General features: G+C 63.1%; 7 protein-coding genes across 20 annotated transcripts in view; 6 read left to right on the forward strand and 1 right to left on the reverse strand.

Moving 5' to 3' along the window:
* LMBR1L (limb development membrane protein 1 like) overlaps positions 1-239 on the forward strand; it is a 15,772-nt gene extending 15,533 nt beyond the window's left edge. For all 3 annotated transcript variants that reach the window (XM_030554785.1, XM_030554784.1, XM_030554786.1), the window contains one exon: positions 1-239. This exon is cut by the window's left edge and continues 1,178 nt beyond it. The gene's annotated coding sequence lies outside the window, so the exon portion shown is untranslated.
* Positions 240-4,564: 4,325 nt separating this feature from the next.
* Positions 4,565-18,638, forward strand: DHH (desert hedgehog signaling molecule). Its single transcript, XM_030554800.1, has 3 exons — positions 4,565-4,873; positions 13,880-14,141; positions 16,181-18,638. Exons 1-3 carry the CDS (start codon positions 4,565-4,567, stop codon positions 16,846-16,848), a joined length of 1,239 nt encoding a protein of 412 aa, XP_030410660.1. The 3' UTR covers positions 16,849-18,638.
* A 5,687-nt stretch (positions 18,639-24,325) lies between these two features.
* On the forward strand, positions 24,326-30,524 carry RHEBL1 (RHEB like 1). Of its 2 annotated transcripts, XM_030554832.1 has the most exons (8): positions 24,326-24,428; positions 25,971-26,042; positions 27,357-27,424; positions 27,938-28,020; positions 28,511-28,567; positions 28,906-28,953; positions 29,160-29,244; positions 29,706-30,524. In XM_030554832.1, exons 1-8 carry the CDS (start codon positions 24,377-24,379, stop codon positions 29,793-29,795), a joined length of 555 nt encoding a protein of 184 aa, XP_030410692.1. In that variant the 5' UTR covers positions 24,326-24,376; the 3' UTR covers positions 29,796-30,524. The 2 variants fall into 2 exon arrangements, with proteins under 2 accessions (XP_030410692.1, XP_030410693.1); XM_030554833.1 differs by lacking the exon at positions 25,971-26,042.
* Positions 30,525-40,762: 10,238 nt separating this feature from the next.
* Positions 40,763-84,725, forward strand: KMT2D (lysine methyltransferase 2D). Of its 9 annotated transcripts, none has more exons than XM_030554721.1 (56): positions 40,763-41,161; positions 46,528-46,606; positions 47,429-47,546; positions 47,939-48,156; positions 48,858-48,967; positions 49,593-49,755; positions 50,291-50,456; positions 50,803-50,917; positions 51,343-51,497; positions 51,815-51,948; positions 52,491-52,619; positions 52,845-53,800; positions 54,155-54,268; positions 54,865-54,975; positions 55,647-55,751; positions 56,293-56,474; positions 56,873-57,037; positions 57,793-57,902; positions 58,005-58,052; positions 58,853-59,056; positions 59,728-59,871; positions 60,081-60,197; positions 60,446-60,570; positions 60,748-60,937; positions 61,186-61,266; positions 62,651-62,755; positions 63,456-63,620; positions 64,146-64,230; positions 64,452-64,696; positions 65,102-65,175; positions 65,287-65,337; positions 65,644-67,416; positions 67,922-68,095; positions 68,509-68,657; positions 69,185-71,241; positions 71,828-71,951; positions 72,060-72,147; positions 72,485-72,551; positions 72,789-73,021; positions 73,527-74,021; positions 74,058-76,637; positions 76,770-76,913; positions 77,725-77,889; positions 78,096-78,252; positions 78,574-78,655; positions 78,892-79,067; positions 79,350-79,495; positions 79,662-79,797; positions 79,945-80,084; positions 80,303-81,440; positions 81,731-81,867; positions 82,131-82,261; positions 82,521-82,806; positions 82,934-83,007; positions 83,463-83,571; positions 83,989-84,725. In XM_030554721.1, the coding sequence occupies exons 2-56, from the start codon at positions 46,558-46,560 to the stop codon at positions 84,079-84,081; spliced, it is 15,588 nt and encodes a 5,195-aa protein (XP_030410581.1). In that variant the 5' UTR covers positions 40,763-41,161; positions 46,528-46,557; the 3' UTR covers positions 84,082-84,725. The 9 variants fall into 9 exon arrangements, with proteins under 9 accessions (XP_030410581.1, XP_030410580.1, XP_030410582.1 ...); XM_030554720.1 differs by having other exon boundaries at positions 73,527-73,988; positions 74,022-76,637; XM_030554722.1 differs by having other exon boundaries at positions 73,527-73,988.
* Positions 84,726-87,536: 2,811 nt separating this feature from the next.
* Positions 87,537-96,553, forward strand: PRKAG1 (protein kinase AMP-activated non-catalytic subunit gamma 1). 3 transcript variants are annotated; one of them, XM_030554811.1, is made up of 12 exons: positions 87,537-87,623; positions 90,661-90,709; positions 91,172-91,278; positions 91,538-91,619; positions 91,713-91,771; positions 92,055-92,100; positions 92,423-92,477; positions 92,794-92,920; positions 93,218-93,383; positions 93,818-93,855; positions 94,763-94,909; positions 95,670-96,553. In XM_030554811.1, exons 1-12 carry the CDS (start codon positions 87,615-87,617, stop codon positions 95,772-95,774), a joined length of 990 nt encoding a protein of 329 aa, XP_030410671.1. In that variant the 5' UTR covers positions 87,537-87,614; the 3' UTR covers positions 95,775-96,553. The 3 variants fall into 3 exon arrangements, with proteins under 3 accessions (XP_030410671.1, XP_030410672.1, XP_030410670.1); XM_030554812.1 differs by lacking the exon at positions 87,537-87,623 and adding an exon at positions 89,468-89,535; XM_030554810.1 differs by lacking the exon at positions 87,537-87,623 and having other exon boundaries at positions 90,449-90,709.
* Positions 96,554-100,510: 3,957 nt separating this feature from the next.
* Positions 100,511-110,539, forward strand: DDN (dendrin). The gene is made up of 4 exons (XM_030554337.1): positions 100,511-100,588; positions 101,413-101,499; positions 102,156-104,047; positions 110,358-110,539. Exons 1-4 carry the CDS (start codon positions 100,518-100,520, stop codon positions 110,537-110,539), a joined length of 2,232 nt encoding a protein of 743 aa, XP_030410197.1. The 5' UTR covers positions 100,511-100,517.
* Positions 110,540-123,819: 13,280 nt separating this feature from the next.
* WNT1 (Wnt family member 1) lies at positions 123,820-130,484 on the reverse strand. Its single transcript, XM_030558399.1, has 4 exons — positions 130,384-130,484; positions 127,312-127,565; positions 125,368-125,633; positions 123,820-124,308 (listed from the first exon to the last, which is right to left on the reverse strand). The coding sequence occupies exons 1-4, from the start codon at positions 130,482-130,484 to the stop codon at positions 123,820-123,822; spliced, it is 1,110 nt and encodes a 369-aa protein (XP_030414259.1).
* Between the last annotated feature and the right edge of the window lie 3,626 nt (positions 130,485-134,110).

Consider the following 134,110-nt stretch of genomic DNA (forward strand, 5'->3'; position numbering starts at 1 on the left):
GCATTAGAGCGGGGGGAGGGGGCAGACCTGGAAGGAGTGGGGGCCAGGGTCTCTACTTCCTGCTGTGTTCCTCCTTGGCCCAGCCCTGCCCCAGACCATGGGAGCCCAGGGCCAGCTTTGCTTTGTATCATGAGTGGGTCAGGCCTCTGTGCCAGCAGGTGCTAGTGACAATGCAGATCAGCTATCAACGGATGTGTGTGTTTTTTATTTAAATAATAAAAAGTGTCTTTTCCTACATGGTGGGGGCTAGCGGCCTGTGAGACACTGGCTCTGTCTGATGCAATTCCTGCTGGGAAATGTGGTTCCCAGCTCCTGGAGTGCCACCCACACACCCACCCTGCTGCATCTGAACACTGCTGGGCCTGCCCTGCCCTGCCCCTTGGGTTCCTGCATCTTGAGCTGGGCACAATTTGTTCCTCCCCTAGGTGCTGGGGCCCATGCAAAGCTGCACCCCCCCATCTCTGGGCCTTCTCTGGCTGCAGGGGGGAACTGGGGGTGTTGCAGAAGGAGCAGGCTGTCTGGCACATGCAAATAGGCAAGTGAACATGCACACACAGCTTCCTTCCTTTCCCCTACCCCCATCGTGGAAGGTCCTACACCCTGTCTGACCCCCGCCCCCCTTTTGCCGTTGGTGTAATTACCCATTTTCCTGGCTGTAGCTAATGAGCCTCTTCCAGCTCCCCAGCCCTGGGGGAGGCTGTGGAAAAAGCTGGGGCAAAGGTGAGGGTTGGACTGTTGGGTGGGTTCCTGGCTTTCAGGGCCCATTTCTCCTGCCCCCCCACCACCCCTGCAGGCAGAGTTACTGCCAGGTTCTGCGGGCGGCAGGGGGCCCAGGCTGGGCTAACGCAGCAGCTGGGGGCTCGCTGAGAAGGGGAGCAGGCAGTCTGTCACTCTGAGCGTAGGGGGGCTGTAGGCTGGGAATGAGGGGTAGCAGCAGAGCAGGGGGGGAAGGGAGCCCAAGGGGGCTGTAGGTTAGGACTGGGGGGCACTGGCATAGGTGGGGGAGGGGAGGAAGGGAGCCAGGGCTGGGATGGCAAGGTTGCCAATGACTTGTTCACCTTTCGGCCCAGCTCTACTTGGCTCTAGGGGCCTCTCGGGCCCCACCTCCATGTTCCTTTTGAACATAAGAATGGCCAGACTGGCTCAGACCAAGGGTCCCTCCAGCCCAGTGTCTTGTTGGCCGACAGTGGCCAGTGCCAAACAGAACCAGGAATTGCCATTCCCAGCTTCTGGCAAACAGAGGCCAGGGACACCGTCCCTGCCCAGCCTGGCTAGTAGCCACTGATGGACCCCTGGCCTCTGTGAACGGTTCTTTTCTGAACCCTGCTATAGTCCTGGCCTTCCCACAATCCTCTGTGGGGGGAGTTCATGTGAGGGGGCAGTGAAGCCTCCAGCCACAGGCCATTTCATGGGGTGTTGGTCACTCAGCGCAGAGGAAACTGCCCTAGTGCCAAACCTTCCCACCCATCCTGCCCCATCTCTCCGGGGGGGGAGCAGCAGCAGGGGGCTGGGAACTGGCCCTGCCTGGCTGTTACAGCTGGGAGGTTGCTGTCTCTTCCCTCACCCCACCCAGCCTCCTGTTTTTACAGGGGCTGAGCAGGAAGCTGGGTGTATATTGCAGGAAATGGGGCCATAGCTGCCCAGTTTCCCTGGAACATGTTCTCCTCCCAGCGCCCCCGGCCCGGCACTGCGATCCACCCACCCCAGGCTGCGTCTCGCCCACTGTGGGGAGCTGGCTCAGCCCTCTCAGAGCATGGGCACCGGGCCGCCACCTGGGCCTTGGACCCACAACCTGCCTGTAGGCAGCAGAGCCACCCTGGGGGTGGTTTGGGGCCCTGGGGCACAGAGCCGGCGGGGGTGTGTGTGAGCCGGCTAGGGTGCAGGGACCCTGGGGCACAGAGCCGCCAGCTGGGGGGGGCCCTTGGGGCACAGAGCTGGCAGGGGGGGTATGGGCCAGCTAGGGGTGCAGGGACCCTGGGGCACAGAGCCGGCGGGGGGCGGTGTGGGCCGGCTAGGGGTGCAGGGAGCCTGGGGCACAGAGGTGGGGGGGGCTGGCTGGTGGGGGGCCTTGGGGCACAGAGCCGGCGGGGTGTGTGTGTGTGGCCTGGCTAGGGGTACAGGGACCCTGGGGCACAGAGGCGACGGGGGGGGCTGGCTGGCGGGGGGCCTTCGGGCACAGAGCCAGCGGGGGGCGGTGTGGGCCGGCTAGGGGTGCAGGGACCCTGGGGCACAGAGCCGGTGGGGGGTGTGTGTGTGGCCTGGCTAGGGGTGCAGGGACCCTGGGGCACAGAGCTGGAAGGGGGGGCCGGCTGGGGGGTGCTTTGGGCACAGAGCAAGCGGGGGGGGTGGGTTGACTAGGGGTGCAGGGACCCTGGGGCACAGAGCCTGCGGGGGCTGGGGGGGCTGGCTGGCTGGAGGGGGGGCCTTGGGGCACAGAGCCGGCGGGAGGGGTGGGGGCCGTCTGTGGGGGGGCCTTGGGGCACAGAGCCGGTGAGGGCTGGGGGGGGCCTTGGGGCACAGAGCCAGCGGGGGGTGGGTGGGCCAGCTAGGCGTGCAGGGACCCTGGGGCACAGAGCTGGAAGGGGGGGCTGGCTGGGGGGGTCCTTGGGGCACAGAGCAAGCGGGGGAGGGTGTGGGCTGGCTAGGGGTGCAGGGACCCTGGGTCACAGAGGCTGGGGGGGGCTGGCTGGAGGGGGGGCCTTGGGGCACAGAGCCGGCGGGCGGGGTGGGGGCCGGCCGGGGGGGGGGCCTTGGGGCACAGAGCCGGTGGGGGCTGGGGGGGGCCTTGGGGCACAGAGCCGGCGGGCGGGGTGGGGGCCGGCCGGGGGGGGCCTTGGGGCACAGAGCCGGTGGGGGCCGGCCGGGGGGGGCTCTGGGGCACAGAGCCGGCTGGGGGGGGCGGGCTGAGGTCACTTTCTGCTCCCCCCTTTAGTGGTGAATTTAAGTTCGGGTCCTTCGAGCAGCGTCTCAAGGCCAATGAGACTGAGCCGAGTCTGCCCTCTGCTGGCCGCAGCCGGAAGCGCTGCAGCCCCGAGCCCGGGGGGGAGGGGGGAGCGGTCTCCCCAGGTTTCAGACGTGGCTGCCGAGTTTTTGGGGCCCCCCAGGCTGGAAGCTGCACCTCCCTCACCCCTGGGGCTGGGCCTCTCCAGCACCTGCGACTCCCGCTGGGACCCTTGGGCGAGCAGGGCTGCCAACCCTCCTGGATTGTCCTGGAGTCTCCAGGAATAAGGATGAGTCTTTAATTAAAGGATATGTCATGTGATGAAACCTCCAGGAATAGCCTGCCGAAAATTGGCAACCTATGGGCGAGGCAGGTGCCGGATGGGGAGGGCGCCGCTCCAGAGAGCACAGGCAGTTGAGGGCACCCTGCTCCCAGGCTAAACTCCCACCTGACACCCCCCCCCCCAGACTGGGCCCCAGGCCTGGCGTGGGGGGGCTGTGGCCCTGTGAGGGAGGGGAACTGCAGCTCGGTTGAGGTGCCCTCATTCCCCCAGCGAATTAGGATCTTTAACCCTCCTGGCTAGGGGGGGTAGATCTGCAATGGGGCACCCAAGCCCCGCCCCCCCCCGGGTGCAGGCAGCCCCTGGGAGACCAGAGGTGGGTTTACACTGGCCTGCAGGGGCCCGCTGCGGACTTTACCCCGGAGGGGAGTGGGGTGGAAAGAGGGAAGGGAGGGGGGGGGACATGGGCTGGGAGGGGAGGAGGGCGCAGCGGGGGGTGGAAGACTTGGGGGTGCAGGGAATGGGGGGCCGGCAGTGGGGGTGCGCTGGGCCCCGCTGTGACAGGAGTAAGGCCACCTGTCAGGGGCGCGCTTCGGAGAAGGGCAGAGGCGCGTTCCTGCTAGCGCCAGGTGGGGCGCGCCGCGCGCCGCGCGCGGTTGGAGTTTCGCGCAGGTGAAAGGGCGGGAGCGCGCCCCAAGAGCGCGCTCAGGTGCACCGAGGCTGGTAGTGCGCTAGGACGCGCGTGCAGGATCCAGAGGGGTTACACACGGGAGCAAAGAGGTTACGCGGGGACGCGCGCTGGGTGCACGGCTCGCCAGTGACCGCTGGCCGGGGCCCCGCGGGGGCGGCACCGGGGGGATGTGGCCGCCGCTCCCGGGGGACGGACTCTTAAAGGCGGAGCCGGGAGCCTGGCAGGGGCAGCAGCAGCGAAGGACCCGGCGGGGCGGCCCAGTGGCTGGGAGCAGCAGAGGGACGCGGCCCGGGGCGCACGACTGGCACCCAAGGGTCCCTGCACCAGGGGGCGCAGCCTAGCACCCAGGGTACCTGGGCATGGCGGTGCCAGGAGGGGTCCCGGGATCCTAGAGGCGGCGGTGCCCGGAGGGTTCCCCGGTTCCTTGGGGCGGCGGTGCCCGGAGGGGTCCCGGGTTCCTAGAGGCGGCGGTGCCCAGAGAGGCCCCGGGGGCGGCGGTGCCAGGAGGGTTCGCCGGTTCCAAGAGGGTTCCCCGGTTCCTTGGGGCGGCGGTGCCCGGAGAGGCCCCGGGGCTGTCGCGGGTCCCTGGCGTCGGACCCATGCGGGAGCGCGGAGCCGCGGGAGGCCGCTGAGCCGTCGGTCAGGCCCCGCGATGCCCTGGCACGGGCCGCTGGCGCTCAGCCTGCTCTGCCTGGCCTGCTGCCTGCTGCTGCCGGGCCGGGGCTGCGGGCCGGGCCGGGGCCCGCCGGGGCGCAGGCGACAGGCCCGGCGGCACCTGGTCCCGCTGCGCTACAAGCAGTTCGTGCCCAACGTGCCCGAGCAGACGCTGGCGGCCAGCGGGCGGGCCGAGGGCCGGCTGGGGCGTCGCGCCGAGCGGTTCCGGGACCTGGTGCCCAACTACAACCCCGACATCATCTTCAAGGACGAGGAGAACACGGGGGCGGACCGGCTCATGAGCCAGGTAAGGGGCAGCCGCCCCCGGGCCCCTGCTGCTGCCCCGGGCCGCCCCTCGCCTGGGCCGGAGCTCCCCTGCGCCCCGTTACCCATGAACCCGGCCCCGGCGGCTGGTGCCCGGAGCCCGGGTGCTCTGCAGGGCGTCCAGGGACAAGGGGGAGCGGGCTGGGGGCTGCCCGGCAGCGGCACCTTTGGAGCTGGATCCCGGCTGGGGAACGGTTCCCAGTCCGTGTCCTGGGGCGGCCCGGATCCTCCTGCCGCTTGTTCCCAGGCTGGAGCGGCCCCGCGCCCCGGCGATTTGCTGCCCCTGCGCTCGGGGATTGGCTGGGTTTAGAGCTCCCGGGGCTGCGTGGAGCTGCTCTGGCGGCCCCCTGACGCTGCGCCCCCCCCGCGCCTCTCCCCGACCCTGCACCCCCCGACCCCCTGCACCCCCAGCACCCCTCCACGACTCTGCACCCCCCGAGTCAGCACTCCCTGCATCCCCCCGACACTGCACCCCCCTTCCCTGACTCTGCACCCCCCGCACCCTTCCCTGACTCTGCACCCCCCGACTCTGCACCTCCTGCTGACCCCTCCTCAACTCTGCACTCCCCGCACCCCTCCCCGACTCTGCACCCTCCCAGACCCTGCACCCCCTGACCCCCTGCACCTCCAGCACCCCTCCACGACTCTGCACCCCCTGACTCTGCACTTCCCACCCCCCCAACTCTGCACCTCCTGCCAGAGACGGTTGTAGGCCCCAGCACGCCAAGCATGTGCTTGGGGTGGCAAGCTGCGGGGGGCGCTCTGCCAGCCGCTGGGAGGGCAGCAGACAGGATGCCTTCAGTGGCATGACTGCGGAGTGTCCGCTGGTCCTGCGGCTCCGGTGGACCTCCTGCAGGCTTGCGGCAGAGCGCCCCTGCGGCATGACGCCATGCTTGGGGCGGCGAAATATCTAGAGCCCCCCCTGCCTCCCGCCACCCCCCCCAACTCTGCACCCCCCGCACCCCTCCCCGACTCTGCAACCTCCCCGACTCTGCACCCTCCTGACCCCTCACCCCCTGACTCTGCACCCCGCGCACCCCTCCCCGACTCTGCACCCCCTCCCCAGGTGTCTCAGACCCGGCTCGGAGGGCTGGGAATCTCCACAGCAGCAAGGAGTGCTTTAGGCTCCCAGGAGGGGGCGAAGCCAAGGGGGCGCTCAGGCGGGGGGGCCCCTCCGGCCGCTCTCTGTGACGGGTGAGTAGCAGCCGGCCCGAATCACTGCTGTGCCCTGCCACAGCCCCAGGAGCGCCTGGCCAGCTCCAGTTCAGTGTTTCCACTTCCTCAGAGCCCAGCTCCTGCAGACTCCCCCATTTCACAGACAGGGACACTGAGGCACGGGCTGGCCTGGGCCCAGGTGATACGGGCATCTGTACTAGATACAGGTATGGTGGCTCCCACTGTGCCCTGTGGCCCTCGCCTGGGATCTCCATGCTCCATCTCCGTGCCAGGGCCTGCTGCAGGGCTGAGCAAATGGGACAGACCCCCCTGTCTATGCTGGGTGCAGATTCGATCCCAGCCCCCTCCTCCCCAGGGACCCATTGGAGGCAATGGGGCCAAACCGAAATGAGAAAAACGAACATGAAGCAGTTTGTGAGACGCTTTGGGGCGCCTGACCCAGCTGGGGGCAGGGCTGGTGAGGTGGAGGGTGAATTAGAGCAGAGAAGCTGGGGTCTAGTTCTGGCTCTGGTAGGGAGGGGGAGAGGTTGACCGATGTAATCCTGAAATGCCTCCCTTGAAACCAGCCGGATTTATGCCTGGAGAGGAGCTCGGGACCTGGTCCCTGGCATCACCGTCTGACTCGGCCCCTGAGATGTTTGGCATCCTGGTCACTTTCTCTTTGGCAGCAGCGTCTGGGTTGCCAGCGGGTGTAGGGGGTCCAGCAGGGTCACCCCAGGCGCTTTCTCTCTCTCTTTGTCAGAACCCAGTGGAGACAGGCCCAGGGAGCTTCCCCTCACGTAGCCAGGCCGGGTCGTGGCTCCCCCCTACCCCCGTCTTGGCAGTGAAGATACGGCCGAAGGGGCAGCTCCTGGGGCAGGGAGGGGGGAGAGCAGAGACCCAGCTGCAGTGCAGGCAGGGTGGGCAATGGGGGACAGGGACGTCTCATTGCATTTCATGTCCCTGCTGAGGGCTCCATGACTCGCAGGGGAGGCGAAGCGTTGCTGGGACTCTGGCTCGCAGTAAAGCCGGTGTTGGTCCCTCTAGCAGCTTGGGGTTACATGCAGAGATGCACTTTAATAACAGGGCCCAGGAAAACCTGCACCTGGCCCCCTCTCCACATCCCCTCGGCCATGTTCTCCAGGCTTTGAGACTCGGCCGACCCTGGGGACATTCATTGAGGGCTTCTGTGTTGCTCTGGTTTGTTGCAAAGGTTATGAGGAGATGGCTGGCCTTGGGGCTTGGCCCCGGGAGACCTGGGCTCCAGTGGCAGCTCTGCCACAGATTGTATGAACACAAGCCAGTCATGCGGCTTCTCTGTGCCTCAGTTTCTTCACTGCACAAATGGGGATAACGGCACTGCTCTGCTGCCCAGGAGGTGCTGGGACAGTCAGGCAGCGGGGGGCAGATAAGTCCCTTGGATAGATGGAACAGCGCCCCTAACAGGTCTGTTAGCTGGGGAGTGGCTGCCTGGGGGCTGAAGGCTCCAGGCTGAAAGATGCACAAAACAGAGTTTCCGACTGCAGCACAGCTGACGGCACTTTCTGTGTCTGAACCGTCCTGGGGCAGTGAGTTCCATGGGTGAACGTAGTGCTAGCAAAATGTAGAAGTAGTTGGGCCAAGACTGGCCAGCTGTTCCATCAGCCCCACCCACCTAGATTGACCCACATTGCAGTGACAAGGGCCTGGCGATGAGCAATGTAACACGATGGAGGGGCTGCTGCTGTGCGGGAAGCCCCGAGCGCCCTGGCCGAGGAGGTGCAGGCCCATCTGGGGGCAGCCCTGGGGCCAGGCTGTGCCCCAGAGAGGGGGACATGGTCGTGCCATGCCCCTTAGTTACGATACTTGGTGTAACCGCCCCCTAGGGTGGCCAATGCCAGGTCCCAACCGTGCCAGGGGAACTCTGGCTCCTGGGTTGTGTGAGCAGATGACATTTCAGCCTCTTGCATGGCCGTGGGGGGCATGCTGACTGCATTGCGGATTCATTTCCTCCTGCTGAGTCACCCCATGCCCATCGCCTGGCAAGGGGGGAGGCTGGCAGCCAGACTGGGTCTGGATGGCACAGGATGGTGGGCGTGCCGGCTCTGGGAGCAGAATGAACCGGCTGTGCTGGAGGAGAGACAATGGGGTGTGGGGGCGCATGGAGAGCGCCGGGAACCGGGAGCGCCGGGGTGGGTGTTTCCTGCCACAGCGCTGGGGTAAGTCTGTGCTTGGCAAGGGGGCCACACTTCTGGGTGGGCTCTTCCCTCCAGGAGTGAACTAGCACCCTGGAAGATTCAGGCCTTAGCAATCTGGGAGTTGCGGGGGTTGATGGGATGTGCCCAGTGCTGGTTGGAATGGGAGCTAGGACTCCTGGGTTCCGTTTGCAGCACTGGGAGGGGAGTGGGCACCTTAGTCCGTTACAGCCGGTCCTCACCCACCAATTCAGCCCCATCCTTGGGGTTTGCACTGTGGGGATCCCCAGCACATCAGTCACATGCCAGATGCTTCAAGGTAGTAAACGGAACAGGGAATTAGCGAGTGATCCACCCCCTGTGGGCCAGGCCCAGGTTGAAGATCCCTCTCACGGTCTTCACTAACCTCAGTAACCTGGTGTCTTCCCTCACCCCCTGCTCAGCCCCTCTTCCAGGTCATTAATAACGGCTGGCTTCTATCCCTGCCGGCAGCCCGGACTCACTGGCTAGTTCCTGCCCTGCTCCGTGCATCAGTTTCCCCAGCTCTGAAATGGGGATACCATGGTACCTATATGCCAGGGCTGCTCTGAGGCATCAGGATGGTGCTTTGAGAGTCTTGGGTGACTTGGGTCACTGGGGCACAAGCAGTGTGGGGCAGGGTCTGGGCAGTGCCCAGACTCTCCCCGCGGAGGGGTTTTGTGCTGGGGTGTTGCTCCCCCTCCCCTGCCCTGGCAGCACTTGCTGCTTCTCTTGGTTTCCCCATCCCCGTCCCTGCCTCAGAGGTGCCTGAAAATGCCCCTATTGAGCTGCTCTGGGACCGTGCTCCTGGCAGTCTCTGGCCCTCAGATCCATGCAGCTGGTGACCTGCAGCTGCCTCTGCAGGTCAGAGCTCCCATGGCCACACAGCTGGGCTTGGCGGGCTGCCATGGGGGCTGCAGGGACTCCGAATGGCAAGCTACGGTCATGGGGCCCTGTACCCCACTGGGGCAAATGGGGGGCTGGGCGAGCTGGCAGGAGGGAAGTTCTGTGTCTCCCCATCCTGGGAGCGTGGGGCAGCGAGGGGGATGCTCTTGGCTGCCCATTATCCTGTTGCCATGGTGCTGAAGGAGGCTGCCTTGGGCTCCCCCGGTCCTGGTCCTGGTCCTGGTCCTGGTCCAGGCGGCTTGGCTCTGTCTCCATTCTCTCTCCATCTGCCCTGCTCCCTGGCTCTTCCCCCTTGTTCTCCCACTCGATGGCTCTTTTTACTGCCTGCCCCTCTCTCCTTCCCAGGCTCCCGGCTCCCCTGCCCGCGTGCCAGTCTCGCCCTCCTGCTATGAGAATAATGTCAAGGCTAGAGGAAAGCGGTTACTTTTTTCTTTATTTGATTATTCATTTAGTGATAAACCCTCTCCCAGCCGGAGCTTCCCGGGAGGGAGCAGCTGGTATGATTTAGCCTTGCTCCTGTCTTGCCTTCTTCTGGGCTGCTTCCCCGAGGCTGCCATGCTGTGGGCAGGGGCCAGGAGGGCATCGTGTCCTTGCAGGGGCAGGGCACTGGGGTATCTCGGGGGGGGGTTGGAAGGAACCCAGTTTTCAACAACGCCTAACTGCAGCCCACAGGCCTGCGGGAGGACTTGAAAGACTGCGATCCCCACTCTGCCGGCATGTGGCAGATCACCCAGGCAGAGACCCCATCGCCCAGGCTACCCTCTGGGGCAGAACGCAGGAGCTGTTCCAGAGTCACACACAAAAGGGATCACTTGCCCAGCACTGAGATTCAGCCTCCTCTGGGGTGGAGTGTGGCAGCTGGTTAAGAGCCATGCAGCTGTTTAGAACGAATATTATCCAGCTTGAAGTGTGGTGGCAGGTGGTGCTGCTGAGTGGAATTAGCCACCTTGAAATTTGGCTGCAGCACCCTGACTTTTATGGGGTGTCTGGCCACTAGGGTTCAGGCCTGGGACTTCATCCATCTCTTGGCTGGTACCCCAGAAGGTGCCTCCCCCAGACACTCTGTTCACTCCTATGGAAAGTGCATGCTATCGGGGGAATCCCCAGCCTAGGTGTGTGTCAGGAGGGTGAGTCTCGCTAAACGGGCCCCCCCAAACTCCCAAGCACTCCTCCCCCCAGGGGATATTCTGCTCTTCCTCCAGCCTGACCCCCTGGTGGCCAGCACACCACCCTCTCCTGTGCACTGCTCCAGCCCCCACCCTTGCAGGGCCCCGATCCTGGTCAGTGGCTGCTGCAGTCCTGCGGAGGGAGGGGGCAGGAACTGGCCGTGGAGTAGGGTCCCGTGGCTGCCCCTCCCATGGTGCACTTTCCCCCTTGCTGACACCGGCTGGGGGGGCAAGGCCGCTGAATGGGTCCTTTGTGGCAAAGCTGATGACTTTGCTGTTCTTTCCTTGTTGAACTGGAGGATTTGAAATTCTCGCCAAGTTAAGTAATTCTCGGGCTGGAAAACAGCTATTGTGCTGCGAGGCAAGAGAAGTGCAGCACATTCCTCTGCCGGCCCTTCCCTCCTCCCCTGCACGCCATCAATCCGACTTTGTTCCCTTTCTAGTTGGTTTAAATGCCACTCGCGCCCCCCATCTCTCCGTCTGCCCCTCGCTGCTCCCCACCCACCCTGCCTGCCCCCAAGGCCTCGGCTCAGCTCTCCGGCTTTTCCTAGGCCTGACACTGGGTGGGTTGCAGCCGCAGGTGTCTCGGCGCTGAAAGGGTCAGTGGAAGGGCCCAGGGAGGGAGGGAAGAAGGAAGGAAAGTGGCTGCCAGGAGTGGAAGCTGCGGGAGAGTTAATGATGCTTATGGGGCAGATTTGGGGGAGTGCTGGGGGTGAAGAGCAGAGGCAGAGACTTGGCTGAGGCCTGTGCGGGGCAGGAGACTCGGGATGTTTGCTGCCACTCCACCTTTCCCTTTGCCTTTCTTTGCTGAGCTTATGTCAGCCTCTGCCTTTCGTTGCCAGTTGTTGCATTTCCACATGGGGAGGGAATCGAGCGGGATTCTGATTGTAATGTGCTGTTTGTTTGGTCTGTAAATCTTCTGTGCATGGTTGGTTTTATACAGAGCTGCTCCGCCTCCCCCAAGAGGTGGCTGCAGTTCTGTGCAGGAAGAATGAATGGCATTCTAGATAAATAACCTGGAAATTGTTTGAGGACAAAGCGTATGTGAGTCTGCAGCAGGTTGGATGAATCTATGGGGCATAGCACCTTTCAATCAAGAGATTCATTGCTTTGCAAAGCAGGGAAGACTCTCCACGGCCCCTGAAAAGCAGAGTGACTGGCCCGACAATTCCAGACCGGGGGTAGAACCCAGGAGTCCTGGTTCCTGCCCCCCTGCTCATGGATTAGCCATTCCCTCTGGGCTGACCCGAGTTAATGAATCACCCATTAAGGAGTTGGTCTGTGTGTTTCTGGGGGGAGCTGGTGAGCGCTGGTTTCGGCGGAGCGGGGGCAGACAGACCCAGTTTAATCTTTCTTCTCTCTCTCAGCTTTGGTTCTTCAGCCAGAGCCAGGCATGTTCCGTCTCCATGTGGCGCCATCCCTAGCACGGCTCTGTGGGGCCGTGGGGTATCTGTGCCCGCCGGGATCCCTGCCCAGGGCATTTGGTGCCAGCTTCTGGCGACAAGCCAGGCCCTGGAAAAAGGCCCCCCCTTGGTCTCACTGGAGAGCTCAGAACCTGGCCCAGTTTACCCCCACTGTGCTCTCCGTGTCCTGGCCTCTCTCCGCTTCTCTTTCATTCGGTACCGATGCCTATGGCTGTGGGAGGGAACTGGGCTCTGCTAGGGGGGCGCAGGTCTGAGGAGCAAGGCTCGAGGGGCTGGGGGTAGAGCAGGAGGAGGGGAAGGGGCTGGTTCTGGGAGCTGCCCAGACCCATCCGGCGAGCCAGCAGGAAGTGAGGGCAGCCAGGTGTGGCTGGGGGGCACAGGGGGATGAAGGGGGGAGACGGGGGCAGCGGGAGTCACACCTGGGGGGCACCGATTTCAGCCGGCAAAGGGACGCCAGGAGAGCACAGGGAAAATCGCACCTCAAGCCTTGTGCTGCAGATTCAGCTCCCAAGCTTGAGAATGGGGTAGGGGTCACCACAGCCCCCTGCTTTTTGTCCCCTCCGGGAGATCGGGGAGCCAGCCTGACTCAGTGGGTAGGGCACTGGGCGGGTGTTTCTGTCTCTGCCAGTGCTGCTGCCCTGTGGCAATGTCCCTTCCCCTTCGTGGGCTAATTCCCTGCCCACCTGCGTCTGCCTGGTCCATAGGCCTTGGCTGTGCTGCAGGGCCAATCTGGCTCCAGGCGGCCCTTGTCGGCTAAGCCAGGGGAAGGCTGCCTGCAGCCCTGGCCTTGGGCGGGTCTCCATGTGCTGAGTGCCGGAGAGAGGCCTTAGCCGGCGAGCCGCTGTGGGTGGCGGTGTCCGGCATGGCAGTGCTCCTGTCTCTGCTGAAATCCCCTGAAAACCTGGGCTGCCTGCCCCAGCGCCTGGTGGCACTGGCTGACGCCAGTCTAGAGAAGAAATTAGGTTTGTGAACCAGCAAAGCTGTGGGACTATAGGGGTGCTGCTGCCTTTGCCCTCCCGTCTCCCAGGCTCACTGTCCCTGTCAGTGAAAATGGCCAGCTCCAAGGAATTAAAAATCGGCCGGAGGCCTGGCCTCTGCCCCCTGCAACAGCATCTCCATTGTCCTTCATCTGGGTGCACTCCAGCCAGTGGCGGCTCCAGACACCAGCGCAGCAAGTGTGTGCCCGGGCGGCAAGCTGCGGGGGGCGGCCTGCTGGTCACCATGAGGGTGGTAGTGAGGCAGCCTTCGGCGGCTCGCCTGCGGGAGGTCCGCCAGTCCTGCCAATTCAATGGTAATTTGGCGGCGGGTACGCCAAAGCCGCGTGACCGGCGGACCTCGTGCAGAAATGCTGTTGAAGGCCGCCTGACTGCAGTGCTTGGGGTGGCAAAGAACATAGTCACCCCTGCCCTCAGCACCCAGGTGGCAGCTGAGGCAGGGCAGGGCTGTCCAAATCTCTTAGCACATCCTTGGACCGTTCCTCCTCTGATGTCAGGGTCCCCGTTCCTCACAGCCCCACAGCCAGCTGTGCATTCTTCTCCTGTAATGCCAGCTCCCTTCTGTCTGCCCCACTGCCTCCCCGTGCCTCCGGAGCAGCAAGGGTTAATGTATGAGGAGAGATTAATAAGACTGGGACTTTTCAGCTTGGAAACGAGACGACTAAGGGGGGATCTGACAGAGGTCTGTAAAATCATGACTGGTGTGGAGAAAGTGAATAAGGAAATGTTATTTACTCCTTCTCATAACACAAGAACTAGGTGTCACCATATGAAATTAAAAGGCAGCAGGTTTAAAACAAACAAAAGGAAATATTTTTTCACACAACGCAGTCAACCTGTGGAACTCTTTGCCAGAGGAAGTTGTGATGGCCAGGACTATAACAGGGTTCAGAAAAGAACTAGATAAGTTCATGGAGGATAGGGGTCCATCAAGGGCTATTAGCCAGGCTGGGCAGGGATGGTGTTTCTGGCCTCTGTTTGCCAGAAGCTGGGAATGGGTGACGGGATGGATCACTTGGTGATTCCCTGCTCTGTTCATTCCCTCTGGGGCCCCTGGCACTGGCTGTTGTCAGCAGACAGGACCCTGGGCTGGATGGACCTTTGGTCTGACCCAGTCTGGCCGCTCTGATGTACGTGCTCTCTCTCGCCAGCGCTGCAAGGACCGTGTGAACGCGCTGGCCATTGCCGTGATGAACATGTGGCCCGGCGTGAAGCTGCGGGTGACGGAAGGCTGGGACGAAGACGGGCATCACCTGCCTGACTCACTGCACTATGAGGGGCGGGCGCTGGACATCACCACGTCTGACCGGGACAGGGAGAAGTACGGCCTGCTGGCGCGCCTGGCCGTGGAGGCTGGCTTCGACTGGGTCTACTACGAGTCCAAGGCCCACATCCACGTGTCGGTGAAAGCAGGTAGGGGAAGCAGGGTGATACCGTGGGGGACAGGGATCCTGGCTCTGCCACCATGCCGGATGCCCCGGACCCATGGCCTAGGGTGGCACGTGTTCCTTGACTTCTTCAGGTTGGCCACTCCTTGTTTGAATTCAGAAGTTTGCTTCCGTTCACATGTAAGAGTAAAAGGTGTGTCGGTGCGGCTCAGTTGTGTGATTGCTCGGTGGGTGTGTTCTGAGCGGGGGGCAGCACCGGTGAGTGTGTGGGGAGGGGGAGAGGGCAAATTTTCTTTGCCTTCATCTGAAATCAAATTTTCAACACCTCACGACCCTCTCAATTACCTTCTATGCCCCCACCCAACACCCCCGGTGGGCAGAGCACTAGGCTGGGACTGTGGACGCCTGGGTTCTAGTCCCATCTCTGCCAATGACTCTGCTTTGTGACCTTGGTCGAGTCTCTTCCAAGCTCCACGCCTCAGCTTCCCTTCCCACCCGCTGTCTATACGGACTGTCAGCTCTTTGGGGCAAGCCCTGCCTCTCACGCTAGCGCTGTGCAGCACCTGGCACAGCGGGGCCCTGATTTGCGGGGTGTTTCCAGGCACTACAGTAACAGAAGCAGCAGAATTCCTTCCTCATCCCATTAGCGTTAAGGATGTCACAAAAATCTAACATGAAGAGAATCATTCTTATGATTGTTGTAAAGAAATTCAGTGCAGAGAGGGTTCTTAGTTAGGAATTATTATAGTAATACTAACTGCTAATTACTAACTAAATCATTAACAATATTCACTAAGAATATTTTTTAAAAATCTCATCTTCCCTCCCAGACCCCTTCCAGCAGCCCCCGAAGGCCCCGGGCCTGCACTGGTGCCCAAGCCAAACTGAGAAGAAACAATGAGTGAACCTGGCCAGGCTAGTGCTTGTCCCCGAGCCAGCACGCTCTGAGCACTAGGACGTTACCGCGGTGGAATTACCGCGCTGAAAAGTCCTCCAGGCTCGACTCCCCAGTTTGCGTGTGAATGATTTCCTGTGTGGCAAGTGACATGAGGAGAGAGACCATGTGCCGTGTGCTGTTGTAAACACCTCCTGCTTTGTCTCTTGAGAGCCAGTTTGTGTTTGTGTCATTTCAAAGCCCCATTCAAGCCCCACTTCTTTGTCAGAGCTGTGGTGTCTTTCCGCACACCCTGTCCAGTTCTTGTGTGCTCCCTGCAGGCAGCAGACAAAATACTGCAGGGCCTACGTAAACAGGGGCTGTGGTTTGGGGCCTGATTCTCCATTGCACCGCACCTTGCACAGTTGGCTCTGCCGATGCAAAGTGAAACAGCCGGAGATCACAAGGGCGTGTTGTGTACTGGGGTGGCAACACCCCGAAGGGGCAGCACAATCAGGCCCCTTGGTTTAACCTCCCAGTGACAGAGCTGGGGGAGTGTTGATACATCTCAAGGTTTCCCCACCAGGCAGCCGCACTTTAAGGCAGGAGGGGAGAAAAAACTGTCTGTCAGGATTCCCGTTGAAGTCCCCTGTTAAACGGGGCGTTCCCAAGCTCCAGGCCCTCTTGGTTTGTTCCTGGCTTGAGCTTGTCAGGGGCAAGCACTTCCCTTCCCTAGAAGCATGACCGAGCCGGACGACAAGAGTGAAGAGGCTCCAGACACGGGAGGTGCCCATGGCGCCCGCTGCCTTCACTGGAGGCTGAGAGTGCGCGGTGCTTCTCTGGAGCTGCTCTGCCCCTGGCATGAGCAGGCGTCACAAGCCTGGGTCTGTCTGGGCCGGGTACTGGTCTCTCTGCTCCAGTGCAAACCCCAGCAGTGATGTCCTGTGCTGGTGTGAGCCAGGCCTTGTGCTGGATTAAACTGCCCCTATGCAAGCCCTGTTTTCTCCTGGTGCACCAGCTCTGCTTGGGGGAGGGCTTGCACCATGGGAGCGAGACAGGTGCCAATATCCTCCATGTGGACAGGCTGTGGGCAAGATGCCGACGCCCGCCCACCCACCCCGTGCCTCCATCGGGGTGTTTTCTGGCCCATGCGTGCCGCAGTGCTGATGGGACCCTCTGTCTTTCCGCAGATAACTCCCTGGCCAGCCGGGCTGGCGGCTGCTTCCCGGGCCACGCCATGGTGACGCTGCGGAGCGGCCAGCGGAAGGGGCTGTCGGAGCTGCGCCCTGGTGACTGGGTGCTGACCGTGGACCGGAGTGACCAGGTGGTCCCCACCGAGGTGCTGCTTTTCCTGGACAGCGACCTGCACCGGCGCATGTCCTTCGTGGCCATCGAGACGGAGAGCCCCGCCCACCGGCTGCTGCTCACGCCCTCCCATCTGGTGTTCGCTGCCCAGGCCCCGGCCAACGGCACGGCCAGCTTCGTGCCTGTCTTCGCCAGGCGGGTGCGGGCAGGCGACTCGGTGCTGGCCCACCACGCTGGCAGACGCAGGCTGCAGCCAGTCCGGGTGCTGCGGGTGTCGTGGGAGGAGGGCGTGGGGGTGTTTGCCCCACTGACGTCACATGGGACCCTCCTGGTCAACGGGGTGCTAGCCTCCTGCTACGCCGTCCTGGAGAGCCACCAATGGGCTCACTGTGCCTTCGCCCCCCTCCGGCTCTTCCACGCCCTCCTCTCACTGCTGCCCCCCAGTGGCGAGGCCAAGAACTGCAGTGCGCCGGAGACGGGCATGCATTGGTACTCACGGCTGCTCTACCAGCTGGCATGGGGGGTGCTGGGTCAGGACTCCCTCCACGCCTGACTCAGACAAAGTTAATGTACCAAACTGGAAGCAGGAAGCGCTGGACCGAGAGCAGCTTCCAAGCTTTATTCCAAGTGCCTTGGGATCCCTGCAGAACTGGTGGTCAGGATGGGAACCCCGGCCTTTGGGGGGCAGAATGGGAGGACGGGCCCCCAGCAGGGGAGCGAGGGTGTACTTGGTTCCTTGTTACAGTGGCCCAGGCATTGTTCACAGAGATGCACGCTGACTGGGGGCGGGTCTCGCCACAAGCCCCGTGCAGGTGGGTGCACACTCAGCAGTGTCGCTCTGATGCCTGCTCCTGTGTCCCGGCCATGTGTGACTGGCACCGTAACCACGCCCCTGCAGGGCATCTGGCCCCTGCCGCAGGGAGCTGATGCTGGCCCTCTGTATCTGCTTCGTGGCACCCCTGGTGTAGGGGTGACCCTGTCTGGAGGGGATGGGTGAGCCCCAAACCACACCCCCGTTGGGGCACCTTTCGCCAGTGCCTGTATTTATTGCTTCACTTAACCAGCATGACTGGGCCTGGACTTGCTGCTTTCCCTGCTCGAGGTGAAATCCTGAGGCCGGTTTGGGGTGGTGCCCACCCGGGCTGAGCAAGGGGTTAGACTTGGGCCCGGAGGGTTTGCTAAGAACAGCCCAGGAGCTGGGCTCCCAGCAGCAGGCCCAGGCTGGGTTCTCCGCTGTGCTCCCCAGCTGCGATTCCACCGAATGCAGCAGGTTAGACCCGGGACATCCGTCCCTCCTGTTACTAATGCTCCTCCCAGGCCCTCACTTTGCAGCCACTCCCCTGTCCCGACATGACCCCCCCACCCTGGGCTTCTCCTTGGGCACAGCACCCACCTGCCCACCCTCCTCGTGTCTCCCCCAAGCGTTCATTGAGGGATTCTGCCCTGGCCCACTCAGAATGGGCATCGCCAGCAGGCAGCTGGCACGGCCGCCCCCTTTGCACCCTCGGGAGGAGGGAGGGGCAGCGCTGGGCCCAGTTAGCGCCCTACCAAGGAGTCTGTGCAAGGCAGGGGTTGCACAGTGGCTGCCTCGGGGTCCTCAGAAGGAGGAACAGTGGCAGGGCCCCTGAGCGCAGATCCCGTTGGGGAAGGTGGGGGGCCGTGCACGCAGTCACGCTCTGCAGAAGGCTCCACCATCACCCCAAGACCCTCTGCCCAATCATGGTTCTTGGCCGCGTGGGAAGCCAGGCTCTGCCGGGCTATGGGCTGGCTGGGCCTCCCCCACATTCCTCCAAAGCAGGGCCCAGAGAGAATGACCTCCCGGGGGTGGGGCGGTGGGGATCCAGCCAGGCCTCTGGCCCAGCTGCCCCACAACTGGGGCAGGAATAGGCTGGCAGGGAGTCCCTGAGCTTTGAAGTCAGAGGAGTTCCCTTGTGGGGGGGTCTCTCGTTGGCGTGAGAAGCCAGACCATGGTCATGCTCTCTTGGAAACTGTGTGGGCTAGTGGCTGGGGGTGGGACTGGGCATCAGGACCTCGGCTTCTATTGCGGGCTCCGGGAGGGGAGTCTGGGCTAGCGTTCAGACCGGGGGAGGGGAGCTGCCTGGGAGTCAGGACGCCTGGGTTCTTTTCGTGGCTCTGTGAGGGTGGCAGAGCCACGTTCACATGTCTTAGTGTCCTGCCCGGCCAGGGTAAGCGCCTGGCTTCCTTGCCAGCCTGTTCTAGGCTGACATGTGCTGGCCCCTGCGGGCAGCGCCAGGGTGAGGGATGGGACTCTCTCTCCTCGCAGTGAGGCTGGTCAGCGGCAGGGGGCAGGACACGCACACTGGGGCAAGTCGTTCCACTGAACTCGGGGGGGAGGTGCTAATCGGGGCGAGAGGGGGCTACTCCCCCACTCTGTCTCACGCAGGGGAGGTGAGCGGGGGGATGTGTACATGGTAACAGGTTAACTCTGCACTGCTGGGCCCTGTCACTCTAACCCCCTAACTTTGCCCCCCTACCCCCACTTAAGAGTTTTATTTTTATATTTATAAATGATAATATAATTTTATATGCTGTTCTTCTCTCCCTGGGCGGCGGGGGAGGGGTTAAAATGGTTTTAACTGTTTGGGGTTTTTTAAATAATATTTAATTTTTGTTAATGAGGAAATTGTGTCTTATAGTGCTGGAGAGAGGCTGCTAAGGGGCTGTGCCTGTGTCCCCCCCCTCGACTCCCACAGGGCTAGTTCTTCTCTCCCCTCCAGCCCAGGGGAGTGGCTGGAACTGCCCAGACCCAGATTGCCCTCTCACCCCATGGCTGGGGCTGGTCCTAGGGGCACCTCAGGCCTTGCTTGTCCATGTCCCACGTCGTGCCTTGGCCCTGAGGCTCAAGACAGGTGACCCCCAGCACTAACCCCCCCCCAACTCCCATTGCAGCTGCAGCACCAGGTGTCCCCCCTCCCCCCACTGCTCACACCCGCTGCTGCTTAGCTCAGGGGAAGCAGCCAGGTGCCCAGGCACATGCAGGACACACACCAGCCCCTTTCCCATGTCTCCTGGGGGGTGCCTGGGCCCCGTCTCTGACTCCGCGCTACCGGAATCCCATTGCACATTCCTCCCTTCACATTTGCATAGTGAAGGTCAAGTGGGCACCGGGCTGTGAGAGCAGCCAGTGTTTGCTCAGAGGACGGCAGGCTGGGCCGCCCCCCCCCCCAGCCTGCTCCCTTCTGGCTCCTCTCCTGGGGGCGAGCACATGGCTAAGCACCCCAGGGACCTGCTGCCAGCAGATCTGCCTCCCAGCTTGCTGGGGGGGCGGTATTTTGGCGGAACAGCTCGTCCCCCACGCCCGCCCAAGCAGCTCCCATTCCACCTCAGGGACCAGAACAGGTGCGTTTTTCTCTCTTGCATTGACCCCCCCCACCCCGAGCACGGGGGCGAGACCCGCCCTGAGCCCCAGCACAACCAGCCACAGGGGGAAGTGGGTGACTCATGCTGGGAGACCCGGAAAGGACAATCCCGGAGCTTTTTGGCTTATGAGCCGAAATGAAGCGTGAAGACTCTTGGAAGCGGGGGGGATTCTAGGCCCAGAGGGAAGGGGGCTGCCTGGGAGGTTGAATTTGGAAGGCAGGGGACTGTGGGGAACCCCCCCCCCAATAAAAAACAAAAATCCCCGTACACCTGAGCCTTTTGCACTGAGCCCCTTTGAGGAAATGATGCAGGAAAATGTGGGATGGGGAGAAATTGACCCAGATTCAGGTCTAATCTCAACCCACACCCAGCAGGAATTAGCAGACCCCATCCCCCATCCACTGAGACCCGCCCCCCCATGATCACTGTGGGCACCTTTGCATAATCACTCCCCTTCCCCCCATTTGCCGGCTGACCCTGCCCCAACCAAAACCTACCCATGAGAGGAAAGGCTCCTCTGAAGAGCAGCCCCCTCATCCCCACGACCCAGTGCCGTCCCCGGGAGATGGGCAGGTTGGAAGTGGGGAGGCATCTCATTGCCCACAGGCCCTGGGGGCTGGCTAGCGCTGGGAGTGCAGGGGAGGGGGCCGGGGAGGCTGAGCTGTGCAGAAATTGGGATAAGACAGGCAGGGGGCAAATGCAACAGGCCAGGCAGAACCTCCCCTGCCCCCACTGCCCCCTTGGCTCTGCCAATGTCCTGTCGTCCCCTTTTCCCAGCACCCCCCCAGTCACCTTGTTCTGCCCAAACCCTCTGCAATCTCATCTCTCCCTGTATCACCCCACCCCAGCCTGCTCATTTCAGTCCCCTCCTCGACACGGTCAGCTGGGCGCAGCCCAGGCCTTGATGTCTCTGCCATGGGGCTGCCCAGTGGAAGCTGGGCCGAGACCTCCCCAAACTCATCTCCCCTATGAGCGGCTGCACACCGGTGCTAGGGCCGGGGGCTGGATTCGAGCAGGCGACCCAGAAGTGGAAGGATCCATTCCCCCGCCCCACGTCTCCCAGGTTTGGGCTCTGCCAGCTCCCACCTGTCCCCTGGTTCCCTGGGGGGGGGAGTGTGTGTGTGTGGGGGGAGTACAGGTGTTTAGAGACACTGATATGGGAGAGCTGGTGTCGGCTGCCCCCTAGTGTCCCAGCAGAACAATGCAGGAGACCGGCCTGCAGCTCGAGGCGGTGGCCCCGCATGGCACCCGCCAGCACCTGGAGCAGAGCCCCGGAAGGGCCCCGGGACCTCTCCCCTCCCGTGACCCAGGCAAAGGGGGCAGAGGCCAGAAGGGTTAAATCTCCGTGGCTGGGATCCTCACACAGAGCCAGGCCCAGCACCATGGGGCAGGATTCTCCCCATGCCCACCCTGCCATCTGGGTGCCCAGGAGGCCATGGGGGACCAGCACGCAGACAGGGAACTAGCCCCAGCCTGCTGCCTTGGAGCGCATGCATGGCCTCCTGCTGAGGGCGTGTCACCGGGTGAAGGGCAGAGCAGGGCCCTGGGGCTGGGAGCTGCGGGTCCCACTCCAGGCTCCCGACACGGGTGCCACAGACCTCAGGGATCCCTGCCCTGCTGCCGAGAGACCCTGGTTTCCTGCCTGGGCCCCTCCTCTGGTTACAAGAGCTCCCCCAGCCCTGTCCCCAGGCTGCCCTCACTTAGGCCGTGGGCGGGGGGAGGAGGCTGTCCCAGGTGAGAGGCATGTTTCAGTCTGATACAGACTAAAAGGAGACGCCGCATAAGGACCCCCCCACCCAAGCCCACCACAGTTGCTTCCCTCCCTGCCCCAACCCACCCTGACAATGGGACGCGGAGCACTGTGCCAGTGGGTATGTCTAGTCACACCCCTGTGGCAGGCCCAGGCCAGCTGACTCAGGCTCCTGGAGCTCAGGGGAAGGGGCTGTTTAACTGTGGTGTAGATGTTCAGGCTGGAGCCTGGGCTCTGGGACCCTGCTGGGGACAGGACCCTTGGCCCAAGCCCTTCCCAGCCCAAGCCCGCTGACAACTGCAGTGTAGACAGGCCCTGAAGCTTCCTGCTGGGTTTGCAATAAACAAGGCTGATTGCTGCAGACAGGCCCAGCAGGAGCTGATGTGCTCGGACATTTCTCTGGGGAAGGAGCACCCAGCCCCTGGGGGCAGGCTCCAGCCAGGACCTTTACACTTGTTTCCAAGCAAAATTCTTCCACAACCTCCACATATTTCCCCCTCCCGGTGCCCCCCAACTGCGTGGCCATCCGCTTTGGAAAGAACAAAACAAGCTCCCACCTGCCCCTACTCTTATCTGGCATGTGGTTTATTTACAGGGAAAGTTATTTTATTACACACACACCCAGGCCAGGCTCAGGGCAGCTAATTGTAACATAACAGCTTGGGATGTTTCCATCTCAGCATGAGCAAGTCCCGACTCCACTCCGGGCTGGGAATCCCTGAATACAGGGACTGTCTTTCCCCATTGAGACGAGAATCCACCCTCTCCCTAGAATATTGGCTAGTGATGGTCGTGGCCTCTGTGGCCAGCCTTGCCCATCATATTAGCATGGAGACCAGGGGACCTCCAGAAGGGGGGGGCAGTGCATCCTGGGTATTGTGCTGGCAGGGTACCAGTACCAGTCAAATTGTTCGAAACTGTGGTAAAGAACAGACTTATCAGCCACACAGATGAACATGATTTGTTGGGGAAGAGTAAACATGGCTTTTGGAAGGGGAAATCGTGCCTCACCACTCTACTAGAATTCTCTGGGAAGAGAAGAGGTCAACAAACGTGGACAAGGGGGATCCAGTGGATATAGCGTACTTGGCGTTTCAGCAACCTTTGATAAGGTCCCTCACCAAAGGCTCTTAAGCAAAGTAAGCTGTCGTGGGGTAAGAGGTTCTCTCAGGGATCAGATAGAAGACAAAGGGTGGGAATAAACGACCAGTTTTCACAGTAGAGCGAGAGAGTGGGGTCTGCTCAGTAGAGCGAGAGAGAGGGTGAGGAGGGTACAGGCCTGCCTGCGCTGCGGGTTTCCTGCTGCTTCCTGGCCCGCTCTCCCAAGGAGCAGTACTGGGATCAGCAAGAATAGTAAAATGATCTCATATGAGGTCATAGAATCTCAAGGTTGGAAGGGATCTCAAGTGGTCATCTAGTCCAACCCCCTGCTCAAAGCAGGACCAATCCCCAAGTGCTGTTTGACAGATTCCTAAATGAGCTGGAGAAAGGGGTGAACAGTGAAATGGCAGAGTTTGCAGACTGCAAAGGGATCTCACATAACTGGGTGACTTGGCAAGAAAATGGCAGATGAAATTCAGTGTAGATAAATGCGAAGTGATGCACATTGGAAACATCTTCACAATTATCTATAGGAAGTGATGGGGTCTCAGTTAGCTGTTGGCTCACTGGAAAGAGATCGTGGAGTCACTATGGAGAGTTCTCTGAAAACATCCACTCAGTGTGCAGCAGCCGTCAGACAGGCAAATCGAATGTTAGGACCCATTAGGACAGGGATTGATAACAAGACAGGAAATGCCACAATATAAATTCCTGGTTCGCCTGCACCTTGGACGCTGCCTGCAGTGCGGGTTGCCCCATCTCAAAGAAGATATATTAGAACTGACAAAAGTACTGAGGCGGCCAACAAAAATGCTTATGGGGATGGAACAGTTTCCATCTCAGGCAAGATTAAAAAGACTGGGAGTGTTCGGCTTGGCTGAGGGGATATGACAGAGGCCTATAAAATCATGCCTGGTTTGGAAAGGGTAAATAAGGAAGTGTTATTTACCCCTTCACATAACACACAAATCGTGGGCCACCCAATGAAATTAATGGGCAGCAAGTTTAAAACAAACAAAAGGAAGTTCTGCTTCACACAACGCAGTCACCGGTTCAGCTGGTTGCCAGGCAATGTGGTGAGAGTCAAAGTTGAAGACAGGTCCATCAGTGGCTACTAGCCAAGATGGTCAGGGACACAGCCCGATGCTCTGAGTGTCCCTAAACCTCAGACTGCCAGAAGCTGGGAATGGGCGACAGGGGGTGGATCACTCGGTAATGGCCCTGTTCTGTTCATTCCCTCTGAAGCACCTGGCACCCACTGTCGGCAGGCAGGACCCTGGGTCGCTGGACCATCGGTCTGAGCCAGTCTGGCCGTGCCTAGGTTCTGGGTGCAGACCTGAGGGGCATGGCGACAGAAGGCAACAGGACTACAAGGAGGAGGGGGGTCCCCGTGGGGCAGGGAGGGGGACCAGAGCTGGGAGGCAGATACCCAGCAGGGCAGGGGGGTTGGCAGTCAGTGTGTGGAAGCAGCTCTGGAAGTGAGGGGTCAATTCCGGCGGGTGGCAGAGTCAGGCTGTGGAGACAACCTCCCCTCCCATGTGCTCTGTGTGTGTGTAAAACCACGTGGTCCACTTTTCACCCCTCCGTTTTAATGAATGGAGCCGGCCCCACCCCTGCGCATGCGCCCTCCCCGCTCCCCGCCCCCCTCGGGGGAGTCTCCGCCCCTCCGGCCGGGACGCCGGCCAATAGTCGCGGCGGCTTTCGCAGTGTTGTGGTCACGTGGGAGGCCGGGTGTTGTGGTTGCGGTGACGGTCCCGCCCGGGCGCGCGCTTATCGCTCAGGTTGTCGGGCCCGCCCGCCCGCGTTGTTCTGCCCCGGTCCTAGCGGCGCGGTGCTGTCCGCGCGGGCCATGCCGCTGGTGCGCTACCGGAAGGTGGTGATCCTGGGCTACCGCTCCGTGGGTGAGTCCGGCGGGGCGGGGCCCCGCCGCAGGAGCAGGGGGGGCAGCGTGCAGCCGGCAGGGTGGGGCGCAGCGTGCCGGCGGGGTCGGGGGGGGCGATGCAGGGGCCGTCTGCAGGGCGTGGGGCGGGAGGGGCTCTGCACGGAGCAGGCGGGGGTCTGCGGCCGGGGGTGAGGAGGGGACGGGCCCGCCTGCGCTGCGGGTTTCCTGCTGCTTCCTGGCTCAGCCCTTCGCACACTTCGAGCTGCTCAGCAGCATCTGCGGGGAGGGGGGGTCCTTCCCACCCGGCCCCAGGCGCGCCCCAGGGTGGCGGGGGGGGTTATGGCCACATTCTGGGGTGTGCAGCTCTCTGTCTCTTTGCTGGATCCCCTAGCTCTGACCCCGGGGGGCTGGGAGGGGGGGTCCTTCCCACCCGCCCCCAGGGTGGCGGGGGTTATGGCCACGTTCTGGGATATGCAGCTCTCTGTCTCTTTGCTGGATCCCCTAGCTCTGACCCCGGGGGGGCTGGGAGGGGGGGTCCTTCCCACCCGGCCCCAGGCGCGCCCCAGGGTGGCGGGGGGGGGGGTTATGGCCACGTTCTGGGATGTGCAGCTCTCTGTGTCTTTGCTGGATCCCCTAGCTCTGACCCCGGGGGGGCTGGGAGGGGGGTCCTTCCCACCCGCCCCCAGGGTGGCGGGGGTTATGGCCACATTCTGGGGTGTGCAGCTCTCTGTATCTTTGCTGGATCCCCTAGCTCTGACCCCGGGGGGCTGGGAGGGGGGGTCCTTCCCACCCGCCCCCAGGCGCGCCCCAGGGTGGGGGGGGGTTATGGCCACGTTCTGGGGTGTGCAGCTCTCTGTGTCTTTGCTCGATCCCCCAGCTCTGACCCTGGGGGGCTGGGGCGGGGGGTCATGCGGGGTCAGTTTGCCATTGAGCGCATGGCAGGCGAGAGGAGAGAGGAAATGACCAGGGGTCAGAGGTCACGCTCGGGGAACTGACTCGGCTCCTTAGATTTCGTTGCTCACGTTCAGCGGTTTGTGTGCGGGGGTGTCCGGCCAGGGGCCTGCCCCGCACGGGGTGTGTGTGTGTGTCTGACGTTTCCTCTCCCACGGGATGGGGTCTGGGGGGGTGGGTTCGAATCCCTCTTTTCAGGCTGTTACCTAAAACCACCCACCCGTGGGGGCTGGTGTCCCCTTCGCGCTGGGGGGCATTCGGATGTCCCCAGCGAACCTTGACATGAGTGTGAACCTGGCAGGCCTCACCCTGGTGTCTCTGTGGGTGGCTTCTAGCCACCTTTAAGGGCACGTCCACACTTTTGTCAGACCCCCGTGGCTTTTCCGTGCCGGGCTGACTCGGGCGAAGGGCTTGTTTCGTTGTGGTGCAGACGTTTGGGCTCAGGCTGGAGCCATGGGGGCTCTAGAACTGTGGTTTGCACCGCCATTAAATAGCCTCTTAGCCCAAGGGAGCTGGCAGGGCCAACGCCGGGTGTCTAATTGCAGTGTAGACGTACACAAAGAGACTTGCGGCATTCACAGCAATGAGGTTTCAAATCTCTCCCCTCCAGGTAAAACTTCCCTGACTCATCAGTTTGTGGACGGGGAATTCCTGGAGTGCTACGACCCTACAGTGGAAAGCAGTGAGTGCAGGACCCTTTCAGGCCTGATAAAATCCGTAGTGGGCATCTATAGCCTGGGGATTGTGCTTGTCTTTGCACATTATTTATCCCCGTGGTGCCTAGAGGCCTCACCAAAACCAGTCTCCATGGGAGGTGCTGTGGAGCCCTGCCCCCGCATTGTTTAAAGATGGGGGGGCACCGAAGGAGGGGGTGGGACTTGGCAAAGTGATGTGGCAGAGTCCTGGACAGAACCCACCCGCTTGACCCAGGCTGCGGGATCCACGTTGCTGTTCTTTGAGAGGACTAGGAGTGTGTGGTGTCCGCACTATAACTCAAACTCACTTTAACGCACGCATGTTAAAGCACCAGCCAGGACGCCAGCCGCTGGGGAGGGGATAGGGTGCGAAAGTGGCTTCCTTGCCTGGAATCCAGAGCCTTCTGCAGGGGGCAGGGAGGGGTGAGGTATCCATCAGGGCTCCCTAAAGTGATCCATTGGTTGCTTTTGCCTAGGATGACTGGAAACCACTTCGCTCTGCTTGGGGTTTCGCTCAGATAGATCTCGACCGCGGGCGAGAATCCAGCTCAGAATAACCAGACGAGGGGCCTTTAAGCTGAAAAGCCACGTGCTGTGGGTGGGTGGGTGCGGGAGGGGGATGTTTCCTTTTGCTTTTGTGGTGACCCCCTGCCTCCTTCCTGCCCTGGGAGGTTCCGAGCCCCTTCCTGCTTTCCAGGAGACCTCAGTCCCGCCAATAGCGAGGAGGTGGGTGGACCTTTACGCAGGTCTGCTCCTTGTCAGGAACCGCAGCGCAGCGTTGAGTGTGTGTGGAGACCTGCTGGACTCTATCCCAGCCCTGCTCCGGAGCTTCCCCCTCCTTAGCTCACCGCGGAGCCTCTCTGGCCTGCCACGGGGCTGGGGCTCAAATCCATCATCGACTGAACATCCAGGGAGAGCTGAAGCCCCTTCTTGCGGGGAGGGCTGCCTGGCGCTGGGGCTCGGCTCTGGTTCTGCTGGGTGGAGCTGGCTGGGCAGGACCGGAGGCCGTGGCCCATGGGAGCTGAGCTCAGCCTGGGGGGGCTGGTGTAGCTTAACCCCGGGGTTGCGTACAGAAGCTTCCAACTTCTTTCCAGGGGCCTTATCGCCTTCAGCAGCTGGAACCCTGAGGTAGGAGGGGACGTCCCATAGGGATTGACCCTGGGCCCGCCAAGTCCAAAGGACCCAGGCCCATTCGCTATGGGGCAGTAGCGGGCTCGTAAATCAGCCACTAGAGGGCAGCAGGGAGCTGTGGGGGTGGGGCACACCCTGTAACTGACTCTTGCTCTGTTGATTCCCTCCAGCCTACAACAAAATGCTGATGGTGGGAAAGGATGAATTTCACCTCCAGCTAGTGGATACTGCAGGGCAGGTAAGGCCTTGGGGCAGCCAGGATGGACTAGTTGTAGCTTTTCTCCATGGTGCCTTATCCTGGTGGGTCTCTGCCCCCAAAACCGATACATGCTGCAGCCAGCTCTGTGGTGGAACCCATCACCTATCAAGGCAGCAGTTTAGGTCAGGAAGGGGGAAATCCCCTCTGATGACCAGAGGGAATTTAGAGACGGGGGAGATTTGGTCAGGCCCTTCCCCCTCCCAAAATAACACCTGTTGTGAAAGGTTCGATGTTTCCAAAGGAATTAATCTCCAGCACCAATGCTGTCCCTTAGCATGGCGCTGGTGCATAGGGGGCACTAGTGAAACCTTGAAATGCCACCCTGGCTTTCTGCAGCCTGCTGGGGGTCTCCCATCTGCGTGCTGACCTGGCTCGATTCTGCTGCGCCTGGGCTGGGTTCCTCTGTCTCAGTGGGGTGGGGTCCCGTAATGAAGGGGGGTGTTGATGTTGTCTGTTTGTTTCTCACCCAATGCTGTGCCCGCGGCTCACCAGGACGAGTACACCATCCTGCCCCCCTCCTTCAGCATTGGGATCCATGGATACCTGCTGGTCTATTCGGTCACCTCGCTCAGAAGGTGAGGGCTCCACCCCGGAGAGAAGGGGGGCTTGGCTCCAGCGCGGGAGAGGGGACGTGCAGTGGGGCTGGGAGCTCCGTGAGCCCCCACGCTGCAGCCAGGCTGTGACTACAGATCAGAGAGGGGGCTGTTCTCCCAACTGCCCCAGCAAACTGCCCCTGGGGAGGTCGCCACCAGCAATACAGTGGCTGCCCCCCCTCCCCAGGGTTGTGCCCCCCAGTTGTGGCGGGGCTGCCTGCTGCCCAGGCTAATTGATGGCTCGGGCAGCTTCAGGCTGGGATCCAGCCGACTGCAGGGTGTTCGGGCCCACCCCGATTCGACACAGGGATGGGCCAGTTTGATAGTCACTTCTTGGAGCAGAACCTGCCCAGCCCCCGTGTTCGCCCCGAATCCTGTCATCAGTGTTGCTGGGCCAAGCCTGGCCCCGGAGCAGCGGGGCTGCAGCTCCGTGGCGTCTCCTTAGCGACTGCTCCCCGTCTCCCTTCTGCAGCTTCCAGGTGGTTAAGACCCTTCACAACAGGCTGTACGAAAGCAGAGGGAAGACCCGGTAAGAGTTCCCCTCCCCTGTCCGGGGCCCGGTCTGTCCCAGCGTGGGGGCTCTGGGGGAGAGGCTGGGTCTGCAGCTGCTCTGGGAGGACCCACTCCATCCCTGGCTGCCGGACTCCAAATGGGGCATGTGCCTGTCCCACAACCCACCGAGGCTGTGGATGCTAAGTGGGCCCCGTGGCTGAACGGGCCATGGCCTCGGGGTCCTCCCCAGGGACGGCTGGACACCTGGCCGCTGGGTGTGCGTGGGCCATGGCCCGCTGGAGCTGGGGAGGCGTGGGCTGGAGGTGGCCCGATCCCAGCTCACTCTGCTCTTCTGACCCTTTCCCCCCTGCGCAGGATGCCGGTGGTGCTGGTCGGGAACAAGGCTGATCTCTCCATGGAGAGGTAAGAAGTGGCTCTGCTGCTGTGATGGCCTGTGGGCTGTCAGCCGGTTCCTCCCTGCACCCCATCTCCCTAGAGCTCCCTGCTGAGCTCTGGGCTCCAGCTGTTGCCCCCTCCCTCCGCTCCCCCGTTCCTGGGGGGTGGGCAGCTCTGGTCTAAGGGATCTTCACTCCTCATCTGGCTCCTATTTCACCCCGTTGTGTGCCTAGCCGGGAGGTGAAGACAGATGAGGGCAAGAAGCTGGCGGATTCCTGGGGGGCTGTGTTCCTGGAGTCATCGGCCAAAGAGAACCAGGTCTGGTATATTTCACCTCTGGGTCCCGACACTCCGGGGGGAGATGCTGAATTGCCCCGGGAGCCTACGGACCATCTCTGCAGCATCTCCTGGTACCTGCAGGCTTTGGGGGTGGGGGGAGGGAGAATCTGCCCCTCCCAACAGAGCTGAGGGGGTGTGGGGAAGGCAGGGGGCTGCACAGAGGGGTACAGTCCCTGCACTGCAGAGACAGGAGTGACTGAATTCCCCTAGAGCGCAGCCTGGTGCAGCCATGCAGCTGCTGCCGGAATAGAGGCGCTCGTGGGGGCAGTGGGGGGGCCGACAGATACTGGGGAGCAAGATCCCCGTGCCTGAAGCGCTGGGCGGGTGGATTCCTTCAGGACCTCCCCCAAGGGGGCTGTGAAGTTCTCCCATCCCTCAGAGGGCCATGGGACTGGCCTCCTGGCTGTCACTCAACCCCCTTCCCCACTCCCTCCCCGCAGATGACCCGAGGAATCTTCACCAAGATCATAGAGGAGATTGACCGGGTGGACAACTCGTACTGCACCGTGCGCAGCTGCCTCCTGATGTGAGCACTGTTGCCTCGAGCGTCCTCGTCGGAGGCGGGGGCAGGGAGGGGGGCCGCCTCCCCATGACGTTTGCTTGCAGCCCCAGGAGCGGGAATCCAGGGTTAGACGCCACCAGAGCCACCTGGCCTGGCGTTGTTACGGGTAACCCACAAACACACTGTACCTCACTGCCTGGCCCCGCGCTCCCCGGCGGGCAGGGCCTGCGTTTGCACATTCCCAAGTTGGAAGCAGTCCGTGTGCATCTGGCGCACTGCGTTTATGGAAGGGGCTCTTCTTGCCGAATGTATTCATGGTTTGGGGGGGAAGGGGGAGGGGCAGGGGGGGCTTTGGATATTTATAGCCAGTGTCTAAGCCTGCACGCACGTTTACAGTGGTCTCTGCCCCGGTCCGCAGCATGGGCCCACTTCCCCTTGGCTGCGCCACCGGGGCAGAATGGGACTCCCTTTTCTTTCCTAATGCTGCTGGAACTGGAATCAGTTTTCCAGTCCTTCCAAGACCCAGTCTGGTCTCAATTCGGCTGTGCCAGCGGCCGCCGAACCCTGATCCAACCAGGGTTCCGCCCACCCTCCTGCCTCGCCATCTGTTGCCTTAGTTCTCCATAAAACCAAGAAACTGTTGTGAATGTCAGGCCGCAAAGGGGATTCTTTTCCGATGGAGTCTCTTCCCCAAGCCCTGTTGAAAGGGCAGCACTCATGGGTGGGAGCTGGGGGTGGGTGTGGCTGGATCAATTAAACTTTGTTTTGTATGCAAAAAGAATTTCCTGGTGTCTCTGTGCTCAGGGTCTGAAAGAGAGACTGGGGTGGGGGGGGAAAGGGGGATAGTGGAGCATGAGGTGTGTTCGCCGAAGCTGGGCAGCACTCTGAGACTGTGGTGCTGGGTGCTGTATATAAAACTTAGAGTAGTCGGGGGAGGGGGAATAATTGGTGGTGAGCTTCACCCACCAGCAGAGCAGCTGCAAAAAAGATCAGCAGTGGAATAGTGTTATCATTAGGTTTCAGAGTCAACATCCACTGGGCCTGGATTCACACTTTGCATGCACATAACCCTGTCAGTGGATCTTCAAGTGCTTTGCAAGAACTGAGCCAGCCCTTGGAGGGGTAGGTCAGAATTATTTGTGGTTTGGGGAAAACTGAGTTAGAAGGAGTAAGTGAGCTGCTTGGGAACACGCTGCCTAGGTTGGAACCGAGGTGCCCTGGGGCCCCTGCTTGGCTGAAGAGCGAAGGGAAGGCATGGTTCTCCCCGCTTCACGCTGTTGGGTCACTGAGACCCCAGTGCCATGACAAGTCATAACGGAGCAGACAGAGCCTCTGCTGTGGGGGGCACCTTGTCTCTGCACTGCTAAAGGGGGGCTGGGCAGTGACACCATCTCAGGGTCTCACAGGATTGGCCCCGTTTGGCCTGGCTGCTCTTCACTGTGACTCCTTGTGATTGGGGTTGGGGGGTCTCTGGCTCTGTGGGTTGTGGATGCTCATGTAGAAAGTGCCCTGCTGGCTGCACAGGAGCCCCCCCTCCCCCTGTGGTGCGCTGGGGGGTCTGGCCAAGGCCACATGGGGTGGTGGGAGAAGGGAGCGGGAACCAAGGAAATAGGGGTTCAAAAGGTGAAAGCAATTGCCTGGACTGTTTCCAGGTTAATTAGCCCCATAAATGTGTGGGGAGGGGCCTGCCCCAGCCCTGAGAGGGCCAGGCTCTGGGCAGGGTCAATGGGGGTGGATCCCGTTGCCACGAGCTGAGGGGTGTTGAAGGGGGTGCAGCCGCTGGCAAATGGCGCTTGGTCAGAGGAGTGGGGGGGGTGGTAATCCCTTGGTGGGGTCCAAGCACTGCACGCCACAGCTAATTACCCAGCTCTGTTGTGAGCAAAGAGGCAGTAACGGTGGGCCCCTGCCCGGGAAATCTGTGTGACTGGTTGCCCCCCTTCGGAGATATCACTGAGCCCGCCTGTTATGCCAGCCTGGGCACCCTTTGTACCAGGCGATTCAGCCTCCTGCGTATTGCAGGAAGCCTTTGGCAGAACACGGGCATGCCAAGGGGAGGGTCCCATCCCCAGTGCCTCACCCCCACGGGGCAGCCATTGCTCGGGGGCTGTCTGGAGGGGCCACAGGAAGGCTAAGCTCTTTGACAGTCCCTTGTCTCTGCTAATGGCCCGTTAGCCCTGGCTGGCTTTTCTCTGCTGTGAGATGAGTGGAAGCAAAGAGGCTACTGCCGGTGCACAGGGAGCGGGGCCGGCCTAGGCCAATAGGAGCAGATGCTGGATTGGTGTTTGCGGGGGGGTGGGGGAAGCCTCTCCTGACCCCCAGAGCTGCTGTCTCTGTTCTGGCTGGAACTCAACTGCTGCATCATGGCTGATGGCCGGGGTAGGGTCTGGCTGCTGTGAGCAAGGGGCCCTGCAGGGAATTCACATCGGCCATCTTCCCAGGTGAACGTCCCAGGGCACGGGGAGCTGATGGCGGCAGCAGGGTTCTATGCCTGGCTCTGCGGGCGTCACTCCCACACTGCGTGCCTCAGTTTCCTTTCCTGTTGGTGGGGGCGAGTCCCCGTCTCCCAGGGCACAGGGAGGTGTAACTCATTCCTGCCTGGGAAGAGCTCTGCCATTCTGAGCTGCGGTGAACACATCTGTGTTTTAAAATGTAAAACAGCTTCCTGCTGACCTGGCCAAATCCTGCTGGAGGGGCCACTGTCCAGTTCCCTTTAAAATTCCTCGGAAGAGGGATCCTCCTCCTCCTTATTGCTGCACAGGTGTTAAACAGCTGCTGCGCTCCACCCCAGCTGTGGCTGCATCTCAGGGGTGGTCTCTGGGGGCTTGTTCAGTCGCTATCGTGCTGCACCCCAGAGGTGGGTGAAGCAGGAGTGGGGGATCCTCTCTGTTATCAACAGCCTGCTGGCCGTGCCCATACCCCCAGGGCAGTTGTCAGCGTTCGGAGCTGTCTTCCAGAACCAGCTGCACTTTGACCAGGTGCCATGTTGGAAGGAACTCCCTCGTTCTCTGGGGGCTGGGACCTGGAGCCCCCCACTTAGCTAAAGGGGCATGGGGTGCAGGCCTCAACCGCGGCTGGGCGAGGGAATTTGGCCAGGGAACTCTGCCCTCTCGTGGATGAACAGGAGCTGTTCACTCTCGGATCTGGGCTGTTAGGGACCGATGCGGACGAGCCCCCAGTCGCCAGAGGCAAGGGGGGGGAAAGGGAAAACTCACCACGAAGGAGGAACTGGGCACAGAGAGAGGCACTGAGGTGTCGAACAAGAAGTCTGGGGTAGGGCTTTTTGAACCCAGGAGGCCGTCTCGCCTGCGAGAGCTCTGGCGTGCGAAAGGGGCTCACATGAGGGTTGCAGGCCTGTGCTAGGCGCCCTGTTAAAGTGCCACGAGAGAGCGGGGGTGTGATGGGACATGGCTCAGCCCAAGAGTCAGGGGGCGGGCGGTGCTGGGGCATCAGCAGCCCCGCCTGGGTGACCGGCTCTGCAATGCAGGAGCAGAGGACTCAAGCCCCCGGGGGCTGTGTGGATGTGCCCGTGAACGTGGCACGAGTAAGAGACGGACTTTGCACTAGTGCGACTCGCCCTGGTGTAAGCTTGATTTTGCACCAGCCTAGACAAGGCCTTGGAAGCAGCTGCCGGGCTGGGGAGAATTGGCCCGGGAGGGCAGGGCCGCAGGGAGCGAGGCAGGAGACCCAGCCCTCCTGAGGGGAGCTGCCTCTGGGCCTCTTAGTCTGTAGAGTTTGCTGGGGGCGGGGGCAGGTGCTGTCTCACCGAGGGGCTGGAGAGCGCCTGGCAGGACGAGACCCTGACGCTGGGCGGGTTCGAGTGCTGCCAACAGATTGTTGCACTGTGCGCCCCTTCCCTGCCCTCCCCTCGGCACGGGAAACAGCCCACTCCTGCTTTGTGGCAGCATCAGCTCCACCTCCCAGCATCCAGCCACTCCTCAGTGCCACAAATCCTGGGCTGTAGAGTGGAGAGGAGGCTTTTCCCCTGGGGAGCTTGGTGCCTCCTGCCTCTATGCCCGTCGGAAACACCCCCACTCCGTGCATTGCAACGCGGCTGGGCTGGAAAACGGCTCATGCCGAGCTGCCTGCTGGGGCAGGCGGGAGAATCTGGTCATAAAGTGTGGTGAGATCAGTGCAAGGAAACTGCATGAGATGAAAAAAAAATGTAAAGGGTAACACGCTGACAAGTCCTAAAAGGTTACACAGTGTGAAAACAACCTGTGGAACTCACTGCCACAGGATACCTGGATTCAAAATCCAGCTTGGGCGTTTAGAGGGATAATAGGAACAGTTGCACTTAGGCTAGCTAGGAAGAGCTTTTTTGTACTCCCCGAGGTTTCGTGGTGTTAGCTAATAATGCAGGCTGGTTCCTTCTTGGAGGTTGGAGTCCTGGGGCAGTGCCCCTGTTTTACAGATGCAAAAATTGAGGCACAGAGGGGAGAAGGGGCTCACCCAGGGTGATGCAGGTAGTCAACGGCAAAGCCAGGAATGGAACCCAGGAGTCCTGGCCAGTCTGCTGCTGTAACCCCACCCCCAAGCTGGAAATGGAAGGCCAGGGTCCTGCTTTTTAGGCCTCCCTCTCTGCCAGCTGGACTTTGCTCCTCTACTCAAGCAGGGACTAAAACCCAGAGGTCCTGGTTCCCACTCTGACCCCCTGGGTCAGGAAAGTGGGGAGCTGTGAAGTAACAACCCCCTCCCTGGGCACAGCTGGGGGCTCCAGGCAGAAGCCATCCTAATGGGGCTGAGGTGGGGGGAGAACCACAGAGCCCGTGGGGGAGAGATGCTCACATGGGAGCCTGCCTGCAGTAGAATGGGGGAGCTGTGGGGGCACTGGACGCTCCAATGGGGCAGCCATGGACGGCGGGAGCCAAGGCCTTGTCCCCAGCAGGACCAGGGAGCCAGGCCCGCTGGGATCCACTCATGGGGCTGGAAATCCCAGTGCTGCAGGATCGGCAGATGGAGGCTGTGCTAATCCCACCCTGCAGCACCCAGCAGGCTGGCGGGGAGAGGGGAGCTGGCTGCAGGCAGTAATCTGGGCCCTGGCTGTGGCTCTAGCCGGTTCCCTGCTCAGCCCCAGCCCTGCTGCTCTCCCTGGGCCCTGAGCTCCAGTGATCTGTGTTTGCTTTTCCCTCGGCCTGTTGCTGAGATCCATGGCTCTGTCCATGTGTCTCTCTCTCTCTAACTGCTGCAGCCAAGTGGAAAGTCCCAGGCTGAGCCCTCAAACTGGGCATCTGCCCCCGGGAGCGATTTACACTGCGTCTTATTGCTACTGGTGCTCGGACTGGTTGGATTGTCCCTCATCATTCCAGCCACTGGTTGTCTGTCCAGCCAGGGCTCGAACTGGGCCAGTGTGTGGCTGCACCATGGATAAGCACCTTTTCCAAACTGCCCTTGTGTTCTCCACAATCTCAGCTTTTGTTTATGAGATTTCTGGCCGTTGTGGCTCCCCTGGGAACTGTGACTCGGGTGTAGCAGGGCAGCAATGGCTGTCTGAGTTTGCAGAGAGCCTGAAACCCGAGCTGTGAACCGCTCTGTTCACCCCAGTCCCTGCTCACTCCAATGTCAAAGATGATCCTTTCAGTATGACTGTTATCTAGCCCACTGCCCCTCTAAGCCTCTGACGAGTGATTAGGAGCAGGATCAGACTCCGAAGATCTGCAAAATCTAGTTTGGGTAACTGCTCAACCATGGGGAAGGGGAGGAGCTTTGAATACCACCGAACTCTTACGTTTTTCCTGCAGTCAAGCAGGAGCCCTGTGGGTGTGTGAGCCCCCCTGTGGTGCTAAGCACAAGGAGCCAGAGCCGGCGGGATTGTACTTTGTACATCTGCACAATCTACTTGGACCCTTGTTTGGCATCTTAACTAGGCGAAGTTGTTTAGTGAGCGGGGCTTGGAAAAGTATTTACTATTGTTTCCCCGTTCATCCACCCCATCTAATCTATCTGTCCTCCCACACCTATCTAATCTCTCCTGGCTCCTATCCCTTGGGCTCTGATCTCTCTACTCCCTCTGCAGTATCGGGGGATACAGGATGATACTTCACTTCCTGTTTTAAACCATTGCAGTGTGTGGCTGTCAAACCGCTGCCCATTCCACCCCAGAGGTGGCTGCATTTCAGTGGTTGGTGGAGCAATTCCCATAGCGAGCACAGTACTGGGTTTACGAATTTCCTTCTGTTAAGATAAGTTCCTGTCTGCATCCTAAAAGACTTGCCCATACCAGTATTGCACTGGCCTCTTCCTTTGTCAGTCAGTGTTAAAGGCATTCTGAACTATATGCATTTCCTCACCTTTTGGGGGCAAAACCAGACTTTCAGGCACCTGCTCTCCTACTTGGTGTAAACTTTGCTTGTACCAATCAGAAACAAACACACAGAGTTTTTGGGCCCCGTCCCCTATGACACTTCTATGATGCCATAGTGGGTATTTTAGACTGGTCTGCCATGTGCAGGCAGAAGAGGAGAAAGAAAAACGAATCCTGTGTACCTTGTACACACCCGTAACCGAGCCTGATCACTTCGAAGCCTCTCTCAGCTCACGTGTTTTAAGCAGAGTTTCTACGTTTGCCGGTCGTTATGAGTTGGTTTGTATTCGTAAGTATTGGTTATTACTAAATGCTACATCCGTGTTTATAAATATTGTTTACTGCATCTTTGTTTATAAATATTGTTTAATAGTAAATACTTCAGCCATTGTATGTTTTAAGTTCCATTAACCCTATTAGCTAATCATACGCTGCTCCCCTACCCCTTGTAACTATCCCCAATAAAACTTTTAATTAATTAATTTTAGTTGTGTGCGTGCCTGCAGTTTGCATCGTGACCCAGACCCTCCTTGCATCCCTTACCTATACAGTCTATTGCCACGTACAGCCTGGTAAATAACAGCTCTGCATTTTTCTTTCGTCCCTAAAAGTACGTGGCAATCTACACCTTCCTATTGGCTTTTCCTTTTCTCCTCACTCTCTAAGAACAGATGCAGCTAGTGGCGCCCTGACCCAGCATCAAGCAAAGCCCCAGGGCCTGAGGTTACAAGTCCGACTGTTGTGGAAACTGGTTGCAAGAGAAAGTTTGTAGAACACGTTGTAATGCAGGGCAGCAGCCTGGGGCAGTGATTTGTGCCCCAGTATTTGGAGTCAGGACTCCTGGGCTGTATTCCTGTCCCTAGGAGGGAGTGTGGTCTAGTGGTTAGAGGAGGGGATTGGGTGCCAGGACTCTCGGTTCTATTCCCAACTCGTCCAGGGAGTGTAGATGAAGCGCTGCTCTGTGCCTCAGTTTCCCCCTCTGTGAAATGGGGGTTATACTGTTTACTTTCCTTGTGACATGCTCTGAGCTCCGTGACTGAGAAGCTGCTGCAGGAGGGCACAGAACCAGCAGGACTATTACATGTTATTGTAAAACTCTCTTGGCCGGGAGGACTGGAGTTTCATTTCCCCCTGTTGCAGGTCTCCAAGGGGTGCCTGGCTAGAAGGGGCATTAGCCTGGTGCGAGCGTGCCGGGGCTGCCTTCTCCCTGCCAGTCCCAGGCATAGCCCTCTTCCCCCTGCTCCCAGGGTTCAATGTTGGGTTCAAGGCTCAGGCTCCAGCCTCGGCACCCTGTGAAATGTCCCTTCACGGGGTAGCTTTGATCGTGGTTATTCCCCTGGGCTGGGGGAGGTGGATCAGCCTTAACCCAGCACCGGCTCCACCTCCAATAGGGCTGCATTCTCCAGCCTCCTGCCTGCTCTCCGTGACTCTTCAGCTGGGCTCTGAGCTGGGACCCAATTGTCCAGGGGGCTGTTGGCTGGAGGGCGGGGGGGGGGGGGAATTGAGCAGGCCAGGGGGCTGCATCCACCCAGCAGCAGGAGAGAGCCAAAGTGACCAGGTGAAGGCTTGGCTGGGAGTGGGATCCAGCCAAAGGCTTCACGGGCTTGGGGCTCTGCTCCTCTGCAGTCAGAGCAGGGTCTGCCTGGGGCCATAGCAGCTGCTAAATGCTGTTCAGTGAAATGCGCTCGCAGCCTCCCACAAGCACCAATATTTTAGCCCCAATCGGCCCCCTCGGCTGAGACCCGAGGCCCCTCTCCCCTCTGGAACAGGACTGAGGCTCGCTCGCCTGCTTCTCTGCCAAGTGGAGGCAGGGTCCCCTAGCAATTGCATTGGGTTTGCTCTGCCCTAGGAACCTGGGGAAGGAATCATCTCTTCACGCACACACCCCCCCCATGCTATTCTAGGCAGCTGTGAGCTTGGAGAGACCCCCAACACGGGGAGCGTAGAGCTCACTAATCGACTGGGCACCACCGCCCTCTCCTGGAGGGAATCAGAACTGGCCAAGTGCATGCACTGCCCTATACAGTAAAAAGCAACAAAGATCCTGTGGCACCTTACAGACTAACAGACGTCCTGGAGCATAAGCTTTCGCGGGTGAATACCGACACACGCATCCAACGAAGTGGGTATTCACCTACGAAAGCTCATGCTCCAAAACATCTGTTAGTCTATAAGGTGCCACAGAATCTTTGTCACTTTTTACAGATCCAGACTAACACAGCTCCCCCTCTGATACTTGCCCTATACAGGTAACAGCAAGTGAAGATCCTTGAGCTTGAGGGGTGGGGCCTGGGAGATTCCACTCTTGCCAGGAGATTCTGAAGCGTCCAGTCCTAGTGATGGTGACGAAGCTGGATCTGTTTTTTCCAGACCCCTGTGAGAGCAAAGTGAATAAACCCAGATCCCTTCGTATCCGACATGGCCCTGGCTACGGATGCATTTTCCCAGGGATTTGCATTGCAGGGAAGATTTCTTTGGAGCTTCTAGGTTTGCCAACAAAAAATCCCAAACCAACCGAAACCTGCCATGGCGTCATCATACCTCCATAGGCTGCATGTTGGGTTCTTTTAGAAAGCCAGGCTCCAATCCTGCATGCGCGCCATGCAGCCTGGTTGGGCTGGGCCCAGTGCAGGATCAGGGCCTAAGGCCGAGATTTCCAAGCCATCGAGGGGATTTAGACACACTGTTCCCATCCATTTCAATGGGTGTTGTGCATTTAAATCCCACAGGGCAGCTTTGAAATTCTCTGCCCGCAAGTGTCCTTGTGTCCATTCTCCAGCTGCACTGCTCCTTCGTCCAAACGGTGCTGGGTCAGTAACCCCACTGGGGGGCCAGCACACTCCTGGCCACAGTACCTGCATTCATAGCCTCATTCATCCTGTATGCAAAGAGGAAGAGCTGCAGAAGCACCCTGTTCTCCAAGGGGATAACTCCTGGTTTTCAGTGCATAACAATCAGCCCCTCCTGTGTGAATATGCCTGTGCACACCCCCAATATACACCTCTCCAGAGCTTTACACTTCATACATAGCGACTAACTCAGCAGCACCTCATGCCTTTCACAGGGTCACTGGGCCCCGCGGGGTGGCGGGAGGGGATGGGGTAATGTGCTCACCACCTGGAGCTTGCTGCAGTGCTAAAGGGTTTGTTCCCTGCCATAAGCTCACACATGTGTTGCAGGATCAGGCATTTCCCCGCTACCCTGGAACATGCTGGTTCCTGCCCTCTACTGGATGGAATCAGAACTGCCCAACCATGCATCCTAGGGTCTATGCTGCTAACCCTTGATGGGGATTCTCCTTCAGCTGAGGGCGGTGGGGCGAGGGGGGGCTGGGTCTTTTGGCACAGCAGAAACTTCTCTCCCTGCTCCAGATCTGAAGGAGAGCTCTGGGCTGCAGGAAAGCTTCTCTCTTTCACCCACAGAAGCTGGTCCAGTAAAAGATATTACCTCACCCACCTTGTCTGTGCAGCATATTCATCCAAGAAGCTGCGTCACTGTTCTGCATGGGCCCTGCCCTCTGTTTTACAGGTGGGAAAACTGAGGCACAGCGGCTTTCCTGAGCTCACACAGCACGCTGGGTACAGGACCCAGCTCAGACAGTGAGACGTGCCGGGATGGACAAATCTCCTCCCCCCCCCCGCCCCGGGCTTTACCCGTCTCCGTCCTATGGCGCACACCTGTTCCACAGGCTCCCGTGCCAACCTGTGCGTGGGGCGCGAGGCCGCACACTGAACAGCACCGGGCGGGCAGGGGATTACACCGAGGGGGCAGAGCTGACACGGGGGCGGGTTCCCACCGCTGGGGGCGCAGTGGGACCTGGGGCCCCCCGGCGCTCGCTGGGTCTGCAGCGTCCGGAGCCATGTGCCTGGGGCAGGGCGCCCCCCTGGGGCTTGCAGGGGTATTGCACCCGGACCTTTGCCCTCCAGCCTGCACGGCTGGGTGGGGGGCGCTAACCAGCCCCCCCGGGCCCCATCTCTGCACATTGCAGGGCCCCGGGGGGCGAGGCGATGCCCGCTGCAGGGGAGAGGCGCTCCTGGCCCCCATGATCCCTGCAGAGAGGGGCCGCAGGCCCCAAGCCCCCCCAGCTCCGGGGAGGGGGTGGCGGGGGGGGCAGGGCTCAGAGCTCGGCCCACGTGCTCACCACCACCCGGCCCGGCCAGGGCAGGGTTAACGCGCGCGGAGGGATCCCGGACAGCGTGCGCTGCGGTCCCGTGCCTTGCGAAAAGCTGCGGCTGCGTGAGCGTGTCCCTCCGCCCGGGCCCCCCACAAAATAGCGCCGGAGCCCCCTCCCTCCGCCCCGCGAAGGGGGCCTCTGCGGAGCCCCCCGCACGCCCGCCCCGAGCCCGCCCGCCCGCGCGGGGCCGCTCCCGGGCCAGCGGCAGGGCAGGGCCGGTCCCCACGCGGGATCCCCCCGCCTCTCGCGGGGGGGGGCGCAGCAGGACCTACTTTCCTCTCCGAAAATGGCCGCCTCGGCGGACACTTTCCGCTGCGCTCGCTGAGCCCGGGCGGCGGCGCCGGGGGCCGCCCGCGGTGCCCCTTTGAACCCCCCCACCGCAGCCGCGGGGGGGCGGGGGCCGGCGCGAGAGGGGGCGGGGACTTCACCCCCCCAGTCCTGCCCCACTTCTGCCGCCGCCGCCGCCGCCCCGGGCCGGAGCAGGGGGCCGGGCCCGGCGCGGGGGGGCCCGGCTGTTGCGTGTCTGTTTCCGTCCCCGCGCGGGCGGGGAGGTTACAATGTAGCCAGGCCCGCGGCGGGCGCTCGCTTCCCCCGGGGCAGGAAACTTCCCGGCCCGCACCGGAGGGAGCGGCCCCCTTTGTGTCCGCCCCGGGATCCGGCGCGGCTGGGGGGCGCCCCACGGAAGGGAGGCCCCCCCGGAGGAGGGCCGGGCACTGCCCCCCCCGTGTGATCCCCGGATTTGGGTCTAGCAGCGTTTCCAGCCCACCCGGTTCTGCTGGTGGTGAAGATTTTTGTCCGGCGGGGGCAGATTGGACCCCCCCTTGTCTCGTTTCTTTAATTATTTCGTGGACAATGTTCTCCGCGGCCGCCCGCCGCTGGATCGTACCGGGGGCGGGTTTCTGGACGGCCTTGTAAAGCGGTGAGTGGGGTCCCCTGGATCTGCCCCCCCTTTCCCGGGGGCGCTGGGGGGGCACCGCGGCGGGTTCCGGCTGTGGGGGGGGCTGAGAGGAAGCGAGCGGAGTAAACTAGAAGGAGCTTCTGCTCCTAGGCCTCTGCCTTGCGCGGCGGCTCCCCCGGAGCGGTTCGAGGGCCGCCCCCGGCCCGCGGTGGGGTGCAGCCCCCAGCCCCCCTTGTGGCTTCTGCGGGGGGGGCGTTGTGTGGGTCTGTTCTTCATCCCCGGCCCAGGCTGAGTTGGGGTTTCTTTGCACAGCCATGGATCTCGGCGGAGGGGGCGAGAGTGGGGTGTGGCGAGAGAAGAAGGGGGACGACGGGGCACTGGGGGGTGAGTCTGTTTTTTGCAGGGGAACCTGGGGGGAGCTTTTGTTCTGTATAAATCCTGATCCTAGGCCTAGGTTGAGCTTTCTCTCCGTGGGGCAGGGTCTCTCTGTATTGCGCCCCCCCCATTCTGCTGCATTTGGAGCCCTGCTGTCCTGAAGTGGGGGTGCAGAGGGGTATTATGGGGGGGACTCTGCTCACTCCCTTCCCCCCTCCCCTTTCGAGCCTGTTGGCTGTGTTCTCCCCCCTGCTTCCTGTAAACAAACCGGGGTAAGGAACCGGGGCTCCCCCTCCTTTGGCTGCTCCCCCCTAAATTCCTCTCCTAGCAAGTGTACACTGGGGGGTGGCTGCCCCCAGAAACAGAGCGACCCTCAGTGCGGCCTAGGCGGCCTTGGCTATCCTGGGCTGAGTGTAATCGCCGGAGGATTAGCAGGGAGCCCTAGGAGCTTTGCTCAAACAGAAAGTGGTGGGATGGGGGCGGGGGGGGGCAGAGCTCTTGCTTATTTCTTCCCCCTTCCCAGGCAGAAATGTGGCTTCCCAGGCTTTTGTTCCCCGGCAGCTTCTCTCTCTGACCCCTGAGCTTCAGGGGGACAGAACCCACAGCCCTGGGTAGGCCGATCCCACCCCCCCCATCACTGGCATCAGTCCCCAAAGACGTGGGGTCCAGATTCTTCACCTGGCCCCCCAGTTAAATCCGGCCCCTGGAGCTTCCCCAGTGTGTTGGGTGAGAGAGAGTGTGTGTGTGTGTGTCGTGGGGGGGGTGACCCTCTTCCCCGGCAAATCCACAAACACTTTCTCTGTCTCTGCTCTCGGGACAGGCCAGGCTGCACCTGTTGCTCTCCCTGGTCTAGCTGTTCCTCGTGGGTGCCACCTCCTGCTGCCTCTCCTGTCACATGGGGAGGAGAGGGTCCCGGGGCGGGGGTTGGGTGGGTAGGGCATGCAGTGGGGGTAATGCTGGCTCGGCCCCCCATGAACAGACACAATGGCCAGGTGTCCCAAGGGCTGCAGTGTCAGGGCTGGAGCCGGGCCGTGCACTCTGCTTAGTAAGGCCGGGCTTGCTTAGATTTAATGAGAGGAATTCACTGCATATTTTATCTCCCGAGTCGGGGTGCAAAGGCAACCCCCCCGGGACTCCCCCCATCAATCAATATAAAAAGACACCAGGTGCTGCTTAAATTAATGCTAGGTTAAAACTGCAGCAGGCCAGGTTCTGATCTGTATCTCGCTGGTGTAAAACAGGAACAGCTTGGTGGCATTGTTATTCCACCTTTACACTGCCAGCGGGGCTCAGAGGGAAGGGATCCAGTGTGGGGTCTGGGCAGGCTGCAGTGTGTTGTGTCCCTGCTGTCATAATCCACCTAACCCTGTGATGGGTCAGTGTTTACCTGAACCCACTTCTTTTGGGCAGGCTCCTCATGTCTCTGTTTTGCTGACCAGATGCCCAGGTCTGCGCTCCAACCACTTGACAACACTCCCCCAGAGCTGCCACTAGAACACAGGCATCCTGGCTCCATCCAGGGCCTTCACCGCTCTCTGAGCCCCACTCCCCACTGGTTGTGTGGCTGTGCATCTCCCATGAGCCATTTTTCTGTGTTGTGATGGGGTCTGAGGTATTGCAGGACCTAATTAAAAACAAAACAAACCAAAAAAAACCCTGGGGGGGGGGGGGCTCAGTGGAGCAATGAAATTACGGCCTCCTGCCCTGGCCTCTGGAGCATGGACTAGAACGGGGGGCGTGAAGCTCTGAGGGGATCACAGGAAATCCACCCCCCACACGATCCCTTGAAAACATTTCAGTTTTGGAACCAGCTTGAAGCTGCCCAAATTGCTTCTTAATCCAGAACTTCATTGTTGTGGCAAATCCTGCCGCTCGGGAAGGAAAATGGTCTCTGGGAATCTTGAGGGTGGGTTTGGGTTTTTGACTAGAAGGCCCTTCAGTCCAGGATTCAGTGGGGGTTTGTCTCTATGGCCCTGCTTCTGCAATCGGCTCTCTGAGGACTGAGCCTTTGCTCCCTTGCCGAGCCTCTGTGGACGCAGGGATCTGCCCACAGGGATCCGCTTGTGGGATTGGGGCCCAAGGTGCCTGGGTGCACTGATTTTGCTTACTGAGACCTCGGGGTCATTAGCATCCAACAGAGAAATGGCCGGCGATGGTTCTGTCCATTTTCTCCCTGTCCCCCCGTGAGGCTGGGAGGTGTCGTTCTCAGCCCCGGTTCTCCGGGAAGGTCCGTTGCTGACCCTGGTGGCACCAGCAAGAGGTTGGTGATGCTGGTAGGGGCGTACCCGGGCCCTGCCAGTCTGGACTAAGGCTCCCTCATCCTTGTCCCGCCTCTGGTGCCATCAGGTCTGTCCTACCTGGCCGTTTCTCCAGTGACTTTCTTTTAGGGGACCTCAAAGCGACTTGTGAATGCCTGGCTTGGCCCTGGGGGGGCTGAGTGCCCTTTGGGTCCTAGTGGGGAGTGGAGTGTCTTGGCCGTTTGCCAGGTCCTGCCCCATCTACACACTTTCTGCAGTAGGAGGAGACTGAGGTGCTGAGAAGCGACTGGCCCAAGGTCACAGTGGGAGTCAAAACAGAATCCAGGTGTTCCAGCTCCCAGCCACAAGACCTATCCCAGATCCGGGGAGAGAACCCAGGAGTCCTGGCTCCCAGCCCCCTGTTCTAACCCACCAGACCCCACTTCCCTGCCAGAGCCGGGGAGAGAACCCAGGAGTCCTGGCTCCCAGCCCCCTGCTCTAACCACTAGCCCCCACTCCCCTCTCAGAGCTGGGGATGGAACCCAGATAGATCTCCTACTCTGAACACTAGGCCGTGCTGCCTTCCACCAGATGCAGACTTGGTGGCTGGAACGTGCTAACACGGGAGCTGCTGTCTCTGGCCCTCCAACCCCACACTTCGACCTAGTTCTCATCCTCTCGTGCCATCGTTGCCGGCGATGCCTGGCGTGGCTTGGGTAAGGCTGCACTTGGCTTTCCAGGACTCTGGGGGCAAATGCCTGGGTGGAGGGGGTCAGAGGGCTCGTGGCCCACTCCACCAGCAGGTGCCCTGCCTTCCAAGGGAGCTCGGCTGGGGAGGTGGCACAGAGCATCCCTCAGGCTCCAGCAGATTGGAGCTGTCTAGCCCAGTGCCTTATCTCTGATGATGCCTGGAGCCAGCTCCTCTGGGGCCTGGAATATGGGGGAGGTGATGTCTCCCCCCGTCCCCCAGAGCTCCCAGGTGAACTGTCCATGCAGCCAGCCCCAGCTGAGGGCTCAGTGGCTCTCCGAAGCTAAGCAGGGTCAGGGCTGATCGCTGCCCGAATGGGAGACTGGTGCAGAGCAACTTGGGATGTTTTGGGGGGCATGCTTTTCCCCTTCTGCCATTGTCCCTGGGGGACTTTGCCCCAGGAAGCTCTGTCTTCAGACAACACTGCAAACCCTGGCTGCTCGCAGGGAAGAACAATCCCATTGCACTTAGGAGAGTCTGTGCGCCCAGGGGAAGGTCAAACAAACACTGCCCTCTGACCTGACGAGCTCGTTAGGGACTGTGCTGGGGAGGGCAGCATCAGCCTGTGGTGCTGATGGGGAAACTGAGTCACGGAGAGGCGGCAGCTTGTCCAGGATCTCACAGTGGCAGGGGATGGAACCCAGAAGCCCTGAGTGTGTCCGCACGCCCTTGTTTTCACTCTAGTTTTGGGCTTCGCCCAGTGGTTGCATGGACGGCAGCGCAGTGGGTAAGGTGGCATTGCCTGGTGCCCTCACTGGGCCAGCTGCTTCTCAGTGCTGTCTGGGCCCCCGAACCCATGAGCCAGATGGCGTCTGGGGGTGCCCGCTCCTGCGGGCTGTGCCTGGGAGGAAGCTGGCTGCTACCACCTGCGGTGACTCTAATCGAGGTCAGTCCATGCAGATGCCACAGGCCTCGCCTGCGAGCACCCTGCCTCAGATATGCTGCGCCGACCCCTTCCTGTTCCTGGGCCCAAGGCCATGGCAAGCTGGTAGAACTACAGCTCCCATGTTGCACCTGGGTACCCGCCGCAGCTGGTGTGGGGGTAGCGTGGTAGGAGAAGCGGCCAGGGGGGTGGTGAGACCAGGCAGGGGTTCGGAGTGTGCGAGGCGTGTCCAGTTGGCACAAGGGTCCTGTGAAATGTGTGCTCGGAGCAAGGCATGCTGGGACCCTCCCCCCAGACACGGTTTCTCTGGTCCTGCTTACTTTAGCACAAGCCTGGGATTTGGCCAGACCTCCCTCCCCAGAGCAGACCCGCTGCGGGGCGCACACTGGTCGTTCTTGTGGTGCCGGCAGGTGCCTGTCTGACGCCCTGGTGACAGAGTCCCGCCTCCAGCTGCCCCGCCAGCCTGGCCCTGCAGAGCCGCCCCTCTCCGTGTCCTGGCTGCTGATGCACAGGGCCGGTTCTGATTCGGCAGGGAGTATTATGTGATGAGCCCAGTGGGCACCACCAGTTTGCCAGCTCTCAGTGCACATGTGGGGGTCTCTCTGGGCATTGTCTGGCTCTGACAATGCCCGGGCTGGGGACAGGCCCCGGTGGCTCTCGGCAGGCGAGTGAAGGGGTCGGGGCTGTGTTTGTGGCAGGGAAGCCTGTCGTGTCTCTGCCCTGGCTGCACCTGCTCTAGCGAGGCAAAGAACTGCAGACTCCAGCCCTGTGGGGCTGGCACCACCCCAGACAGGCCTTGGGGTTTGCAGGAGGCTGTGAGCTGACCCCTGTGGGGTGGGGGCAGGGTTCCTGGCCTGCTGGGGCTGTGGGGCTGGTTTCTGTGACATGGGCCCTGGCCTGCAGGGAGCTGGCTGAGACCTACCCCACTTGAGCAGCCGTCTGGTGGGAGCAACGCCAGGGGCAGGTGACCCAGAGGCAAGCATCTTGGTCTCGCCGTGCGGGGTCTGTGCCAGTGACCGAGAGCCTGGCGTGCCAATGGGAGCAGGGCTGGGATTAGGCTGGAGCTGGGGGCGGACGGAGGGCACAGTGGGCAAGGGCATGACCGATTTTCAGGAGCTGACATGTCCCCTCCTTCCCGCCACAGGTCTCTCTGGGAGGGACGGCAGGAGACGGGATGGATGATCGGAAACCGCCCAGCCAGGCCAAAGACTGTGAGGTACCAGGTGAGTCCGGGGCAGGGGGGTGAAGCCAGATAGGGCATTGCTGGGAGCACCCATTGCAGCTCTGCCAGAGCCGCCTGGCCTGGAGGCTGGTGGCTGCCCGAGCCATTGTCAAGGGCTGCAGTGTGGCATGGCACAGGGGTACAGCCCATGCCTGGCGAGGTGGAGTCGTACCCCTTTGGGGTGTTGGGTTTCGGAGCCACATGTCCCCATCTTCCATCCCACAGAAACAGCCACGTTGGCCACATTTTACCTGGGAATTGCCAACGCCTGTGTGTCCCCGGTTTACCTGAAACACCTTCCCCTAAAGAATGGGGTTGAGAGGTTAGAGCTGGGGGGCTGGGATCCAGGACTCCTGGGTTGTATCCCCAGCTGTATTGTTTGATCGTGGGCTGGTGCCTCAGTTTCCCCATCAGAGCAATGGGTCTGAGAGTGGCCCAGCTCAGTAACGAGGGAGCAACGGTGAGCCGTGGGCGAAGGGCCTGGAAGGGGCCGGTGGATGAGTGATCCATGCCATGCTGGGGACATGTCTGGCGAAGCAAGTGGCTCACCAGGCATTACACTGTCCTGTTGGGGACCCGTGGTGCATCCCGGGGAGCTGCGCTGGCTGAGGTGGGGCCGACATGCAGCTGCCTGGTGCAGAGGGATCCCCCAGTGGGACGGCCTCTGCTGGGTGAGGGGGATGCACTCGGTGCCCTGAAAGTAGGGGCTGGGCTGGGGCTGGGCCTGTGGGGGTGTCGGATGGCGGGGAGGGGGGAGATTGGCGTAATGGTGAGGGGGCACCTCCGCTGCTGGGATCCTGACGGGGCAGCCCCCTTGTTGCAGCCGACGGGAGTGCATCTTCGGAAGAGCGGGGCGGCGCAGAAGGAGGCCCCCTGAAGCCACCGGAAGCGGCTCCCGCTGCCCAGGAGCCAGAAGCCAAGGAGCCGCCCCAGACCTGCAGGTGAGCGTTGGGGGATGGGGCACCTGTGACGCTGGGGGGGCAGAGCCTGGAGTTGTGTGCTGTGATTTAGGGCAGGGAGCAGTCGAGGGGAGTGGGTCCGTCCCACTTGAGTGATGCCCCAGAGGGGCCCATTCTGGAGCTCAGGCCCCAGATCCTTTATCTTGTAGGGAAGCCAAATGGAGCTGCCTGGTTGGTGCTGGGACCCAAAAGCCCAGGGGGATGCTGGGATGCCCTTTGCCCCCCAGGGATGGGAAGGAGACATGGGGGCAGGAGGACATTGGATGGATCAGGAGGGGAGGTGACTGGGGTGGCGGAGGGGGGGGGGAGCGTAGCGTTTTTCTGCAGGCTCCCCACCCTGCCCCCACTGACTCTGCTCTCGTATCTGCCCCCAGCGCCCTGCCCAGGCGTTGTGCCCTCTGCAACTGCGGCGAGTGGAGCCTGCATGGGCAGGGGATGCTGCAGCGCTTCGAGCCGGCGCCCGACTGGCCTGAGCGTCTCTCCGGGCTGCCGGATGGGAGGGGCCCTGGCGAGACTCGGGCCCCTGGGGACGACCTGTCCCTGATCGGCTTCGCGGAGGGGGTGTCACCAGGAGAGCTCTTCGGCCCAGCGGGTAAGGAGCACGGGGCGAGTGTCTTCCTTCCGCGGGGCCTGCTGGTGCCCCTGCCGCCCCCGCCCTGGGCTCCGCCTCCCACTGTACTGGTGCCCCTGCCGCCCCCGCCCTGGGCTCCGCCTCCCACTGTACTGGTGCCCCTGCCGCCCCCGCCCTGGGCTCCGCCTCCCACTGTACTGGTGCCCCTGCCGCCCCTGCCCTAGGCTCCCCCCCACGCCCCCTCATACTGGTGCCCCTGCCGCCTCAGCCCTAGCCTCCTGCCTCCCACTGGACTGGTGCCCCTGCTGCCCCTGCCCTAGGCTCCCCCCCCCCCCCCCCCCCGTACTGGTGCCCCTGCCGCCTCAGCCCTAGCCCCCGCCCCCCACTGTATTGGTGCCCCTGCCCTAAGCTCCCCCCCCCCGATCTGTACTGGTGCCCCTGCCTCTTCAGCCCTAGCCCCCCCCCCAGCTGTACTGGTGCTCCTGCTGCCCCTGCCGCCTCAGCCTTAGCCTCTCACACCAATGCCCCCCCACCCAGGGACCCAAGCGCAAAGGCTGCTGTGGAGCTCGGGCGTCTCCTTCCTTTTCAAGTGCTTTGTGCCCCCTCAGTGGGGTGCCGAGATGTCTCTGTGGAGGGCTCCCTGCCTGCTGGCAGAGTTTGGAGAAGGAGAGCGGGGGGCTCCTACCCAGCCCTCCCCATTAACGTCTTGCCTCCCCTCGCAGGGCACTGCTGGGCCCACCACTGGTGCGCTGCCTGGTCGGTGGGGGTGCAGCCACAGGCTGGAGCTGGGCTGAGCGACGTGGACAAAGCTGTTTTCTCAGGGATCTCGCAGGTGAGGGGGTGGGGTGGGTGAGCAAATGGAAGGGGAGGGAGGGCCTGCGGGCCCCCTGGCAATGGGGGTTAGGTGACCCCTTGGCCTGCACTCATGTGGGGTGTCTGGCTAAGCAGAGCTGACCCAGTGTCCCCCTGGGAGGGGAGACCTCTGAGGAAGGGACAGGTCCCGGTGCTGCCACAGGCCCTGTCCCCCATAAGAGGTGTAAAAGTGAGGCCCTGCCCCTGAAGCTCTCGGCATGAACGCTAGCCTCCTGGACAAATACCAAAGGGGTGTTTGCATTTACCTCCCTGATTTCCCACCACAGCTAAGGGCTTCTCCTTCACTTTCCGTCCTGTTAATCAGCTGCTCCGCTCCCCTCGGGTGTCTGCGTATCTGTGCTGAGCGAGCGATCGCTGTGCGAGCAGCTGCTATGTCCCACCCCAGAGGTGGCTGCATCTCAGCCCCAGATGAGGGATCCTTGCCTCATGTTGCTTTGTAGCTCTCAGCAGCTGCCACACCTCACCCCAGAGGTGGCCGCATATGGGGGCTGGTGGGCTCTTGGGGTTTGCCCCGGCGGAGCCAAGCTGTGGCAGCCTCCATCCATCCGCGTCTCTAACCTCGCTGGGGTCCCTGCTGCTTTCAGAAATGTGAACACTGTCAGAGGATGGGTGCTACCATTCAGTGCCACTCGGAGGGGTGTCCGCGGCGCTACCACTTCCCATGCGCGGCAGCCAGCGGCTCCTTCCAGTCCATGAAAACCCTCCGGCTCCTGTGCCCAGAGCACGTGGCTGAGGCGGTGCAGATGGGTAGGTGCCGGCCTGTGAAGAAGGGCAGGGACAGGGGCTGCTTGAGGGCACCTCTGCCACTGGGTTGGTGGAGTTTTAGAGGGGATAAGGAGCTGGGGGAGTGGGGTCTAGTGGTTAGAGCAGGAGGCTGGGAGCCAGGACTCCTGGGTTCTATCCCAGCTCTGGGACGGGAGTGGGGTCTAGTGGTAAGAGCAGGGGGCTGGGAGCCAGGACTCAGATAGGGGAATGGGGTCTAGTGGTTAGAGTGGGTGGGACGGGGCTGGGAGCCAGGACTCCTGGGTACTCTTCCTGGATCAGTCACTGCTGTGATGGTGGAGTTGGGGATCCAAGTGGATGTCGGTGAGGTGCTGTGAGATCCTTGAGGGGGAGGGTGGGTTGTGAGGGGGGCTGAGGATGCTGCTAGCCAGGGGGAAGCCCTAGGGGGTGGACAGGGTCTATGGCACAAGGCTTTGGGTGGGGGGGAAGAGGCTTGGCATCCCGGGCAGTGTGGGTGCAAGAGGGCTTGTTTCCCTGACTCCCTGCCCCCCACGCCCAGAGGACTCGCGATGCATGGTTTGTGACGGGCCGGGGGACCTGCGCGACCTGCTCTTCTGCACCAGCTGTGGGCTGCACTACCACGGCACCTGCCTGGATGTCCCCATCACGCCGCGCAAGCGCTCTGGCTGGCAGTGCCCCGAGTGCAAAGTCTGCCAAACATGCAGGTAGGTGGCAAAACCCTGGGCACAGGCCCTGTGTGACCTGCACCAGCCTTCCTGGTCTGGGGAGGGGGAGCTGGGACCCAGAACACCTGGGTTCTATCCCCGGCTCTTCGAGAGGAGTGGAGTGTAGTGGGTTACAGCAGAGACAGGGCCTGGGAGCCAAGACTCCTGGGTTCTGTCCCCAGCTCTGGCGGGGGGAGTCTAGTGGGTCAGAGGCCCGGGGCTGGGAGTCTGGACTCCTAGATTTTATCCTCAGCGTTGCTCTCTCCAGAGAGCTGTGGGGAGGCCAGGGCGGCACTCAGTCTGCGAGGGGCCTGGGGCTTGTCTGACAGCAGCATCTTCCCTGCAGACAGCCCGGCGCGGACTCCATGATGCTGGTGTGTGAGGCCTGTGATAAGGGCTACCACACATTCTGCTTGAAGCCGGCCATCGAGAGCCTTCCCACGGACTCCTGGAAGTGCAAGGTGAGCTCCACACCTGCTTCGCCTGCAGGAGGAGGCCGGGCCTGGCCGACTGCCAGGGTGGCCTCTGCTCTGGGGCCCTGGCAGCTTGTCCAACAGAGCTGATCCTGCTTTGCTTCACCTGATGCCAAGGGGAGGGACCGGGACCCCCAGGCTTTCCCAGGCCCACTTCCCCCATAATCCAAGGGGAAGAAATCCCTGCACGACACCGACCCTGAGCCAGCCAGTCCCCTGCTCCTGCCCTGGGGCCAGGTCAGAGCTGGTGCCACCCAGAGGGGAAATGCCCCATTCCCCACCCCACTGAGCCAGCCAGTCCCCCTGCCTTGGGGTCAGATCAGATCCACTGCCCCCCTAGAGGGGGAAGGCCCCATGCCACATTCTCTGCCCTCTGAGCCAGCCAACCCCCCTGTCTGTGTGTCTCCCTGCAGAACTGCCGGGTGTGCTCCCACTGTGGGTCACGGCCAGCGGCGCTCGACCCCGGGTGCCACTGGTATGAGAACTACTCGGTGTGTGAAGGGTGCCAGCGTCAGCGGAGCGCGGCAGGAGGCACTGATGCCGCCCGGCGCTGTCAGAGCTGCCAGAAGTGAGTTGCAAAGGGGACCCCCTGGGAACTGCATGGGGGTCCTGCCGGGGGGCAGGAGGGTCGGCCTGGCCATGCCGGATAGCCCCGCCCCCCCATTATAAGCTGCTGAGCCCAGTGCAGCAGGTGCCAGGGGAGGGGCTGTGGGCACCACCAGGTGGGTGCTCGGGGGTCCAGGGTGTGTTCTAGCTGCAGCCCCAGTGTGGGGGCCAGGGGAGAGGGGAGGATCCCTCCTCTCCAGCCCCCCAATCCTCACAGCATCTCTGGCCGGCTGGGTGGGTCAGGGGCTCTGACACTCCTCACGTGGCTCATCCCCCCAGGCCCTTGCCCCCGGACAGCGACGCAGCAGGGGGTTCCACCTGCCAGGCATGTCAAGGGCAGCAGAAGCCCCCGCAGCCAGACAGGGCCGGACCCCAGGAAGAGATGCCCTCGGAGTGTGATGTCAAACCACTAGGTGAGCGCATGCCCCACCCCACGTTGGCCCCACAGCATGGGGGGCCCTGACCCCAGTGTGGGCTGTCAGAATTACTTCTTGGTGCCAGGAGTGTCCATCTGCCTCTTCACCACCAGCTGGGAGGAAGGATCCCTGTGGTAAGGGCCAGGGGCCCTGGCCTCTGTTCCCAGCTCCAGCACTGAGCTGCTGTGTGACCATGGCCAGTCCCTACCCCCATGCCTCAGTTTCTCCCCTTCTTTAAGTCCGCAGTCGTATTTGCCTCTGTCTGGGTGGCCCTGCAGAGAGGCTGGAGCTTGGGAGAGCCCAAGCAACATGGGCAGGTGGCGTGTTTGAGTGTCCCCCAGGCTGCGCCCCCATCCCGAGGATGGGGGTGGGAGCCCTGGCAGAGCCCAGTGGCCCTGCGCTGCCTGCCAAGGGGCACTAGGTGGCGCTGCTTGGCCTTCGGCTGTTGGGCGCTGCAGTTGGGTCTGCAGATCCAGGGGGGTGGACGAGGCAGGGGTCTCCCCCTCTTGCCCCCGCCAACCAGCCGTCCTGTCCCCCAGATCCCGCTCCAGAGGCAGAGGAGCCAGAGGAGACGCCAGGCCTGGCAGCGCCTGCTAAGGACGAGGCGACGGAGCCGACACCGCCCGAGACAGCCCCTGAACCACCAGCCCCACCCCCAGCCCCCCCAGGTGAGGGGGGGCCCCACGAACACCCCTGGGGGTGGATCTGCGAGCTCTGCTGTCATCTGGGGGGAGGGAGCAGCTGGCCAAGGCTGCCCCAGAGCATTCTGGGAGTTGGGCCCTCTGCTTGGGAGGCTCCGAGCCCCCCAATGACGTGGGGCCCTATTAACCCTGCGGGGGCTGGGGGTTCTGCACCCCCACGAGAGTGACCGTCCCCCTTGATTGTCTCCCCAGACTCTCCTGTTGCCACGTCGCCCACCCACCCCGAGGAGCCACCACCGGATGCCAAAGAGGATGTGGCCCCCACGCAGCCAGCGGGGCCCCCTGCCATCACCGCGGCCCCACTGGAGCCTGCAGGCAGCCCCCAGCCCCCCATGGAGAAGGAGCCTGCTGCCGCCTCCCCACCTCAGACAGAGACGCCCCCTGCAGCCCCCCAGCTGTGCCCCCTACAGCCCAGGGAAGCGATGGAGTGTGGGGAGGAGGAGGGGATGGACACAGCAGGAGGCGAGGCAGGGTCCCTGGTCAGCCCTGCGGGGGATGGGGGCCAGCCCACCCCAGCTGTGGCCCTGGGGCCGTTCCCAGGCTTGGCGGGGGAGGAAGAGGAGGAGGCGGCAGCTGCTGGGCTGGAGCAGGCAGGAGCTGTGGGGCGGCGTTCTCCCCAGCTGAGCGAGGATGGGCTGGAGGAGAGCCGGGGCGGGGGGGACCCTGAGTCCAGCCAGACCCCGGTCAGCTTCAACAGCGAGCCCAAGGGGTCCCCCATGCTGCTGGAGCCCGAGGAGCTGGGTCCGGCCACCCCGATGGAGGTGTACGGGACGGGTGGGAAGCTGCTGGAGCGTGGGGAGGAGGTGGGCCCCGAGCCTCCCGTCCTGCGGCCCCGCCCCACCCTCATCAAGTCGGACATCGTCAATGAGATCTCCAACCTGAGCCAGAGCGACACCCGAAGCAGCTTTCCCGGCTCGGAGCCCCTGCTGGGCTCTCCCGACCCCGAGGGCGGCGGCTCGCTCTCCATGGAGCTCGGCATGACCTCCGCCGACAGCCTGCAGAAGGACGACGCCAGCTCCCTGCCCCACTGCACCGACTCGCTGGCCGAAACGGACGACTCGCTGCTCTTCGAGCCGGGCGTCGGGGCCAAGGGCGAGGCGGAGAAGGGGCGTCGACGCAGCTCCCCGGGGCGCTCCCGTCTCAAGCAGGTAAGGGGGGGACCAGGGCATGGGCAGGCAAGGAGGGGGAGCACCAGGATTGGGCCTGGCTCTGGGCACCCCTTCACCACATGCTTGCACCATCCCAGCCCAATCTGACACCCCCTGCCCAGCTGAGTCAGGTTGGCCCCTGCCATCTCCTGCTGGCCATTCTGCTGGGGTGCTGGGTGGGGACAAGAGGGAATGGGGTAGCCCCGTGGGTCCCACCCTGCCCGCAAGTCCCGGGGGCGATGCCATCTCCTGGTGCCCTCTGGAGTGTGCAGGGGGCCATGCCAGCTGGAGCAGGTCCCCTGGCTCTAGGAAGCCTGGTTGCTGCTGTAAAAACTCTGCCCCCCTTGGCCCTAGGGTCGGAGCAGCAGCTTCCCAGGGAGGAGGCGCCCCCGAGGCGGGACCCAGGGGGGCCGGGGCCGGGGCCGAGCTCGGCTGAAGTCAACCACCTCGTCCATTGAGACCCTCGCGGTAAGGCTGGGCTGCGGGGGAGGGTTCTGCATCCCTGCGTTGCCCCCCCCCCCCAGCCCTTGGAAGCGGCTGCTGTGGATCTCTTCACTCCCCAGGGTGGAGTCTGTGGGGGGCCCAGGCCACTCCCGGTAGCTGGGGCATTGGGGTTGGCGAGTGACCCCCAGGAGCCTTGTGCTGATGGGCTCTGACCCCCCAGTGGCTCAAACCAGAACTGGTAGCGTAACTCCGTTGGGCAGGCGGCGGGACTGGTTGAGGGGAGCCCTCTCCCCTCTGGGGGGTGCTGGCTTAGATCCCAGGCTGGGAAGACTGACTGGCTTGTGGGGGGACATGCCTCCACAGGGCTCTGGGTTTGATGAGCTCCAGGGTGAGTGGGGGGACTGGCTGGGGAGAGAGGGGGGCTGAGCCTTTCCCCTTAAGGGCTGAGGGTGCTGCAGCACATCCTTCTCCCCCAGTGTCTAAGCCAGGCCCCTCCCCAACCTGGAGCTTCCATCTCTGGCTCAGCTGGCCAGATTGCCCCTGGGGTGCCTGGCTCGGTGTGGGGGATCTGTGCCTGCTCTGTTGGTGATGTGTTCATCCTGTCTTGCCTGCTCCCCCAGCTGGCGGATATCGACAGCTCCCCCAGCAAGGAGGATGACGAGGAGGAGGACGACACCATGCAGAACACTGTGGTGCTTTTCTCCAACACGGACAAATTCGTCCTCATGCAGGTGGGGGAGCAGATGGGTCTCACGGGGAAGAAGGGGGTTCTAGGGAGCAGAGGAGCTGGGTTCCAGGCTTGGCCGGGGGAGGGGAGGAAGGGGGGAAGAGTCGGGTTCTGGCCTTGGCCTGGGGGCGGAGAGCCAGGTTCCAGGCTCAGGCTAGGGGGTGGAGAGGAGCTGGGTTCCAGGCTCAGCCGGGGGGAGGGAAGGGTGGAGAGGTGGGTTCTGGACTTGGCCCAGGGGAGGGAATCGGGTTCCGGGCTTGGCCCGGGGGGAGAAGAGGGGAGAGCTGGGTTCTGGGCTCGGGGAGGGGGAGAGAGCTGGGTTCTGGGCTCAGCCGGGGGAGGAGGGAAGATGGGAGAGCCGGGTTACGGGCTTGGCTGGGGAAGGAGGGAAGGGGAGAGAGTTGGGTTCTGGGCTCGGGGAGGGGAGGGGCCGAGTTCTAGGCTTGGCCGGGGGGGCGCAGAGGAGCTGAATTCTGGGCTTGGGCGAGGAGGTGGAGTTGGGTTCTGGGCTCGGCTGGGTGAGGTGGGAAGCGGGGAGAGCCGGGTTCCGGGCTTGGCCCGGGGGAGGGAGCCGGGTTCCGGGCTCGGCCCGGGGGAGGGGAGGAGCCGAGTTCTGGGTTGGCCAGGGGGCTCTGTGTCTCTGCCCAGCCCCCCGACGTCTGCCTATCCCCACAGGACATGTGCGTGGTGTGCGGCAGCTTCGGGCGCGGGGCGGAGGGGCATCTCCTAGCCTGCTCCCAGTGCTCCCAGTGCTACCACCCCTACTGCGTCAACAGCAAGGTAAGGTGGAGTGGGAGGCGCTAGATCCCCCAAGCCCCAGTCTGGGTCCCCTGCCCTGGGGCACCTTTGGGAGCAGCTCTCCCCCTGCACCTGGGTTCCGCTGGGCCCCTTCCAGCGTGGGGCTTGGGTCCCTACAGTGGGTCCCGCAGGCTGCGTGCCTGGGCCTCGGATACTCCTTCCTCTCTGCCCTGGGAGAGGTGGTCTGAGCTGGGTCTGGTGCCCTGGGCAGAGGTGTGACCTCTGTGCCCATTGATCCTCCCCCTCCCTGTGCCAGCCCTGCGGGGGGGGGCAGGGCTCCCCTCCTTGTGCCAGCCCTGCGGGGGGGGGGCGGGCTCCCCTCCCTGTGCCAGCCCCGCGGGGGGGGGGGCAGGGCTCCCCTCCCTGTGCCAGCCCCGCGGGGGGGGGCGGGCTCCCCTCCCTGTGCCAGCCCTGCGGGGGGGGGGGGGGCAGGGCTCCCCTCCCTGTGCCAGCCCCGCGGGGGGGGGGGCGGGCTCCCCTCCCTGTGCCAGCCCTCACGTGCCAGCACCACTGTGCTCCCCAGATCACCAAGGTGATGCTGCTGAAGGGCTGGCGCTGCGTGGAGTGCATCGTCTGTGAGGTGTGCGGAAAGGCCTCAGACCCCTCGCGCCTGCTGCTCTGCGACGACTGCGACATCAGCTACCACACCTACTGCCTGGACCCGCCGCTGCACACTGTGCCCAAGGGCGGCTGGAAGTGCCAGTGGTGAGTCCCAGAGCCGGGGGAGCGATGCCGTGGGGCTTGGCCAAGAGTGGGGGGGACCTGTTCTGACCCCCGGCTTGAGCCATCTCTCTGCGTGCAATGGGGCCTGGGGTGGGGGTGCAGTGCCCTATGAGGCGCGCAAGGAATGGAGGGCTCTCAGTGGGGTAGGGGGCACGCTGGCAGGGGGGCAGTGTGGCATGAGACGGGCAGTGTGGGGGGGGCAGGCCAGTGGAGGGGGCAGTGTGGCATGAGATGGGCAGTGCTTGGGGGGCAGGCCAGTGGATGGGGGGGCTCTCGGGGGGGGCAGGCGGGGGGCAGTGCGTGGAGGGCTCTCAGAGACGTGGGCTGGGGGCATGGAGGGGATGAAGTGGGTTGCTGCCGCTGATCCGTCTCTCTGGTAGGTGCGTGTGCTGTGTGCAGTGTGGGGCGGGCTCCCCTGGGTTCCACTGTGAGTGGCAGAACAACTACACGCACTGCGCCCCCTGTGCCAGCCTTGTCACCTGCCCTGTCTGCCGGGTGAAGTATGTGGAAGACGACCTGCTCATCCAGTGCAGGCACTGCGACCGGTAAGGCCCAGCCCCAGTCTCCCCGGGGGAGTGGGGCTGCACACGGCTGCCATGGCATCTCCTAGGGGCCTGTCACCCCAGTCGGTGTTTGCCTCCTGGAGCCCGTGCCAGGCCCCCTTGCTACATGCAATCTGGGCCTAAACACTGTGGCTGGCCCCTGGATCTGGGAATTCTGGGACAGCTTCCAGTGAAATATGTCCTCCTAATCCCTGCTCCTTGGGCTGTTGGGTTAGACCTAATCCACACTGACACACGTCTTCACTGCTCGATATGCCCCCTGTGGCACCATTAGGTTTCAGAGTCAACAGCCTTTGCGAAGAGTCAGGTCAGTTCATGCCTCCAGGGACTGTTGTTTCAGGCTCTCTGCAGATTCTTGGGTGGGTCATTTTTTTCAAAGGTCTCTGAAAATGTTAGGGCCAGAAAGGTGTAACAGATCCAGAGCAGGGTTCTGTCTCGGGGGGACACATGGGGCTGTGCTCAGGGCCTGATCCTGCCGTAGGGGGGCCCAGCTGAGAGACCAGAGTTGCTAGTCCCTGAAGAGCTCCCTGTTTGGGGCTGGGCCCCCCCTGCAGAGTGACGTCCCAAGCACAGGGCACTGAGAGGGTTCCCTGGGGCGCTCGGGGTTAATGTGGGGTGCCTCTGGGAGCAGCAGAGCTCTGACGCCCTGGCCTGGTCCGGCGGATCCGACCTGCATCGAAGGGAGTTCCTGAGCCAAATGCCTGTTCCCACACTGCACCCCATCCCTGCCCCCCCAGGTGGCTCCATGCCGTGTGCAACAATCTCTTCACGGAGGAGGAGGTGGAACAGGCAGCAGACGAGGGCTTCGACTGCAGCTCCTGCCAGCCCTACGTGGTCAAGCCAGTTGGTAGGTCCATGCCTCCCCTGCGCCAGGAGGCAGGTGCTTGGGGCCGCGGGGGAGTGGGCCAGGGAGCCGTGGGGACTCACCGTTGTGTGTTTCCCTCCCCAGTTCCAGTCGCGCCCCCAGAGATTATCCCAGTGAAGATCAAGGAGCCGGGTAAGCATGTGGAGAAAGGGACCTGCTCTCCATCCCTTGTGACTGAGCTGCACTTGCTGCCCCACTGGGGTTCCAGCACATGCCCTGCGTCCTGTCCCCTCGAAGGGCCTCGGGCTGAACTGGGCCCTCAGCCCGGAGGGCACAGGAGGGTCCATCCCTCTCCCAGCTGGAAGGAAGAAGCTGCCATGGGGGGGGGCTGAGCCCTGCCAGTGCTTGGGACGAGTCGGGCTCGCCGGGGCTGTGACCTTCTTCCCAGGGTAGGGTGTGCTGCAGAGGCCAGGACTCCTGGGGTCTGTTCCTGGCTCGAGGGAAGAGTGGGGTCTAGCGGTTAGGGCTGGGAGCCAGGACTCCTGGGGTCTGTTCCTGGCTCGAGGGAAGAGTGGGGTCTAGCGGTTAGGGCTGGGAGCCAGGACTCCTGGGGTCTGTTCCTGGCTCGAGGGAAGAGTGGGGTCTAGCGGTTAGGGCTGGGAGCCAGGACTCCTGGGGTCTGTTCCTGGCTCGAGGGAAGAGTGGGGTCTAGCGGTTAGGGCTGGGAGCCAGGACTCCTGGGGTCTGTTCCCAGCTCGGAGTGATGTAGAATCCAGTAGATGGAGCAGGGGGGCAAGGAGTCTCTCTTGCCTTGAAGAGCTCACAGTCTGAACGGGCGAGACCAAGGGCACAGAGAGGCTCAGGGACTGGCCTGAGGTCTCCCAGTGGGTAAATGCAGAGCCGGGAATAGAACCCAGGCATCCTGACTAGGCCAGCCTGGAGAGTGTGTGCTCCTAACTCTGCTGTCTGGCCCTGCCTCCTTCCCCCCGCAGAGCCCCAGTATTTCCGCTTCGAAGGCGTCTGGCTGACGGAGACGGGCATGGCCGTGCTGCGCAACCTCTCCATGTCCCCCCTGCACAAGCGCAGGCAGCGCAAGACCCGGCTGGGCACCCTGAATGGGGAGGGGGGTGACCCCCTGGGCACGGATGAGAAGAAGGACGGGGATCTGGACGGGGACGACCTGCTGAAGGGTGAAGGTGCACTCCCCTCACGCGGCCCCCACTCCCCACCGCCGGCTGGTGCGGTACACGGGTGTGCTGGTGCCTGCTGCTTGCGCTGCCCCCTGACTGTGCTTGGAGAGGAGCCAGGATGCCTGGGTTCGTTGCCAGGCCTGGTCACCACTCAGGAACCCACCGACTCGAAAGCTCTTGCAGTGCCTGGGAGGGCAGGTCTCTGCTCAGGGCGCTGTGAGAGGTGGGCCCTACGCTGTGTCCAGAGGAGGTGGCTGCAGCTGGGAGCCTCTAATGCTGGGGGGCAGGAGGAGCATGTGCGCAGGCGTGGGGGTGCAGATGTGAGAGGGAGGGACTCGCCCGGGGAGGGGAGAACTGCATAGGGTGGGGTGGGGTGGGGGGAAGCTGTTGCTGGGCCCAGCTGGGTAGCTGCTGGCTTTCAGGACCACGGCTGGTGAGGGGGGAAGGATGCACCAGAGAGAGAGGTACTCAGGGGGCCCCCTGTCACTGATGGGCTGAACCGGCTCCTCCAGGGGCAGTGTCGTGCGGAGAAGGGGCGCAGCTCGGCTAGCAATGTGTGGGGCTGGCTGTAGGTTTGGGAGGGGGTCTGGATTGTCAGTTGACTTTCCCTCCGCCGCAGTGGGGCTGGAGGGCATGGAGGAGTCCTGCTCTAACGTCTCGTCCCCTCCCGTGTGCAGTGGGCGTGGAGCACATGGAGTGTGAGATCAAGCTGGAAGCTGCCGCCAGCCCCGACCGGGACGGGGGGGCCGACGTGGACTCGGGGAAGGGGCTGGAGGATTCAGAGGAGTGCAAGAAGAGGAAGCGAAAGCCCTACCGCCCTGGTGAGTGCTCCTGCACTGATCCATGACAGCGGGACGGCGAATCGGCTGGGCTGTTCCGAGCCTTGTCCATGGTGGCTGACGGAGCCGTCCCGCCGCATATAGCCCATCAGGGTGGGAGCCGGAGGGTGCCCTGGGCTCTGTGGAGTGAAGCCACCCTGGCCAAGCAGGGCTGAGGCCTCCCCCTGTAACCGCTCCTCTGCCCCCCCCAGGGATCGGTGGGTTCATGGTGCGGCAGCGGAAGTCCCATACCCGGCTGAAGAAGGGCCCGGCAGTGCTGCTGGAGGCATGTCGCGAGGTGCTGAGCGCCGAGGGGCATCCGGAGGACGGTAGGAGTCACATGCGCCCAAGCAGCGCCTGGCCCTCTGGCATTAACCTCTGTGTTGCGGGGTGCAGCTGGGACAACACACCGCCCCCCGCCCCCCTTAGTTCTGGGGTTCTCATGGAGGGAGGCGGGGCTATAGCTTGGCAGGGTGGCAATGGGGAAACCCCTGCCCAAGGCTTGGCTTGTTCCAGGAGGGCCCCATGTCTCCAGGCTCCTGAGGAGGGTGGAAGTAACAGCAGCTGCTGTTCACAGGGGTGCCGGCGGAGATCCCTGCGGAGGGCGCCGTGGAGCAGGGCGCCACGGAGGGGGATGAGAAGAAGAAACGCCGAGGCAGGAAGAAGAGCAAGTTGGAGGATATGTTCCCTGCCTACCTCCAGGTAAGCCAGGCTGCGGCGGGACAGGGATGTGTCAGCTCCTGCTGCTGGGGGCGGAGGGAGAGGGGAGAGTGGGGGAGCTTCATTGGGCAGAGAGGTGGGGAAGAGGTCTGTCCCCTCTGTTAACTCTGTTACGTGTCCCCTGGCTCCCTCCCGTCCCCTTCCCCACTCCTTCGGCAGGAAGCGTTCTTCGGGAAGGCGCTCATGGACCTGAGCCGGAAGGCCCTGCTGGCTGCGGGGGGTGTGGGGGATGGAGCTGCCTGCCCCCCCTTTGGCCAGGGTGCTCCCAGACCCAGGATGGACCCTGGGGTGCCCGGAACACTCCAGAGGGTGCCTGGAGATGGGAAGGAGACCCCTGCCCATCTGAAAGGTAAGGGGGCTGCAGAGACATCCTTAGCTTCTGAGTGGAGGTTGGCAGGGTGCAGGGCTGGCTGGTGGGACTTGGCTTGGTGGTGAGGGATCTGAGGGGCTGGGAATGGTCACCTGGATTGTGTAGGAAGCGCCAGCCCTTGGGGCGGGTAGCGCCAGGAACCGGGGCTCACCCGTGCTAAGGGGCTGGTGTCACGGGAGGGAGGGGCCGTGTGCTGGCTCAGCATCCCCCTCCTGTGACCCCCCCAGGGGATGACAGCATGGACAGCAGCACCCTGGTGGCCCAAGAGGAGGACCCGAAAGGGGCGGAAGCGAAGGCTGAGGACCCAGGTGAGCACCTGCCACCGGGCTGGCCCGAGGGTGGGGATGGGGGGCTGGCGTCCGGCCGAGGCTGGGGGGTGTTCCGTGTGGGGACAGGCTGGTACAGAGAGTTGGAAAGGTTATGCAAATAGTGACCCTCTTATTTGAATATCTGAATATGCATGATGTCATTTGTATAACCTCAACCAGCCTGGAGCTCCCCATCTTGTTGACCAACTCCCCTGACCATAGAGATGCTGCCTAGAGTGTACTCTCCAACCAGTCTGTGGCCATAGAGCTGTGTCACTCTATCCATCACAGCCACCACTCTAGTACAGCTCTATGGCTGTGGGCTATTATCTAGGCAAGGTGCGTCTATGGTCAGTCTTGGAGGACTCTGGAGTCTCTGTGACTTGGAGTCATAGAGTGGTGCCCCCACCTTTGGAGCCATAGAGATGTACCCCAGAATATCACCCTCAGCTCTTACTCCTTTCAGGGGAGGAGGGTGCTGAAAGGAGGGGGGGGGCTCCCAGTTACGGGGGGGGTCAGCCACAGCCCTGGCACGCCCGCCCCTGACGGGGTAGGGGTGGGGCTCACGGCCCTGGCACGCCCGCCCCGACAGGGTGTGGGGTCACGGCCCTGGCACGCCCACCCCTGACGGGGTGTGGGGTCACGGCCCTGGCACGCCCACCCCTGACGGGGTGTGGGGTCACGGCCCTGGCACGCCCGCCCCTGACGGGGTGGGGGTGGGGCTCACGGCCCTGGCACGCCCGCCCCTGACGGGGTGGGGGTGGGGCTCACGGCCCTGGCACGCCCGCCCCTGACGGGTGGGGGTGGGGCTGGGGCTGGGGCTCACGGCCCTGGCACGCCCGCCCCTGACGGGATGTGGGGTCACGGCCCTGGTACGCCCGCCCCTGATGGGGTGGGGGTGGGGCTCACGGCCCTGGCACGCCCGCCTCTGACGGGGTGTGGGGTCATGGCCCTGGTACGCCCACCCCTGATGGGGTGGGGGTGGGGCTCATGGCCCTGGTACGCCCGCCCCTGACGGGATGTGGGGTCACGGCCCTGGTACGCCCGCCCCTGATGGGGTGGGGGTGGGGCTCACGGCCCTGGCACGCCCGCCTCTGACGGGGTGTGGGGTCATGGCCCTGGTACGCCCACCCCTGATGGGGTGGGTGTGGGGCTCATGGCCCTGGCATGCCCGCCCCTGACGGGGTGTGGGGTCACGACTCTGGCACACCTGCCCCTGACGGGGTGGGGGTGGGGGTCACAGCACAGTCATCCCCATGGCATATCTACCCCCATCGTATGGGGGGCTGTGTGGGGGGTAGGGCAGGAGGGTATCCAGCAGCACACCCCTGGCTGCAGGTGCTGAGCTGGGGTGATGTGGGTGGTGTGTGTGTTTGTCTCCCAGGGACAGAGGAGCCGAAAGGTTCTCCGGATCCTGGGGACAGTGAGAAACCGGCAACGCCCGGCGAGGGTGCTCTCAGCTCCGACCTTGACAAGATCCCCACAGAAGGTCAGACCGCCAGACGCCCCCTCACACCTCCCTTGGTTCTGTGCTGGTGCCAGCGAGGGCTGGCGAGAAGAGTGGAAAGGGGACAGTTGAACCAGGGCCACAAGCTGAGGGGACCTCTAAAGGGTCTGTCACTGGGGTGAAATGGGAGGGGGTGGGGCCCCAGCAAACATGTACTGGAGCCCAAAATGGGTCTTGCCAGCCTGGTGTCAGCTCCCCTAGATGGCATTGTGGGTTATTCCCAAGGCAAGGGGCTTGCCCAGGCCAGCTTCCCAGGCTAGTGGTTCAGTCCTGTGAGGGATCCCTAGGAACTGGAGGGCAAGTCAGGTCCCTTTGCTCCCCTCTGCCGAAGCCCCTGGTGGTCCGGGGAGATCAGTCCCCACAGCTTATCGCATAGAATAGCTGCTGACCAGACAGGAGATAGTGGTGAGACTGTTCTCAGCCTGCACCAGGTGCCTTTTGATCTGCTTCAAAAGGGCTCTGGGAGACGGTGGTGCCTAGTAGTTAGAGTAGGGGGAACCGAGAGTCAGGACCCTTGGGTTCCTTTTCCAGCTGTGCAACTGATGTACAGTGTGGGGGAAGTCTTATACCTCAGTTCTGCTCCAGCAAGTGGTGAGAATGGGACGGGGTGGATCTGCACACGGGGTGTAAGGCGGTGCAGCTCCCCAGCCCTGTGCTCACTGTTATCTTCCTCCTTCCCCAGAATTGCCCAAGATGGAGAGCAAGGACATCCAGCAGCTCTTCAAGGACGTGCTGGGCTCTGCCGAGCGGGAGCAGCAGCTGAACTGCGTGGCGGCAGGGATGGAGGCCAGCATGGGAGGGCGAGACCCCAGCCGGGCACAGCTCTCCCAGAGGCCCTTCCTGCAAGGTGACCTGTCTATCCCCTGTGTGGTGAGGGTGGCTGATAAATTACAACCTCCCTCCAAAAACTCCCGGTGGGAAAGGGCTGCCCTCTGGGGCCGGTTGCAAGAGGGAGGGCCAGCAGGGGGCGTTGTCTGTTACTCCTGGCAGGACACAGGAGAGCACATGGTCCCATCTCCAGCTTCTTGCTGTGCAGCCTGGTTTGAGCAGAAGCAGCACCATCTAGGGGCTGGAGGGCAGCATTGGGTCAGCAGACTGCTGGGTTCTGTTTCCTGCATAGACCACGTGCCATGTGATTTGTGGGCAGGTCACGCCTCTCATGCCTTAGTTTCCCTATGTGCAATAAATAGGGTGATTCCTGGGGGCGGGGGGGAGGAGAGTGGTGTTAGAACTCTTTTTAGGAGCTAGGGCTTCACCTGGCTTGGCTCTAGGAGCCGCATGGGGGCAGGTGGGAGGGGGTGTTGGGGCTTGGGGGGGCCGGCTCTAACTCTCACTGCCAGCTCTCTGCCACATGGTTTGCCTTCCCTCACAGGGAGTGCTTCTCTGGGCTCTCTCTCCTCCGCTGTCCCCATGGAGTCCTACTCGGGAGTCTGCCAGTCCCCGTTCCTTGATAACAGGTATGTTGGTGTGTGCCAGGCGGGCAGTGCTGGTGCCCTTAGGAGGGATGGGAGGGGCAGAGCACAAGGTCCTTCAGGAGATGGGGTGAATTTGGGTCCCTAAGGAGCTGCGGGCTGCTGCTACTTCAATCCAGAGGCTGGAATCTGTCCCAGCTGGCATGTGCCCTGGGCTTTGTCCACAGCCCTGGTGACTCAAGCCATGGGCTTTTTCCCCGGTGCAGAGAGAGAAGCGGCTTCTTCAGCCCAGACCACTGCGAGCCCGAGAGCCCTTGGGCCAGCAGCTCAGCTGCCACCACGCCCTCCACACCCACCACCCCAACCACGGAGGGTGAGGGGGATGGGCTCTCCTACAACCAACGGAGCCTACAGCGCTGGGAGAAGGATGAGGAGCTGGGCGAGCTGTCCACCATCTCGCCCGTACTCTATGCCAACATGAACTTCCCCAGCCTCAAGCAGGATTACCCAGGTAGGCAGCTGCTCTTGCCCCTCTGGCTGCCCCCTGGGGAAGGGAGCTGGTGCTCAGTAACCAGCTTGTCTTGGCTCTTACCCATAATCCTCTCTGGTATGAGGGCACTGAGCACTTTCTCCTATTGGTGGAGAAGTTCCTTGCCCATAGTCCTCTTGGCATGACATTTCTGTGTTGGCTAAGAAGTTCTTTACCAATAGAGCTCTCTGGCATGAGCCTCCATTGGCTGCATGAAGACCCTGGTCATGCATCCTGGGAATCCCAGGCTAGGGGGATGTCCCGCACCTGCCCTGATCCAGCTGGGGCTTGGGACGTAAACCCTGGATGCTCCAGAGATTCCGGCTGGAGGCTGCCATGGCTGGTGATTCGGGGCCGATGGTGATTCAGTCTCTGTCCCCCTCCCAGACTGGTCCAGCCGCTGCAAACAGATCATGAAGCTCTGGAGAAAGGTCCCAGCTCCGGACAAAGCCCCCTACTTGGTGAGTCTCCTGGGTGGGCCCGTTCCCCACTGGGAGCTGTGGCCGGCGAGCGCGACTTGCTCGCGGGGGTCTCTCAGCTTCGCTCTGAGAATTGATTTGTATTTTGTGCAGCAAAAGGCCAAAGATAACCGGGCAGCTCATCGCATCAACAAGGTGCAGAAGGTATGTGCTGGGGGAGCATACTCAGGGCACGGGCAGTAGCCTTGTGGGGCCCCCTCTCTGGCCTTCCTTCCCGAGGCTGCCTGGCAAAGCGGGTGCCCCGTCGGCTGGGCCTCTCGGTTACCCAGACTGGAGCAACTGGCCCCTCCACTGACTCTGCTGGATCCTCCTTTCCCTGCCCCAGCCCCCATCCACAGCCCAAGGTGGGGGGTGTTTGTGGGGGGGTCCGACCCGATGCCACCTTGGGCTCTCTGCAGTGCAGAGAGGATCCCCTGGCAAGCTGACCCCCATCCCATGCTGTCTCTGCAGCAGGCCGAGAGCCAAATCAACAAGCAGACCAAAGGGGAGGTGCTGCGCAAGCCCGAGAGACCCTCGCTGCACCTGAGGATCCCGCCCCAGCAGGGGGCACTGCCTGGTGCTGCGGGGCAGCCTGTCTACATCAACAGCCCGGTGGCCCTTCCCAGCTCTGCAGACGGGTTCCTGAAGTCCCCTGCCGGCGCCGAAGCAGCGGCTGAGTCCAGCGAGCTCTTCCTCAAGCTTCCTTCCCAGTCACCAGCCCAAGTGCCTTCGCACGACCCCTACAGCATGGCCCCCACCTACCCGCTGGAGCCCCGCTTCCCCTCGCCCCTGGGCCAGAGCCCCACAGCCGGAGCTGCCTTCCAGCCCTTCCCCACACAACAGCAGCAGCAGCAGCTCCTGCCCGCTCCCCGGCTGGCCCTAGGCCCCCAGCCTCCAGAGTTCCACCCCACCTCCCCCGGGACCCCCCGGCACCAGCCCTCCACTCCAGACCCCTTCCTGAAACCTCGCTGCCTCAGTGGCTCTCTGGACAACCTGTCAGTGCCGGGGAGCCCTGGGGCCAGGCCCCCCGAGCCCCTGCTCTCGCCCCCTCCCTTTGGGGAGCAGAAGAGGGGCCTGGAGGCTGGGGGGCTGCAGGTGAAGAAGGAGGAAGGGGGCCCGGGAGTGTGTTCTCCTGGCTACATGGCCACCTTGGGCTACGCTGACTCCCCGTCCCACCTCTCCTCCACCGAGCTGAAGGCAGCCGACGTGTTCAAAGCCCCCCTGACCCCACGGGTCTCTCAGGTAGAGCCACAGAGCCCAGGGCTGGTGCATCCCCAGCCCCAGGCTCTGGCCCCCTCACCTCCCAGCCACCCCGACCTTTATAGGCAGTCGCCCTCCGTGTCCTGCTACTCGGACCCCTATGCCCAGCCCCCCCTGACGCCCCGGCCACAGCTCCCCGACAGCTGCTGTGCCCTGCCCCCCAGGTCCTTGCCTTCCGACCCCTTCTCCCGCGTCCCCGCCAGCCCGCAGTCCCAGTCCAGCTCCCAGTCCCCTCTAACCCCCCGGCCGCTCTCCAATGAGGCTTGCTGCCAGTCACCCGTCACTCCTCGCTTCCAGTCACCCGATCCCTACTCCAGACCCCCCTCGCGCCCCCAGTCCCGGGACCCCTTTGCCCCCCTGCACAAGCCCCCACGGCCCCAAATGCCTGACTCCGGCTTCAAATCGATCCCAGTCTCCCACAATCCCCCAGCTGGTGGGGGCTTCCCCCCGGCCCAGCCCAGTGACCCTCAGTCCAAGGGGCCGGGGAGCCAGCAGCCCCCCTTCGCTCGCTCCCCCGGAGCCAGCGTCTTCCCTGGCTCCCAGGCCCAGATGCGGTTCACCTTCCCCCCATCTGGCTCAGAGCCCCTCAAGGGTTCCCCCTCCCACCAACCCCACGGGATGAACAGCCATTTTGCCTCTAGCCAGCCCATGGGTAAGTCCCAAAGCGCCAGCTATGCCTCCTCGCCCGGCTTCCACCAGGCCGGTAGCCCCCTGGGGCCTGGCAGCTGCCCTACTGAGACCTACAGCCTCTCTCCCCTGCGACCCCCCTCGGTGCTGCCGCAGCAGCCCCCCCATCCCCAGCAGCAGCAGGACGGCTCCCTGACCTACTTGCCCCGAGCCGGGATGGGGCCGCCAGCTGACAAGCGGGACGAGGTGGCATCGGGGATCTCTGCTCTCCCCAGCCGGGAGCTGCCCGAACTGCCAGTCAGCCAGGAGGGCGCTGTCAGCAGCATCAGCCAGTCGGAGCTGGAGAAGCAGAGGCAGGTGAGTGCTCCGCTTTCTCCTCAGCCCTTGGGGGCGACTGGGCTTTGGGGGCACTGGCTTGGGCATGGTGAATCAGAGGTAGAGCTGGGACTGCTGGCTCCCAGTCCCCCTGCTCTAACCACTGCACTCCACTGCCCTCCCAGAGCCAGGCGCAGAACGCGCGAGTGCTGGTGGGGGCTGATCCAAGGGATACTGTGACATCTCCTAGAGGGTACAAGGAGAGCTGGAGCCAGGGAAATAGCTCTCTGCTCTCTAGTCTCCTTGCATGGCCGGGGGCTTGGGATACCTGGGTTCTGTTCCCGGCTCTGCCGTTGACCTGCTGGATGACTTGGGCAAGGCCCTCTCCCTCTCCGTGCCTCAGTTTCCCCTCCCACCTGGGCAGAGAGTCTTCAAGCTGCCATGGGTGCCCTGTTCCTGCCCCGTCCCCCAGATGCTCAGGGTAGGGCAGAGAGTTCCCAGGGTGCAATCTGGGCCCTGCTGTAATGGTGCATCCCTCGTCTCCCAGCGCCAGAGACTCCGTGAGCTCCTCATCCGCCAGCAAATTCAGAGGAACAACCTGCGGCAGGAGAAGGAGAGCGCTGCCGCCGCCACCAGCTCCTGCCAGGCAGCGTGGAGCGCCGAAGCCAGCAGCCAGGCCTTCGAGCAGCTCAGGGGCCTGGCACCCTACCAGCCAGCACAGGTGGGGCTGGGGCCACACACACACCTCCAAAGCCATATGGGCCCCGGGGCTGCTGGCCTGGCCCGGCCCCCAAAGGCAGGTGGAGCTGGCTCTGCACATTGGTCATCGCAGCCCTTGACGAACATAGCGCTGAGACAAGCCCTGCCCTGTCGCCTGGGGAGCTCCTGCTGCAGGGTTTCGCCAGATAAAGCACGTGGGGCAATTCGGATGGGGCTGAGGCTAGTCCCGAACGAGGGCAGCAAGGTGCAGTAGTTAGTTCCCCGTCGCCTGCTGCAGAGGAGCTTGAGCCCAGGTTGGGGTCAGGAGGAGAGTCCGGGTCCCCTGGAGCTGGAGGGGAAGGGCGCAGGTGAGAGTGTGGTCTGCAGGAGTCGGGGCACAGGTGGAGTCACTCTCCTTCCTTCCTTCCTTCCCAGAACAAGAGTGCCCTCGGGAATCTGCCCGCGGCCCCTGGCAGCAGCAGACTCTCTGGGCCAGTCATGGTGCCCGCAGCCTTCGCACCTGATGAGCGGCTTTCCCGCCCGCCTCCTGCCGCCACGCCCTCCTCTATGGATCTCAACGGCAGGTGTGTGTCCACCCGGCTGCTGGAGCCAGCGGTGCTCTGGGCTTGCTGCACTCACAGGGCACTTCACTCACCCATCAGACCCCACCTTCATCTACACGTGGGGAAACTGAGGCCCACTGTTACTCAGCAAGTTTGTGACCCTGCTGGGAATAGAACCCAGGAGTCCTCACTCCCAGCCCAGCTAGTCACAGAGCCTCACTCCCCTCTCGCTCCCGCACTGTGGGGGTTGGGGGCTGGGAGTCCCAGTTGGCAGGGTGCCATCGCTGAGCCCCCATCCCCTGACATTAGGCGGGGGCAGGTCCGAGGGGGTTCAGTCTGTCCAACAGGAGCCCCTCAGCGGGGCGATGCCGTGCTGGGGCATGGCCAGCCCGTGTCCCCTTCCAGAACCCGCAGCTGCTGCTGACCGTCCGCTGGTGTGGGCGAGCGAGGGAGCTCCCTGGCTACGGCTCTGCCCTCGGGCGGACGGTGTCACCAGCACCCTGTGCTAGGCAGGGGCCACTCCCTGACCCTCCCTGTCTGTGTTGCAGGCCGTCGGTGGGAGTGCCCCAGACCTTCTTCCCACGCGGCGTGTTCCAGGGGCCCTCACCACAACAGCAGCAGATGTGGCAGCAGCAGCAGGTGGCCGTGCGGCTCCCCGGCCCCGCCCGCTTCCAGCAGCCGCCTGGCCACGAGCTCAGCCGGCCGGCGCTGGGGGGCCTGGCTGGGCGCATGGCGGGCCCTGCCGAGCAGATCCCGTCCTCGCCCGGAGCCGTGGGGGCCCAGTTCATTGAGCTGCGGCACAATGCCCAGAAGGGGGCAGCTGGGGGCATAGGCTCCCCCTTCGCCCAGCAGGGCCCCCCGGCCAGACCACGCTTCTTCCTGTCCAGCGACGAGAGCTCCAGCCAGGCCCTGCGTGCCTCCGTCATGCCTCTGCCAGCCCCTCTGCCGCCTTCCACTACTTCCCCGCAGGGGGCTGAGCGGAGCCACCAGCCTCCCCCCAAAAGCGGCCCTCCACTGCCCCCGCCTCCCAGCAGCCTGGAGCTTCAGCATGGCCTTCCCCGGCCTCTGTCGTCATCCTCTGGCTCTGGCTTGCGTCCCGACGGCCCCAAGGACGGCCCTGCCATGGAACCCCCGCTGGCTCCGGTCCCGACTCCAGCTCCCAGCAAGAGCCACCTGGCGCTGGAGGGTGGGCGGCTCCCATGTGAGGTGCCGGTGGAGCCTGACCTGGACGACGACTTCGACTCCCACAAGGACCTGGAGGACGATGACCTGGCCAACCTGAGCCTGGACCCGGATGTGGCCAAGGGGGACGACGACCTGGGCAACCTGGACAACCTGGAGACCAACGACCCCCACCTGGACGACCTGCTGAACGGTGATGAGTTCGACCTGCTGGCCTACACTGACCCCGAGCTGGACACAGGAGACAAGAAGGACATCTTCAACGAGCACCTGCGCCTGGTGGAGTCGGCCAACGAGAAGGCCGAGCGCGAGGCTCTGCTCAAGAGGGAGCCGGTTGGGCCCTGCCCCAAGGGCCCTGGGGAGCTCAAGGAGCTGGCACCCCCCAGGGAGGGGCTGCTGCCCACCACTTGCCCCTCCAGCACGGCACCGGCTCCCCACCTGATCTTCAAGGCCCAGGCCAGCATCCTAGAAGCCAAGCTGGCCTCCCTGCCGGCCAGTGTCCAACCCAAGCTGGAGGAAGGCTGCCTGAAGACATCCCCCTGCCAGTTCAACACTGGCGCCTCTGACCGCCTCCCGGTTCCCATCAAGTCAGAGGCCCTCCAGGGGGCCGAGAAAATGGCTGCCTCCCTAGGCCTGACCCTCAAGCCTGGCCAGAACCTGCTGAGTCCCGGAGCGGGGCCCGCGCGACTCGGTACCACCCCCTTCCCTCCCAACAGCCAAGTTGCCACCTCTGGCTCAGACAAGGGCCCCTATGCTGCCCCGGGCCGCGGGCTGGCTCCCGGCCAGAGCACTGCCCTGCTGGAGCTGGATGGAGGGGCCTTGGGCCTGGCTAATGCCCAGCACTCGCCGGCTGATGACCTGGAGAAGATGGAGAGCTCCCTGGTGGCCAGTGAGCTGCCTCTGCTCATCGAGGACCTGCTGGAGCACGAGAAGAAGGAGCTGCAGAAGAAGCAGCAGATGTCGGCCCACCTGCCAGGGGGTGCCCAGCACCTCCAGACTGTGCAGCAGCAGCAGCAGCAGCAGCACTCCATACTGGCTCAGCCTGCAGGGCCGGCCCAGCCCTCGGACGGGCAGGCTCCCCGCGTGCTGGGGCCCCAGCAACAGCTGCAGCTGGGCCTCATCGCCAGGCAGCAGAACCTGGTGCCCACCCAACAGCTAATGACGCAGCAGCAGCGGGTGGTGGGACACCAGCAGGGCCAGGTGCTGGCCCCACACATGGCGATGGCGCAGGTGCAGCCCCAGCCCCATGTCCCTACGGCCCAGCACGGCGTCCAGCCGGCGCTGACCCCGCAGCCGAACCAGCAGCAGGTGCTGGTGCAGAAGCAGATACCTGGAGTGCAGCCGACCCCCATGGGCACGAAACCCCAGCAGCTCATCATGCAGCAGCAGCAGCAGCTGGCCAACAGTTTCTTCCCCGACACAGGTAGGCGCCAGCGGGTCGAGAGGATGGCATGCCTTGCGGTCCTGGGTTCGGATCTGGCCCTGCAGCTAGGGAAAGCCATTTGAGGGGAGCTTGTGGGGGCGTGTCTTGGAGGAGGAGCATCCCCTTGGCACTGGGTGGCCACAGCTGACTGGCCAAGCACTGAACGAGAGTGGGAAGCTGAGGGGTGACCCTGTCCAACCTGGGTGGGGCGTGCTTGGCTTGGGTGACTCGCCTCTCCACAGTTTGCAGAGGGGTAAGTGCCACACTGCAGGGGAGTCGTCCTGTGCCCTGCCCCCCACATGAGCAAGGATGGGGCCTGTGCCAACTGCCCGCTCGGGCTGTGGGGAGCAGCTCCATCCCCGCCTGGGCCCGCCAAGCATGGATTCTGGCAGCTGGCGCACCCTCTTGCCACATCTATTGTCAGCTGCACCTCCCCTCTGGGTTGGGGGCACTGAGACTCCCACGCAGTGGGGTGGCCATTCCCCCTGCAGGCTGGGAGTCCGTTGGGTGTTAGCCAGGGGAAGCAGCTGGCCTGGCCTGGGGGAGCCCTGCAGTGGGCTCTGGCTGACACACACTCTCCTCGCAGACCTGGATAAGTTTGCAGCTGAGGACATCACGGACACCATCACCAAGGCAAAGATGGTGGCACTGAAGGGCATCAAGAAGGTGATGGCTCAGGGAAGCATTGGGGTGGCCCCTGGGATGAACAGGTAAGGGGGGGACACGCATGGGAGGGGGTGGGCAGACAGCTGAGGGCAGGACAGGGCAGGGCAGGAGTGGTTCCTGGCTCATTCTTCTCTCTCGGTTTGGTTCCAAAGGCAACAGGTGTCCCTGCTGGCTCAGCGGCTCTCAGGGGCCCCGGCCCCGGCTGAACTGCAGAACCACGTCCCAGCTGGGAGCGGACAGGTGAGCACGTGGCTATCTGCCCTGGGGAGCCCCCGTACTGCCTTGCCCAGCAAATACCCAGTACCAGGGCATGCCAGAGCTCGTGTGTGAGATGAGTCACAGGCGTCTGCAGTGGGAATCGCTCTTGCAGCCAGGATTCACGGGCCCTCAGCAGCTGCCGCAGAAGGGCTGAGTGCTGGACGGCCATGGAGGCTGCAAAGGGGAGGGTGTCAGCGTGAGGGACAGTACATGGGGCTGGGGAGGGCAGGGGGAAGCACATGGGGCTAGGGGATGGGGAGACTAATCCATGTAGGGTGGCGGGGGGTGCACGTGATCATAAACCCTTCATCTCTCCTAGGAGCGAAGTGGCAGCGACCCGTCTCAGGCCCGCCCCAACCCACCCACCTTTGCTCAGGGTGTCATCAGTAAGTAGCTGGTGTTGAGGGTCCAGCGTCGGGGCCCCCTGCCAGGGCGGGGTTCACTTGGAGGGTTGTATGGGCCTCTTGGTGCTGCTGTAGGGCCGGGCTGTGAATGGAGTTGCTGGTTTTTCTGTGAGCCCGTGACCCAGCTGAGGGGAGGGGGAGGGACCATCTTTGCTGGGGGGCAGTGGGGTAAGGGAGTGTCTCCCCAGCTCCGTCCCACCCCAGTGCCCCTCTCCGCAGACGAGGCCGACCAGCGGCAGTATGAGGAGTGGCTCTTCCACACCCAGCAGCTTCTGCAGATGCAGCTGAAGGTGCTGGAGGAGCAGATCGGTGTGCACCGCAAGTCACGCAAGGCCCTGTGCGCCAAGCAGCGCACGGCCAAGAAGGCTGGCCGCGAGTTCCCTGAGGCCGATGCGGAGAAGCTCAAGCTGGTGACGGAGCAGCAGAGCAAGATCCAGAAGCAGCTGGACCAGGTGGGGGGGAGGGGGAGTGCTGAAGGAGACTAGGGTGGGGTGGGGGGGCAGCCTTCACCTGCGGGTGGTGTGAGTCTGTGCTTAGAGGCTGACCAGGCTGGCATGTGATGGGGCAGATTGGGGGGCACTGGACAAGGCAGGGGGGCCGGGTGGGCATTGGGTGCAGCTATGGCATGCGGGGGGGGTCGGGCTGGCATGTGACAGGCGGGGAGGCGGCACTGGGTACAGTGTGTGGCAGGCGGGGGAGGGGGTTGGGTTCTTCTGTGGCAAGCGTAGGGGCCGGGCTGGTGTGTGACAGGCGTGGGGGTGGCACTGGGTATGGCTGTGGCAGGCGCGGGGGGGGGGCGGCAGCACAACGTGCGGCTGTGGCAGGCAGGGGGGCTGAGCTGGCGTGTGACAGGTAGGGGAGGTGGCACTGGGTACAGCTGTGGCACGTGGGGGGGCCGGGCTGTACGTCGCTGGGTGCCCTCCGCCTGTCTGGGGCTGACAGCCCTCTCCCTGGCAGGTTCGGAAGCAGCAGAAGGAGCACACCAACCTGATGGCCGAGTACCGCAACAAGCAGCAGCAGCATCAGCAGAGCTCTGCCGTTATGGCCCTGAGCCCCTCGCAGAGCCCCCGGCTCATGGCCAAGCTCCCGGGCCAGCTGCTCTCCGCCCATGGTGTCCAGCAACCCGGGGCCATGGTGGGGGTGCAAGGCCTGGGCCAGCAGCCCAACCAGCTGACAGGGCAAGCAGGCAACGTGCGCTTGCCCCAGGGTGGAGTCTCCATGGCGGTCCAGCAAGGCCTGTCCTTCATGGGCCAGCAGCAGCTGGGGAACGCAGCCATCCCGGGCACATCCAACAGCTTCTTCCCCGGGAATCCCGCGCTCCGGGGGCTGGCCGCTGACACCCGGCTGATGCAGGAGAGGCAGTTGCAGAGGATGCAGCTGGCTCAGAAACTGCAGCAGCAGCAAAGCATGCTGGGACAAGCGTCATTGCAGCAGCAAAGCATGCTGGGGCAGGCGTCATTGCAGCAGCAGCAAAGCATGCTGGGGCAGGTGTCATTGCAGCAGCCGCAGCAACAGCAGAGCATGCTGGGACAGGTGTCATCATTGCAGCAGCAGCAACAACAACAAAGCATGCTGGGACAGGTGTCATCATTGCAGCAGCAACAGCAAAGCCTGCTGGGACAGGTATCGTCACTGCAGCAGCCCCCTGCTCCCCAGCAGGGCAGTGGGGGGCAGCCCATGGTTCCAAAGCAGCAGGGGATCCTGGTCCAGCAGCTCTCGCCTCAGCCGCAGGCAGGGATGATGGGGCACTCCCAGGTGTCCATGCTGCAGCATCAGGGCGTCGCAGGCCACCAGAACCCCCCGAGGCAGGTGCTGTTAGCGCCCCACCAGCAGAGGGTGCTGGGCTCGCCTCAGCTGGTGCAGCAAACTCACGGCCTCCTGGGCCACCGGCTGATTTTATCACCAGCACAGCAGCAGCAGGCTGGACTTCTGGGCCAGTCACGGACCTTGCTGACACAGCAGCAGCAGAGCTCTCTAGCACAGCATCCGGCCCTGCTGGGGCAGGGGCAGGCTGCCAAGCAGCAGATACAGCACTTTCCACAGCATGGAGTCCTGGGCCAGTCCTCCTCCATGCTACACTTGAGTCAGGGAGTTCAGCCAGCCCTGCAGGGCACGGCCGCCAAGGAGCAGCAGGGAGGGGTAGAGAACACTGTGCTGCCTGCAGAGGGTGCCGAGGGCAGGGGGCAGCCTCAGGTTCAGCTGGCAGCCGCTGGGAGTGGGCCGGGCAGCCAGGACCTCGGGGGGCAGCCGCACATGGGCACTCAGGACCAGCAGGGCATTCAGAACCTCAATCCCCTGGCACCGGCCAGCCAGGAGCAGCTGGCGCCCCTGGGCGGAGAGCAGCAGCCACAGAAACAACAGCCCGAACCAGGACAGCAACAGCCCTGCCCGCTGTCCTCCCCGCAGCAGCCCTGCCCGCTGTCCTCCCCGCAGCAGACCATGGCGAGCTCCCTGCAGCTGCAGCAGTCGCAGCGAATGCAGGGGGGCCCGCAGCAAAGCAACCTGCTTCATCTGCCACTGCAGAACAGCGGGGGGCTGGCACAGGTGGGGGGCACCATGAGGCCAGAGCAGCCACACTCGGACCCTGCCCAGGGGCCTCACTTGCTGGCCCCACAGAGCTCAGTGGCAGAACAGCAACAGCAGCCTGGGAGCATGATGAGCCAGGGGCAAAGCCTCATGGGCCAGCAGCCGCTGCAGAGGATTGTGGGCCAACCACCAGCACAGAGCCTAGAACAGCAACCGAAAGGGTTGGTGGGCCAGCGGCTGCTGAGCCCGGCAGTGCAGCACAAGGCCGGGCTGATGGGGCAGCCGCAGCAGAGCATGCTGGTCCCGCAGGTGTCCCATGCACAGAGCATCCTGAGCCAGGTGTCCGCTCCTGTGATGGGCCAAATCCGAGCTCAGCTGCAAGGCGTCATCTCCAAAAACCCGCAGCTACGGCACCTCACCCCGCAGCAGCTGCAGGCCATCCTGGTGCAGCGCCACCAGCAGAGCCTGCTGCAGCAGAGCCAGGCGCTCAGGCAGGCCCAGGCACCCGTTGAGCAGGGGCCGCAGCCCCCCTCGGCCCTGCAGGCCTCCATGGTGCGCCAGCCACCAAGGCAGCCGGGGACAGCGTTCCAGGTCCGGACAGCTGGCCCCTCCGCTGCTGCCGAGCAGATGCAGCCAGGGTTTGTCACAGAGCAGGCATCTGCCGGCCAGCAGAGAGCGTCGCTAAGCATCCCCCAGCAGCCTCTGGCAGAGCTGATGCCCACGGCGCTGGCGGGGCATAGTCCCCAGCAGGCGGTACTCAGACTCTCTGCCCCACCAGCAACTGCCCCAGTCCAGCCGCCCATGAGCATGGTCAGCCTGGGCTCTGTGCATCAGCACCCCCCACCCAGCTGGGAACAGAGCCCCCAAGAGCCAAAGGAAGCCTCCCCGCCCACCCTGGCCAGCCCGCCCAGTGTGGCACAGAGCCCTGGGGTACAGCCCGAGCACAGACTGACGCCCACCCAGAACAGCCTTCTAGCGGAGCCGGTGCCCACCATCCCAAAGCCACCCCCCAGCCAAACAGGAGAGGAGTCCTTTGCTAGGACCCCTGGCCACTGGGACCTGGCAGCGCAGGGTCCCAACTCCTCTCCCAGCAGGGAGCCCACAGATGGATCGAGAAAGCCACCGGACCGGAGCCTGGCCAGGAATCGAGTCAACGGGCAGGTGGGAGAAAGGCCAGGCCCACAGGCCTCTCCTCTGGAAGGGGGGGCCCTGCCAGCTGAGGCCCCTGGGGTCTGCATCAAGCAGGAGCCCAAGGAGGAGACAGCGCAGTGCGTGCTGGGCGGGGGCCAGGCTGTGAAACGCGAGGTCAACGGGGAGCTGGCGCCTGCCCCGGCCAACAGTCTGCTGCTGGGCAGCCAGCTGCTGGTGGGTGCCCGGTCTGAGGCCGGGCACCTGCTGCTGCAGAAGCTGTTGCGGGCCAAGAACGTGCAGCTGGCGTCGCAGCGCTCCGCGGAGGAGCTGCGCTCCAAAGTCAACGGGCACAGCGACGGCAAGCTCTCGGGGCTGGAGCAGAGGCTGCAGGCGGCTGCTCCTGGCAGAGAGGTGAGCGGGGGCATGGGCAGGGTGTGATGGGGGGTAAATGCAGCTGAGTTTCGAGCACGCACCCAGCCTCTGCCCTGCAGTGTGGGTGGGGCGGGGCAGCAGGCAGCCCCGCGACTCACCCTCTCCCCACAGGACCCCTGTGCCAGCAAAAAGCCTCTGGCCCCAAAGCCCAAGCGGGCCCAGAAGAGCGGGGAGCGGATGGCCGCCTCCCGCAGGAAGCTGCGCAAGGAGGATGGGCTCAGATCCAGCGAGGCCCTAATGAAGCAGCTGAAGCAGGTAACGGCCCTCGCCCCTTCCCCCTATCCTGCCATCGCGTGCCCCCAGCACCTCGTGTCGCCTGACCTGGCCCTGCCATTTCCCGGGGCTGGGACTGGCAGCTCTCCCAAGGCCTCCTGCTCTGGTCTGGTCTGGTTGCGTTGCACGCTGGGGGGCTCCAATCCGAGGGTGGGGGGCTAGGCTCCCTCCAAGCTGCGTGGCCACGTAGCTGCCTATTAAACCCTATGCAGGGGTTTAATAGGCAGTTCTCCCCACCGGCCCCAGCATGGACCTGCTCTGGATTTGCTGCTGCCGGGAAGAGGCAATTCTCCCCCAGCCCTGAGCTGCAGCGAGAGGGGGCTGGAGAGAGTCTTCTCTCCCCACCACAGCCCCTGGGCAGACCACACCCCAAACCCCTCTGCCTCAGCCCCACCCCAGCCCTCTGCGCCAGTCCTGAGACCCATCCCGCACTCTGAACTCCTCCTCCGCATCCTAGGGCCTTGACCCCTAGCCGGAACCATCACCCCCTGCCCGAGCCCTGAGTCCCCTCCAGCACCCCTCATCCCCGGCCCCACCCCAGCCCTGAGCCCCTCCCACACTCCAAACCCCTCAGCCCCACCCCAACCACATGCTTTTTGTTGTGCGCATCATCTCCATATTGGTGCATATAACAAAATGAATTCCACACATGGATGTACAAACCAAGAGGGAACGCGGGGGGTGCCCCATTGTCTGTAGCAGCCCAGAGGGGAGAAGCTGCCCACATGTTCATGGCTTGGGCAGTTTTGGGGGCGTCCCCTCCTGACTGCATCTCTTCCCCCTCCCGCTGCAGGAGCTCTCCCTGCTGCCCCTGGTGGAACCCACCATCACAGCCAACTTCAGCCTCTTCGCACCCTTCGGCAGCAGCCCCATCAATGGCAAGAGCCAGCTGAAGGGGGCATTCGGCAGCGCCGTGCTGGACAGTGTCCCCGACTACTACACGCAGCTGCTCACCAAGGTACTGCCCGCCCCAGCATGGGCAAGGCCCCGGGCCTCAGTCCCCCCGGCTGTGGGTGAACCAACAGAGCTGACCCACCCGCTTTTGCGGGGCAGGGATTGGGGGGGGGCAGGAGGGCAGGCAGGAGGGGCAGGGAGAGCAGGGATTGGGAGGGGGCGGGGATGCTGGCTGACAGTGACCATCCATGATGGATTCTCTCCCGGCAGAACAACCTGAGCAACCCGCCTACCCCGCCCTCCTCACTGCCCCCCACCCCGCCCCCCTCCGTGCAGCAGAAGATGGTGAACGGCGTCACCTCCTCGGAGGAGCTGGCCAAGCAGCGCAAGGAGCCGGACCAGGCCCGGGAAGCCGAAGGCCGGAAGGGTAAGGCGAGCGAGGACTACACACAGGCTGGAGCTGCCAATCGGCCCCCTCCCCAGGGGAGCAGTGTCTGAGGGGAGCGGTGAGCTCTGGTGGGGGGGTTGTGTGGGTACCCGGTGCCCCCTGCTAGCCAACCCAGGAGCAGCACTGATGGGATGCAGGAGGAGCTTCTGCTGGGGGCAGGTGGAGCTGATGGGTGGGGGCAGGCCTTTAGGGCCGGGGCAGAGTTGTGGGGCTGGGCGGCATGCCCATGGCAGGACAGTGTCTGGCTCCACGTGCCAGGCCTTGGTGCTCCCTGACCCTCTCCCTTCTTCCCTCGCCCAGACGCTCCAGCCGTGGAAGTGAAGAGCCTAGACCTGCTGGCGGCCCTGCCCACGCCCCCACACAACCAGACCGAGGACGTGAGGTGAGGTGAGGGGCCGGGGGTGGGCTCCCGTCCTGGGCTGTGCCATTGCTTTGCCCCTCCCCAGTTCCCTCGGGAGGGTGGGGTGTCCCTGGCCATGCCAAGCACTGTACTGGGGTTGTGGGGAGTCTCCTGGGTGCAGTGGGGGAGGGGCGACGCCCCCCGGGCTCTCATGAGTGATGGTGGGGGCGGGAGTCCCTGGTCTGCAAGGTCTCACCAGCAGAACCCCCCCCCCTTAGGATGGAGAGCGACGAGGAGAGCGACTCCCCCGACAGCATCGTCCCTGCCTCGTCCCCAGAGAGCGTCCTGGGCGAGGAGCCACCTCGCTTCCCTCTGCTGGCCGACGCGAAGCTGGAGCTGCAGGAGCGGGTGCTGTCACCCGTCATCCCCATCATCCCCAGGGCCAGCATCCCAGGTGGGCACGGGCATGGGTTGGGGAGGGTCCTAGTAAGGTGCACTGGGTAGCTGGGGGAGGAGGTGGGCTGGATATCCCCACGGGCGAGTGCCCCTTTAAGGGCTGGGTTGGCTTGGGTGCAGTGTGTATGGGGGGACCCTATGAAGTGGGCTGGGTTCCCAGGGAGGGACCAGGCAGCATGTCCTCTTGGGGTGGCTGAGATGGCCTGGGGGTGCATGGGGGTCCCTGGAAGCTGGGGGTGGGTGCTGCACACCCCTAACCTGTCTTTCCTCCTGCTCTCAGTGTTCCCTGACCCGAGGCCCCCCGAGGTGCGGGAGCCCTTCGGGGAGCACGGCGGGAAGGTGGCCCTGGCGCAGGGCGTCGCATGGGAGAAGGGGAAAGGCAGCGAAGTCTCCGTCATGCTGACTGTCTCGGCTGCAGCTGCTAAGGTGGGAAAGGTGCTGCGTGGGGGGGGAGGGCCAGGGCTCCCTTCGGTCCATGTGGAAATTCCCCTGGCATCATCTTGCTGGGCCCTGCCCCTGGGGAGCTTGGGAGCAGGGTCCTGCCCGGGCTGGGGCGCAGCAGCGTCTCTGACCCAGCCTCTCGCTCCCTCAGAACCTGAACGGCGTCATGGTGGCCGTGGCCGAGCTGCTCCGCATGAAGATCCCCAGCTCCTACGAGGTGCTGTTCCCCGAGAGCCCGGTGCGGGGCTCCGGGCCTGAGGCCAAGAAGATGGAGACAGATGGGGCTGGTGAGTATTGGGCAGCCACAGGGGGAGGAGCCAGCCCTGGAACCCGCTCCCTGAGGGAGGAGCCCTGTGGGCAGAGGGTTTCTCCATCCCCCCAGCCCGGGCGCTGGGAGCCTGCAGTGCAGCCATGGGGACCCGTCTCTCTCATAGGTGGGCTCGGCGGCAAGGCCAAGGCGGCGCTGGCAGGGAAAGCCCCCGACGCTGGCAGCGAGTGGCTGAAGCAGTTTGATGCCATGCTGCCGGGGTACAGCCTCAAGAATGAGCTGGACATCCTGACGCTGCTCAAACAGGTCAGTGACACGTGGCGGGGGGCTCCTCGGGGGGGCAGCTCTGAAGGTCAAAGCACAGGGCCAGCCGCACTCTGGCTTGGCAGTGTCTGGCTGGGCTGATCTCCTGGCCGAGCCCGCCAGCGAGGCTGGCTGGCTCTGGGGGGCGGAGGGAGGTGCTGAGAAGCCCTGGGGCCAGCCCCTGGGACCGCGCTCTGATCAGCCCTGCTCTGTGCCCCCAGGAGAGCCCGGGGCTGGAGAAGGCCGTGCAGCACTGTTATGTGAACAACGTCTCCAACCTGGACGTGCGTCAGCTCTCCATCCTGCCCCAGGAGCCGTCCCCGCCCCTGTCGCCCCTTGCCCCCTCCCCTGCCAGCCCTGCCGACGGGGACAGGATCCCAGAGGCACCCCCTGAGGTGGCCCCTGCGCCCCTCTCCCCACCCTCCAAGGAGGAGGCAGCAGCACGCTCGCCGCCCAAGCTCAAGCCGCGCTCGCGGCCCCCGGAAGAGGGAGAGGAGCCCCGTCCCCGGCCCAAGAAGTGGAAGGGGGTGCGGTGGAAGCGGCTGCGCTTCCTCATCACCATCCAGAAGGGCGGAGCCCAGCCAGACGGCGAGAAGGAGATCTCCGAGTTCATCGAGAAGCTGGGTACCACCCTGCGGCCCCAGAAGGTGCCCCGGGACCTGCGCAAGTGCTGCTTCTGCCACGAGGAGGGGGACGGTGCCACCGACGGGCCTGCCCGCCTGCTCAACCTTGACCTGGACCTCTGGGTGCACCTGAACTGTGCCCTGTGGTCCACCGAGGTGTATGAGACGCAGGGCGGGGCACTGATCAACGTGGAGGGGGCGCTGCACCGAGGGCTGCTCACCAAGTGCTCCCTGTGCCAGAAGACGGGTGCCACCAACAGCTGCAACCGCATCCGCTGCCCCAGCGTCTACCACTTTGCCTGCGCCATCCGGGCCAAGTGCATGTTCTTCAAGGACAAGACCATGCTGTGCCCGCTGCACAAGCTCAAGGGCCCCTGCGACCAGGAGCTCAGCACCTTCACCGTCTTCCGGCGCGTCTACATCGAGCGCGATGAGGTCAAGCAGATCGCCAGCATCATCCAGCGCGGTGAGCGCCTGCACATGTTCCGCGTGGGCGGCCTGCTCTTCCATGCCATCGGCCAGCTGCTGCCCCACCAGATGGGCGACTTCCACAGCGTCACAGCCCTCTACCCCGTGGGCTTCGAGGCCACCCGCATCTACTGGAGCCTGCGCACCAACAACCGCCGCTGCTGCTACCGCTGCAGCATCTGCGAGAACAACGGGCGCCCCGAGTTCGTGGTGCAGGTCATCGAACAGGGCCTGGAGGACCTGGTCTTCACCGACTCCTCGCCACAGGGTGAGGCTGTGCCCGGCTCGGCCTTGGCTGGGGGATCCCTATATGAACACTGCTGTGTCCTACCCTTGAGGGGGCTGCATTGGAGCACTGGGTGACCCGTCTCTGGCAGCGTAATTCTGGGGCTGTTAACCTGCTGTTGCAGCCCGCCCCAGAGGTGGCTGCATTTCACAGTGGTGGGGGAGCTGATGCCTTCGGCTTGTTTTCCAGGCCACAGGGAACCACTGCTGAGGGTATGGGGGGGGAGGTCAGGAAGCCAAGTCTCATGTTTTCCCCTCCCTCCCCACCCCCAGCCGTCTGGAACCGCATCATCGAGCCGGTGGCGGCCATGAGGAAGGAGGCGGACATGCTGCGGCTCTTCCCCGAGTACCTGAAGGGCGAGGAGCTCTTTGGCCTCACAGTGCATGCGGTGCTGCGCATCGCCGAGTCCGTATGTACCGGGGGGGGCCCTGAACCCCTCACCCAATGGGAGGGGCGGGTTGGAGGTGGGAGGGACACAGCATCTGGCGATATGCTCAGAACCACATTGGCCGGGGACCCTGGCCCAGCACAGGGGCCGGTGCCGGCTGGCAAGTTCAGGGAAGCACCACAGGGGGCGGAACAGGGCTTGTGCTTTTCAGTGGGTCCCCTCCGGGCACCAGGACTGTGGTGCTGTCTGCTGACCCATGGCGGGTTCTGCTTGGTCCCTCCCAGCTGCCTGGTGTGGAGAGCTGCCAGAACTACCTGTTCCGCTATGGGCGCCACCCGCTGATGGAACTGCCGCTCATGATCAACCCCACCGGCTGTGCCCGCTCCGAGCCCAAGATCCTCACCCACTACAAACGGTTAGTGGGGGAGGGGGAGGAGGGCCCCTTGGGGGGCCACTGTCGGGGAGGGGCCTTGGCCTGGGTTAGAGTTGGGACTCCCCAGGCCTGGGCCTGGGCCAGGAGGAAGGAATTGCAAACTGGGCCCCAATGGGCTGGGCTGGGCTCTCCCAGCCACTCCCTTGGGGCCCCATGTGCTGGGGGGGGGGTCAGTGCTGGTCCCTCCCCCCACCCCCATCTGCCCCACTGCCGCCGTGCCCATGCTCTCCGCCTGCCGCAGGCCCCACACCCTGAACAGCACCAGCATGTCCAAGGCCTACCAGAGCACGTTCACGGGTGAGACCAACACGCCCTACAGCAAGCAGTTCGTGCACTCCAAGTCCTCGCAGTACCGCCGCCTCAAGACCGAGTGGAAGAACAACGTGTACCTGGCGCGCTCCCGCATCCAGGGGCTGGGGCTCTACGCCGCCAAGGACCTGGAGAAGCACACCATGGTCATCGAGTACATCGGCACCATCATCCGCAACGAGGTGGCCAACCGGCGGGAGAAGATCTACGAGGAGCAGGTGTGAGGGGCGGGACCGGGGTGGGTGGGGCCTGGAGCACCCCACGGGCTCAGAGCCTAGGCTGCTCCCAGGGACACCCTGGCTCCGGCGGCTGCATAACTGGCTGTCTCTGCTCTTCCCGCACCAGAACCGGGGAATCTACATGTTCCGCATCAACAACGAACACGTCATTGACGCCACGCTCACGGGGGGCCCAGCCAGGTGAGGGTGTGAGGTGCTGTGGGCTTATGGGACTCGTCTACAATCCAAAAGGTGCTGGGTTCAAGTGTGGCATGCTCTCCGGTTGAAAGGCCAGCTGCACAGGGGTTCCTGCGCCGTTGGGTGAGCGGTCACATCCCTCCCTGTGAACCCGTGTCAGCCCCGTGAGCCGTGGCTATGGGGAACTTGGAAACCCAGGCAGAGTGAGGAAGGGATTTGGCAGAGCTGGGAAGAGAACCCAGGAGTCCTGGCTCCAGCCCCCACCCCGCTTTGTCAGGCACCTGTTCTCCCCTCCCAAGCTGCACAATGGGTCTCTGGCATTGATTCAACGTATCAAGTCTTGTATTTCGCTCACCAAGCTGTGCCCGAGCGTTCCTGCTGCAGTGGGAGGGGAACACAGGCTCGCCCCTTGTCCCAACCTCCCCACTCTGACGCCCTCCTCTCTGCCTTCCTGCCAGGTACATTAACCACTCGTGCGCCCCAAACTGTGTGGCTGAGGTCGTGACCTTCGACAAGGAAGATAAGATCATTATCATCTCCAGCCGCCGGATTCCCAAAGGGGAGGAGGTAGGGGACTGGGGGTGGTCCTGGCCTGGCCTAGGGGCTCCTGGCGTGTGCTTAGTGCTGACTCCGGGCTCAGGCCCTGCCCGGTCGCCAGCAGCAGCCTCCTGCTGTTCCTCTGAACAGACCTAGGATCTGCGCTCCCCCACCGTGCACCAGCCCTGCCACAGGCTCACCCCCAAGCTGCCCTGAGCATTGGGGGGAGCTCCGGCCCCGCAAGAGGAACCAATCAAAGCGGAGTCGGGGCAGGGCTACACCAGACCCCCCTGCCTCCCCCAGATGTGCTAGGAGGGGGGCTGCAGCTGCACAGCCCCCTCCCCCCAGAGTCGGGCAGGGGTGATGTGGCTCGGCAGCTGGTGGCGTGACTGCCGCTGATCTGCCAGGGTATTGCTGGCTGTGTGACTCTGCCCCTCTCGCCCCCAGCTGACCTACGACTATCAGTTTGACTTTGAAGACGATCAGCATAAGATCCCCTGCCACTGCGGAGCCTGGAACTGCAGGAAATGGATGAACTAGCCGTCACAGGGCCACCAGTCGCAGGCAGCCCCTGGTGCGCAGCTGCAAGGAAGCCTCTGCTGTGGGTTCTCCTCCCCCCTTGCCATGCTGGGGGCGGGGGAGGCAGAGATGGCGTAGGGGAAACGGCCCCAGCTGGAACCCAGGAAGCAAGGTTGGTGCAGATGGGTCAGCCGGGGCCGCTTTCGGTTCCAAAGGCAAGGTGGCTCCAGGGGGCGCCAGTCCTTGCTCACACCCATCGGATGCTGTCCACCTAACTTCCACAGGGAGGGCGTACCGAAAAGACCAGGGACCTCGGTTCTCTCCCTAGCCGCTCCAGCCCTGCGCGCCTCGGCCCTGGGCCTCTGCTGGCAGGGCGCTGCTCTCCCTGAGTGGGTGGCCGCAGCGCCATGAGTGGAACTGATGAACTGGCAACTCAGGGTTTTCTTTGTTTTGTTTTGTGAGGAGGGCAGGGCCTGTGGCACCAACAAAACCTGCCCTGTCCACCTTGCTCACTGTAAATAACTGGACAGATGCGGGGCGAGCGGGGTGCTCCAGCTCGGAGTCTGGGGTGGGGCGGCCGAGGGATCGGACCCACAGGGAGCTCAGATCCAGTCTGTTTGTTTAAAAAAAAAAGCTAATAATATTTGCTCGCTAACTTACCAAGGTAACAAAGAGACTCCTTGAGCTTGACAATCCCACACCTCCCAGCCCGGCTCTGTGGAGACAGACAGAGCTCGCTTGGGCTTGGGTTTATTTCTTATTCTGTCAACGAAAGCACCGTGAGCATGTGAAGGAGGCGGCGGCTGCCGGAGCAGAGCTGGGGAGAGCCGCGTGCAGAAAAGGGCTCCCCCCCCCGATGGACGCAAGGAGCCTCTGCACCCAAACCTACCTCATTTTAAGTGTTAGATTCTGCTGTTTTCAATGTGACCCTCCCTCCGAGACTGACCACACGCAACCTTCCTAGTTCTGAATGAGAACTAGTGGCAGTGGGTGGAGCCTGGGGATCCCAAGGAGTGGCAGTGGGCGGAGCCTAGGGCGAGGGAGATGATAGCATTGAGCTCTGACCTGGTTGTGCCTGGAAGGAAAGAGAGACCATCAAATATCCCAGGATCCCGTCCCCCCACCTGTGGGCCCCCCTGGTTGGGTGCACAGGTGTGTTTCTGGCAACCCCCCTACTGTGCACAAAGCTGGGCACTCTGCTGCCAGCCAAGGGACAGGGCCCAAGAGAGGTGGGGGTTTGGGGCTTTAATTAGAATGTGCCAAGAACCTGGCCTGGCTTCCACCCACCTTCCCAGCACAGCGCAAGCAGCCCCCGAGAGCCGCTGCTGGACGCCTGCCCCCCCCCATCACTGAGCACAGCCTGGGGGGGAGACCAGGCGTTTCTTCAAGCTACTCGGTTTGGAGGAGACAAGCTCCATGGGAGCCTCGTTTCAGGCTGAGTTTGCTGCTGCTGCCATACTCCTGAGTCTGGGGGTGGTACAGGGGGCCCTGCCTGAGCCACTCCACTCCCCCACTAACCCGCTCCCCTTTCACTACCAGAACTGCTGCTCTAGGCTGGCCTGAGGAGACTGTCTGTCTGTAATGTCGGCATGATATGGGGGGTATTTATCTATTTATACCTTAGCTTGTATATATTAGAACCTTGTGGGGCTCTCTTCTGTGCTCTGCTTGGCTGAGATTTTGGACTGTGGAGGAGGGCAGATCTCGGGGGGAGGGCGGGGGGACGTGGTCCATAACTCAGCTGAGGGGAGCAAACATCCTCCCTGCTCTTGTCTCCATTGTTAAATAGAGACCCTGTACGTGACAGGGTCCAGGAGCCTCCTGCCATGCATGGGCTCCCTGGGGAGGGGAGGGGATTGGTGGCATTACAAACCAGGCACCACTTCTCCCCCTCCAACCTCCCCTGCCACAGCCCCCTATTGCTGACGGTTGAATGCTCATCCGGGAGGGACCTTCTAAGACTGCTGTAAACCAGATGGGGCTGGAGGTCCTGCGCTCATCGCCCCTTTCCATTAAACTGTATCATTTGACATCTCTTAACGCACAAAGGCATGACCCCCCACCCCCTCGGGGATGGCACAGGGAATAGCACAGTTGTGAGGAAAGAAGCAGAAATGAACTCCTGACCTGCTCTCCCATGCCACAGCTGCCTGGCTCAGCTGAGGAGGGTTCTCTTTTGTATTAAACTTGCTTCCTCTCCTGGGGTGGGAGAGGGAATTAAATGAAGTGAGATTATTTTGGGGGGAGTGAAATCTGGGGGAGGGGGCCCCAGGGCATTTAATGTTTTTAAATCAAAAGATTTCAAGTGAGAGAGAAGAACTGTCACGTTTTTAAAAAGCTGCTTCTGCAACTATTCAAAGCTGCAAAAGGTTTAAAATGAAATGTTAAAACTCGGGGTGAGGGCAGGGAATAATAAAATAAAAAATATACACAATTTAAATTTAAAACTGTAAATAAAACAGGAGCTGTGTAGAGAAAAAAATGTTTTTACCAATAATAAAACCACTGGATGTTATTTTAAAATACAGATGTGTGAGAGAAAAAGCCAGTATAACTTTTGTTTTTTCCAATAACTTGGAAGGCTGTAAAGTGTATAAAATAAAAATTTAAAAAATTACTACAAAAATGATTAAAACTGGGCAAGAGTAAAGAAAATAACAAACTATAGCAGGTTGTATGACTTTTTAGACTATGGTTAGAGTATAAAATAGTCCTGTAGATTTTAGCTGGGGAGGGGGGAAGACCTATACAGTTTTTAATTTTTATATAAACTATAATCCAGTCCCAGAGCTGACCTTTGATTTTTTTTTAAACTTCTCTGCTTGTAAATTTGCATTCAAAGCCTTGTCCAATACTTCTGTTTGTTTACAGTTGCAGATATTATATTTTAAGTTTTATCTTTTATGATCCTGAAATAACCATTTATTATTTCGTTGGGTTTTTTTTTAAAGAATAAAGTTTAAAATAAAACTATGGCAAGGTGGACTCTGAGGAATCTTCCTTTGTGTTTGGGATTTTATTTTCTGCCTGTCCCCTGTACCCTTCGTCACAAAGAACAGAATGGAAAAAACAATAAAATTTTTCCTTTTCTAAGAAAAGCCAGACTGAGCGTGTGTTGTGGGGGGACAAAGCTGAAATGTCCGTGGCTCGTGGCGGAAGAGGCGCGGGGGGCGAGTCGCAGCTTGTGTGTAAAGGAGGATAAATAAAAGTGCCTGTTACAGGCGGGGGGGCCTCGCACTCCCGCCCGGGGCCGGCTGGCTGCTTCTCGGCGCGGTGACGTCAGGCTGCTGAGCCCCCCCCCCGGGGGTCGGATCCCGGCGGGGGGGTCTGGGGGCAGAGACCCAGTGTGGGGCCCCCCCCGGTAATTAACGGAAGGGACGTTCGGGCTCCGCGGGAGGTCAAAGGGCACCGGGGTCAGGGGTCATTTAGCCTCCGGGGACTACTTCCGGTCACATGATCTCTGCTGGCGGAAGCGGCTGAAGTAGATCCGGGCGGAAGTGAATCCATCCGGCTCCGCCCCCGGGTGCTCGGCGGCAGCGAGACGAGCCGTGGCCATGGAGGCGGTAAGAGCGCGGCCGGGGCCCCGGGATCGGGCCCCGCGACCCTTGGGGGCCCCCGCCCGGCTGGTGCCCCCGGGTGCGTCACCCCCGTTAACTCCCCTGGCAGCGGGGGGTCTGCGGGGGCCCGGAGCAGAGACCCCCAGCACGTGCCCAGCCTCAGTCGATGCTGCTCCTCGGGGGCCAGACCTGCCCCCCCCCGGTGTCTCCCGCCTGCTCCGGGCCCAGACTCGCTGTGGGGCGGCGCCTCTACCGAGCCCGGGCCCCCGGTGCCCTGGGCAGGCCGAGAGCGAATCGTCCGGTGCCCCTGGCCAGGCCAGCTCCGGCGCCTCGCCCGGGTGGGTGGCACCGCCTGGTGCCATGGCCCTCGGGCCACGGCGTGTCCCCCGTGGGCAGCCAGGCTGGCCCGGCCGTTTTCCCAGAGGTGAGCAGGGCTTTCCCTGTGGCCCCACGGTGCCCTGACCAGCCGGGTGCCCCCTGGCAGCCTTGCCTGGGGCCGCCTCCTCCCTGGCTCCTGAGCCGTGACCTTTCCTGCCCAAAGCCCATTTCCTATTGATATCCTGGGAGCTCTCTCTGTCCCGTGCCCGCGCAGCCTTGCCAGGGAGCTGGGGAGCCCCTCTCGGGCTGCAGCCAGACCCACGGCCTGGGCATGGATTCCTCTGGGCTGTGCACAGGCAGGGGGCTGCTCCTCTGGGGGGCATCTCGTGCCTCCCAGCTCGGTGGTGTGAGCTCCGTGTCCAGCCTAGCCTGTGCCCACATCCCCCATTTCCTCCTCCTGGGCCTTTGCTGTGCTGAGCCCCGAGCTGGGGACTCTGCCTTGTCTCTGGTCAGCTCCCTCGCTGCCCCAGCCGAGACACTGCCGGAGAGGGGGCCTGCCGGGCTCTGGGGGCTCTTGGCCTGGAAGTAACGTTCAGGGCTGGGCCAGCTGCGGTCCCTGCCCACCTGCTCTGTGAGCGCCCCAGGGGTTAAAATCCCCGCCCAGGGCAGCCAGTGGAAGTTGGAGGCCAGAGAGCCGGATGGGATTTGCTCCCAGCCCCGCTGCTTGGCTTTACGCACAGACCTGGGTGCATGGGGCAGTCCTGTGCCCTGAGATGTGCTGGGGGAGCACCTTGTAACTGACCAGGCAGGGCTTCCCTGTGGCCATGCTTCTCTGCAGCAGGGAGGCCTGGGGGGGGGTTGCTGAATCTGGGTGCTGGGGCAGTGCCCGCGGGCTGGTGCTGTCAGCTTTTCGGGCAGGCTGGAGGATGCCCGACCTAAAGGGAGAGAGCCCGCAGATTAGGGCTATTGGGGAGTCTGCGGTCAGCCTGAGCCGATGGCTGAGCCCCAGCCAGGCAACCATTGCTGGGGGTTTAGTGGGATTGTGGTTGGGGTGCCAGGCCTGGTCTAAGTCCTGTCTGGTGGCAGTGGCCGTGGTGGGATGAGCTGGGGGGACTCAGTCTGGTTCCTGCCGGAGAAATGTCCCCATGGTCTCCATGCTGAGATGCGGTTGGATCTGGGACTGGCCCCACACGTTGGCCGGCCGGCTGGCCCTCAGGCTCCCTCTGCCCCGATGGTTCATCCAATGGCACACCGCTGCCACGCCATGGCCACCAGGGTCTGTCAAGGTGCTAGGTCTGTGTCCTGGGTGCACGCTGGCTGGGCCTCCTGCCCCCTCCATCGCCCCTTCTCTTTCTGAATTGGGGGCAGGATTTTCCCTCCCTGTCCCGAGCACTGGGGCAGGGTTGCTGCGCGCGGGTAACCAGCTGCCGGGCTCTGCCGCAGAGGTGGCTGCCTGTCGGAGGGATGAGAAGCGGTTCCTGGGTGCGGTTTGCGAAGCGCCCTGAGATAAGTTGAGAAGTGGTCGCTCCCTTGTAGCAGCCGGAGCTTCCTCGAGAGCCAGGCCAGCCCTGGGACAGAGCCAGGTTCCCTCTCTGAGAAGGAAAGTGAAAAGTGCGGCTTGGCTTTCGCTTCCTCTCGCAGCTCCCTGGCTGAGGCGGCCTTGCAGCCTGAGGGGCGTTAGGGCCCCAGCCGCCCCACCTAGAAACCCAGCGCTGCTCGGCTCCCTTTGCACTAGGGAAGGAGCGGCTTCGAGCAGGGGCTGGGAGCCAGGACTCCTGGGTTCTTTCTCACCCAGCTCTGCTGCCCTGTGTGGGCAAGTCACTTCCCTACTCAGCTGGGCCCAGGCATTGCTGCTGGGGCCGGCGGGAGGTTAGAGGAGCCCTGGCTGGGTGGGGTGGGAGTTCCCCTGGGAATGGGCAGGGGAAGGAAGCCTGCTGTCCTGCCTCTTGTGCTCCATGCCCTGAGTGGGATGGGTAGCCCCGGGCACGGGGCAGGGGCACTTTAAAATGATTTCTGAAAGAGGCTTTTTAAGGTGCTGCAGGAGCAGAGCTGCTAGAGGGGGGAGTGGTGGCCTGCAGAGTTGGAAGGGGGTTACCCACAGGAGCAGGGCTGGGGGGGGTCCTGCTGTGTGTGTGTGTGTGGGGTTGCCTGCAGAGTGGGGAAGGGGTTACCAGCAGGGTGGGGGTGCCTGCTGTGTGTGTGTGGTGGGGGTTGCCCACAGGAGCAGGGCCAGAGGGGTGCCCGCTGTGTGAGTGTGGGGTGGGGGTTACACGCAGGGTGTGGGGGGTGCCCACTGTGTGTGTGTGGGGTTGGCTGCAGAGTGGGGATGGGGTTACCCGCAAGGGGGGGTGCCCACTGTGTGAGTGTGGAGGGGTTACACACAGGGTGAGGGGGTGCCCACTGTGTGTGTGGGGGGGTGCCTGCCCGCAAGGGGGGGTGCCTGCTGTGTGTGTGGGTTGGCTGCAGAGTGGGGAGGGGGTTACCCGCAAGGGGAGGGGGTGCCTGCTGTGTGTGTGGGTGGGGGGGTGTCTGCAGCAGCAGGGCTCCATGGTCCCTTCCCAAAGCAATGAGTCCGTGTTCAGCTGCTCTCCCGCCCCGTGTCTTCTATCCAGCGTCCCCTCTTGCTTCTCCTCTTCCCAGCAGCTGCTCTGCTCTGGGGGAGGGTCTCGTCCTGGGGCGGGGGGCACAGCGCTGTGGGTCACCTCTCATTTCTGTCTGTCTGCAGGGCCCGGTTCCTGAGAGCGTTGCCGAGAAGTGCCCCCTGGCACCGGAAGGTGAGGGCTGGGCCGGGGCTGCTTGCTGCCTGAGGCAGACGGGGGTCGGGGACCGTCCTGTCCGGTGTTTCTAGGCCAGCCCTAGCAGGGGCGTGTCCAGCCTCCCGGGACGGAGAACAATTTATCACCCTCCTCGGGCAGCAGTTCTCAGCCCCCAGGGTTTTCAGCCTGTCCTCGCGGCTCCTGGGGCTGCTCCATCGGGCCCATTCCCCTCGCCACGCAGTGCCCAGCGCTGGGGGAGCCTGAGCTAGGCACGGGCTGCAGGAGCCATGCAGGGGAGGGGGCATGTGCCCAGACTGGGAGCAAGAGCTGCTTCTGGGGACAGGACTCCCATGACCCCCCAGACCTTCCCCCCCATACACCCTGGGGGCACCGCCTGCCCACCTCCTGCCCAGTCTCACTGCCAGCACAGGCCCCTGCACTCCCCTCCCCCAGCCCCCTGACAGCGCCTTCTCCCCCCAGACGTGGAGCCCGGCAGCGGGGTGTACTCCTGCTTCATGAAGTCCCATCGCTGTTACGACCTGATCCCCACCAGCTCCAAGCTGGTCGTCTTCGACACCTCCCTGCAGGTGGGTGCTCCGCCCTGGCAGGGGGGGGGGCTGGACAGGGCATGGGGAGACTGGCCCTGGCTATGTGTGTGCCCACACCCCAGGGTGGTCCCCCATTGGCACAGATGGGCTCACCCCAGGGGGCAGGAGGCCCAGAGACTGGCTTCCCTGGGCACGGCCCCCAGTGCTGGCTGCTCAGGGTGCCCCACTCCCATGACCTCTGCCAGGCCCCTCAGCCCCCGGGAGCTCCGCTCTGACGTGTGTCCGTGTTGGGCTGCAGGTGAAAAAGGCCTTCTTCGCGCTGGTCACCAACGGTGTGCGGGCCGCCCCGCTGTGGGACAGCAAGAAGCAGAGCTTTGTGGGTAAGTCCGGGTCAGGGCTGGGGGCCGGAAGGGCCCTGGGGAACGGGAGGCCCGGAGGCTTCTTGCCCCTCTCACTTGCTCTCTCCCCTATAGGGATGCTGACCATTACCGACTTCATCAACATCCTCCATCGCTACTACAAGTCGGCCATGGTAAGGACGGGCATGCGCCCCCCCCCCCCCCGGTGCCAGGGATGGGTACCCGCCCCGGCTCCATGCGCCCCGGACCCTGCCAGCTTCGTTCCCGTGGGACTGGGAGTCATAGCCGAGCCCCCAGCAATGGTCACCAGGGTCATGCCCCTCATTCCTAGGTGTCTCGCCCCACTGGCGTGTTAGTGCTGAGGGGTCTGCCCCCCTCCCCCCGACACAGCCCCCAAACTGCACCTGGTCCAACTGCCGAGATGACTGAGGCTGACTCCCCTCCCCTGGTGTCTAGGTTCAAATCTACGAGCTGGAGGAGCATAAAATTGAAACGTGGCGAGGTAAGGGGGTGCGGGGGGGGCGCGCCAGGCTGTTTGGGGGGGTGGGGTGTTTGGGGGGTGAGGATGAAGAAGTGGGGAGCACTGTGTGGGGGAGGTGCAGTGGTGCCAGGTGGGGGGAGCTATGGGGCACCGTGTCAAAGGTGGGGGGCTGGGATCCCCTGGGCTCTGCAGCACCCCCTGTGCCAAGGGCAGAGCTGGACTGTCTCCTACCAGAGCCGAAAGCTGCTCCAGGCCCATGTGCCTGCCCCACGGTGCCCCCCTCCCTTGGCTGGGACCCAGCCTGCACTGTGGGCCTCGCTGAGTGCGTCTCCTCTCCCCCCAGAGGTGTATCTGCAAGACTCCTTCAAACCGCTGGTCTGCATCTCCCCCAATGCCAGGTAAGACCTTGGCTGCTGCCCGCCCAGCTCGCTGGGGGCTCCCCATGCCCTCTGGGAAAGGGGGCGGTGGGGGACCAGGCCTGGCCCAAGACCCCGTGGGGGGGACCCCATGTTCGGTGGGGGCTGGGCCGCTCTGGTCTCCATATGATGGTCACAGGCGCTGGGGCTGTGGGCTGCCATCCAGTGCTAGCCGAGAGCCCAGGATCCCGGCACAGGCCACTGGCCTTCCCCACCCTCGCTGGGAGTGAACCCAGGAGTCCGAGGGGCTCTGCCCATGCTCGGGGCACCTGTCTACCCCGCCCCCTCTGTCTCGCAGCCTCTTCGACGCCGTCTCCTCGCTGATCCAGAACAAGATCCACCGGCTGCCCGTCATCGACCCGGACTCGGGGAACACCCTCTACATCCTCACGCACAAACGCATCCTCAAGTTCCTCAAGCTCTTCGTAAGTCCTGCCCGCCGGGGTCCTCGCCACGTGGGGGCTCGTGTAATCCGCCCCCTTGCTGCCCTGGCTCAGGTGCCTGGCCCGTCCAGCCGACCCACAGCGGGAACACGCCCCACACAGGCTGCCACGCAGCGCCGAGGAACAGCTGCATCTGCCCCGCTCGGCCCGGGGCGGTGATGCCCAGCCCCTGCCGTCGGGCCGAGAAGGTGGTTAGTGCCGCTCTCCTCTGGCTGTAGGGGTCCCCCCTGCCCCTCCCCAGGCCAGGCCGGTGGCACATGACCCCCCCTCCCCCCGCAGATAACAGAGGTCCCGAAGCCGGAATTCATGACCAAAACGCTGGAGCAGCTGAAGATCGGCACCTACGCCAACATCGCCCTGGTGCACCCCAACACGCCGCTCTACGTTGCGCTGGGCATCTTCGTGCAGCACCGCGTCTCCGCCCTGCCCGTGGTAGACGAGTCAGGTGAGGGGGAGAACATGGTGTGTCCCACCCTGAGCCCGCAGTCTCCGTATCTTCCCCCAAGCGACGGGCCCAGAGCCGCCCCCCCAGGCAGGAGCCTGCCAGCCCCCACTCCGGAGAGGGGATGGTCCTGGGGCTGCGGATCATTCCTCGGCACACAGGTCTAGCCTGGACTGCCTGCGAGCTCCCCGAGGGCCAAGCCAAGCTGAGACCCACCCATGCAAAGCCACAGGCCCCCTGGGGCAGCGTGCCCAAGAGGGACGCGCCAATCCCGAGCCGCCGTGCCAAACCAGAGCTTTGTCTGCGCAGCCGGGCTCCTGCTTCCCGCACTCCCGCATCCCCCTCCCACGCTCAGCTCATCCTCAGCTCCCAGCACGAGGCCGGGTCCCCAGAGGACCCTGTCCCTTCTCACCAACCCTTCCCCTCCTCTGTCGCAGGTCGGGTCGTGGACATTTACTCCAAGTTTGACGTCATTGTAAGTACCGCCCCCAATGCCGGGGTGGAGGAGGGCTGCGCTGGCTGGTGGGATGGGGGTACCTGCGCCAGCTGGTGGGATGTGGGGGGGGATGGGGGGTACCTGCGCTGGCTGGTGGGATAGGGGGATACCTGCCTGGCTGGTGGGGAAGGGGAGGGGGTGAGGGGTACCTGCGCCGGCTGGCGGGATGTGGGGGGGATGGCGGGTACCTGCACCGGCTGGTGGGATGAGAGGGGAGCTGGGGGGATGAGGGTACCTGCGCCAGCTAGTGGGATGGGGGAGGAACTGGAGGGATGGGGGGTACCTGTGCCGGCTGGTGGGACTGGGGATGGGGAGGGGGGGAGGGGTACCTGCGCCGGCTGGTGGGATGTGGGGGGGATGGCGGGTACCTGCACCGGCTGGTGGGATGAGAGGGGAGCTGGGGGGATGAGGGTACCTGCGCCAGCTAGTGGGATGGGGGAGGAACTGGAGGGATGGGGGGTACCTGTGCCGGCTGGTGGGACTGGGGATGGGGAGGGGGTGAGGGGTACCTGCGCCGGCTGGCGGGATGTGGGGGGGATGGCGGGTACCTGCCTGGCTGGTGGGGAGGGGGAGGGGGTGAGGGGTACCTGCGCCAGCTGGTGGGATGTGGGGGGGGATGGGGGGTACCTGTGCCGGCTGGTGGGACTGGGGATGGGGAGGGGGGGAGGGGTACCTGCGCCGGCTGGTGGGGTGGGTGCTCTCCCCACTTGGCACATGGGTGCCCCACACAGAGCCCCGAGGCGTTGCCCGGGGTGGCTGCCGCTGCTGGGCGTGGCTGGGTTCAGCCCACTCCGGGGGGCAGGTTGCTGTGGGGCAGAGTGAGCAGCAGGTGGGGTTTGCTCTGGGGCCAGCGAGTGCAGCTCCCCCCATTCCCCCCCGTGCCCAGAACCTGGCAGCCGAGAAGACGTACAACAACCTGGACGTGACGGTGACGCAGGCGCTGCAGCACCGGTCGCAGTACTTCGAGGGCGTGCTCAAGTGCTGCAGACACGAGACCCTGGAGACCATCATCAACCGCCTGGTGGAGGCCGAGGTAATCTCCCCCCGCGAGGCCTTCCCACCCCCTGCCCCCCTGGAGCCCCCCATACCCCGCGGGGCCCCTCTATTCCCCCATGGCCCTTCCTACCCCCCCATGGCCCACAGAGCCTCCCATGGCCCCCCTATCACCCATGGGGCCCCTCCTATCCCCTCGATGCTCCTCCGGAGCCCCCCATACCCCGCAGAGCCCTTCCTATCCCCCCATGGTCCCTGGAGCCCCCCATGTCCTGTGAGGCCCCTCTATTCCTCCATGGCCCCCCCATACCCCATGGGGCCCTTCCTGTCCCCCCATGGTCCCCGGAGCCTCCCATGGCCCCCCCATACCCCGCAGGGCCCCTCCTATCCCCTCATGCCCTGCGGAGCCACCTATGACACCCCCATATCCCATGGGGCCCTTCCTACCCCCCATGGCGCCTCCTATGGCCCCCCTATCACGCATGGGGCCCCTCCTATCCCCCTGATGCTCCTCTGGAGCCCCACATGGCCCCCCATGCCCTGTGGGGCCCTTCCTGGGGAGGGATACAACCCAACCCAGCGGCTAGAGTGGGAGACCAGGGCAGGGACGATTCTTCCCTCCCAGTCAGCCTGGCCCCCCTGGGCACTGGCCTGGCCAATCCCACCCTGCCCATGGCTCCGCCTCCCCCACTTCCTGTCCCAAACCGCAGTGTCAGTAGTGGGAGGACCAAGCTCCTGTGGGCTGCAGGGCCCCTGCCTGACCGCGGTTAGTCGGTCACTCTGTCTGTCTGTCTGCGCAGGTCCACAGGCTGGTGGTGGTGGACGAGAGTGAAGTGGTGAAGGGCATCGTCTCCCTCTCTGACATCCTGCAGGCGCTGGTGCTCCCGGGCGGGCCCTGGCTCTGAGGGGGGCTTCCCACTGCCTGTCTGAGACTGTCGCCGAGGTGGGGCTGTGAGTGACAGGGACCGAGGATGCTAGACCCCCCCGGCACCCATCACGCGTTGGCCCTGCCGCTGCTCCACCAGCATCACGCCTCCCGAGCCAGCTGCACACCGGCCAAAAGCCAGCAATAAACCCCCCAGTTCTCCTGGGCAGGCTGGGCCCCAGGCCCCACCAGCGCGTCACTTGGCCGGGGGGATGCTTGCTGGCATCCTGCACTGGTGCTGCCAGCCCCTCCGAAATGGCTAGGGAAGCCCTGTGTGATCAGCTGCCCCACGGTGCTGGACCTGTTCCCATTTCTGCACCCTGTGGCCCTTTGGCCACCCCCGGGGGGCTGGAACAGTTTCCTTATTTCATCCCCCACCCCCCAGGGGTCAGAACTCAACCAGTTCCTGCCCTGCAGTGCCCCACAGCCCTGCCCCCAGTCATCTGGAACTCCAGCCCCCATTCCCCAGTGATCCCCCCCTTCCCTAAAAGTCCAAACCCTGTTTTTACTGAGCACCGTCTTCACAGCCTGGCGCCGGAGCCCCGGCCTGGGGCGGGGGCCTCACTCACTCTTCCCCTTGCTGCTGCGAGGTTGGCACCTGGCACGCCCAGCTTGAGTTGGAGTCTGGGCCGGCAGCCGTTGGGGGAGGAGGTTCCCAGGTGCTTGTGCCCGGGGCCCCCTGCCCGGGGCATCTGCACCCATCGCTGCTCGGTTACTGTAAGTCTAATAAAAACCAGGCCATGGGTCTGGATGAAGTTACTCTTGGGCGGCTGCGCAAGTGGCCGATGGACCAGTCTGAGTCATTAGCAAGGGGCTGCTATGAAACTCGCAGGGCGTCTCTAGCAGGGGCCCACGGGGCGGTCCTGGGTCTGCTGCTCGGCCATATTTTCATTAATGACGTGGCTGATGGTGCAGAGAATGCTTAGAAAATCTGTCGCTGACACCAAGCTGGGTGGGCTTGTGAGCACTTTGGGGGGCAGGATTTGAATTCAAAATGACCTTCCACGTGATGAAATTCCACGAAGACAAGTGCAAAGTACTTCCCTTAGGAAGGGAAACTCTACTGCGCAGCTACGCCAGGGGGAGAAGTGGCCTGGTGGTAGCACGGCCGAAAAGGAGCTGGAGGTCTGAGTGAACCACAAACCAAATGAGCCAACAAGGTGTAGCTGAGAAATGGCAAATGTCGTCCTGGGGTGTGTTAAAGGAGCGTTGTGCATAAGACAGGCCGGGCGTTGTCCCTCGCTGCCGGCACTGGGTCCAGTCCTGGCATCATGCTGCTGTGGGGGGGTTAGTGAAGGACCGGCCAGAGCAGAGCACCAGGAACGAGCCAAGGGTTTGAGCCCCTGGCCTGGGAGGAACGATTCACACCCAGCATGGGGAGTCTGGAGCGCAGGGGGGACCTGCGAACTCTGCAGATCTGTTGGGGCTGGGCCTCAGCCGGGCCCTTCCAGCCCCACTTTCTGTGATTGTATAAACAACCCCCCCTGCCCTGCAGGATGCACCCCCCTCCCCCAGGCAGGGTGAGAGCCCCAGTGTTGGTCAAGTCACCCAGTGCCCCACTGAAAGGTGCCTCGGTACCAGGATGCCGTGAGCGGGCTGAGAACCTGTGCGGAACAGAACAAATCCTGACCCGCAGAGCCCTGGTAGCCCAGCCCTGTGGTCACCCGGCCTGGGCTCTACTAGCTCCTGAGCTGGGCCCTGTAAGAGCTTGAAACAGCTGCCCTGGGGGGTGTGCTCAGTGCTCGGGCGTCTCCCTCGTCCCAGCAGGCGGATTTGAGCCCAAGTCACTGCTCGGCTCCCGGTCCATTGAGATGTTGTCCGTGAAGTGCCGCCCAGGCTCTTCAGGGGGAATAAGGCAGCGCCACGCTTCTTGGCGATACGTGTATCACCATCAACCCTGTATCGTACGCACGTGAGATCTCGTGCACACACTCGACCTTGTTACCAGTGAGTTGCTCCCCTTCACTGGCCAGGTGAGTTAGATGGGGGAGGGGGGAGCCGGGCTTCTGCTGATCCGGATCGATGCTCCATGTCGACAAGGTGAGACCCAGGGTCCTGTGCAAGACCCCTCACATCTATAGCAGCGTCCCTGTGCTGCACAGCTGGACCAGCTTCAAAAATGTCTGTTGGTCCTTGTGCTGCTGCTCTGGGTGTTGTCCCAATGCTGCACAGAGGGTGTTCCCCAAAGCAGCTGCTTGCTTCTGGCCCCCATGGCTGGCAGTAGGTCTGTGCTGCTCCAGTAAGCCCCCCGGACACTTCATTCTTCGTGGTCTGGCTCCCACCCCCTCTCCAGCTGTTGGTGCTGCCTTCCACCCTGGCTCATTCACACCTCGCTCATTCAACAGGGCCATTGATTAAAGGGGGGTGGGTCTTATTCTACTCTGAGCAAAAAGACATTTTTGAGCATTAGCCCGAGGCTCAGGGCCAGGTGCTCTACATGCGGAGCTGACACGAAGTTGTAGGAACATGGGGGCATAATACAGAGTCATATGGAAGCTTAACACAGAGATTTCTCTACAGAGGGACCCCTGGGACCTGTCCCTGCTGGAGCACAGTGCAGGGCCTGCTGCCCCCCCTCCCGAGCCAGTGGGTGACTGGGGGCTTTTGGCTCCCCGTGGGGCTGGCTGTCCTGTCTGCCCCACTGTGTGACCCTCCCGGGGCAGGGTGGCCGGGAATCCGCTGAGCCCGCGCTGTTGTCCAGCCCGTAAATCCCTGTTTGTTCCACCGGTGGGTTTTCTAAAAGGGTGGAAAGTGCCGGGGGCGAGGGGGGGCTGTAGGACCCCTCCTCCAGACGCCAGCCTCTGGCAGCTCCCTGGCTCAGACCAACAGGGGAGCCGCTGGGCCTGGAGGGGTGACCAGGCAGCCCAGGACAGCAGCGGGTCTGGGGGCGTCTGCAGCGAGGGGTAAGGAGGAAGGGAGCGTGGGGTAGTGGTCAGAGCTGGGCGCCAGGACACCTGGGTTCTGAGCCCGAGGGAGCGGTAAGTACATGGCTGGGAGTCAGGACTCCTGGGTTCCTCTGCTCACAGGAGCCTCCTCAGAGCCCAAGGACCCCGGCCTGGCTCCAGGGCCCTGCTGGCATAGGTTGGGGAGCCCAGCTGCTGTCTAACACCCCCCCCCCCCGCCTGAAGGCATCAGCCTCTCACTACCTGAGCCTTGCCCCCCCGCCCCCAGCAGCAGCCGCTACAGTCCCACCATGGCTTGGGCTGGAGCTGCCTCTGACCTGTGGGGGGGCAGGCAGCGTGGGGACAAGGGCAAGGCTGGGAGCAGCATGAACTTAACTAGCAGCCACTTGTCTTGGGGGGGGCTCAGCATAGGCTGCCAGGCGCAGACAGCGGGGGAGGGGGTGACGGGGGCAGGGGGGTGCCAGGTGCAGGCTTCAGGGTGGGAGCGGGCTGGAGGGTGCAGGCTGCAGGGTAGAGGGGCAGAGGGTGCCATATGCAGGATGAGAGGCCTGGGGGTGCCAGGTGCAGGCTGCAGGGGGGCTGGGAGGGGGTGACAGGTGCAGGGTGGGGAGGGTGCAAGCTGCTGGCTGCAAGGGGGGGCAGGCTGCAGGGTAGGGGACAGAGGGTGCCAGGTGCAGGATGGGAGGGGGGCTGGGGGGTGCCAAGTGCAGGGTGGGAGGCCAGGGGGTGCCAGGTGCAGGCTGTGGGGGGGGTGGGGAGGGGGTGACGGATGCAGGGTGGGGGGAGCACCTTCACACCCGTCCTCGCTCATCTCCTGCCTCGGCTCCCCTGCCATTGGGGAGGTGGCCACAGCCCTGGTGCCTCCTCGGGCAGTGCTGAGCCAGGCACATTCCCTGCCGGGTGGGAGGCTGTGAGGGACACGGGGGGGGGGGTGAGCAGTGACACCCGGAGCCGCCTGCTCCTGTCAGCTCTTCCGTCCTGGCGCCAGGGCCCTGCCGTCCCGCTGGGGTCGGGGTCCGAGAGCTGCGCGGGCAGGTGGGGCCGTGGCTCAGCGGGTTTGGAGGCTCAGGGAGGTCCCTGGCCAGGCCGGAGCCCAGCGAGCGACGGAAACAGGCAGCCAGGTCACGGGGGGCACTGCTGGGGAAGGGCTGAGGGGTGGGCACAGGGTGCGGCTGAACTGGGCCTGGTCTCGTCTCCAGCACTGGGACCGGCTCCTGCTGGCCCAGCTGAGAGCCCTGACCCCGGCCCGGTCGCCTGGGTTCTCGGGCAGGGACCCTTGTCACCAATGTACACCCTGGCCAGGGCAGATGAGAGCCACCCCCCAGCTGCTCTACCCAGAGGAACAAGCCCCAGCCCAACTCGTCGGGACTCCCCCCATGTCCCCTCGGCAGAGCCCCCCCAGGCCCTCTGGGCAGAGCTGGAGCCCGGCTGGGGCCCGTTGCCATGCCGGCGCCTGGTTGCTAGGTTTCGCTCGGAGCCGGCGTGGGCTGCAGCACGTTGTGCCAAACCTTGTAATTTGTGCACTTGCTGCATCTCTCGGGGCGATGGGGGGGGTCCCTGCGTAAAGCCTGTGGGGGGCCTGAGCCCTGAGCAGGCGAGACATCCTGGCTCCCAGGCCCCTCCCGGAGCTGGGGATCAAACCCAGGCGTCCTGGCTCTAACCACTAGACAGAGCTGCCCCCTCCCCCCCGGCAGGGCTGGGAGGTGACTTGACACGGGGGAAGCAGCTGGGAGGCCCTTTCAGATGAGGGGCAGATACTCCCAGTGCCTTGCAGCGGCCTGCGCTGCTGGGGGGGGGGCGAGAGCCCCATTAACCCAGCAATGACCCTGCACGGGCCCCAGGCTGAGCTGAGCTCTGCCCAGCTGGGCTTGCGGGAGGGGCCCGTCAACAGGTACATGGGAGCAACCCGGGGTCTGGGGCATCAATTGGGAAGGGGGTGTCCCCTATCAACAAGCTCTCGCCCCCTAGATCACGTAGTAGCCCGCAGAGCAGTCGGGGAGCAGGCAGCATTCATGGGGTTCACCTGCAGGTGCTGCCATTGTCCAGGGCCCAGCCAGGCACCTAATGGGTGCTGGGGGGGGAGGAGAGGGCGGGGCATCTGCAGGGCACCAGGAGAGGGGCCATGTTGCAGGACCTGCTGGGGAGGGTTGCGTGTGTTTCAGGGCGTGCATGTATATATGTGTGCGTGTGTGTGTGCGCACACACACTGCATGTGTTCCAGAGCGTGCACACACCGAGTGTTCTGTGTGTGTGCATGTGCATGTGTGTGTGCACTTGCGTGTGTCTGCACGTGTGTGCGTGCACGTGCATGTGTGTGTTTGTGCATGTGCGTGTGTGTGTGTGCGCACGCAAGCTGCATGCCTGTCTCCCTGTGTGCACGCTTTGTTCTGGCGGCTGGCAGGCTGGCACTCACTCACCCGCCCGCACAAAGCACTGCTCCCGGTGCATGTTGCCGACACAGCCCTGGCACGGAGCTCCCAGGCTCGCAAGCAGCCCGTGGGCACAGGCAGCCCCAATCCCTCCCTCTCCGCGCAGCGCTCCCTCGGGGGCTAGCCCAGCTCACGGCGGCTGGACAAGCAAGTCCCCTGGGACCATGCTGGGCTGCCCGGTGCTGGGGGGCCATGGGCAGCGGGGGGCACCGGGCACTGGGCACCTGCAGATCTGCAAGCGGACGGACCTGCTGGTGGTTGAGATTAACACGGTCTCTTGTTGCAGCCACAGCGGCACCATGGATCCAGGGCACTGGCCTGCGCGGGGCCCCGGCACCCCCTGGATCTACCGGAGCATCTCGGGGGAGTACGCGTGAGTCAGGGCCTGTCTCACTAGATCATTCCTCCCGGCGGGGGCGGAGGGCATCGCTTCGCAAAGCTTTCCCTAGGCCCGCGTGCATGAGCTGGGGGCTGCGGGTCGGGAGTGAGGGACATCGGCAGAGCTGGGGAAGTGGGGAGCCCAGGGCTGGGAGAGAAGGGGCTGCGGGTCGGGAGTGAAGGGCACTGGCAGAGCTGGGTGGGGGGGAGCCCAGGACTGGGCTAGATGGGGGCTGTGGGTCAGCACTGGGACGCGTCTCCCCTTTCCCTGGCATCAACCCAACAGGGCGCCCCCCTGCACTGCTGGCCAAGGCTCCCAGAGTACCATCAGTCACCCATGGCAAACCCCCTGCAGTCCCTGCCTATCCCCCATCCCATGGGTGGGCACCCAGGGCACTGCTGCCCGCCGCCTTGGCCAGGAAAGCCAGGGGGTGTCTGCCAGGGTGGGGGGGCAGTGCTAGGAGCAGGGTTGCCCCATGCTCCACCCCAGTGTGCCCCTCCAGTTAGCGGGACCCGCCCCACACACATCCCACAGTGAGCTATCCGGGACCTCTGGGCCCCCCTCACAAGCAGGCTAGCAGTGGGTGGGGTGGCCGGGTCCCCTCCCTCCAGGCCGGGCCCTGAGCAGGTGGCTCTCTCTCTGCCTTGCAGGTGTCAGGAGAAGCACTTTGAGGCTGAGCTGTGGCCAGCCCTGCGGCCGGGGCCCCGTGTGCACCAGGACTCCACGTGGAGCAAGTCGATTCCTCTGCCCCAGTCGCCCTCCAGCGGCGACTCCCGGGGCCTGCGGCTGCTGGGGAAGGGGGTGCGAGGAGACCGCGACGCCCCCAGCGAGAGGAAGCCGAGGGGCAGCTCGGAGGGCAGGAGGGGCTCGGGCTGGGCGGCCCCCCTGGAGAGGAGGGGGCAGGGGGAAGCAGCCAGCATCCTGGGCAGGAGGTGGCTGGCAGGGAGTGCCATGGAGGTGCTCCCAGCCGGGCCCCCCAGCTACGAGACCCACATGCTAAGGCGGCTCCGGGTGGGGCAGGGCAGCCGCAAGTCGAACGAGCCACGGCCCCCACCCTACATCTCACCCCCTGCCTATGACGCGCCCCACCGCACCCTCCCCACCAAACGGCCCCGCGCCGTCCCCGCGCCGCCGGCCGCCAAGCGGGGCCGGGCAGCACCCCATGGGAAGGGGCCCGCCGGGGGCAGCCCAGAGCCCGCTCCTGGCTCACATGGCCCCCCGCAGCGACTGGCCAGGCTCCCCCATGAGGTCCTGGGTGGCTGGAGCTACCATGTGGGATCGGGCTCCCTGGGGCGCCGTACTGGGTCGGGGCTCTTGTGCCTGGGGCTGGAGGGTGCAGTGCAGTCCACGGCCCAGGGTGGCTCGGCTGAGTCCCTCTTCCGCCCACTCTCCAGCCCAGACAGTGGCAGCCACACACTGCCCCGGGCAGCCGGAGGGGCTAGCAGGGCCCGCGGCTCCGGGGGCTGGGATGCAGCATGGCCTGGCTCTGCCCCAGGCCGGCAGCGACTCCCCTCCGGCTGGGGCTTTGGCTACGCAGCCAGCTCCACGGGCAGCACCAGGAGTGGGCAGAGGGAGGGCTGGGAGCAGAGAGGCCGGCCAGAACGCAGGGCACCCCCCTCTCCCTGCCCCGTGGGGCGGGCACCTGGCCAGGCCCCCACAGCCGGAGGCCGAAGCCGTCATGGGGGCATCTTTGTGATCGATGCCACCTGCGTGGTGATTCGCGCCGAGTACATCCCGCCCCCAAAGCGGGAGCAGGTGCGGCTTCTGGGGTCCCCCCCACCCCGGGACCCAGCCTCTCCATGCCAGAGGTTACTCTTGGCCAGCCGACCCCACCTTGGAGCCTCTGAGCGGGCAGCACGGCCCCCACTCCCTTCCCCCGGTGACGGCTCCCTGGGGGAGAGGGCAGCTCGGCTCTTGGGGCTCCCCACGGCTGAACTGGGCCTGGAGGAACCACAGGGGGCCTGTGCCCAGCAGGAGAACCCCGGGCACTGGAGCCAGCAGACGGGAGCAGCTCTTCCTGGCAGCCCGGAGCGGCTGGTGGGGGGGCCCAGAGTGCATGGGCTGCCAAGCCCGGCCGCTTCCCCCAAAGAGCTGCCTGGGGTCCCCGGGGACAGCACCAATCCCTCTGTGGAGCCGGGGCCAGGTTGGGGCAGGGAAGCTCCTGGGAACGGTGCCAGTCGCGGTGAGCCGCAGGCCCTGCCCCCTCGAGCCCGGCCCTGCGCCAAGCGCCCGGCGCTCTGCACCCGCGACCTGCGCGAGGCCGTGTCCCGCATCCGCCGCCACACGGCGCCCGACTCGGACACGGACGAGGAGCCCGAGGGCCTGGCCCCGCGCAGCCACATGGCCTGGAGGGGGCGCCCTCGCCATGAAGCCCTGGCCTGCAGCAGCAGCAGCCTGGAAAGCAGTGGCTCCGACGCCACTGTGGTGCCAGCTGGCGAGGGGGCGCCCCCGGGGGCAGTGCCAGAGGCTGGGGAGCCAGGGCAGGAGGCCTGGAGCGGGGGCCAGGAGGGGTTGGAGATGAGCAGGGCAGCGGAGCCCAGAAGTGGGTGAGGGCGATGGAGGGGGCCTGCCCTGCTCGTGCGCCCTGCACTTTCCTCCCCTCACCCCTGCCCACCTCTCTCCTTCTCACATGTTTAGGAGGGGTGGGCCTGGCAGGGCGTGCCCAAGAGGGGCGGGGCCTAGTGGGATGGGGCTTGGTGGGGCAGGGCCAAGCCTGGCAATTCAAATACCCCTTAGATTTGGGAGGACAAAGTTGACCCCTACAAGGGCTCATCACCAGGGTGGGGCTGGGAGCCCAGCGGGGTGCAGAGAGCTGACTGAAAGGGGAGAACCAGCTTAGACCCAGCTAGGCCCTCTGGGCTGCGCTCCTGTGTAGCCTGAGGCGGGTGCCCCTCCCCAGTGGGGGCGTCAGGACAGGCCCGTCAGAGCCAGCATGGCATCCCAGCCCTAGTGCCCTTCCTGCCAGAGCCGTAACAAGACATTTTAGCGCCCGTGGTGAGTGCGTGTATTTGCACACACGCCCATCGGGTTTTTTCATCATTTCCCCCCCATGGCTTTGCACCCTGGGCAGCTGCCCTGCTCACCCTGCCCTGGATACGGCCCTGCTGGGGGGCAGTTAATGGAGGCGTCTGTGTCTCTACCCCAGACTCTTCTGTGTGAATCGAACCTGCTGTAAAATGGGCCACAGAGAAATAAACCCCCCTGGGGGCTTCTGCCCCAACCTTGTTGCCGTGTCTGTGAGTTTATATCCTGACCAACCCCTTGCTACTTGCAGCTGCCCGGGCCCGGGACTCCGTCAACTGTCTGGCCCCAAACTCCTGTACAGCTTTGCTGACAAACAGCTGCAGGGCTCTGCCCCAGAGGTGGTTGCATTTCAGTGCTGGGTGAGGGATTCCCTGTGCCTCCAAACAGCAGCTGCGCCCCACCCCAGAGACAGCTGCATTTCATTGCTGGGTGAAGGATTTTCTGTGCCTCCAAACAGCTGCTGTGCCCCACCCCAGAGGCAGCTGCGTTTCAGCGCTGGGTGGAGCAATTGCTGGGCACAGAGGCTTTGGGCTTCTTTGAGATGAAAGGCCTTATGAATCCCTGGTGCGAGTTCCTGTTCCTGGCACCAGGGTTGAAAACCAAATGCCCAGAGAGAGGGTAGACGAGACCCTTCCTCCCCGCCCCGTGCACATCCCAGAATAACGGAGAGGTGCCTTGAGGGGGCCTTTCCCGGAACCACCGCTAGAGGGCGCGACGCACCCAATTTTCATCCTCCGAGCGCAGGAGCCGGCCCGCGGGCCGGGCGTGCGGGGGCTCCGGGCGCGGCGCGGTTCTGGGGGGAGTTTCACCCCACCCCCATCGCAGCTCCCTCCAGCAAAGCCTGTGGAGGCCAGGGGCTGGGAGAGAACCCAGGAGTCCTGGCTCCCAGACCCCCCCTCACCCAGTGGACCCCACTTCCCTCCCATAATAGAAACCAGGAGTCCTGCCCCGCCCCCCGCGACGCATGAATCCTGGGTGGGGTATTTTGGTGCTAGGGGAGGCGTGGCTCCCCGCTGGCAAGGGGGGGCAATGAATGAGGGAAGCACCCCCCCCTTGCCACCCTTCGGTTTGGGCTGTGGCAGAGGGCTCTGACCTCACGGGGCACCTGGGGAGCTGCTGGGACTCCAGCGAGTGAGTCACCGGGGGGGCATGGCAAAAAGCCCCCCCCCATGCTGGGACAGCCACCACCGCTTACTCATTCTGCCCATGGGGGAAGGATCCCCCAGCTGGAAAGAAAACAAACCGCACAACTAATGTGTCCAATTTGCACTTTATTTAAAACCAGCTCCTCCCCCACCCTCTGGCCCTGTCATTATCCCCCTGACACAGGTCTGCAGCCACCGACCCGACCCGGGAGCCAGGAGGTGCCATGCGCCCGGCAATGAGCTTGGAACCCAGGAGTCCTGGCTGATTCCCGCTCTGCCCAACTGGAAACATTCCCCCCCCTCCAGTGCTGGGAATGGAACCCAGGAGTCCTGGCTCCCAGCCCTCCTGCTCCAACCTGATTAGACCCCTCTGCCCGCCCCGAGCCAGGGAGAGAACCCCGGAGTCCTGGCTCCTAGCCCTCCTGATCCAACCTGATTAGACCCCTCTGCCTGCCCCGAGCCAGGGAGAGAACCCCGGAGTCCTGGCTCCCAGCTCTCCTGCTCCAACCTGATTAGACCCCTCTGCCCGCCCCGAGCCAGGGAGAGAACCCCGGAGTCCTGGCTCCCAGCCCCCCTGATCCAACCTGATTAGACCCCTCTGCCTGCCCCGAGCCAGGGAGAGAACCCCGGAGTCCTGGCTCCCAGCCCTCCTGCTCCAACCTGATTAGACCCCTCTGCCTGCCCCGAGCCAGGGAGAGAACCCCGGAGTCCTGGCTCCCAGCCCTCCTGCTCCAACCTGATTAGACCCCTCTGCCCGCCCCGAGCCAGGGAGAGAACCCCGGAGTCCTGGCTCCCAGCCCCCCTGCTCCAACCTGATTAGACCCCTCTGCCTGCCCCGAGCCAGGGAGAGAACCCCGGAGTCCTGGCTCCCAGCCCCCCTGCTCCAACCTGATTAGACCCCTCTGCCCGCCCGGAGCCAGGGAGAGAACCCCAGAGTCCTGGCTCCCAGCCCTCCTGCTCCAACCTGATTAGACCCCTCTGCCCGCCCCGAGCCAGGGAGAGAACCCCGGAGTCCTGGCTCCCAGCCCTCCTGCTCCAACCTGATTAGACCCCTCTGCCCGCCCCGAGCCAGGGAGAGAACCCCAGAGTCCTGGCTCCCAGCCCTCCCCCCTCTTGCTTTAACCCCCTAGACCCCACTCCCTTCCTGTAATTGGAAATGGAACCCAGGTGTCCCAGGCCTGCTCCCAGTCATCCCCCTCACCTGGTCTAACTCCTCCCTTTCTTTGTTTGTCCCCGTGGAGTGCCAGGCCCTGGCCCCAGGGCTGGTGCTCCCATTTAGGTGACGGGCGCCAGGATTTGAGGAGGCAGCATTTTGCCACCCTCGGCAGCAATTCTGCGGCGGGTCCTTCACTCGCTCCGGGACCCACCGCCAAAGTGCCCCGAAGACCGGGAGCGCAGAAGGATCCCTCCCTCCGCCGCAGAATTGCCGCCAACAACCGGGAGCGCAGAAGGACCCCCGCCTAGGGTGCCAAAAACCCTGGCACTGCTCCTGCCTGGCCCTCTCCCCTCTCCTCAGTTGGCTGGAGCCCCAGCCTGGCCCTCGGTCCCTGTGCCAAGCCCCACCCCCAGCCTGGCCCTTGGTCCCCATGCCAACCCCCCCCCAGACCTTGGGGCAAAGATTCCAGCTTCCCTCCCCCGCCACCGCCCCAGGCTAGCTGCAGGGGACTCATCTCTTGCTGTCCTTTCGCTAACCCCGTCTCTCCTGGCGCCCCTGACTCCGGCCGCCCCCCCAGCCGGCGCGGTGTCCCAGATTCCGGGCAGGGGTGAGCTCGGCTCTGAGTCACACGGGTAAATATAACCCCCAGCGCGGGATCCTGCTGCCAGCCACTCACTTTCCTTTTTTAAGGAGCCTTTTCGAGGTGGACTCCGCCCACAAACACAAAGGCCTGGCGCTGGCCCGCTCTCCCGCCCCCCTGCAGTGCCAGCCCGAGCCCTATTTCAGGACTGCCATGACTTTCTCGCCCTGTTTCCTTTTAAAGGGACCCCGGCAGGTTAAAAGCCCCACCCCTCGCCCCCCAGCTGGAGGGCTCCCGTCCGGGTGGCTTGGCCAGAGGCCCCAGGTGCAAAGTTCTGCTCAACCTTGGCTGCTGGGATCCCGCGTTGCCCCGGAGGGAGCTGGGGGCTCTGGCCCAGAAGGCCCAGTGCCCATCGTCTCCGGGCAGGAGAGCTCAGCCGGTCACCCTGGCCTCTGGCCCACCATAGCTGGCTGAGCCGGATCCTGCATGAGCTACTTGGCTGAGCGCTCCTGTGGGTCTCCCTTACTGTTCACTCTGGCTGAGTCCTGCCCATGCCCCCTGGGGGGCAGCCCCACACGCAGGCTCACCGTCCCCTGGCCCCATCCCCTGGCTCAACCATGGAAAAGGCTCTGGGTCCCCTGGCTTGTCACGTGACCTGCGTCCCGGAGCGTCTCCTCTCAGCTGCCCGGTCAGGTGGCCCCACCTGGGCACGCAGCTGGGCCGGACGCGGAGCAGGAACGGTGGAGTCGTTGTGGATCGTGCTGAGTGTTGTGGGAGGGCCTGGTAGGGCTCAGGCCCCACCGTGCAACGAGCTGTAGACAGAGACAGGAGCTGATTCCTGCATCACACACCCCATCCTCCTTCCCCAGGAGTCACTTGCCCCAGGGCAAAATGCAAACCCCAGAGGCGGTAGTTTGCACCCACTGGGGTAAGAACTGCCCAAGGAGCAGGTGGGCCGGGACACTAGTTTGGGGGTGGGGAGGGGCACAAAGGGGGCCCATGGCTCAGACCATGGGGGCTTGTGCTCCCGGAGGCAAGCAGTTTGGGGCCCAGCCTGTAGTACTTTCCAGGCCTGATTTCAAGGGGTGCAGCGCAGCGATGGACCCCGCCTGGCACTCAGCCGAGCCTCCCTGAAAACCAGGGGCCACTTGGTCCAACTGGCCTCAGCTGATGGAAGCCCAGGGGCAGGTGGGGAGCTCGTGCTGCGGCTCCTTCATCCCTTGGCATGTCTGGTGGGACAGGGTGGATCCGGCGTGTGGCTTCCATGACACCTGGAGGGAGCTGAGACCCACAAAACTCGACTCACGGCACCGTCTGACGGGAACAACCTGCTGGAGCTGCCAACCGGGGCCCAGACTGGATCCAGCCACTCACAGGTGAGAGGCTCCCACCACCGGCCCACCCCGTCCGAGCCAGCCTGGCTTGCTAGGCTACTCTTCACCGCTGCCCCCTGGTCTCTGCATGCCCAATGCAGGGTGTTTCCCCATCAGCCCTGCCCCCCAGTGGCTCCAGGCTGAGGGTGGGTGGGTTTGGAAATGGGCCACAGAGCCCAGGTGATTGGTGCAGCCCTGCCCATCGCTGCTTGGACTAATCCCTATGGGTCCTGAGCCCTGTAGTGCTGACGGCTAGCAGAGATTTTCCTCTGGCAGGAGTGGCAGGGGCCAGGAAGCTTGGACTCCTCTCCCGCTGTCTCACCAGGTGCCCATACTGAGCCAGGCAGCCCCAGGAGCCAGCCAGAGCAGAGCCCAGTTCGGGAGCACAAGGGTCTGGGCTAGGCTCAGTTCTGCTTCACCCCCGCACGGCGGGATGGAAATGCCCCCAGAGCTCAGGTGAAGCCAGCTGGGGGCTGGGCGCTCTGAGCACTGGGGGTGTCAGGCCCCGAGGCACTGGGAGGGCACCCCCTGCCCTGGCACTTGCCTGGCTCCATGGTAGTGAAAGCCGATGCACAGACTGCAGGGGAAGGCCGGGATGACGGTTTCCATGAGCTGAGCGCTGCCCAAATCCCTCCCAGCTCCCTGCTGAGAAAATGACCTTCTAAATCCAGCTCTGGCCGGCGCCAGAACCTCAGCTGCCCTCAGCCCCCAAACCCAGCACGAGCCGGCTGAACTCCGGGGGTGATGGGCTGCGCCCCCCGCAAACCCTGCTCCCCTGTAAATCACTCGCTAGCTCTCCCGGGGCCCTGCCCCTGGCCTTGAGTCTGAGCCCTCCCCACGGTTCCATGGGTGCTCCAGGGCTGCAGCACCCACAGAGAAAAATGAGTGGGTGCTTAGCACCCCCTGGCAGCCAAGCTCCCCCCCAGCACCTCTCATCTCCCCATGGCCCCACCAATCTACCCCTGCGCCTCCCGCCAGATGCAAACAGCTATTTCACAGGATGTAGGAAGGGGGAGGGGGCGAGACGGGGTGGGGGCTTGGGGAAGGGGTGGAGTGGGGATGGGGTGGGGCCTGGGATGGGGCAGGGGGTTGAGCACCCCCCGGATAGGAAGGAAAGTTGGCACCTATGCCCCACGGCACTGTCCCCAGAAGCCCCGTGTCCTGGGGGTGTGTGTGTGTATGCACATGGGTGTGTTCCCACACATCCCTCTGTGCGTGTGTGCACTGCACCTGCAGGGGGCTGTCTGTCCCCACACTGAGCACGGGCCTGCCACGCAGGTGTGCATGGGGTGCATGAGTGTGTTTGGGACCTGTGAACACATACGGTGGCATCTAGGTGCCGGCAGAATCCATGTGTATGGATCATGTGTGCGTGCACACATATTTGTGGGTGGGTGTGAGTCACTGGCTGTGTGTGTGTGCACACGGTGCTGCGTGTGTGTGTCAGTTCGGGTGTGTGTATGAGAGGTGGTAGGTGTGTGTGTGTGATGCACATAGTGTGTTGCTGCAGGAGACACACATTACACCAGCTGTGAGAGGGGCTGACTCCGGCTCAGCTCTTCTTTCGCTGCCAGCCGGGTGGGCCTGCGGACTCTCCCTGACCTTTGACCCCAGCCATGGCCAGGGCAGTGGGGGCGAGCGGGCGGCGGTGCCCACAGGTGGGCTGGGCGAGCTGCCCAGGGCCCTGGCCACGCAGCCTCTGACTGTGCCGGGTGACAGAGGAGCTGCCCGCTCCCGCCGGCAGACCTGCAATTAGGACAGATCCCGGCTCGACCACAAGCCCCAAATTCCCAGCGGGGGCCTCTTGTCTGGGATGCCCGGGGCAGCGCAACGTCACTGGAGCATTTCCACTGCAACCCCCGCTGCGGCTGGGAAAACTCCCCCTTCCCTGGGCGGGGGGCTAGGAGACCTCAGCCAGGGCAAGAGGGTGTGCCCGACTCCCCCAATCCCCCTTTGTCCTGTTGGTCTGTCCAGCCTGGTATCACCCCCCCCACACTGGATCTAAGCACTGGGCTCGCCCCATGCCCAGGGGGTGCTGGGAGGAGTACCCTGCATGCCTGGCATACGGTGAGCGCTCCTGAGTGTCAGGGCCCCAGGCCATTGGGCCCAACCCAGGGACCTGGTTTCTGGCATGCCGGGAGCAGGCCGTCAGGGCAGCACAGGGCAGGGGGAAAGGAATGTTACATGGGATTTGGGGGGGCAGTGGAACGGGGCAGCTCTCCTCCCCCCGGGGGGGTGGGTCCTGCACCCTTAGCCCAGTGCTGACTTTCCAAACACACTGAAATTCACACGGCCCCTCGGGTAACTGACCTGCTGCCCTCTTCCCTGCCCGCCCGCGGGCCCCCCCCCCGGCATCGCTCCTGCCCTGCCCCCGCAGCGCCCCCTGGTGGCACTATGCTTTGCCCGCTGCTCTCTGGCCCAGCTGAGTGTGACTCTGGGCCTCTGTGCAGGAGAGACACCAGCGCTGGGGGCGGGTGCCATGAGGCGTTGTGTCTGTGGTGAGACAGTTGGGGGGATCCAGATGTAAACCCGCCACGCGCCGGAGGGAGTGCCTGAGTCACAGAAAGTGGCCGGCCCCCGCCCGCCCCATTCCTGTAACGCCCAAGGCTGGCCAGGCAATCTGCTTCCAATTTGCCTGGCCTGGTGCATCCCTGCAGGGCAGACAGGCAGCGAGAACCCCCCCTCACCTGATGGGCAGCTTGGGGGGCAGCAGAGGACGCTCAGAAAGACAACAAGTTTGGCCAGGTCTCAGCTGCTTTCCAGCGGCTGGGGATGATCATGACCCCCTCCCCCCACCCCTTCCATCCATGGGCCTCCCCCACTCTGGAGCTGCTAGCTGTTTTCTGTCCCGAATGGCTCCTTCCCGGCACAGTCGAGCTGCAATCTGGCCCTGACTGCAGGAAGGGTGCGATGTCGCTGCAGCCACATCAGCTGGCTGGTCACCGATCAGCTGGGGCGCAGTGGGGGGTCACAGCAGGTCCCACCCCCCCAACCTCCCGGCTGGAAGGAGCCCATATGCTGTTTGCCACGAGGCATTTGCGTGTGTGTGAACGAGTGTGCGTGTGCACCCCTGCACGCACGTGTGGGTGTTTGTGTGTTCACATGTGTGTGCGGGCACACAACCAGGCCTTGCACCCCGTTGTGTGTCCGGAGACCCCGCACTCTGTCTCTGGTGTGCAGTGAGTCCCAGGGGCCTGGCTGGGGAGCGGGCCCGGCCAATGTCTCCCCTGCCCCGACCTCCCTCCCCACTGGCCACACACGCTGGGGGCAGGGCCGGGCCGGGTTTGGCCTCTCGCTGAACTGCCCTGCGCCAGGGAATGGCTCCCGCGAGCGAGCGGCACGCCCGGGGCCCCGACTCACCACAGCCGGGAACAGCTGCTCGCTCAACCACAGCCACCCTCTCAGGCCTGGCTCCCGGCCACGGGGCCTCGGGCATACGGCGTGGAGCCAGCGGGGGCCAGCGCCAGCAGGGCCTGGCCCCTGGGTGAAGGGACTGGGGGAGGAGCCAGATTGTCTCCTGATGGGCCAAGCAGGAGTGTGGTGCAAGGTGGCAGGCTGGTGCCCAGATACCAGGGTTGTGGGCACACTGCAGACCAACCAACAGAGCCCTTGTGCAACTCACATGCCTAACAAGCCTTGGCGGGGACGACTCCATATGCCTGATATTCATCCAGGCAGGTTGGGGGGCGCAGAGCTGTGGGGGTAGGGCTGGGCTGAGGGTGCAGAGCTGCAGGTAGGGGCTGGACTGGGGGCACAGAGCTGTGGGGGTGGGGGCTGGGCTGAGGGTGCAGAGCTGCAGGCGAGGGCTGGGCTGGGCAGCATGCAGGTGGCAGGCGGGGGCTCGGCTGGGCAGCAGGCGGGGGCTGGGCTGGGCAGGCTGCAGGTGGGAGCTGGGCTGGGCTGGGCAGGCTGCAGGTGGGAGCTGGGCTGGGCAGCATGCAGGTGGCAGGCGGGGGCTGGGCTGGGCAGCATGCAGGTGGCAGGCGGGGGCTGGGCTGGGCTGGGCAGGCTGCAGGCGGGGGCTGGGCTGGGCAGCATGCAGGTGGCAGGCGGGGGCTGGGCTGGGCTGGGCAGGCTGCAGGTGGGAGCTGGGCTGGGCAGCATGCAGGCAGGGGATGGGCTGGGCAGCATGCAGGCTGCAGGTGAGCTGCAGCGATGCCTGACTCACGGTCTGTCCCCTCCGGGACGAGACCCAGATTAACTGCAGCTGGGCAGCTGTGTAACCGGGACTGGCTTGGCTTCTGCTGCTGCTTCCCTGGCGGGGGGGCGGGGGCGGTGTCCCAGATTTACGTACTGTAGCTCATAGCAGGATCTGGCCCCAGACCTCCTCCCCCCACTCACTACCTGCCCTCCCGGCCACACACACCCAAGGGTCCCGCTGGGACCCTGGGAGGCCCCGGGTCTGGTGGCGACCGACCCTTGGGGGCGATGGTGACACAGGGTGTGGCGAACTGGGAATGTTCTTAATGTTGCTCTGAATACTGTGTCGGTGCCTCAGTGTCCCCTCTGCAGTTCTTAATATCTAGGTGGTGGAATCAGGGTGTGCGATTGCTGCAGAGGAAGGGGCCAGTGCACCTAAATGCCTGGCACTCTGTCTCCTGGCAACTGATGGCCTGGGCCCCTCCCCTGCAAAGGTGGCAGCTGAAGGTGTTGGAGACAAAGGGATCAGGTGACCTCCTGGCCTGGGAAAGGGGCTGAGCAGAGGGGAGGGGCTGGAGGGGTTGTTAGTCTGGAGCTGGCTGGGGATGAGGAGTGATGTGCAGACGTGGGGGTCTGGCTCACTGCCCCCCAGAATGGACCCGGCCAAGGGTCCGCTTCGCGGTACATACAAGCTCTGTTTTAGACCCTGTTCCTGTCATCGAATAAACCTCTGTGTTACTGGCTGGCTGAGAGTCATATCTGACTGCAAAGTGGGGTGCAGGACCCTATGGCTCCCCCAGGACCCCGCTGGGGCGGGCTCGCTGTGGGAAGCGCATGGAGGGGCAGAGGATGCTGAATGCTCCAAGGAGAGACCCAGGAGGTGAAGCCGTGTGAGCTTCTTGCCCTGAACAAGTCTGCTCCAAGGGAGAGGAGGCTCCCCAAAGTCCTGCCTGGCTTGGTGGGGAGCAGTTCCAGAGCATCGCCCGGGGACTCCGTGACACAGGGGCTGATTTGGGTTCATACCCCTGGAGGTTTCAGCACATGACATAATCCTTCAGTAAAGGATTAATTCCGGGAGACTCCAGGACAATCCAATGGGGATGCGGCAGCCGGGGATGGGGCAGCAAGGGGGGCCAGCCGGCACATCGCTCGCTGGGTTTGCTGTGAGCTTCCTCTGCGCAGTGCCATGTCGAGACCCCAGCCTGGTGAGCCTCGGGGGTGCATGTGAGGGTGAACGAGTGTGGGTGGGGTGGGTGAGTGTGCAAGTGCACACCTGGCCATGCCCACGAGAATGTGCCAGGCCCTCCCGGAGCCGAGCCCGCTGCACCTGGCCCTGGGCACCCAGCCGCCTGCTCACCTGCCTGTCCTGTGCTGTGCCGGGCCTGGGAGAAAGGCCACCCAGATGCAGGGCGGGCATAGCAGCTGGGGTGCCTGGGGATGGGGGGCAAGGAGGGGGGAGGGGCAGGTGGGTGCCCATAGCTCCCTGCCCCACCCAGAAGCTTCTCTCTCACTTGTGAGCTGTGGGGTTGGCAGACTGGGCCTGGGGCTTGGCTCACCTGTTCCTAGCATCTTTCCCCTGCCCCGTCCCCACCCGCTGGGCTGGCAGGGGAAGGTAGGCGGCCTGATCCGGGCCCCAGGCTCTCCCCATGGGGGCGGCACCCAACCTGGCAACTCCCAGCTTGCGGGGTGGGGGAGAGCTGATGGCTCTAGCTCAGGGTGGGGATAATTGGGGGGGCAGCTGTCTAGTGGGGACCCCCGGGCTCAGCACCATGCAGGCCAGCCCAGGAGGGAGGCAGGTTGCTGGCTGGAGTGGGGAAGGCAGCAGGGGCTGGTGGGGGGTTCAGGGTGCATGTAGATGAGCGAGGCCTGACGCTCCCCTGCCCCCACACTTCCACTGCCACCAGCATGGCAGCTGCACTGGGGCCAGGGCGGGAGCCGGCCTGCGGTGCGGCTCCCAAGGCGGCCACACGATGTTGCTGTGCAGTAGGCCTGGCCGGGGGGGGGAAGGAGGGGTGTGGGGGCTGCATGGGAACCTCGTGGGGGTGAATTCTCACCCCTTGCAAGGTGCTTGCAGGAGGCAGAAGGTGGGGGAGAACAGCCCTCCGGCACCGAAGGGGTCAGATTGCTGCGGGATTGGCTTTGACCCCTCCGCTGGCCCCTCCTCCACACCTGCCCTTTAGCTGTGGGGTTCCCCATGCCCTACTGGCGGGAGCTGGGGGACTCACATGGGCCCTGCCCTGGCCCTGTCGCCCGGGCAAACCGACCCCCGGCTGCCCAGTACTCCAGAGCCAGCTGCACCCCAGTGCGAAACACACATGGTAAAGGAGTGGACCTGTGGGTCCTGCGCCTCCATCCCCACCCCGCATGGCCCAGGTGCTCCTGGGGCTTTACTGCCAGGCCAGGCCCCGGCACTGAGCTGGCAGAACCAGGCCCGCGTGTTTGCCCCTTGGCAGGCGCAGGGCCTTGTGGGCAGACCCATGGTCCTCTGCGGTGCGGCCCCTCGGCTCAGCGAGGGGGGGGGGCAGAATGCGGCATTGTTAAGCGGGGCTGGAGTCACAGATAATTACCTCAATTAGTTACAATGGAAGAGTAATAAATACAGGCTTAGTGGCTCCTACCCACTGTGGTTTCTCAGATTAATCCAGCCCCGCCGACCAGACCTGAAAAGCATGATGGACAATTCATTAAACTCCCCAAATGCCACACAACCGTCCCATGAAGGTTTGTATTAGACCCCTGGGGCTCTCAGCTTTGTCCCTAATTGTTTCTCTCAGGCCTTGGTCACCTACCAGCCAGTAGGTGACGGGCTGCCTCTCCAGCAGATGCCGGCGTGCCCGCGGATTAGGGGCGATCCTTGCCACGGTTGCTGGGGTGCCGTAGCCCGTCGGGACAGGAATGCTCCCGGGGAGGGGGGAAGCAGAGAGGCGGGCCCGACAAGGTGGGGTATTCGCGAGACACAAAACCGGAGGCACAAGGAGTTAATTAGAAGCCAGGCAAGGGGCTGGTCGGGCCACAATGACGGGGCTGCGAGCGGAGACGGCTAAATTACTTCCGAGGATTAATATGAACCGGGCTGAGCTAAAGCTGACGTTGAGTAATCGGTGCAGGGGAGCGGCTCCCGCGTTCCCACAACAGCCCCCTCCCCTGCGCCAGGATGTGGCTGGGGGCACATGAACTGAACGCCACATCTGGACTCCTCTCCCCTGCCGTGCTATGAATGGCCCCGATCCTGATGGTCTCCTGAGCCATATCACACCATCAGCAGGAGGTGTGGGGGGACTTCCTGGCTTGATCCCCTTTGGTAACAGGCGCAGTCTGGCTGTGGAGCTGGGGGAAGTCTGGGGCAAGGTAGCTGCAGAGGTGGGAACCCCGCTGTTCTCCCCCTGAGAGAGGCTGGGCTGGTGCCAGCCACTCCTGTCGCTTCCTGCACTGCTGAGAGGCAGCTGTTAGCTACAGGGCGGTGCCATGCCTGGCTGGGGCAGGACGGGATGGAGAGGCTGGTGCCCACTCGGATGGGGCAGGACCAGGGGGGAATTGCCCACACAGGACTTAGCCAGGGGTGGGGGAAGCCACAGGCTGGTCCCATGTGCGGTGGCAGGGTGCCCCACAGCAAGGCGCTGGCACTGTACTGACACAGGCAAGTGTCCCCCTCCAGCCCAGCCAGCCTGAGGCCAGCGCAGGGTGCCGGCGAGCTAAGGGTGACGTCTCCTCTTCTCACCTTGGCCCACCCCCCTGTGCCCCGATGTCATGTATACGTCACCGATCTCCCAGAGCCTTTCCCGGGGCAGGGCAGCTGGGCTCTGTCTGCTCGCAGCAATGGCATCCCAAGGCCCTGCGTGGGCTGCGGCCTCCATCCTCCCCCAGCCAGCTAACCTGCCCCCCAGCTCTCTTGCTCTGCAGGCTGGATGAGAGCCCCCCACCCTACCCCGCAGATGGGCAGCGCGAGGCCTGGGCGACGCTTCCGGCCCAGCTTTTCCACTGCTCGGACCCCACCGCTGGACCCCGGTTGCTGTTACAGGGAAGGTGTGACACAGGTGAGTGTGAGTGTGCGTGTGACACTAGCACACACGATTTAATGCACTGGAAAGCTGGAGCGTTTCCTTCAGTGCTCAGCTACCAACCCCCCCTCCGCACACACCAAAACCCCTTCTCGAAAGTACAGCCAGTGGTGAAGGGCTCCAGATGTTTCCCACTGCCCAGCTGTGATGGGCTTTCCACTGGGCTGGGGGGGGGCAGGGCGTGCATTTCCCAGCTCAGGCCCAGAACAGCGCAGGGGGAGGGGGCGGGGAGCTATATTTAAAGCCACTCAGTGTATTTATAAAAGCCCAGATAATTTGCACCCTGCAGCCCAGTTGTGTGTGTATGTGAGTCTATCTCAGGGGGCTTTGGCTGCTGAAGGTGTGATATGGCTCAGCAAGCCCTGGAAAAACTGAGTAACAGAGGTGACTTATAACAATGTCATTATCTATATTCTTAACTCGCCACCGCAGGCAAACAGGGTTATTTTCATGCCCAGTGCATGGCAGAATTTAGCAGAGCGATAGCTCCCAGCAGACAACGGTGATGCTGCAGGAGGGTTATTTCGGGATGTGTTTCTTTCCAGTCTTTTTTTTTTCCCTGTGCATTTCTTGATTTTACCGCACCAGGGAGTGTTTTTCACCTTGGCTAGAAAAAGGGACAATCTTTTTTTTTCTTCTTCTTTCTTTCTAAGCATCAACTTTTCCACTAGCGCCACGAGAAGGTATTTCTGGAAATGCCCCCAGCGTTTGCCACTGTCCCACTCAATGTGCAGCTTCTCCGCCTCATCGCCCGTGTCCCGCGCAACCACAGAGCTCTGACGGTGGGCAGGCCCCATGACAGCAGCTCCTGGGGCCTTCTGCCTTTGCCCCTAGGCCCCCGGCATGCTGCAGCCAGGCTAGTGACGTGAGTCTGGCTAACGCATCGTCCAGACCCTCCTCTCTGCAGCCGGAGCCGTGTGCCTTCGGGCGGGTCAGCACCCGCAGTGGGAAAAGGCCAGGCCTTCGTTCCTGCTGGCGTTTGTCTGGTTTAACTGCGAGCCATGGGGCCTTGTTCTGCCCTGGCCCAGCGCCTCTGGGGAACCCCTCCGGCTGCCCTAGGTGTTGGATCAGGTGCCACGAGCTCAGCACCCACTGCCCTGGGCCTTTCTAGGAATCAACCCACAGGGAGTTGGGCACCTCAGTGTTCCTGGGGCTCTGGGCCAGCAGGACATTTTGGGGGTGATGCTGGGACAGGGCTTGGGAGTGAACCTGCCAACCCGGTGCTTGGCAGTTCAGTTCACAGGCGGCGCCACCTCACCCCTTCGTCACGTGTTTCTGCACGAGGCCCCACGACAAAAGCCTGATGGCTGAATTCAGCCCTGGGGAAAGGTGCCGGGCTGAGGGCCCAGCTCAGACCCAGTCCAGCCCCGTGGAGCAGGGGAATCGCTGTGTCCTACCTTGGGGGATCAGGCTTAGCGCGAGCAGGGCACTATACGATACACTCCAGCTCCCTCGCTTTGTTCCCCAGAGCGGAGCAGGAGGGGACAGTGCTGGACAATGTTATTCTCTGCTTTGTCATCGTTCTCCTCCAGAGGTCATTAATGACCCCTTGGCGCTAAGGGGAACCAGCCCCACACCCCAAGCAAATGCCAGAGGCCAGAGTCCCCGTTGTGTCCGAGTGCTTGGATGTCATGGCGATGGGCCCAGAAGACCAGCTGAGAGATGGACACACCTTTCTGAGGGTGCTGCCCGTGGGAGCCAGCCGAGGTCACTCAATCAGGGTGAACTGCAAACAGACCGGGGCAGACAAACCCCAAACGCTGGTGGATCTGCCAATTCTTAGATTTACCAAACCAGCACAAAACAGTTTCTGTGGTACCTCACTGGTTACTCAGAAGTCCAAACAATGCAGTTCCCTTAAAGTGCCCAGCCTCAGGCCTCCATCCAAACACACACGTCAGGTATGATGATGATTACTGAAAATCTTATCATATAAAAGGTTCTTCCAATCCCAAAGGATCAGCCACACACACAGGTCCAGGGATAATGTAGATCCTACCCAAAATACACACTATAGCCAATTCTTGTTAACTTAACTGAAATTTATTAAAAAAGAAAAGAGAGAGAGCGCGCCTTGGTTAAAAGATCAATCTACAGACAGACTTGAATTCAGTTCCTGAGGTTCAGGTACGTAGCAGAGGTGAGTTTGTAGCTGCCAAAAGTCCTTTCAGAAATAGTCCAGAGGTTACAGTCCAGTGTCCATATTCAGGGTGACTCCAGTCAGCGACTGAGGATCCCAGTCCTTGTGGCTTAAGGTCCCCCCCTCTTGAAACCCAAAGCGGATCTGAGATGAAGCAGGATCCTGTCCCAGGGTTTTTATACATTTCCAGCAGCCTCTTGGCCTGAGAAAACAATCGGCTTAACTCTCCTTCTCCCAGACATCCTGGCAATTAGCCCAGGGGAATTTACCCATTAACAGTTCAGATCCAGGTGACCAAAACCTTCAAAGAGACACAGATACTATTTCACTTAAGTATCTTCCTCAATGTTAATATTCCTTTTTGATCTTTGAATCAAAGCTCTAGTAACAGACAAGGCTTGTTTGCTGACATCCCAAGACCTGAGCAAACACCTCCCCTTCTACCTCTAACAATGCCATGCCGGCTGCATTTCAAAGCTCTGTTCATTTACATATTTTCCTAACAAGTCCTTAAGGTTCACCCATGGGTTAAGTCAGTCTATGAGTTAATTAACTCTTTCTGGCCCTGTCACCTTTCAATGAGATATTATATCACACTCATAATGTCACAACCTTAGATCAGGGGGTCTCAAACTCGGGATCGGGACCCCTCAGGGGGTCCCCAGGGGGGTTGCGAGCTGTCAGCCTCCACTCCAAACCCTGCTTCACCTCCAGCATTTAGAATGGGGTTAAATATATAAACAAGTGTTTTTAATTTGGGGGGGGGGGTCGCACTCAGAGTCTTCCTGTGTGAAAGGAATCATCCCTACAAAAGTCTGAGAACCACTGCCTGAGATGGACAGATTAGATTAGACAAGCGGCTCCTGGCCCTTTCAGCTGGATGCAATATTCTAGAATTCCAAACTATTGTGCATCTTTCCTGTGTTAACCAGCTACCAGACTCCACCCCAGAGGTGGCTGCATTCAGTGGTTGGCATGGTGATTCTTGTGTGCAGCATGTCAGGAGGAACTGGGTGAGTCCTGGCCTCTTCCACATCCCTTTCCGCAGTGCTCCTCCGCCGGGTGGTGTGACATGGCGCTGGGGCCTTAGCCGGCATTGCACACCGGGCGGTGGGAGCTGGTGCCGGAGCCTTACCCGCCATTGCACACTGGGCGGTGGGAGCTGGTGCTGGGCCATAGCTAGCATTGCACATCGGGCGGTGGGAGCTGGTGCTGGGCCATAGCTAGCATTGCACGCCGGGCAGTGGGAGCTGGTGCTGGAGCCTTACCCGCCATTGCATGCTGGGCAGTGGGAGCCGGTGCAGGGCCATAGCTAGCATTGCACGCCGGGCGGCTGGAGCTGGTGCAGGGCCATAGCTAGCATTGCACACTGGGCGGTGGGAGCTGGTGCAGGGCCATAGCTAGCATTGCACACCGGGCGGCTGGAGCTGGTGCCGGAGCCTTACCCGCCACTGCACGTAGGGCAGTGCGAGCCGGTGCTGGGGTCTTAGCCACCATTGCACACTGGGTGGTGGGAGCCGGTGCCAGAGCCTTACCCGCCATTGCACGCTGGGTGGTGGGAGCCGGTGCTGGGGTCTTAGCCACCATTGCATGCCGGGCAATGGGAGCTGGTGCTGGGCCTTAGCCGGCATTGCACACTGGGTGGTGCGAACTGGTGCCGGGGCCTTAGCTGGCATTGCACGCCGGGTGGTGGGAGCCGGTGCAGGGCCTTAGCAGCATTGCATGCCGGGCGGTGCAAGCCGGTGCAGGGCCTTAGCTGGCATTGCACGCTGGGTGGTGGGAGCCGGTGCAGGGCCTTAGCCGCCATTGCACGCGGGATGGTGCGAGCCGGTGCAGGGCCTTAGCCGGCACTGCACGCTGGGTGGTGGGAGCCGGTGCAGGGCCTTAGCCGCCATTGCACATGGGATGGTGCGAGCTGGTGCAGGGGCTTTAGCCGGCATTGCACGCTGGGTGGTGTGAGTTGGTGCGGGGCCTTAGCCGCCATTGCACGTGGGATGGTGCGAGCCGGTGCAGGGGCTTTAGCCGGCATTGCACGCCGGGTGGTGGGAGCCGGTGCAGGGCCTTAGCCGCCATTGCACGTGGGATGGTGCGAGCCGGTGCAGGGGCTTTAGCCGGCATTGCACGCCGGGTGGTGGGAGCCGGTGCAGGGCCTTAGCTGGCATTGCATGCCGGGTGGTGGGAGCCGGTGCAGGGCCTTAGCTGGCATTGCATGCCGGGCGGTGCGAGCCGGTGCAGGGCCTTAGCCGCCATTGCACGCCGGGTGGTGCGAGCCGGTGCAGGGCCTTAGCCGGCACTGCACGCTGGGTGGTGGGAGCCGGTGCAGGGCCTTAGCCGCCATTGCACGTGGGATGGTGCGAGCCGGTGCAGGGGCTTTAGCCGGCATTGCACGCCGGGTGGTGTGAGTTGGTGCGGGGCCTTAGCCGCCATTGCACGTGGGATGGTGCGAGCCGGGGCAGGGGCTTTAGCCGGCATTGCACGCCGGGTGGTGGGAGCCGGTGCAGGGCCTTAGCCGCCATTGCACGTGGGATGGTGCGAGCCGGTGCAGGGGCTTTAGCCGGCACTGCACGCTGGGTGGTGGGAGCCGGTGCAGGGCCTTAGCCGCCATTGCACGTGGGATGGTGCGAGCCGGTGCAGGGGCTTTAGCCGGCATTGCACGCCGGGTGGTGTGAGTTGGTGCGGGGCCTTAGCCAGCATTGCATGCTGGGCGGTGGGTGCCGGCAGCTGGGCCTCCCTGTTTAACCTCAAGGGGTGCGATCACTGGCTCACCCTGGACCACGCCCAAACATGAAAGCCGGGCAGTTCCCCAGCTCGTCACCTGCTTCCACTTAGCTCCAGCTCTGGTGGGAGGCCGGTTCGTTCTGTAGCTGATCCTGCCCGGCGCAGGGAGGGGACTTGGGATTTTCTTTCTCCTTCTCAGAAGCGAGTTGTGGGTTTGAGGCTCCCGACTCGCTGAAGATCCTGAAACCCCAAACCAGGTGGGGAGCAGAGTGTGCCAGGGTGGGGGCAGGGGAATCACCGCCCTGGGCCCTGGCTGCTTTGCCTTCCAAGTGGCCCTACAGAGCTCCTGGGCTTATGGTGCAGCCAGGTCCCTGACCAGCTGCCAGGATGGGGGTAAGGCCACGCATCCCGGGAGCTGGGGTCTCTGGGATCCCCCAGCGGAGTGTGAGAGGTGCACTGGGGCAGGGAAAATGCAGCCACCTCTGGGGTGGAGTGTGGCAGCTGGTTCATAACCATGCAGCAAACCTCCTGGTGTTAGCTACTGATGTACAGTTAATACGCATGTTCCAACAAGACTTCTGAGGATCCCTGTGGGCAGCGGGCAGCTCAAACTGCAATAAGACCCAGCGAGGGGAACTGACCATTGGACCCAGCTGTCATGGGCTTGGGCTGGATTCTCCCAGCAGGAGCTTTGGGACTGGACGCAGGAGGTGCTGGGGGAGGGTCCTCGGCTGCTTTATACACACGTCCGGATGGCATGATCCTAATGGTCCCCTCCGCCCCTAAGATCTCGGAGTCCCTCACACCCTGCACCTGGTGTCCTCACTCATGCTAGTGCGACAGGTGTGGAAAGTGCTGCCAGCTCCGTGTGGCAGCGTCTCCTGCACCCTTTGCACCGGTGTTAATGACAATGCGGCTTGCCCAGCACTGGGCAGGGCTGAGGTGCCACATTGCTCCAACCCCCGCCACCAAAAAAAATTAAACTCTGTTGGCTTGATAAAAATAGATCCTTTATTTGTCTCTAGCTCGCTATGAATGAGATCTGTAACAAAGCATGTTCTTTTAATTAGAAACAATAGGCCGGGGGGGGGGAATCTTTGTCAAAGGCAAAGGAGAGGAGAGGGATAGTCTAGGAAACCCACCGGTTGGCAAGGCCGGGCCGGCTCTAAGTGGTATAAAACCATTCACAATAAATATTTTATTTACAAAACAAAACTGGTGATTCCGACCACTTCTTCAGTGCACGTTACGTACCAAATTCCCAGCCTTGGTTCGACCGCGCGCGCCAGACCGGACAACTGTGACCGACCAGCGTTTTCTCCCCTGTTCCTGGCACAGTGCTCTGAGTCCAAGAAGCTAACGAGCGGCATTTGGTGAGTGCTGTGAACACTTGTCCAAGGGGCAATCGTGGGCGCTGGGCGCTTTCCGAGCTGCCTTTGACCTGGCCACCCCGGCAGCAGAGGGGAGGCTGGTAGCATCGGATGAATGAATCCTGCCCAGGGCGGGGAGTGACTGAGCAGCATGGAGGTGGGGCTGGGGGTCCCAGGCCAGGGCTCAGCACAGAGGCCAGCGCTGGGCTGTGGGGACCCACCCCCAGGACATGGGGCAGGAAGAGGTTTTCGCCCAAATGCACCCAGGGATAAGACCCTGCGGGGTGACAGGGAGGGGGCTGCCACAGGGCCCTTTGGGTCACCACTGGGTGATCTCTGTCGCCCCTGCAGGTGTCCTGGCCTGGAAGAGTTTGGAGGGGTCTGGAGAGGACGGCCCCTCCCCTCATGTCTGCCAGGCCCTCACCTTTCTCTGGGGCCAGGTCTGCCACTGAGGGCGGCAGCTCCGGGGTCACGGGGCTGCAGAATCCGGCTTGCAGCGGCTGCTCGGATGCGGTGCCCTTGCTAGGCGGGATGAGGGTGGGGCCCTGATTTTAATCTCCCCCCAGGGAAGGTCTTTGCCTCCATCCCCCTGCTCCCGCCTGGCCCCGGCTCACAAGCACTCGTGCAACACTTGTGTGTTGGTGCAGTTCAAGCAGCTGACGTGGCAGCACCAGTGGAAGGTGCAGTTGCAGCGCTCGGTGACGCGCTGGGTCCGCGTGCGGTAGCCCCGCCCGCAGCACAGCAGCTCGCAGCCGTCCAGGGCAGGGGAGGAGCTGTTACAGAAACGCCCGGCCGTGCCCGCCGTGCCCATCTTGCCGCTGTAGGTGCAGAAGTTGGGTGACTTCTCGAAGTAGACGAGGTCGTGGGGGGAGGGCGGCTTGTGGGCCGGGTTCTCGGGCTCCAGGTGGGGCCCCTCCACGCGCGAGGCCCGGTTGCTGCCCTTATTGCCGTAGATGACGCGGGAGGCGCCATCGAACCGGTCCTTGAGGAAGTCGCCCACCGTGCGGAAGGTGGGGAGCCGCATCCAGCAGGTCTTGACGGTGCAGGAGCCCGACATGCCATGGCACTTGCACTCCTGCCGCATCTCCGAGAAGACCGTCTGCAAGACAGGCCCGGCCCGGTTAGCGCTGCAAGCTTCCCCAGAGCAGTGCCCCGGTGCTGGGAGCGGCCCTGTAGTGGTGCCCAGTGGGACCCCAGCGCGACGAGCGCTCCCACGGTGGTACCCACCTCGGCCTCCCTTACACACGGGCCCTCCCTGCTCATTAGGCAGCGTCTCGCAGGTTGCGGGGGTTGCTCTGGGCAGAGCCATTCTGCCGGGATCGCTCTGCAGCCGCCAGCCCCGGCTGCGCTCCGCCCGCCCCCGCGCTGGAAACCCGAGGCAGCCTGCGGAGGCTCCCAGGGCTCATTTCCAGTGGGGTTTTACTGCAATTAGAGGAACTGGCATCAGTTCCTCCCACATGTGCTGGATGCCGGCAGGGCCACGCGCAGCAGCACGCCTGGACGAGGAGCCCTGGCTTCGCCCTTCAGAGCTGGCGTGTCCCGGCTCTGCCCCAACCCTGCTCCACCCATCGCGTCTCCACTCTCCCTTCCCTGGGCTCCCTCCTCCCCTCTGATCGGTCCTGCGCTCTCCCCCCGCCACTGAGCTGGGAGTTCGCAGGGGGCAAGGAGGGCAGGACAGGTCTCTCTGTCCCCTTTGGATGCTGCACAGAGCACTTCTGTCCTCTGCACACCCACTGTCCTCCGTCCCTCTGCTCAGAGGCTGCGGCAACCCCAGGCCCTCTGCTGATGCCCCCAGGAAGAGAAGTTGCAGGTCAGGAACCTGGCCCCCGACCCCCAGGGTATCCTGTAGCTGCCCTCTGAATGCTGGAGCCCGTCAGCTTCCTGTCTGCAAAGCAGAGACCACATGGGCTGGAAAAGAGCCCCAGAGATGATGCTCCTCCCACAGCGCACACATGCACAGACACGCACATGCATGCCCACACATGGACACACGTGCACTCGCATGTACATGCATGCACAGACACACATGGACATGTGCATGCACGCACAGACACACATTCATGGACACACACGCACAGGCACAGACATGCACACACAGTCTCCCCACCCCATGCGTGCACACCCCCGTGTGCCCGTACACCCACTCATGCACACTCACCATCCGTCCTGCCTCGTTGTTGTGCAGGTTCATCAGGAAACGCAGGTCCCGCCCCTTCTCATTGGAATCCACGAACTCTCGCCCGAAGACCCGGCCAAAGTCGACGTTATCGCTGCAACCCCCCCAGTGCCAGTCGGGGCCCCCCGGGCCGCGGCGCCGATAGTCACACGTGCAGGACTCAATGGAGCCCTCGGAGCAGGACCGGGCCACGGAGTGGGTGACACCAGCGCTGGTGATGGCGAAGATGAACGCCGTCTCCCGACAGCCTGGAGGCAGGGAACCAAGGCATTCAGGGCACCGGCACCGCATGCAGGCTGACACTGACCACCCCAGTGCGTGGTCCCGTCTCGCTGGCGCTGCAGCTGGCCATGAGCCAGGCAGGAGCTGCAGGGCACACGCTGCGGCCTTCGGCCCCAGCTGCCTCTGGCAGGTCACAGAAGATGCTGACCACCCATGCAGCAGCGGCAACCTGATTTGGGGAGGTGGGGGAGCCGAGAGGACGGGGGCTCACTCCAGAGGCAGGCGGGGGGGTCAGGGGGCTGGGCCAGGCCAGGCCTGAGTCACTTTGTCTCCCAGCAGTACGGTGGGGCTGGCTCGCCCTGGGTCTGTCCAGCGCAGGTAACACACCTGGTACCAGCTCAGGGCAGCTCCCTGGCTCCCTCTAGAGGTGAAGGGGGAAATGAAAGGTGTGTCCCACCTGCCGCCAGGTTCGTTTGCATACTGAGCTCCCTGGCTCCCCCTCGTGGTGGTGAGGGGGAAGTGAGAGGGGTTCTTCCTGGCCCCCAGGTGGAAGGGGCAGGTGGCAGGAGGTTGCAGCTCCTGCTGTGTTGCTGTGGATCCCCAGGGAGGGGGCGTGGGGTGAGGCGGGGTTCCCTGTGCAGGTGAGGAGGGGGTGATTATGAGCTTGGCTTTAGGGGAGGGGTTGCAGCTATTATAGGGGATTGCAGCAGGGAGCTGGGTGGGAAGGAGCTGGTGGGGGCAGGGCAGGATAGAGGGGGCAGGGGAGCTTGCTGAGCTTGTGGGGGAAACCCAGCATTTGGGGAGCACCTGACTGGCCGGGCTGGATATGGCAGAGGGCTGTGCCTGAAAGGCAGGGGCCAGTGGAGCCAGCTTGCAGGGCGGGATTTCTGCCTTAGAAATGAGCCCAACCACCCCCCACCCCTGCCCAGGGTCACCAGTCCTTTCACCCTGGCAGAGGTGAGGCCAGCTCTGCCCTTTGGTGGGGGTATGACCGAGTTCCCCCATGTGCCACAGAGGGGCAGCGGCGTTATCGTGGGTGTTACAGCCCAGCCGGGATCAGGCCCATCGCGCCAGGTGCTGCACAGACCCCAGCACGCTCAGGGAGCTCCCAGTCTAGGCGAGGGGCAGGAGGGGAAACAGTGGTGCAGAGCGGGAAGGTGGCAGAGCCCAGGGGTCCAGTGGCCCAATTCATGGTGCCATCGATTAGGCCACGGAGCCATAGTTTGGAAAGTGTATTTTAAAACGCTGACCGAGGCGGCCGGGGCTGAGACTGGCACCCCCCAAGCAGAGGAGTCGCTCTGCTGGCTGGCCAGGGGCTGCTCGGGGCGTGTTGGCCTGAGGCCCTGCCCCCGCTGCCAGCCCAAGGAAATGCCCTCGGAATCCCAAGTCAGGGAGGGAATCCCCTGGGCAGGCCTGGCAGGGGAGCTCGTCCAATCAGGGGAGGAGAGGTGACATCACATCACTTATCCGGCCAATTGTGTGACACACAGGGATGGGAGGGGACACTGCATGGGGGGCATGTGGCCCACGAGGCATGGCACACTGGGGGAGGGGCCCTCAGCACGTGGCAGGAGGGGGGCTGCGTGGCACAGGGAGCCTCTTCCTGGCTGTGCCAGGGCCTGGCACCTGCTCTGCCTCCATTTCCCCCTTGTCTTGGCCAAGATCACTGCTGGCCCCCCCGCCAGGAGCCCCCTGCCGCCTCACCCCGGTTGACGATCTTGCCGAAGATGTGGGGCCCCTGGGTGGTGGGGCAGTTCCAGCGCCGGTTGCGGAACTGCCATTTGCACTCCTTGATGGCGCTCTGCAGGCCGCTGCTGACGCTGTGCAGGACGCCGGGGTTCTGGCGGATCAGCTTCCGCTGCTTACGGCTCAGCAGCTGCAGGCTGGGGTCCAGCACCAGGTGCACGTTCTTGGAGTCCGTCAGCAGGTTGGTGGAAGAGGCCACGTTGATGATGCCCCTGCCGACAGCGAGGGCAGGGGATAAGGCACCACGGCACAAGCCCGACCGAACGGCCGTGATCAGTGCGGCCCCCTCTGCCCCGCCCCGACCAGAGCAACACTCAGACCAAAGGGAGTCCCAGCCCCCTGCTCTGACCACTTAACCTCACTCCCCTCCCAGCGCTGGGGATGGAACCCAGGAGTCCTGGCTCCCAGTCCCTGCTCTGACCACTTAACCTCACTCCCCTCCCAGCACTGGGGATGGAGTCCTTGCTTCCAGCCCCCTGCTCTGACCACTTAACCTCACTCCCCTCCCAGCACTGGGGATTGAACCCAGGAGTCCTGGCTCCCAGCCCCCTGCTCTGACCACTTAACCTCACTCCCCTCCCAGCACTGGGGTTTTAACCCAGGAGTCCTGGCTCCCAGCCCCCTGCTCTGACCACTTAACCTCACTCCCCTCCCAGCGCTGGGGATGGAACCCAGGAGTCCTGGCTCCCAGCCCCTGCTCTGACCACTTAACCTCACTCCCCTCCCAGCACTGGGGATGGAGTCCTTGCTTCCAGCCCCCTGCTCTGACCACTTAACCTCACTCCCCTTCCAGCACTGGGGATTGAACCCAGGAGTCCTGGCTCCCAGCCCCCTGCTCTGACCACTTAACCTCACTCCCCTCCCAGCACTGGGGTTTTAACCCAGGAGTCCTGGCTCCCAGCCCCCTGCTCTGACCACTTAACCTCACTCCCCTCCCAGCGCTGGGGATGGAACCCAGGAGTCCTGGCTCCCAGCCCCTGCTCTGACCACTTAACCTCACTCCCCTCCCAGCACTGGGGATTGAACCCAGGAGTCCAGGCTCCCAGCCCCCTGCTCTGACCACTTAACCTCACTCCCCTCCCAGCACTGGGGATTTAACCCAGGAGTCCTGGCTCCCAGCCCCCTGCTCTGACCACTTAACCTCACTCCCCTCCCAGCGCTGGGGATGGAACCCACAAGTCCTGGCTCCCAGCCCCCTGCTCTAACCACTTAACCTCAGTCCCCTCCCAGCACTGGGAATGGAACCCAGGAGTCCTGGCTCCCAGCTCCTGTTCTGACCACTGAACCTCACTCCCCTCCCAGCACTGGGGATGGAACCCAGGAGTCCTTGCTTCCAGCCCCCTGCTCTGACCACTTAACCTCACTCCCCTCCCAGCACTGGGGATTGAACCCAGGAGTCCAGGCTCCCAGCCCCCTGCTCTGACCACTTAACCTCACTCCCCTCCCAGCACTGGGGTTTTAATCCAGGAGTCCTGGCTCCCAGCCCCCTGTTCTGACCACTTAACCTCAGTCCCCTCCCAGATCCAAGGGGTAGAACACCTGCCCTAACCAGGACATTCAGCCAGTTTGTAGGTGAGGGAAAGGCTCAGACCCGGCAGCAGAGGGGGCTCCAGGTATGGGCAGAGCCTGCGTTCCCAGCTCCAAGATGCCAGGGCGCAGGGTGCCGGCTCCCGGCAGCTCTAAGTCCCGACCGGCTGTGCTCTGGAGCGGCCTGTTCCACACAGAGTGGCCAAGTGCTGCAACCCCCCCACCCCAGCCCTAAATCAGCCTGACAGGCCTGGACTAGGCAGCAATTAAAATGAGAGGAGAAAGAAGCCTCCCCCAGAGCCAGACGGGGAGGGGAAGGAGCTGCCACTGCCCCCCAGCAACGGCAGGGATGGGAGTTCCCAGCAGGGACGAGTGTGCACTCGCTGGTGGGCATGTGAGGGGGGACAGAACAGAGCCTAATGCACCCACCCACCCGCCCATCTATCCCCACACATCCCGCGCTGCAGCTAGTGATCACAGCCCGCGCTGGCACTACGCTGGCACACAGACACACACCAGACAAACACACACCTGTGACCCATACGATATGTCGTAACTGTGGGTCTGTCTCTCTTAGCTGCTGCATAGCGATAGATACCTGCTGCTCTTCTCTGCTGTGTGTGTGTGTCTGTGTGTGTGCGCGCGCACACACGTAGCGTGAAATGTCAGGGCAGGGCTTGCAGCTGTGTCGCTCACACTAATCTCACCAGTGAATATGGGTGGCCAGGCTCACAAGTGGGAAGCAGAACTAGTGCCCACACCAAGGGGTGGTGTGCATTGGAGAGCTGCGGGTAGGCATGTGTCTACACAGTGCCTCTGTTTGTAGGTGTCGATATGGCGAGCGTGTGTAGCCAGACTATTCGTGTGACAGTGTCTAGTATGGGCTTAGCGCCTGTTTCACCGGCACTGACTGGACACACGTAATGAAAAGACAGCTCCATACGGTCTCTCTAGAATTAGCCCAAGTCGTTGTGCGCATCATCCTATGCCTGTCTTTATACAGCACCATCCACAGCTGGGGATGGGGATGAATGGATCGCTAGCTGGGTGTCTGTGGGGAAGTTACAGCATGTTCCCTCAGCAACTCCCCCTCCCCCCGTCCAGCCCAGCCCAGCCCAGCCCACGATGGACAGAGGAGCACAGAGAAGGGAAAACAAATCTGGTTGGAAATATAAAAATCTGCCTACAGAAAAAAGGAAAAACAGGAGGGGCCAGGCATGCTGGGGCTGGATGAAACACCCTGGGTCCAAGCCCCTTGGAAGGTGCCTTTTCTCATCAACGCAGAGGATCATCATTCTTCCATCCTTAGAAGCAAACACCTGAGTTCTTGACATTTCTCCCCAGATATCTCCAGATGCTGTGGAGAGCAGCTGCGTTCCCTCCTGCCCTGCGAGCAGACCCCTCTCTGCACTTGTCTGCTGGATTTCTCTCTCCCTCCATGGCTGCTCTATTCGCAAAAGGAGAATGAACAGGATGGATATAAAGGCAAAAGCAGAGACTTACCACCATCTCCCACTGTTATTCACCGCCAGAGTGTTGGAAAGAGACGAAAATGCCAAAACCCACAATGTCTTAAACCCTAAAATTAATGCCACAGGTCTCATTGTGTTGGCTCGTACCAAACTTCCCGAGAGTAGTTTGTCTGGACACAAAAAATTATAGATCTAGAAAGTCTTGTTGCAAGGAGAATCCTACAACAAATTCTTTGGCTTAATCGTTTGTATCTCGATAGCTATATCCACATCCACATGGAGCGCAGGAAAGATGGGGTGTCTGTGGATATGGCTGTACAGGAATCTATAGCTATAGAAATATCGAGATATATGTATAGAAACTCAAACCCTCAAAATAGAATCTAAATAAAAACTCGTGTCACAGTTGAGTCTGCAGTAGCGTTGGCATCCTCCAAAATCTGAAAATGCTGGAGGAAAGGCTCCAATCTTCTGGTTTCTGGCAGCCTCTTAGAGATGATTCCCCCAGAGAGGAATTAAACCACTAGGGGAAAAAGTTTGATGGTCTACGGCTGCTGTTGAGTGCTTAGCATCCTCTAGCCATCTCCAGTGCCTCGGGGAGCCCCTTCCTTCTTATAGAGGCAGCGAGGTGGGTCTCTGTGGAACGGTTCATCTGTGTAGGATCCAGGCTGTGTTCTCATGCTAACAATGGGAAGTGGAAGAGATGCATCACTTCTTATGGGACAGCCCGCGCCGGGGCTATCTGGCCATCTGACTGTCCATCACTCGGGTTGAGATTAATTCTGTCAAGTGTTCAGGCTCTGTAAATCCATCGGTTCCTCCAAAATCCTTCTCTGCATGGGAGCAAATCCAGATGAGGGGGATGAATGTTAGTGTCTGTCACTCACACGCCCCCCTCACCCCACCCCCACCCTACCCCTCTCCTAGCCAGCTCCATGCAGCAGCATCTGCTCGACACTGGCTGAGTCCAGGAGGTTTCTTCCAGCACATTTTCCCCCAGAGGCCCCCAAAGCGACCATGACCTGAGAAGCAGGAGAGTTTGGAGAAAGGGATTGACACTGTCCCAAGGGAAATCCGAGTCCCAAAGTGAGTGGTGCCGGGGAGGGGGGCAGAGCTAAGATCCCCCAGCAGGAGAAGGGGTCTCCGGGCTGGGTCCAGGTCCCCCTGCTGAGACTGGCCCAGGATCAGATGCGCCATGGTCTGCTGGGGGAGTCCTGCCGCTTCATGCTGCTCGTCTCTCCGGCACTGCTGGGCTCACAGCAACGCTTGGGGCTCCAGTGGCCACATTTGGCTTCTGAATGCTCCTGAGGCTTCTGTGGCAGCTTCGTTCCCACTCTGATTTCGCTCCCTCTTGGCCGCGGGTGTGCTTGGCTTGGCAGTATTTACGGTGTCCTTTCACCGCATGGGGCTGGCGCTCGAGGAGATAAAAACTGAGCAAGTCCCATCCCCAGCGACCAGATGTAGCAAATTAACGGCTCAGCAGCTAACGGGCTGGAGCTGGGGCTTTCCAGCCCATCTGCTGAGACCTCCCCGAACGGGAGCGCCGGGCTGGAGAGGGAAGCACAGGGGTGTGAGGTTGCCTAAGGGGAAAAAAAACAAATCAAACTTTGGCACCGGGGACAATCCCTGTAGCCAGGCTGGGACCCTGCGAGGCCCTGCCTCAGACAGGTGGCCAAAGGCACACGGGAACAGTGCCCACCGCCATTAGCTAATGGAGAACGGGGCCTGGAATGGCCAGATAAAGCCAGGCACAGCCCAAGGCTTTGTTCTGGGCCTGCACCCCTCGCTTGGAGACCCATCTCACCCCCCTTGCGCTCACTCTCATCCTGTTGCTCCACGTCACCCGCCGAGGATCAGAGTCTCTTCCATCCCTGGCAGGAGACATGGATCTCCGCTGGAAGGGCCATGTTCTCATGTGTGTTTCCCGTGTGAGTGGTAGGTAACACCTGTGTCGTGTGTGGACACGCGCTCACGCTGAGACTGACACCCAGACAGGGCCACACTCCTCCCACGTGACTCTCTTGTGTGTGGACGCGCGCTCACGCTGAGACTGACACCCAGACGGGGCCACGCTCCTCCCACGTGACTCTCTTGTGTGTGGACGCGCGCTCACGCTGAGACTGACACCCAGACGGGGCCACACTCCTCCCACGTGACTCTCTTGTGTGTGGACGCGCACTCACGCTGAGACTGACACCCAGACGGGGCCACGCTCCTCCCACGTGACTGTCTTGTGTGTGGACGCGCGCTCACGCTGAGATTGACACCCAGACGGGGCCACGCTCCTCCCACGTGACTCTCTTGTCTCCGTGACATTGAACCAGGGATGTGTGTGGTCTCAAATGAAACTGACCCCAGGGGGGCGAAGAGGAGCCGAGAGCAGAATCCCCACCCCTTAGACATCCCAGAGGGGCCAGGGTGGGAGCAGGGCTATAATGCTGCACGCGCACGCGCGCGCGCGCACACGCACACGCACACGCACACGCACACACACACACACACAGGCACCCTGTAGCACTGCCCACCCCTCCCCGAACCCAGAGCGAACGGGACATGTGCAAACAGCTGGAGTCCCGTCAGCAATAGGGTTTGTATGTCATGAGCTTCACCCCTGCAGGGCAGGACAAGTCCACCCAGCAAAGGGGTAGGGTGAGTGGGAGGGGCAGGCGCTGAAGAGAGGAGGGAAAATGGGGGAAGCCCGGGTGCTGTCAGCATTGTCCTGTGCTCAGGCACCTTGGCATTATAGCCCCTGGTCCAGCTCACCGCTCCTGGCTCCTCTGTCCAAGTTTGTGGGTCTCAGCTAATCTGATGTGGACATTTGTACCTGGGCCCTGATTCTGCTGCCATTAAAATCAAGGTGCCCTCAGCACCACCACCACCTTCCTTGGTCTCAAGAGCAGCCAGATCAGGCCCTTTATGAGTGTAGTGACTGGTCTGCTCAGCACAGCTAGATGTGGGGGGACAAGGGCTGGATCACGCTGGCTTGTAGTTTCAAAGAGAGGCTGGGGATTTTGCAGACATGGGGGGTTAAATTCATGTTATTTGCCTTCACTCAGGGCCTCGCGATGTTAGTGGGGAGCCCCTGGGCGCAGAATGCAGGAGGCAATATTGCCCCGCAGGGGCTGTGGGGCTGAGCTCATCTGCAAGCAGCCCGAGCAGCCTCAGGCTGTAAGAGATAAGGGCCTCTGGCCTAATGTGGCTGCTGGCCTGGGTGCGCACCTGTAACCGGCCCTCGCTCATGCAGTCCCTGGGCCATCAGTCTCTGCCCCGCCTCACGCCAGCACCTGCCCTGCCCCACCCTGAATCCTGCACGTTTCCAGGCCTGGTGTGAACCCCTTTCGGCCTCCCCGGTCCACTAGCAGGGGGAACTGACCGCACCGGGCTGGGAATGGCCAGGCTGCCGCGGGCAGCGCTGCCGGACCCACAACTCCGGAGTGACACCGAGTGCCAATACCACAGAAACCAGCGGGGGAGGGGGGCCACCAGAGACCAAAAGGGCAGAGAACAATCCCAGGCCCAGGAGTGACACCCCCGGGGGGGGGGGGGCTCTCTCTCAACCCCCTCCCCTTTCTGCATTCCCTTTCCCCAGCCTGTGCAATGGGCGAGCAGGGTGCTGTTCCATGTCTGGCCAGCAGGGGCTGCTGCTGGCTTGGCTATGGCCATGGGGCTGGCTGGGCGTGGGGCAGGCAGGTGCCAGGCCGGCCCCAGCCAGCGATGGGGGGCTGCGGGGGGCGGGGAATTTTCCACTGGGAAAAAAC

This window comes from Gopherus evgoodei, chromosome 3 (genome assembly GCF_007399415.2).
Source record: "Gopherus evgoodei ecotype Sinaloan lineage chromosome 3, rGopEvg1_v1.p, whole genome shotgun sequence".
Lineage (NCBI taxonomy): Eukaryota > Metazoa > Chordata > Testudines > Testudinidae > Gopherus > Gopherus evgoodei.

Bases quoted from the DNA above. Each gene is read 5' to 3' on its own strand.
- DHH (XM_030554800.1), top strand. From the start codon at position 4,565: ATGCCCTGGCACGGGCCGCTGGCGCTCAGCCTGCTCTGCCTGGCCTGC. The intron at 4,874-13,879 runs GTAAGGGGCAGC...CTCTCTCGCCAG, and splicing joins CGGACCGGCTCATGAGCCAG to CGCTGCAAGGACCGTGTGAA. The intron at 14,142-16,180 runs GTAGGGGAAGCA...GTCTTTCCGCAG, and splicing joins CCACGTGTCGGTGAAAGCAG to ATAACTCCCTGGCCAGCCGG.
- RHEBL1 (XM_030554832.1), top strand. From the start codon at position 24,377: ATGCCGCTGGTGCGCTACCGGAAGGTGGTGATCCTGGGCTACCGCTCC. The intron at 26,043-27,356 runs GTGAGTGCAGGA...GATTCCCTCCAG, and splicing joins CGACCCTACAGTGGAAAGCA to CCTACAACAAAATGCTGATG. The intron at 29,245-29,705 runs GTCTGGTATATT...CCCTCCCCGCAG, and splicing joins CATCGGCCAAAGAGAACCAG to ATGACCCGAGGAATCTTCAC.
- KMT2D (XM_030554718.1), top strand. From the start codon at position 46,558: ATGGATGATCGGAAACCGCCCAGCCAGGCCAAAGACTGTGAGGTACCA. The intron at 60,938-61,185 runs GTAAGGGGGCTG...TGACCCCCCCAG, and splicing joins GACCCCTGCCCATCTGAAAG to GGGATGACAGCATGGACAGC. The intron at 72,148-72,484 runs GTGAGCACGTGG...CATCTCTCCTAG, and splicing joins TCCCAGCTGGGAGCGGACAG to GAGCGAAGTGGCAGCGACCC.
- PRKAG1 (XM_030554810.1), top strand. From the start codon at position 90,502: ATGAGTCCGTGTTCAGCTGCTCTCCCGCCCCGTGTCTTCTATCCAGCG. The intron at 91,279-91,537 runs GTGGGTGCTCCG...GTTGGGCTGCAG, and splicing joins TCTTCGACACCTCCCTGCAG to GTGAAAAAGGCCTTCTTCGC. The intron at 91,620-91,712 runs GTAAGTCCGGGT...TCTCCCCTATAG, and splicing joins CAAGAAGCAGAGCTTTGTGG to GGATGCTGACCATTACCGAC.
- DDN (XM_030554337.1), top strand. From the start codon at position 100,518: ATGACCCTGCACGGGCCCCAGGCTGAGCTGAGCTCTGCCCAGCTGGGC. The intron at 100,589-101,412 runs GTACATGGGAGC...CTCTTGTTGCAG, and splicing joins CGGGAGGGGCCCGTCAACAG to CCACAGCGGCACCATGGATC. The intron at 101,500-102,155 runs GTGAGTCAGGGC...TCTGCCTTGCAG, and splicing joins AGCATCTCGGGGGAGTACGC to GTGTCAGGAGAAGCACTTTG.
- WNT1 (XM_030558399.1), bottom strand. From the start codon at position 130,484: ATGAGACCTGTGGCATTAATTTTAGGGTTTAAGACATTGTGGGTTTTG. The intron at 125,634-127,311 runs GTGAGGCGGCAG...CCCTGCCTCCAG, and splicing joins CGGCAAGATCGTCAACCGGG to GCTGTCGGGAGACGGCGTTC. The intron at 124,309-125,367 runs GTGAGTGTGCAT...CCTGTCTTGCAG, and splicing joins ACAACGAGGCAGGACGGATG to ACGGTCTTCTCGGAGATGCG.